General features: G+C 37.4%; 5 protein-coding genes and 1 long non-coding RNA gene across 10 annotated transcripts; 4 read left to right on the plus strand and 2 right to left on the minus strand.

Moving 5' to 3' along the window:
• Positions 1–1,538: 1,538 nt before the first annotated feature.
• On the plus strand, positions 1,539–17,670 carry Ei24 (EI24 autophagy associated transmembrane protein). 2 transcript variants are annotated; one of them, XM_078047288.1, is made up of 11 exons: positions 1,539–1,697; positions 5,519–5,631; positions 9,018–9,163; positions 9,983–10,043; positions 11,026–11,092; positions 11,607–11,731; positions 12,271–12,390; positions 12,735–12,846; positions 13,959–14,070; positions 14,498–14,572; positions 16,140–17,670. In XM_078047288.1, exons 2-11 carry the CDS (start codon positions 5,590–5,592, stop codon positions 16,300–16,302), a joined length of 1,023 nt encoding a protein of 340 aa, XP_077903414.1. In that variant the 5' UTR covers positions 1,539–1,697; positions 5,519–5,589; the 3' UTR covers positions 16,303–17,670. The 2 variants fall into 2 exon arrangements, with proteins under 2 accessions (XP_077903414.1, XP_077903415.1); XM_078047289.1 differs by lacking the exons at positions 11,026–11,092; positions 11,607–11,731.
• Positions 17,671–22,573: 4,903 nt separating this feature from the next.
• On the plus strand, positions 22,574–46,879 carry Stt3a (STT3 oligosaccharyltransferase complex catalytic subunit A). Of its 2 annotated transcripts, none has more exons than XM_005339539.5 (18): positions 22,574–22,693; positions 25,110–25,236; positions 26,247–26,307; positions 27,131–27,252; positions 27,622–27,767; positions 29,809–29,899; positions 31,453–31,559; positions 32,563–32,727; positions 33,064–33,244; positions 34,014–34,169; positions 35,477–35,568; positions 36,193–36,348; positions 36,600–36,788; positions 38,110–38,226; positions 38,343–38,445; positions 44,714–44,902; positions 45,630–45,745; positions 46,598–46,879. In XM_005339539.5, exons 2-18 carry the CDS (start codon positions 25,149–25,151, stop codon positions 46,634–46,636), a joined length of 2,118 nt encoding a protein of 705 aa, XP_005339596.1. In that variant the 5' UTR covers positions 22,574–22,693; positions 25,110–25,148; the 3' UTR covers positions 46,637–46,879. The 2 variants fall into 2 exon arrangements, with proteins under 2 accessions (XP_005339596.1, XP_040141442.1); XM_040285508.2 differs by lacking the exon at positions 22,574–22,693 and adding an exon at positions 23,274–23,376.
• LOC120889743 (uncharacterized) lies at positions 44,528–51,288 on the minus strand. The gene is made up of 2 exons (XR_005733833.2): positions 51,149–51,288; positions 44,528–46,011 (listed from the first exon to the last, which is right to left on the minus strand). It is a non-coding gene; the product is annotated as an uncharacterized LOC120889743 (long non-coding RNA).
• Positions 47,312–74,107, plus strand: Chek1 (checkpoint kinase 1). 2 transcript variants are annotated; one of them, XM_005339540.5, is made up of 13 exons: positions 47,312–51,828; positions 52,595–52,679; positions 53,493–53,716; positions 55,107–55,171; positions 55,259–55,328; positions 59,758–59,946; positions 61,087–61,191; positions 63,358–63,453; positions 67,951–68,059; positions 68,886–69,063; positions 69,322–69,453; positions 71,020–71,121; positions 73,254–74,107. In XM_005339540.5, exons 1-13 carry the CDS (start codon positions 51,540–51,542, stop codon positions 73,347–73,349), a joined length of 1,740 nt encoding a protein of 579 aa, XP_005339597.3. In that variant the 5' UTR covers positions 47,312–51,539; the 3' UTR covers positions 73,350–74,107. The 2 variants fall into 2 exon arrangements, with proteins under 2 accessions (XP_005339597.3, XP_040141444.2); XM_040285510.2 differs by having other exon boundaries at positions 51,634–51,736.
• A 19,813-nt stretch (positions 74,108–93,920) lies between these two features.
• On the minus strand, positions 93,921–100,358 carry Acrv1 (acrosomal vesicle protein 1). Of its 2 annotated transcripts, XM_078047290.1 has the most exons (5): positions 100,307–100,358; positions 98,299–98,861; positions 98,130–98,163; positions 96,487–96,606; positions 93,921–94,272 (listed from the first exon to the last, which is right to left on the minus strand). In XM_078047290.1, exons 1-5 carry the CDS (start codon positions 100,356–100,358, stop codon positions 94,148–94,150), a joined length of 894 nt encoding a protein of 297 aa, XP_077903416.1. In that variant the 3' UTR covers positions 93,921–94,147. The 2 variants fall into 2 exon arrangements, with proteins under 2 accessions (XP_077903416.1, XP_077903417.1); XM_078047291.1 differs by lacking the exon at positions 100,307–100,358 and having other exon boundaries at positions 98,130–98,856.
• An 11,943-nt stretch (positions 100,359–112,301) lies between these two features.
• Positions 112,302–113,841, plus strand: LOC101957302 (protein PIP-1). Its single transcript, XM_013364832.3, has 3 exons — positions 112,302–112,641; positions 113,078–113,191; positions 113,717–113,841. The coding sequence occupies exons 1-3, from the start codon at positions 112,434–112,436 to the stop codon at positions 113,839–113,841; spliced, it is 447 nt and encodes a 148-aa protein (XP_013220286.3). The 5' UTR covers positions 112,302–112,433.
• The last annotated feature ends 30,338 nt before the right edge of the window (positions 113,842–144,179 follow it).

The following is a 144,179-nucleotide window of genomic DNA, read 5'->3' on the forward strand; positions in this document are numbered from 1 at the left end:
TCTTCTTTAAGGCTGAGTAATATTCCATTGTGTATATATACCACATTTTCTTTATCCATTCATCTTGAAGGGCATCTAGGTTGTTTCCATAGTTTGGCTATTGTGAACTGACCTGCTATAAACTTTGGTGTGGTTGTGTCACTGTAGTATGCTGAGAAAATAAGATTATTGCCCATGGCTGAATAGAACAACAACAACAAAAATGTCTTGCTGTAGGAGTTTCCATATGTAAATCCTATGTTGGCCTTTTATTGCTTGGCTTGTGCTCTTCTTTCTTGGCTCTTCTTGATGCTTCGTTCCATTCTCTAATCTTTCTGGTTTTGATTCTCCTCTTCCTTAAACATAAGGTAAGGTTTCAGCAGACTGAGATAAGGGGGTAATTTATTCTGGAATAGGGCTGGAGGCAGGGCCAGGGAATAAGACCAACACTTCCCTGGCCCATTGAACTGGAGAAAAGTCAAGAGATCTGGGTATTTTTTCTGCCACTAGCCTTGACATCTGGGCTTTAGGTTTCCTCAAATAAGAAGTTGCACTGAATAGCTTGCAATTGTAAAACTCTGAATAGGTGGCTCTAGGAGTAGCAGCCCTAAGTATAGACAAAGGAAGATAGGAAATGGAAAGGACAAGGAATGAGGAATGATTGAAGAGGTAGGGAATAGGAAAGAAAAAGCTTACAGGTGAGGCTTGACGGTTCAGAAAAGTATGCCTTATCCTTTGGAAAAGTATGCCTTATCCTTTGGAAAAGTATGCCTTATCCTTTTGCATAGGTATTACTTTGAGTTAAAGGCACTTAAAAAATAAAAATACTAGATGAAAGAAAGGTACTTTTAACCCTACCCTCTTTCTGAAAGCAGGAGATAAAACTTCCATATGGAAGATAGTTTCCCTATATCAAAAGTAACGTCAAGAATGGAAGTTGAGAGGTCTGTACAGACGTCATTAAAATACTTTTACTTTAGTCTACTCACATTTTTTTTTCACAATTGCCTCGTTGTTCAATGTAACATAAAAACACTTAGGTTTTGCCTAATTTGGGGGACTTCATTTCCTTCTTACAGCAGTCACGGAAAAACTCAAATTAAATAAAATTGTATGCTTTTCTTCGGTTGATCTGGTCGGTTTAATTCATAGGCCCAGCCAAGAAACCTTAAGAGGGTAGAGGTAAATTTTGTCTCCCTTATAGCTTTTTGCCAAAAAATTGACTTTCCTATTAGAAGAACTGTACTGGTGGGGATGGAGTCTCCAACCAATAAACTAAGGTGACCCCTATTTTATTCTGTTTTTAGGCTTCCAGGATTCTAGAAAGATCAGCAATGCTGTGGGGTAAATAGGGGAAAGGAAAGAGAAAGGAGGAGGGATCAGTGAGGAAAGTTAGAGAGAAGGTGGTTGGGGCGGCCGCCAGGCGGAGCCCGAAGCTTGCATCCCTGCATCCGGGTCGACTTACAGGTAGCGTTGACTACATTTCCCAGGCTGCGCCGCCTGGGTCAGTCCTCTTTTCCGCTAGACCCGCCCCCTTCCCAGGGCTCCGCCCCCGCCCGGCGGCCCAGCTCGGCGCCCGCCCGACTTCCCAGCGGCCCTGTGCGGCCCGGGCATGCCCAGTGCGGGCGCAGCGGCCCCGGCCCTGGGAGCGCCCCGGCGGAGCGGGCGGCCGGGCGCGGAGGGGCCGATACGGTCCGCGGTGGGCGAGGGAGCTGCTGGTAGGTGCGAGCTACGTTGACCCAGGGCTCGGAGTGGCCGCGCCGCCGGTTCAGGGCGGCAGGGGCCGTGAGGGCGTGTGAAGGCAGGCAGGGCCGGAGAGTGGGTTGTGAGGTTTCCCGCAATGACTGCGGGAGACGACCCTTGACAGGAAGGGACCTCAGACGGCAAGGATCCGCCGGGAACGGGGCCTGACCGCAGCGCTGTACGCTGTTGTGAAGAGCTTCTCTCCAGCTGGCGGCGCAGCTATCTTTAGTTCTCCCTGTGACCAGACGTGAGCGTGGTCCGCACCTCGTGCACAGCTGTGGTTAGGGAGAGTACCTGTTTTCAGCTTAATTGCCCAGGAGCTACGGGAGAGACGGGCCCAAGCGCCAGGGATGCGGAGGCAGTCAGTGAAGCCCAGTGAGAAGTGAGGATGTTTACCTTCGCCGTACCTGGAGTGGGATATTCCGGTTTTCTGCTTTCTCAGACTTGAGTTTATGACTTAGAAATCAAAGTGCGGGACTGTGCCTCAGTAGATACCCCCTCTGTTTTAATGACTGTCAAGAATTTAATGTGGAGCTGTATTTCAAGGTTTAAAAAAGCTTATATGTCCATGGGACTTTCGGTTTAAACAAAAGCCCTCCTTGCATAGCTTAAATAAAAAGAAGTCCTCACCGAGGGGATAGAACGTCAGGGTCCTGAAGTTTGCTGTATTTGTCTTTTGCTTGTTGTAACGCTGGACAAGCGATTTAGTATGAGACTCAATGCTCCCCCTGTAAAATGCTGTGAACCAGATGCATCTTAATCCCCTCATTTGCAGGATCCCCCCCACACCCCCGGTGTCATTCAGTCTGTGTGTCTCAAATTGTGGCAGGTTATTTTTATCTGTGTCTCAACTGTTTGTCAAACTAGATAATTCATACCAACTCTTCTTGTAGAAAATGTTAGGATGTCAGTATAAAATTGAAGTGACTTGTCCTTCAAAGGCCATTGGTCAGTAGGTACCCTGTCGGTTGTACATGCAGAAGCCAGGTATTAACTGGCTGATTCAAATAACAGCGGTTCTGGATTGGGACAGACAGACATGTTTCAGGCTCCCTGTCAGTGCCTTGTAAGAAATACAGACAAAAGATCAAAGCCAACCCTAGCAACTTAACCAGACCCTAAGCAACTTAGCAACCCTGTCTCAAAATAAGAAATATAAAAAGACTGGGAATGTGGCTCACTGGTTAAGTGCTTCTGGGTTTGATCTGCAGGATTTAAAAAAAAAAAAAATCCTGATGAAGTAATGGGCTTCCTCACACCTTTAAGCTGGCACATTCTTTAGTGGGATTGTGTTTATATAGAATCCTAAGGATTTCTTTCTTTCTTTTTTTTTTATTCCATTGCATTTTGTACTAAAAAATATATACGAAGAATTTTAGTGGTCTTAATTTATATGGAAGCAAATAGCTAAGAGGGTGGATTCATGATAGTCTTAAAACTAGTTCTTGTTCATTATTGAATACTTATCATTCCCCTGGCTCTGAGTCCTCACTACAGCCTTGAGAACCCTGTCTGTACCTGTGCTCATATGCTTGGAACTCTGAAGTATATGTTTTTAGGAGGGAAGAGTAGGAGTATTAACTGAATGTTAACTGTAGAAACTTCTGTTCCTGAAGTGAGCACATCTGGATAGGATTTGACCTAAGGAGCTGATTGTTGTGCAGGTTGTCTTCGTCTGCTGCATTCCCTGATCTACCAGTTTTGAATGGCATTAGTCCAGTTAGGTCAATGAGGTGCTCTTTAGTGAAGTGTATAAAGGTCAGGGAAGGTGTGCTTATGTTTTGAAATTTGGAACTTTTTATAAACTGCTTGTGAAATTGTTATATTAAGGTTATACCTTTTCTTTTTCTTTCTTTCCTTATTTTAATTAGGTATATATGATAGCAAAATGCATTTCGATTCAATGTACACAATTGCAGCACAATTTTTCATTTCTCTGGTTGTACACGATGTAGCATCACACCCTATGTGCAATCTTAAGTGTACCTAGGGTAATGATTCTGTCTTATTCTATCATCTTGTGTGCCCCCATGCACCTTTCTCTAAGGTTATACCTTTTAATCTGAGGACCCCACAGCATGATTTAGTGAGGCTGGAGATAGAATAGAATACTAAGTTCTTAAAAAATTTCTAGGAGCTGGGGATGTAACTTTGTGTGTGGGCCAGTTGTACCTGGGGCCTTTGGTTTGATCCCCAGCATGGAAGGGTGGGAGTATTTCTGCAAGTGAATTTTCCATTCACCTTAAATACTATTTATACATGTGAACTCTCAGTTGCTTAACTTTTGTGTGTGTGTGTGATGCTGGGGATTGAATCCAGGGCCTTGTGCATGCAAGGCAAGCACTCTACCAACTGAGCTATATCCCCAGCCCTCAATTGCTTAACTTTTGAAGCCATATTTCCCATTTACCCAAGAAATAAAATGAAAACCCTTATTGTTTTGAGGAATATTTATACATATGAACTTTTTCTGGCCTAATGTATTTTTTGGTTCTGGGGATTGAACCCAGGACCTCACACATATTAAGCACATATCACTGTACCACCAAGCTACACTCCTAGTTTAAAATTACTAGTTTAAAATTACTCTGTTGCATGCTTATTACACTTATATACACATTTATATAAAGTTAAAAAACAGACCTATTTGGAGGTCTTGGTAGGTAGCTTCACATTATAACTGAAAACTCTGTGTTCTTGAGGTCTCTGTGTCTGAAAGAAGTACATATTTAGTAATTTTTAGAACTTTTTCTTGCTTATATTTTCATTCAAGTGTTGAGGATATGATATACAGCAAACATAAGAATTGCTTAAGAGGATATTGAAATGCCATTTTTACCCATCTCTAAATCCTCAAAAAAGCTTGGAGTCTGTAGTAGGAATAGTTTGGGACACCAACATTCAGAGGAGATCAGTGTTCTAAGCAAATTTACCTCAAATAACAATAAAACAGTGGTAGCTGGGTACGGTGACCCATGCCTGTCACCATGCCCAGCTACCATGTGCCAGCATTTGCAATCCCATATACTCAGGAGGCTGAGGAAGTTGTTTTTTAAATTTTTTTTATTTATTATTCTTTTTAATTACACAAGACAGTAGGATGTATTTTGACATTTGTACATACATTGAATATAACTTCTCATTCTTGTGGTTTTACATAATGTGAAGTTACACTGGTCATGTATTCATATATGAACATAGGAAAGTAATGTCTGATTAATTCTACCATCTTTCTATTCCCATCCCCTCTCTTTTCCCTTCTTCTAATCCAAAGTACTTCTGTTCTTCCCTCCTCCTCTCCTCTTACTGTGTGTTAGCAGCTGCATAAAGTTTGCAGGTTTGAGGCCAGCCTGGGCAAGTTTTTGAGACCCTGTCTCAAAAATTAACAAAAGGCTGGGGTGTAGCTTAGTGCTACAGCAACCCTGGGTTCAATTCCCAGTGCTTGGGGGAGAAAAAAAAATCCAGGTGCACAGAGATTGCACCTGAAGTCCTAGCTACCCCCAGCTACTTAGGAGGCCTAGGCACGGTTCCTGGAGCCTAGGAGTTCAAGAGCAGCCTGTACAACATGGTGAGACTCCATTTCAAAACAAACAAGCCAACCCAACAAATAATTATATGGGTTTTAAGTTTCAGCAGTTATAGGTCATAGCCTCACTTAGTTCACTGTGTTAGTGCTGGAATCTATTGCTCCCCTGTTTGAGGCACAGGAATAGGTGGTCATCATGTAGAGGTGTGCACCAAGTAATTTATCTTTAAGATAAATATTTTTCTTCCATTATATACCATCTGTTTCCAGGTCCTTCATGATGAGAGATTTTGGGGTGCTTCTCTCTCTTCTGTGTAGTTGACAGTCTGGGTGGTGAGGAGATGGCTGACAGTGTCAAAACCTTTCTCCAGGACCTTGGAAGGGTGAGTACATCTTATTTCAAGGAATTTTCCCTTAGACCTTTTTGCTAAGAAACTGACTATGAAATCTTTGAGTGTTCTTGGAGATTTTACATTTTGGGGTCCTTCATATACAGGTTTTCATTTTAGTTAAGACTACTCAGATAGAAATTATTGTGTACCCTATAGGAGCTTGGAAGACCTGTCCAGTGAGTATTTGTAGTATTGGAGCCCTGGTCAGTTAAATTTTAACTTCTTATTTTGAGATAGATTAAGAATTAAGAATTATAGAAAAGTTGCGAGATAGTACAGTTACTGTATATCCTTTACTAGCTTCCCTAAATGTTAATACCTTGTCTGATTATGATACATTTGTCAAAACTAAAAAATAAACATTGGTACAGTACTATTACTTCAACTACTTTATTTGAATTTATATTATGTAACCTATTTTTTTTTTTTTACTCTCATTTTACAAGTATAGGTGAGGAGGGTGCTCTAAGAAAATGCCCTATAAACGTGTGTTTAGGACTTAGTCACCCAAATTTTCAGTGTTACAAGATTCTGTTACTTGTAGTGGATGTCTGGCGTCCAGTGTCTCCTCTGGAACCTCTCTTGCCATATTCTGAGCAGGAGGAGGTTCTTCCTTCAGTGAGAGTTTAAAAGGTTATTGCCTTACAGTAAAAAAGGAGAAATCAAAGGAGTATTATAGAAGGGCTAAAGAGATTATGCAATATGATCCACTTTTAATACCTTTATCTTCTATTCTCACATTCTTGAGCTATAAAATCTCAACCCTGGATCAGTTCTACAATGTGTTTCTCTACCTTACTATACTGGTATCTAATAGGTGGGGATCCTGTAAGCATACTAGGTAGGCCATTGCCTATTTGAATTGCATTTTCTCAAAGATTGGAGTTTTCTGATTAAAAAAATTTATCGGTGGAAGATTTAAAGGTTAAAAGCAAAAATAAAACTAAAAGTTACTCAAAAAAAGGTCAGATGCACACTATCAGTTTATGCTGTCATCAGTAGGTAGCACAGGCTTGGTTACTTCTCTGTCTCCTGCTGGTATTTCTAAAATTTGTTTTGCCTAATAACAGTTGATGAGAATGCTATCCTTAAATCCAGCATTTTTATGACCAAGATGTATCTCATTGAAGATTCTCAATATGTGGTTGATTGAGTAGCTGGATAGGTGGATGGATAAGTAAATGTAGTTCTTTGGACTAGGTGACAGGTAATTTTGGTATTTATACTACCAACACTTAACCTGGAACTTTTCATGTTTGGCTGGCAGGTGCCTCTGTTACTGTCTTTATAGACTTAACTCTTTTTCTCATCATATATTCATTAAGGATATTTTCTCTTTGCGCTACCCTACCATATTCTTATGTTTTTCTATTGTATGTGGTGTTCTCTTATCCTAGGGCTTCACATTTTATAATAATTTTTTATTTTTTTCTTTCATTCTTATAACAGTAATTGTTTCTTTACATGTCTTTCTCTAACTTTGGTTGTCCAGCCCTAGTCCTTTCTAGAGATCAGTTTTATTTATCCTTGTATCTTTATATTTAGTGCAGGATACAGGAAATACTATAGATATTTAATCAATAATGTAGAGTATATAGGGGAAACAACAATTTGGCATCATAGTATTGATGAATATGGAGGAGTTGGAAAACTGTTTTGCAACCATGTTTTTCAAGATTGGTTTGGGCAAGAATTGGTGCTAAATCTAGAGGGGAGAACTTAATAAGCAGGATATTAGCATGAGTTTGGAAGTGTCTCCTCAAAGATTGCTTATTAGTTTCAAGAGGAAAACATTTACACCATATAATAGAGAAACTGGACAATACCTTGACTGTAAAATTAACATAATTACAAGGGGAAAGAGCTATCATGTATTTTTTTTCTTTCTTCATAACTGGTGACTGATCTAGACCTCACACGTGTTAGGCTAGTGTTCTGCTACTAAGCTGCATCCCTAGCCCTTTTTTTAAAAAAATTTGTTTTGAGACAGGATCTTGCCAAATTACCTAGGCTTTCCTTGAACTGCCATCCTCCTACCTCAGCCTCCTGTGTAGCTGTGATTATAGGTGTGTGCCAGTGGCACACAGTGTTCCTGAGGATATCATGTGCCACTTGATGTGATACCTTGAAAGGTACATCATCACTTCTGTGATATTCCTGCTAAAAATGCTTAATGGGATCTAATTATGAGGAAACAAATCTCAGTTTGAGGGAATTTCATAAAATAGCTGACCTATATTTTTATGTATTGGGAATTGAACCCAGGGCACTTTACTACTGAAGGTACTTCCCCAGTCCTTTGTATTTATATTCCTAAGTTGCTCAGTCTGACCTCAAACTTGCCTGCCTCAGTCTCCCAAGTCACTGGGATGATAGGTATGTGCTACCATGCTTTGCTGGCCTGTATTATTCAAAAAGAACTACAAAGGCTAAAGAATTATTGCTGATTTTAAGAGACTAAAGAAACATGATAACTAAATGCTATATATGATTCTGGACTGAACTTTTATTTATTTTTTTCCAGTATTGGGATTGAACCCAGGGGTGATTTACTGCTGACCTATATCCCCAGTCTTTTTTATTTTGAGACAGGGTCTCACTCACTGAGTTCCTAAGGGCCTTGCTAAGTTGCTGAGGCTGGACTTAAACGAGTTGTTAGAATTATAAGCATACACCACTTCACCAGGCTGGACTGAACTCTTCTGGGGTAAAATGCCTTAGAGGGCATTATTGGGACAAATGGAGGAAATTGTGAACTGTACTATAAAATATTTTAGTATTAAATTTTTTGAATAACTATCTTGGTTATATAAAAACATTTTTCTTAGGAAATACACACTGAAAAATTAAGAGAACATAATACAGTAACCTATTCAAATGATTCAGGAAAAAAATGTAAGTATTTGTTAATATGACAAAATATTAAACTGATAAATCTTGAAAAAATATATTTGGAAGTGCTCCATTATTCTAGCAACTCTTCTGGAAGCTGGGAATCATTTTAAAAAATTAAAAGAAAGAGAAACTAAGGGTCGAGGGTATAGTTCAGTGGTAAAGTGTTTGCTTATTATGTATGAAGCCCTGGGTTTGATTTTTAGCACTTCCAAAAAGGGATATATCTATATTTAATTATATATATATATATGTGTGTGTGTGTGTGTGTGTGTGTGTGTGTGTGTATGTGTGTGTGTATGTGTATACACACATACTGTACTTGTATACACATATATATACACACACACACATACATATCAAAAGGTCCTTTAAGCTCTGTAACTAACTAAATAAAATGGTTTCCATTCTTACTTATCTATATGTAACTATGGAAAGTCTTCTCCAATCCATAATCTCCTCTTGAAAAATATCCTTGTCTATAGGGAATCAAAGACTCCATCTGGGGTATTTGTACCATCTCAAAGCTAGACGCTCGAATCCAGCAGAAAAGAGAGGAGCAACGTCGAAGAAGGGCAAGTAGTGTCCTGGCACAGAGGAGAGCCCAGAGTATAGAGCGGAAGCAAGAGAGGTAAGGAGTATAGGACCATGTCAGAAAATGTCCCAGGGAGAGGCACATTAGAAGTGATTGATTCTTAGGAATAATAACGACCTACAGAGTAACTTCAAGTTTCAGCATTCCATTGTTTTTTGTGTTTCTTCACAGAAAGATGTTATGGTTGAATCATTCCCCCCACACAGACGTAAATTAGGATCTAGTAATATACCTTGCTTAAAATTTCATAATGTTTCCAAGTACCGAGGTGCTGTAATCCCAGTGATTGGGGAGACTAAGACAGGAGGATCACAAGTTGAGGTCAGCCTTAGTAACTTATCAAGGCTTTCAGCAACTTAGTGAGACCCTGTCTCAAAAAGTAAAAAGGGCTAGAGATGTAGCTTAGTGGTAAAGCTTCCCTGGGTTAAATTCCTAGTACCAATAAATTCATGATGTTTGAAAAAGAACAGAATGCTAAATAAAGAACCAAAAACAACAACAGGTGATATTTGGTTTATTTGTAGGAAAGCCTATGTAGATTGATTTATTGATAGAAGAACCCCAACCAAAGCCTTTCTCTTTTGATCTTCTCTAACCTACCTCATTGTTCAGAACATATATATATTATATATTTGTGTGTGTGTATGTGGGTTTTTTTTTTTTTAAATCTGGTTCCTCAGAAGTATTTTTAATCTTATTGACTGAATTACAAAATTGGAACACTGGGGGAACATTAGGTGCTGAAAAATAATGTGGTGCCAATGGAAGGAATAAAATGGAAAGCTACCGAACTGACATTTAGGAAGTAACCTAATTTATATGCATTATAAGCTAAATGCGTATGGTCTTTTCCAGTGAGCCACGTATTGTTAGTAGAATTTTCCAGTGCTGTGCTTGGAATGGTGGAGTATTCTGGGTAAGTTCTTTTCTCTCAAATTCTGGGGGCTTGGGCTGGGGATGTGGCTCAAGCGGTAGCGCGCTTGCCTGGCATGCGTGCGGCCCCGGTTCGATCCTCAGCACCACATACAAAGATGTTGTGTCTGCCGAGAACTAAAAAATAAATATTAAAAAAAAAAATTCTGGGTGCTTTATAAATATCTTCAGATTGTTGTTGTTTTCTTGAAATGCTAAGACAAATAGCTTTGAACTGTTTATATGCATTTAATATAACTCAGGTTTCTGTGCACCTATAGTGATTTTATTCCCACTCAAGAAAGAACACACTGTATGTAAACAAGTGTCAGGAATTGTCCTGAATATATACTTAGTTTCTTTATTTTAAATGACTCATTCACAAGTTTAAGTATTGTTATAGATAACAATTTCTGTTGACAGTATATAGACATTTTGGCTAAGAGATCTATGGGGCTCAGAGGAAAAGGGCAGATATGATTGAACAAGGTTCTTCTCACATCTGATCATATGTATTGAATAGAATTGATTACTGTTGAAACCCAGAGCAGAAAACGTTGCCTATGGTTAATTGAGAACCAATGTACACTTAAGTGGAATTTGGGTACTTTAAATATGAAGTTAAATATTTTCTTTGACTTGGAATTCAGTAATTCAATTTATCTTAATCTAAACATTTCACAGATGTTTTAAGATGCTGGCTTTAGATTTAACTAATAAGCATTACCATGTACTTAGCATATTCCTCTATATTTTGTCCCGAATACTATTTGAAGTATTCTTCTTTGTACCAAAAAGTTTGCAGTATCAGGTTTGTACCTCGTAGCTGGAGTTCTGGGAAGTAGAAATGGGTCTGATTCCTTGGTTGTTCTTCAAGCTTCCTGATTTATATTAGGCATTCCCATCTGAAAAATCATTACTGAAATTTGAAACTCTTATATTGAAGAAGGACTTTTGATGCTTTCCTTATTGCTTCTTTCCTGTAGTTCAGTCTCCTCTTGTTTTACCGTGTGTTTATTCCTGTGCTTCAGTCAGTAACAGCCCGAATTATTGGTAAGTACATACTTACTTCTTGTTGTCTGATAGGCATGGAGAGGGGTGATGATGTTTCTAGTTTTTCTGAAGAGTTTTTGATGTTTTTAACTTAGACTTCTCAACAATCCTTTTGAGATAAGAACTGTTGTTCTATCCATTTTATGAATGAAGAAATAAAAGTTATTACTATAGTTCAACTGTTAATAGGTGGCAGAGCTGTGATTTTAAAACCAGGTGTTTTCTTGCTAATTGTGTTTTGTTAGTCACTATGACATTTCAGTTTCTGCCTTGTAAACAGGTTTGTTCCAAGATAAGCAGCATGTATCTATGGCTACGCTGAATTGGAGCTGTGGCTAGAATATGGTGTGTTTACTATGAATAAGACTTTTTGAGTTAGGTATCATGATATACTGGCAATAAACAGGAAATGTGTGGGGAGGAATAAAGAATATTTGTAAAATAGGAGTTCCATGTTTGGTCTTCTGATTTCACATTTCTTTAATTAAACTACTACTCTTTTCCTTTTTCTTAGGTGATCCATCACTACATGGAGATGTTTGGTCGTGGCTGGAATTCTTCCTCACATCAATTTTCAGTGCTCTTTGGGTGCTTCCCCTGTTTGTGCTTAGCAAAGTTGTGAATGCCATTTGGTTTCAAGTAGGTCCAGGGCAAAATGGAGTCTGGGTCCTACAGCATGATGGGTTGACAGGTGACAAGTTTTAGCCTGTGAAGTTAGTGGTATATAATGCCCTAATATATCGATTTTTTTTTTTTTCTGGGAATTGACCCCAGGGTTGCTTAACAATTGAACCAAATCCCCAGCCCTTTAAAAAAAATTTTATTTTGAGGCAGGGTCTCGTTAAGTCACTTAGGACCTTGCTAGGTTGCTGAGGTTAGTTTCAAACTTGCAATCCTCCTGTCTCAGCCTCCTGAGCTGTTGGAATTACAGGTGTGAGCCACCATGCCTGGCAGGACCTATTTCTTAGCCTTAATTTTTCTTGGCTAAGCAGCCAATGAATGATCTATGTGCTCTTGTAAAATGGAATCATTATCTTAGTGCATTGAAGCATCTCATTGACAGATGTCTGGGGCTTTTCTTTCCTGGCAATTCTAGTGAAAGACCAGTGGTATTAGTTTTGGATATAGGTAACAAGGGCAATTATTCATGTTTTGGTGCACTATTTTCTGTGTTACAGGATATTGCTGACCTAGCATTTGAGGTATCAGGGAGGAAGCCTCATCCATTCCCTAGTGTCAGCAAGATAATTGCTGACATGCTCTTCAACCTTTTGCTACAGGCTCTTTTCCTTATCCAGGTGAGACTGGCCTTCTGGACAAATTTCAAAAAGTTGCTCTAGAGGGAGTATCACAAAGACAGGGTATTGCATTATATGGGGGTATTCAGATGTGTCATGTGAAAGGTAATGATATTTAAATCATTTTTTCACAGCAACAACTAGAGAATTTAAATATCATAAAATTAAAAGAAACAAGGATTTACTTGTGCTTTCCTGCCACCCTAGTATTCACCACACCTGCTGTTCAGAGGCTTGAGAAGTAGCTAAGTGTCTCATCTGGAAGTGAAAATTGTAGAACAGTGGGTGAATAATGTTAGGTCTCTGATGCTTTGGAATAAAGATATGCCATATTTGTTCTTCAGGGAATGTTTGTGAGTCTCTTTCCCATTCATCTTGTTGGTCAGCTGGTCAGTTTGCTGCATATGTCCCTTCTCTACTCACTGTACTGCTTTGAATATCGTTGGTTCAATAAAGGTAAGTACATCTAAAGAAACCTAGAATGTAAAGGCCTAGTTTAGAAATAGCTACTGCTAAGCAGACTACTCTATACTTAAGCTTTTGACAAATCATCTTTGAAAGGAAGTAGTCTTATTGGCAAGAGGGAGCTTACATTTATCTTAGTGAGTTTAATCCTTGAGACTGGGGGAAATGGCAATGTAGAATTATCTTTTTGGTGCTTAATATAACTCTGCCTGGGCCATAAGGTGGCGAAAGTGAGCATGAGTTGCTCTAAATTAGCAAAATTAAATTAATATCAGCATAATTAGATTCTTGCAGGATCTTTTAAAAGACTTTGGCATATTTAGCTGAGTGTGTGTGGCTGAAAGAGGTTATTTCTGCAGGCAGCATCCTTTTTGTTTGAGGTATGTGTGTGTGTGTGCATTTTTTTTTTTTTTGCAACTGGGATTGAGTACAGGAGCACTACCAGTGTGCTCTCTTTCCAGTCCTTTTATATTTTTATTGTGAGATAGGATTTAAATTGCTGAGGCTGTCCTCAAGCTTGTGATCCTTCTACCTCAGCCTTCGAGTAGCTAGGATTATAGGCTTGTGCTATGGTGCTTGGCTTATTTGATGTCTTGCTTTGTTCTAGACTAGTTCTGACAAAGGATGCTGGTACTGAAATTCATAATTCATTCACCCTATCAGCTTTGAAATTGTGATTATTGAATTATAAAACTTTAAAAAAGAAACTTTATATCAGTATTTCACAATTCTATTTTATATGCTATAGCTGTGCTCTAGGTGGTAGTTCTGTATCTAAAACCCAAGCCTCAAATAGTTTGCCTGTAATAGGTTTTCACTTGATTAAAAGAAAACATGTAGCTGGGTACTATGGCACATGACTGTAATCCCAGCAACTCAGGAGGCTGAGGCAGGAGGATTGTGAGTTCAAAGCCATCCTCACCAAAATCGAGGCACTAAGCAACTCAGAGATCCTGTCTCTAAATAAAATACAAAATAGGGCTGAGGATGTGGGTCAGTGGTCAAATGCCCCTGAGTTCAATCCCTGGCACCCTCTCCTGCCCTCCACCAAAAAATTAAATAAATAAATAAGAAGTCTAATAGCATCGTTGTCCTTGTTTTAGGAATTGAAATGCACCAGCGATTGTCAAATATAGAAAGGAATTGGCCTTACTACTTTGGATTTGGTTTGCCCTTGGCTTTTCTCACAGCAATGCAGTCCTCATACATAATCAGGTAATTTTACTAGAGAGATTTAAGAGAGACTAGTAAAAATAAAATTCAAGTAGCGAGTATCTTTTCTTTTCTTGGTTCTATGCCAGATTTCTTATTCAACAATCAGGATACCTGTAAAGATTTTTCTTCTTGACAACTAGTCATAGACATTTATCAGTTAGTATTAAAATTACTCTGTATGAACCTCTGTCTCAAATTCTTCTATGCTCCCTCACAGAGCAGTGCTAAATATTCACAGTGCTTAGAAAAACCTTTTGTTCCATTTGAAAGCTATATTTGATATGTTAAGACTATCAAGCCGTGAGGTTTGCACTGAAGACAAAGGAACTTTGGGCTTTTAGTATCTTTCTCAAACTCACATTGGCTGTTGTGAAGGTGACTAATTATTTCTTTTTTTCTTTTTCTTTTTTTTTTTTTTTTTTTACAGTGGCTGCCTCTTCTCTATTCTCTTTCCTTTATTCATTATCAGTGCTAATGAAGCAAAGACCCCTGGAAAAGCATAGTAAGTATCAGCTAGTAATGAAATTGTTCAGATTTTTTTTTCTTTTAAAATAATCTCTTTCATTGCAGGAAAACCTTAATATACAGTTAAGAAGAGAAACATTTCTGGGATAAATCCCAAACTTTCAAACTTCTCCCATGAATATGTGCATATAGATTTTTATATCCTGAATTGATACTGTTACCCATAGTCTTTAAAATTTAACAGTCCACTGAATATTAGGTACTGGTGGACATCTTTAGTTAAGCTTATTTTTGTAAGAATGGCCAACTTAAAAAAAAATAATGAGCTGCTAGGCATAGTGGGACATGCTTATGATTGTAGTTATTTAAGAGACTGATGCAGGAGTATTGCAGGTTAAAAGTCAGCCTGGGCAACTCAGGGATACCCTTTTTCAAAATTAGTTTTTTAAAAAAATGCTAGGGATACTAGTATGCATGCATGAAGCCAAGGGTTCAATCCCAGTACCCCCCTCCACACACACACTAACAATGGGCTATATCATCTGGTCATATCAATTTATTGATAATATTGTAAAATGTTTAAAAATGAGTTTTTAGCAATAATAATAAGTTTTATTACTTCAAAGGAAAGCTTAGTCACTTAAGTTTTGATCAGTTTTGGTAAGTCAATGAGAATACTAGTATTAGAGAATTTTCAAATCTATTTTGAGTTTTTTCATTCTCTTGCAGGTAATTTTATCAGTGTTTATAATACAAGGGGTAATTGACTTTTTTTAAATTATTATTAAATGGTACTGGGGATCAAACTTAGGGATGCTCTGCCACTGAGCTATGTCCCTAACCTTTTTTATTTTGAGACACAGAGTTTTACTAAAATGCCCAGGCTGGTGTTGAACTTGTAATCCTCCTGCCTCAGCCTACCTAGTTGCTGGGATTGTAGGTGTGTACCACTGTGCCTGGCTTTATTTTATTTTATTTTATTTTTAACATTTATTTATTTTTGGTGCTGGGGATTGAACCCAGAGGTGCTTTACCACTGAGCTACATCCAAGTCCATTTTAGTTTTTATTTTGAGACAGGGTCTCATGAAGTTGCATAGGACCATGCTAAGTTGCTGAGACTGATCTTGAACTTGTACTCCTTCGGCTTCAGCTTCCTAATTTTTAAAAAAATGGTACTTGCTTGAAACGAACCACAGATATATGATATCTTCGGCTTGAAGTTTATATCCTGAAATTAGCCATAGAAAAGAACTTTTCAAATTATAATTAATCTAAAATATATAAGCCCCAATACTTCAAAACTAGTGATTCATTGCATTTACAGAAGCTACAGGACCCAGGTCCGCCCCCCTCCCCACCACCAAGTGCTGAGGACTAAAACCAGGGCCTTGCTCATTCTAAGCAAGCATTCTACCTTTGCATTATAGTCTCACACCCTTTAGTTGCTTGTTCAGCCATGTGTCTGATACTGGTTCTTCCTTGATCAAATTTTAATTATCTTTCTCTATGCAGTTTTAAATTTAATATAGTCAAATAAACTGTCACATGACTGAATCATTTTGCTAAACTGGAGGTTAACAATGTTGGATCTTTTGCTTTTAGCCTTTTCCAGTTGCGCCTGTTCTCCTTGGTGGTCTTCTTAAGCAACAGACTCTTCCACAAGACAGTCTATCTGCAGTCTGCCCTGAGTAGCTCAACGTCTGCAGAGAAGTTCCCTTCACCGCATCCATCTCCTGCCAAACTGAAGGCTGCTGTGGGCCATTGAGTTGCCTGTCATCTAAAGGGGATGGGTGGATTGGAAAGAAGTTGTGGCAGCTCTTTTCTCTATCCTCTCCTGGCTAGGGAAGGCAGGACCCACTCTGCCAAGGGCCCTCTGTGTATTCCCTTCTCTTTGAGGAATTTTTGTCTCTGGTACATGGGAGGCAGGATCTTTCTGACACCAGTATGTGGATTTTTAATACCACCGTGAGTCTGAAAGGACCACAGGTTTTTCTGCAGCTATTTTCTAGCATTTGCCAGCCCCTGTGCCTGGACTGATTTAAATACTTTGTTTTTCTCCCTGTGCCATTTACCCTCACACGTCTCCTTCCTGCCTTCTAGCAACCTTGGATGAATGGGTTTTGTAATTCTAGTTGTTGTATTTTGTGGGTTTGTTATTTTTGTTGATTTTCTGTGAAGCACATACATTGGATGTGGGAGGTAAAGGAGTATCTCAGTTGCTCCTTGTTTACTCCCTTTATAGCCATCACTGTCTTGTTTCTTGTATCTCAGGTTAGGTTTTGGTCTCTCTTGCTCTACTGCAAAAAAGTAAAAGAAAAAGAAGCAAAGCAAAAAAAAAAAAAAAAAAAGAGCCTGAAGAGATGGGACAGAATGAAAGACCTCACAGCCAGATTGGCTGGGTTTTGAGGAGTAATCTTTTTTTTTTCCTTCCCCTTGAAGGGGAAAAAACTTTTTTCACTGGTACATTTAAAGCTCCCCAGCTATGGGGAGGTACTAGTTCTGGACAAGTGCCACTGTAACACAGAAATGCTCAGAGAAACTGAACTTTTCAACTCTGGAAGGTGGAAATTTACTGTTGGTCACTGCCGGGTCTTACTGGTATTTCAAAGGAATATTGGGTGCTGCAAATAGGAACTAAAGGGGTAAACTTATTAAACTCATTAAACCTGTGATCAGTGATGTTTTTCTGTCATTTTAAGAGACTAAATATGGGCTGGGAGGGTAGTGGTCAAAATACTTGTACAATTTTAAAACGTAACAATTAAATGTGAGCTGGTTTCCCACAATGTGTCTAATGGCTAAATTTACAAATCATGACATTGAGATATGTATTCATCAAACACAAGACTTAGTCTTGGATAATCTGGTGATAGTTTTTAGAGATTAGCTCTGAAAAATGTCCCCTGAGGAAATTTGGGTTATATATTATAATTATGTGTATATCTTTGGGTTGATTGTTTTAAAGTCTATGTGTATCTTGTGTATTCATGAAGGGAGGAAGGTTCATCTAGATTTCAGTGTACTGAATATGTCATTCATTTGTCAAGGAAAGAGATCAGACATTTGGTTAACAGAAACCTTCACTATGTATACAGTAAAATAAGGAATTAAAAATTGTTGCTGGGAATTGTAATCTAAGTTTGAACTGCTTATGCAATTGATGGAAGGAGGGTTTTTAAATAGTGGGTATCTTAGAAGTGATTATTATTTCCAGTTTATAAACAAAAAGTTGTGGAAGACATAATTTAAAATATACTTCTAACATTCCTGTGATACTTTTGGTCATTTGGCAGTATTGCAGAGAAGTACTTCCTGGTTGCTGGGGGCAGGATGGCCATTAAAAAAGATCTTAGTATTTCTTCAGCTTGTAATTGAAGAGTAATAGCTTTATTTAAGTATGTTGTTTTAAACTAAGTTTTAGAAATAACTAGTTATTTAACAGTCACATCTTTATTGCCTGAAATTTGTTTTTATGCCAAATAGAAGCATCTTCAGTTTAGAAGGTTGAGTGGATGAAAGTACCTGATTTTATCTCCTGCACTGTGCCTCTCTAGAAAAAAATTAAGGCTTAGTTATAGAAAAGTGAGGAATTCATAGTTTTATTAAGGTAATTAAGGCTAAACCTGTAAAAAGGCTAGGTTAGGCACATCTGCAATAATAGAAATTTGACGACTGATTTTTTTCTTGCTTTTTCACTAGGGTATGGGCACTGAGCAGTGATTAGGAAACTGAGGTCAAAGGGAAACAAGGCCCTATTTTTGCCCAGTACAGAATGGCAATTTGAGGCAAATTAATAATTAGTAACTAAAAGCATGGGAACTAAATGAAAGTTACTTGAGATTTAATAACTGATTCAGTAGGATCTGAGGAATTACAAAAGTTCTTTTCAAGAACAGACATGACAGCTTGGACAAGCATGTGATTCAAAACACCTTTTTATTCTAACTTTACAGACCAGTTATCCTTTATAGCAACTCTTGAAGTTCAAGTAGAAAATAGATGCTTCAGATCTGAGCATGTTGGCTAGAAACATATATATTTTTTTTTTATTGCAGTGCTTGGGGATTAAATCAGGGCCTTGTGCATGCCAGGCAAGTGCTCTACCACCCACTAGAAACTTTTAGATAAATCTGTCTCACTGTTGTGCACTTAATCAAGGCTAAAGTAAAGGATTAAGAGGAATTATGACTAACTGGAACAAATCTAGAAGATGGTAACTAATGCTCAGATGTTTGTAAACCACTTTGAAAAGATTACATCTATGGGCGGGAGAGAGAAGCACAAACAAAAGTTAACTTAAATTCTGATAATTATACAGAAATTTGAAGTTACTATATCCATAAAGTAAGAACAAATTGCCGTGAAAAGGAAATTGAATTATTGGAAACAGTTGTAGAAATTAAAATAAGATGGTTTATAAAAGTGGCATGGAGGAGGCTAAATCAGAAAACTCCAAGATAAAATCATGGAAATTTCCCCAAAGCAAGAAGATATGTAAAAATTATGGTGATATTGAAAAACTAGAAGATCTAGCATCTACTAATAGAAACTTCTGAAAATAACAGAAAAACAAGACAAGAATAAATTCACCCTAGGTTTTTTTAAGTTTGTTAAAAAAAAATAGATGAAATTGGTTTTCAGATAAAGAGCTTGTCATGTCTAAAGCAGGAAAAATGAAATAAAACAGATGGCTAAAGAAAAATTTACCAAAGAGAAAAGTAGATTACCTATAAAGGAATGTGTCTCAGATTGCCATCAGCCTTCTCAATACAACACTGAATGATAGAAGATAAATTGTAATGCCTTGAAGTATGCTTTTATGTGTGTTTATGTGTATGTATGGGATGGGTAAGACCCATTTTTTTCCCTTAAAATTCTAAATTTAGCCATGCTCTTAAGGAAAAATTAGCCATTTTCAAACATGCAAAGGCACTTTTGGCTTTCTATTCCGCTTTTCTGGAAATAAGTTATTTGAAAGATCTATCAAAAATGAAAGATCCAAGAATAGAAGTTTTATTAAAACACCAAAACAACGTGAAACAGCAGTGTGTTAGGAGGAAGTCTCAGTCATAAAGCTTTCAAGCACACTGAGAAAAACTGTGCTGGGGAGAAAAAAACATACTTGTTATTCCAGTGTGCCACAGATAAGATAGAGGTACATGCTTCTTTTGATCAAATGATAGTGCTATAGTTTGGATGTTCACTGTCCCCCAACAGCGGACTCTGAAGGCCCCCTCTCAACCCCCCACAGAAATTCATGGCACTGTTGGGAGATGGTGAAACCTTTGGGAGGTGGGGCCTAGTGGAAAAGAAGTTAAGTCATTGGATGTGTGCCCTTGAAGGGAACATTAGGACCCTGGCTCCTCCTCTTCCTACTTATTCTGGTACTGGGAATTTAACCCAGGGTGCTCTACCACTGAGTTACATCCCTAGCCCTTTATATTATTATTCAATTTTAAGGCAGGGTCTTACTGAATTGCCCAGGCTGGTCTTGAACCTGGGATCCTTTTTCAGTTTCCTGAGTTGCTGAATATCGATATAGGCTGCCATGCTCAGCTTCTCTTCCTTCCTTTGCTTTCAAGTTGCATAGGGTGAACAGGCCTTCTGTCCTTGGATTTCTGCCTTTTGTGTGCTCCCAACCAAAGACCCAAGTAGGACAGAGCCAACCAATCATAGATTAAAACCATTGGAACCAAAATAAATTTTGCTCCTTTTTAGTTTTTCAGAGGGACAGAAATCTGACTAGCAGAGATGGAAAAGGTATAGATACTTCCAGAACACCAAAAAGTCTACTTGAAAGTTATTATTTTGAGCAATTGATGGAATAGTAAATACAATGCTTTTTGAAACAACTAAAATCAAAACTTTTGATCAAGAGTGAAGAGAATTAACTGAAATACTGAAATCATCTGTAATCTGTGGGTTTGTAATTATAATAATTTTTGTATGATTTAATTTTCCTGACCTTGATTTTATTTATAGATTTTTCTGTGGACCTGTATCAAAAACTCACCCAAGGGTCTGAGGGTATAGTTCAATGGTAGAGTGCTTGCCTAGTATGTGTAGACCCAGGAGTTCTATCCCCAGCACTACAAAAACAAAAAACTCATTTAAAAAATAAGCTTAGGTTTTAAACTTTGTTCCTTCATGTTCATTTTGGTTTTTGAAAAAAGTGGCTTAATTTTATCACCTAGAAATTTAATTATATTGCTTTTAAGGAACATGTTCTAGAGTGCTCACCTAGCTTGTGTGAGGCATTGGGTTTGATCCTCAGTACTACATAAAAGAGGTATTGTGTCCATCTACAACTTAAAAAATTTTTTAAAAGTATAAATGGCCAACAAGTAAATTTTTAAAAAGTGAAAACAATATTTTAAAAAATATTCTTAATATAAATGGTATTTTTTAACTTTAAAGGAAGAAACCCAACCCTTTTTTTATTTTTGAAAAAGAAAAACTTGTTTTGAGGACACATTTACTTTAAGTTCTGTAATTTCTGCATGTTCAGCTTTAATTTCCTCCTGTCAAAATTATGTGGAATACTTAATAAAAACAGAAGGATTGGTCTATTCAATCTTAACAGTCCAGGGATGATCCTGGTCATGTGAATTTTGAAAAGTGCCTTGTGCTTTTAGTATTGGGGATTGAATCTAGGGGGAGTCGGGGAGCTTAACCACTGAACAACATGCCCGGGGGTTTTTTTGTTGTTGTTGTTGTTGTGGTGCTGGGGATTAAACCCAGGGCTTTGTGCATGCAAGGTAAGCACTTTACCAACTGAGCTATATCCCCGGCCCCCTTTTTCTTTTTAAGTTGTTTAGGGCGTCACTAAGTTGTTGAGGCTGGCTTCCAATTTCCGATCCTCCTGCCTCGGTCTCCCCAGCCGCTGGGATTACAGGCACGCGCCACCGGCCAGGCCAATGCACGTGATTTTTGAAGCATTAAGTAATGTGCTTTTTACCTAGTTTGATCAGTTCACGTAATGGGAGAGTAAATGGGAACATAAGGTAGCGGCAGGGCACCGAATTTGAAGAGTGGCTAAGGCTTCCTTCTTTGGTATAGCCTTTGCCCACTGATGCATGTAGGGAGCAGAAGTGAGTGAACATACTGATGTGTCTGAAAGTTGATGGATTTGGTTGCTTAAATTGTGCCCTCTTCCCTGCCCTCAGCAACATTTTTTTTTTTTTTGGCGGGGTGGGGGGCGGGGAAGAGAGAATAGAGGCAAGTTAGGATAGGAAGGCAGCTGTCTCTGGCCAAATGTCTTACGGAAGGGTGAGTGAAGGAGGACTGGGCTGCTTCCCGTTTTGGCAAAAACAAACAAACAAAACAACAACAATAAAAAACAGGTCTACTCTTGGGAGAACTTTGCTGGAGGTAACGACTGTCCCTTAGGCACTGGCGGTTCTTCCATCTTCACCTGGATAACCCTTTTAGGCCTAGAAAGGCTCTTTCCCAGCCAGGGGCGGAAGAAATGAAAATGCCTAATGAAATGTTAGGGGTCTCTTGTCTAACGCAGTTACCACAGCAAGTAAAAACAGCTCTCGAGCGAATAATTAGCAGATGAATCCTGCACAAGATCGAGCGGTCGGTCTGGACCAGGAAGCGTTTGACTTTTCACCAACAACAGAACAGCTTCCCGCCTCTCCTTTAACCTTTTATTAGGGAACGGTCCATTTCTTCTTTAGAAACAGAAAAGCTACTTCACGATCCCGCCTTTTAGGATTGGTAGCAGCAGTACCTAAGCGTAGTTTCCGCTTCTGGTCACATGGCTGCGGTAAACGGACCACACCTTCTCGACGCTACTTCTTCCGGGTCTGCAGTCTGACACGTCACTCCTCGTTCCTCAACCAAACTGCTCCAAGCACGCTCTTTGCTTTCACGAACCGGCCTATGACAGCTCGGTGGGAGCTCATAGTCCCACCTCTGGACTGATAAATGATAGTTGTACTAACCAATTAAGAAGTGGAATCGTGGCTTGGTCCCCGCCTCCGAGCCTGACAGACAACGTCGTGATCTTATCGCTCTCCCGAAGTGTCTTATTGGCCTGGAGCCAACCAATGGGGAGCAGTCAGGGGCGGACTCAGCCGTTGCCAGGGTTGGGTGCACCACTGAACGGATGGCAGAAGGAACCAAGCGGGTTCTTGAGGAACGCCGGCTAGGTGAGAAGGCCGTAGGCTATAACTTGAGGATTAGCGTCTGGTGAGGTGCAGGGTGTTGATGGGCGTGTACGAAGTTCATGAGGCAGGGCTCTAAAAGGTGGTAGGGAGCAAAGCTTAGGACCCTGCATAGGAGGGGGCGTGGGGTGTGGTGTGGGGACCTCCTGGAGTGGAAGGACGTGAATGTCTGGGGAAGGAGATCGCGGGGATGGGGCGTGCGCTTAGGCCAGGACTGTGTGGGAAAAATTGGATGTTGCAGCTAGTTTGGAGGGGAAGACGTTTAGGGTGTTGAGGTGGTGGGGGTCCAGCGGCTGGTGGGGTCAGAGGTTCTCAGGTTTGGGTGGTTGAAAGGACAGAGACCTGCCAAGGAGACCTGAAGGGAGGAAGGGGAGCAAACTGTGTGAGGGTGTGGAACGTGTGTAGGAAAACGGGGCTGGAGAGGTTGCAGTCGTGGAAGTTAGGATAGAGGTGGGACAAGTTGCCAGAGGTAGCAGGATACAGTTGAGGAGGAGAGCAGAAAGAAAAGTATTTTAAGAACGTGTCTGTGCTCTTATTTGTTTTGGCGGTTTGCGAAAATGACCAGAAAACACAGGATGAAAACTTCTCTTAGGGTCCGGCGTTAAATTACCAGTTCCTTTACTCAGTTTTCGGGTTGAGGTACAAGCACACTCTCCTTATTTTTATAGGTATGTAGGCTATATCAAATCAATGGTGTTAAGTTTGTTTCTGTTTCTGCCATTCCAGAAAACGGCTTCAAACTTTAGAGATAAAACTGGATTGTTAACTTCCTGGAGTTAGGTCTTTGATTACACCATAAGTTTTTCTTTTGGGATTATAATTAAACACTCATATCTAAATCTGCTCCTCTGCCCCGGTTAATTATAGAAAATATGTTTGACTTCTCAGTTTCGAGACTAGGAATGTGTTTCTTCATGCCTTCCTCCTAGTCCAGTGTTATTTTTTCCCTCCTTTCCTTCTAGTAGTGGGGAAAAGATTAGGACTAATGCAGGTTCCTTTCCTTTTCAGCATAGTTTTGAACAATATTAAATATTGTTATTATATTCTTCATTTCTTAGCCCTTGATCAGCTTATAATTTAAGAAGGTAGTACTGTTTTATACAGAAGTGGCTAACCTGCAACCTGCTATGGTAAAGTAATGCTGTGTAGCTCTTGACTATCAAGTATTACCTTTTTTAATATTCTATAACTACTTCCTGAACATTTTCTTTTAATTTACTTTTCCCCTCCCCCTGCCTTTTTCTGCTTCAGTAGGAACAATTTATTTCTTTTCCCTCAAGATTAGCATCTGGTTCCATGAATTATCTCTGTGTCATGGAATCAGTCGCTTTAAATCAGCAGTGTCAGTTACAGAGAGGCCTTGAAACAGATGATTTAATAGATCTGTGCAGAAGTTGCATTGTCATATAGGGATTAAAAGTACAGTGGTCTGTGTATGTTTATGTTCCCCTCTTGGGTGCATACTTTTACTTGCATTAATGATCAATCATGGCTTTTGGTTAACCCTACAGTCCTGTTGAGATTTGGAAAAGAAAGAAGCTTGTTGCCAGTCAATTGAATCTTATATTTAGGGCTTGAAATTGTGCTGACTCAGTCATGATTTCTGTTTTTTCCTCTTTTTACTTTCACTTCTGTACTTAATGTTTACTCTCCATTTCTTACTCCCCATATATTTGACTTTTTCTGAGTGTTTTCTTCATATTTTTTCTCATTTTTCATCTTTCCTATTTATTTTTGCCACTCTCCCTTCCATACTATTTTGTTATTACTGTTTTTATGGTGCTAGAGATTGAACCCAGGGCCTTGAGCATGCTCACCATGTGTTTTGCTACTGAGCTGCTCCCTAGCCCTGCTTTTGTTATATGATACTATTGCCAGTTGTACTTATGTACAGTTGTATTTATGTACTTAGATGTGAAGGAGTGGGAGGCTTAAACATGAGTGGTTTCTTTAGATCATTTCTTTTTACATTTTTTTTAGGGGGGGTTGGGGTACTGGGGATTTAACCTAGGGGCATTTTAACCACTGAGCCATATCCTTATCCCTTTTTACTTTTTATTTTGAGACAGGTTCTTGCCAAGTTGTTCAGGGCTTTGCTAAGTTGCTGAGACTAGTCTCAAACTTGTGATTGTCTTGCCTCAGACTCCCAAGATGCTGGAATTACAGGCGTGTACAACCACACCGGACTCCTTTTTAGTTTTATCTCATAGATCTGATTGTGTCTACTTCCTTCCCAGTATATCATACTTCAGGCAAGGTTTGGGTATTGGTACTAGGCCTGACCGCCTGTTCTCTTTTCGCTAGCTCATATGTCCCTTATGGTTCTCTTCTTGTTTATAAGACGAAAGTTAAGTAAATGGAGGGTGTTCAGTATCCTATGATCTTGACTTTTCCATTTTAGCTATTTGAGTGTCTTCTGTTGTGACCCATCGATGTCAAGATGACTAAGCTTGGATTTTTGCGATTGTCCTATGAGAAGCAGGACACTCTTCTGAAGCTTCTCATTCTATCAATGGCTGCTGTGTTATGTGAGTATGTACCTGGGTCTCCATTTCTTTGGGAATGAGAAGAAAATGCTGAAAAAAGTAAAACATGGCTTTCTTAAAATGCTTTTTGTGTTTTTTTTTTTTTTTTTTTTTTGTTGTTGTTGTTGTTGTTGTGTGTGTGTGTGTGTGTGTGTGTATGGAACTGGGGATTTAACCCAGGGAGGTCCTACCATTGAGCTGCATCCTCAGCCCTTTTTATTTTTTATTTTGGGATAGGATCTTGCTAAATTGTCCAGGCTGGCCTCAATTTGTGATCCTTTTGGCTTAGGCTCCCAAGTAACTAAGATTTTAGGTGTGTGCCTCTGCACCTGGCTAAATGCTTTGTTCTTCTAATGGATGGTAATTTGTTCTTTTTGCATTTCCCCTTCATGATAATTTTCTAGGCAAAATAAAAGAAACAAGGAATATAAAAGGACTGGCAATCCTCTGGGAAAGAATGAAAGCATACTAATTCTTTTTTCTCATAGGGCTGAAAGAGGTAATGGGGATTGTTCACTGAATTTTGTAGAGGACAGTTATCTTCAGTTTAGATACTTAGTAGTTTTGATAGTCCTTGAGAACTTATTTTATAAATTTTCAAGTTCTTCATGAGTCATAAATATAGTCATGTTTGACATACTCTTGCGTTGCTCCAAGATTAAGGTTCGTTTTTTTTTGTGTGTGTGTGGGGTGTCAGCATTTATAAAAGATGACCTTGTGAGCTGAGTTGAATATTAGTAGGTAAATGTAATGTTAATAGGTTTTGTTTACTAGAAACAATTTAATAGGTGATTAAATGTGTCCTACGTAAGTGGAAAATGTAGTTCCAGTGTCAGACCTTTTTTTTTCCCTCTGTGTGGGGACTGATGGATATAGATTTTATTGAGGAATTATTTTATTTTTTATGTGACCCCTGTGTTGAATAATTCTGTTTTCTTTATAATGCTGTTATTTATTGGCTGTTGTTTTCATGGCATATTGACATTAAAATATTTATTTTCTAATTTTTGTAGCTTTCTCCACTCGTCTCTTTGCTGTCCTGAGATTCGAAAGTGTTATCCATGAGTTCGATCCGTGAGTACCTTTGCTTGGTCTGGTATTTTCCTTTGGAGGTATTCAGGTTCGTGGTTTTCAGATTCAGATTTAAGTCAGCTCTCAGTGATGGGATGTGCTTTCAGTACATTTAAGAGGAAAATCCTGGAAGTTTTCCATATTTTTGAAGCATTTCTGTTGGAATTGACCAGCTAAGTCTAGAAAAACTCAAAAAATGTGAGAAGCATTGCTGGTGTGACTTGCCTGTCATTTAAGATCTGACTAGGCTAAGAGAAATCTAGCTTCTGAGTTTGGTCAAAGTTACAGATGCAGATTGACAGAAAGGGACCTGGTGTATATTCAGAGCTCAGAAGAAAATTAAAAGTCATGAACTTGAGATTCATTTTGTTCCAAGCATTGTTTTATAGATTATTTCTAAATCCTTATAGAAAACAATAAGATGTAGGTCCTCCTTTTTTTAATAAACGAGGAAGCTCAGGCTTGGAGAGGTTATCCAGAGTTACAATTTATTAATGGAGTTGCCAAGATGAATGTGGATTTGTCTGACTCCAGAGACCGGTGTCACTATGTTACCTCAAGTTAAGGCTTATGAAATGTTTGGAAAGCCAGAATCATAGGTTCTTGAAGTATCTTAAAAATATTTACCTGCTGGAACATTGGTTCAAAAGTTTAATGCCTACATTGGTATGCAGACTTATCATTTTGTGAAGACACTGGAAAGCATTTTAGAGGCATTGTAGATATTCTCTTTGGGACCTCCAAAATCAACTTAAAATTTTTTTTTCATGAATGAGTATTTGGGTAAGAAGAAGAGGAGGCACAAATCTTTTCTTACTTGGTATAGGTATTTTAATTATCGGACTACCCGGTTCCTGGCTGAGGAGGGATTTTATAAATTCCATAACTGGTTTGATGACCGGGCCTGGTACCCTTTGGGACGAATCATTGGAGGAACAATTTATCCAGGTAAGAAGAACAGAATTAAAAAAAATTTTTTTTAACAGGATTGTATTTGTATATAATAGTTTCTTATATTTCTAATAGTTTTATTTCATGACACTTATAATTTCATTGTGATTATAGATTTTTTTAATGGTTTATCTTATGTAAGACAGGAGAACATGTGTAGGAAAGTGGTGATGCATGTTTTTTTGTATATTCTGGACTTTTCATTGAATGCTTAGAAAAGAAATTTAGAGGTCTACTGCAGTTGCTGTGTTAGTGTTTCTGGTTGTTTGTCAAGACCTATGTCGTGACTTTATTGATGTTTTCTCTTTCCTTGAAGTTCTTTGTCTTACCAGGACAACCTAATGGAGTTTCTCCTTCCTGTTTCAGGCTTAATGATCACCTCTGCTGCAATCTACCATGTTCTCCATTTTTTCCACATCACCATCGACATTCGGAATGTCTGTGTGTTCCTGGCCCCACTCTTCTCTTCCTTCACCACCATCGTCACGTACCACCTTACCAAAGAGCTCAAGGTGAAGGATTTGGGGTGATAGGAGACTTGAGAATGAATGTTGCTCAGCCTTTCTTGTTGATGCTAGAGGGTGGGGAACTGAGAGTCTTACAGGAAGCCAGAGTCTATGGACAGTGTTTGCTAGGCTACATTGAGTTTACTCCAACCCCTCCTAGAATATGTGGTTCTTATCATTTGCAATTTGCCCATAGGCGAGGATATTTGAAAATCAAATGTAAATTGCTATGTAGAGAGAGAGAGAAAAAGCTAGCACATGTCTTAGGCGGGAGGTTCTCAAGTTTGAAACCATCCTGGGTAATTTAGTGCAACTCTGTCTCAAGGTAAAAAGGGCTGGGGCTATAGCTCATTAATAAGGCACTTGCCAGTCATATGTGCGGCCCTGGGTTCAATCCTTAGTACTCCCCACTACCCCCATCAACAAAACAAAACTTAAAATGCATAATGTGAGATTTTGATTTTGAAGCCCTTACAATGTAACAAAGAAGAAAAAAAAACAACTACACAAAAAATTTTCTAAGGTAGTTAGTTCTTTCCTTAGGAAATAAGTACTTATAAATTATTTATTTATTTAGCATTTATTTTAAAATTCTTAAGCCATTTGGCTTCTCTCCCTAAGTGCTGGCTCTTTTTTCAGGTTTCAGCTTTGCTGACCCTGGTTCCCTGGAATCTATTCTTAGTGTGTTGCTGTGGTAATTGGGGGATAAACTAGTAGGAGAACTTTAGAAGCCTGAGTTTAGTTTGGGAAACTTTTCATCCTTCTCCTTGTTGCCCTTGTCCCAAATTTGACACTTATCAACAGACAAACCCTTTTTCTTTTGGAATGTGAGTTTATTTTGTTTCTACTTTTTTCCTGAGCTCAAAAGTTGCCTGGTGATACTCCAGCTTTATTACTTATGTTCCTGGTATCTTCAGTTTAGGTGGATTATCACTTATCCCTTTTGCCTTTTTGACTTACATAATGATTTTCTTCCTTTGTTCATCATTGCATGGCTTTTAGAGGTATGGCTGGTATTCCTGTGCAGTCATTGTTAGAGGAAGGAACTGATTAGCTTGGGGATACTTGTAGTCAAACAGCCAATTCTGTGGGCTTGGAACATGGCTCAGTGGTAGAGTGTTTTCCTGGTATGAGCAAATCCCTGGGTTCAATCTCCAGCATGATAAAACAAAAACAAACTAAAAAAACCCTAAAAGTAGCCAGGTACAATGGTGCATGTCTTAAACCCAGCAACTCAGGAGGCTGAAGCAGAATGGTTGCAAGTTCAAGGCCTTGGCAATTTAGGGAGACCATATGTCAAAATAAAAATATATATATATAAAAAAAAAAAGATTGGGAATGTAGCTCACCAGGGTTGGGTGGTATATATATACAATTGAATGTTACTCAGCCATAAAGAAGAATGAAATTATGGCATTTGATGGTAAATGGATGGAACTGGAGACTATCATGTTAAGTGAGATAAGCCAATCCCCCAAAATCAAAGACTGAATGTTCTCTCTAATATGCGGATGCTAACTCACAATGGGGAGTGGGAGTGGAGCTTTACCAAACTTGACAGGGAGAATTGGGGGAAGGGTGGGGGATAGGAATAGGAAAGACAGTAGAATGAATTAGACATACCTTTCCTTTGTTCAAATATGAATATATGACCAGTATAACTCCACATCATGTACAACCACAAGAATGGGAAGTTATACTACATGTATGTACAAAATGTACAAAATACATTCTATTGTCATGTATAACTAAAAAGAAAAAAAAAAGCAAATAGCACATTCTGGGGCAAGTGCTGATATTTAGGTAGCTCATGTGACTTAATCTGTCCTCAGTATATGTGTACTCAGTTTTAGACTTGGTGTCATGGGAACTTGATTATAAAAGTTTTAGCTTTCTTGGTGCTGTGAGCATTTGTAGTACTTCACATCTACCTTGGAAATTGTTGGGTGCTTTCTAGGCCCATTTAATCAGAATAGACTAGCGGGTTATTGGTTATTTGTTCTCTCTCATAGATGTATTGGTGTTAACTCTTATTATTTTTTCTTAGGATGCAGGGGCTGGACTTCTTGCTGCTGCCATGATTGCTGTAGTTCCTGGATATATCTCCCGATCTGTGGCTGGTTCCTATGATAATGAAGGTAGATATGTAAAATGCTAAAGGGGGTCTGTTCACTTCATTAACTTCATTATCCAATAGAATTTCACAAAGTACCCTAGAATTTGGGTCAGATCTAAGGCTTAGCAATAATAAAAATGATACTTGGTAAGAATTTTAGAAATGGGCAAGAAGGGATCTTGGACAAGTTTGTTTTATCCAGAAATTCCTGCTAGAGAGGTAACCGGTAAATCTATAAGCTTTTGGCTCATCTCAGGACTCAAGAGTTAACTCTTGTTTTAACATTATAATTATTTGTTTGATTTTCTTAGATAAAGGGATATATTTATCCTTAAAAATTATAATGACTTTTAAAATTCTAAATGTATTGAAAGTCGTTTTCTGGAAGACTGTTAAATATTATAAAGATAGATAATGAATAAGATTATTTTGGCTCATAATTAAATTAAAGGGATAGATTATAGTATTTTTGTTTTGTTTTGTGGTGCTGGGGAATTGAACTCAGGGTGTTGTGTATGCGAAGCAAGCACTCTACCACCTGAGCTATATTCCCCAGCCCAGGGATAGAGAGTATAAATATTATGTTGGCCCATAATCTGGTATGATAAAAATGGACCTATAAAAATTACTCTAGGGCTAGGGATGTGGCTCAGCGGTAACGCGCTTGCCTGGCTTGTGTGGGGCTCTGGGTTCAATCCTTAGCACCACATAAAAAAAATAAAATAAAGATGTTGTGTCCACTGAAAACTGAAAAATAAATATTGAAGAATTCTCTCTCTTTAAAAAAAGATTACTCTAGTAACAGGCATATAGTGCTTTGTGCTCTGATAAAAATGTAAAGACTACTTTAGAATGAAGTACAAGGAGAGATTTTCTTGGGTTTTTGTCGTCAAGCTTTCTGGAAGTGATTGAGTTTGAACTGGGCCCTGACCTTAATACTTCATTAGGTAGATATTAAGATGAGTTGCAACCAGAGCCAGCTTATGTTACGATCTAGAGGCAGGACAGCACATGATAGTATAGTACTTCTTTAGAAGTAGCAGGAAATATAATGTCTGGAAAGAACAAAAATAATATTGGCTTACATTTCCTGAGTGCTTACTGTTCTAAATTCTTTTTTGGGGGGAGGAGTGGGGGAATACTGGGGATTGAACTCTGGGGCACTGGACCACTGAGCCACATCCCCAGCCCTATTCTGTACTTTATTTTTAGAGACTGGGTCCCACTGAGTTGCCATTGCTGAAGGTGGCTTTGAACTTGTGATTTTCCTTTGTCAACCTCCTGAGCTTCTGGGATTACATGTGTGTGCCATGGCACCCAACCTAAATTCTTTATGTGCATTATTTATATTTATCTTCACAACAGATTTATAAAGTAGCTACTATATCAGACATCTTTTTTAATAGGAAAATGAGACAAAGGGAGGTAAAATAATTTACCTAAAATCACAGTATTACTAAGTAGTAGATAAAAGATCTTAATCAGGCAGTCTGCTTCAAAACAGTATTCTTAGCCACTCTGCTGGCATAGCCTCTTGAATTTTTGGTGTTTTTTTTTTTTTTTTTTTTTCTGCAGGGATTGCCATCTTTTGCATGCTCCTCACCTACTACATGTGGATCAAGGCAGTGAAGACTGGTTCTATCTATTGGGCAGCCAAGTGTGCTCTTGCTTATTTCTACATGGTAACTTTTTCTATATGTGCTTAAACCCAGGGCTGCACACACACATGCTAGGCAAATGCCTTACTACTGAATTATATCCCTAACCTCTCTACATGTTTTTCATTTTTGAATTTCTTTTTCTTTTCTTTTCTTTTTTTTTAAACCAGCAGTAGGGATTGACCCTAGGGGCACTTTTGTACCACTGAGCTACATCTCCAGCCTTTTAATTTTTTATTTTAAGGCAGGATCTCACTAAGTTGCTCAGGGTTTCACTGAGTTTCTGAAGCTGTCCTTGAACTTGTGATCTCCTGCCTTAGCTTTCTTACTTGCTGGGATTACAGGTTCCCACAGTGTCCAGCTTTTAAATTTCTTTAACTATTTCTTGTGGGTACATACTAGTTGATCAACCTTTTCTGGTTATGTTTTCCTTAAAACTTTACTTTTCCAATATATATTTTTTTCTGTTTAGTTAGACTTTCTTCCTTTAACTACTTCTACTTGCTTATATATCCCTAAATTCTCTATGGGACCATACAGTGGATTGCATCTAGATTTACTCTGATGCTTGGGTATGTCTTGCTATAATGCTAGTAGCCATAAGGGAGCTGGCAATTAACTTATAGTAATGGGGTGTGATTTTTCTACCCCACCCCCCAAAAATCAATTATTTAAACTTTTTTGTATGTGAGCGTGTGGTATTAGGGATTGAATCCAGGGATCCTGTACTATGGAGCTATATCCCAATCCTTTCTATTTTTTATTTTGAGATAGGGTCTCTCTTAGTTGCCAGGGGTGGTCTGGAACTTATGATCTTGTTTCCTCAGCTTCCTGAGTCGATAGAATTACAGGTGTGTGCCAGTGTGCCTGGCCTATTTAAACTCTTTAAGCCACTTGACATAAGTAAAGTCAGTCATTATGTAAACAAGTAAGCTTTAGAAAGTTCACAAGAGACATCCTAAAGTATAATGGTGGTGACCTGAAGAGGAGTGCTCAGAGGAACTGTTTTTATTTTTCCCTGCCATAGGTTTCCTCATGGGGAGGTTATGTGTTCCTGATCAACTTGATTCCTCTTCATGTTCTGGTGCTGATGCTCACAGGTCGTTTCTCCCACCGGATTTATGTGGCCTATTGCACAGTTTACTGCCTGGGCACCATTCTTTCCATGCAGATCTCCTTTGTGGGTTTCCAGGTGAGTGTTAGATTTAATAGAGTTTTCAGCCTCTTCAGGTATTGTTTTGGTTGGATCTTGAATGATGAGAATTTCAATGAAAGGAAGTTTCAGGAAAATTGCAGACCAAGCCAAGGAAATAGCCTGAGCAATAGGCAGAGATGTGATTAAGATGGTGTGGGGTATGTTTTGGGGGACTCTATGTATATTTGGAAAATATGTCAGATGAATTAAACCCTTGCCTAGATTGGACTGATTCCTTTGGGAAACTTCAGAACTTATTTGACCCCTAAAATAGATCAGGGTAATAAGGGTCTGGGCTATATTATTACCATATATAATGCTTTTTCCCTACAGCCTGTCCTTTCATCAGAGCACATGGCAGCCTTTGGAGTCTTTGGTCTTTGCCAGATCCATGCCTTTGTGGATTACCTGCGCAGCAAATTAAATCCACAGCAATTTGAAGTTCTTTTCCGTAGTGTCATATCCCTGGTAGGCTTTGTCCTACTCACTGTGGGAGCTCTCCTCATGCTGACAGGTAGGGTGGGATCTTAGCATCTAGTATTAAATGAAAATGGATACATAAAATAAACTCCAAAAAGAGTATTTCCTGAGCATAGGAGATTCTTTCTTTTATTCCTGTTTCTCTTTATTTCAAATACTAAAGTTTTGCTTTTTTATATTCAATTTTCTTGTCATCCCCAGTGTTAGATTTACCATAGCAGAAAATGTCTTATTAGAGCTACTTTTAATTACACATAGTGAAAGAACTGTATCTTACCTTGCTAATCTTTTTCTTTTCTATTGGTTGGTAGACCTTCTTACATTCCTTGTGATACCTTATATCATGGCACTCATCTAACCCTATGGGAACTTAATCATGGCCATTCATATTGGTTAGCCTGCCACATTTTCCTCCTTCATTTTTTTTTTTCTACTCTCAGAAGCTAATTTGTTTTTACCCAAGTATTGTCTAATTCAGAGTGGGACTAGAGGACATAGTTTATTTAATCTCTGGAGTTTTCCAGATTAGGCATAATACCTTTTCAGGAAGCTCTTTTGCCTTCATTTTTTTCTCTGAATTTATATATAGCCCAATTCTTATTCTGCTGGTGATGTTGACTCAAGTACGCTCAAGTTTGAAGGAAAAGGAGTGAAACTCTTTAGTATTATTGGTGGCACTGAAGCAAAAACTTAGTCCTTCTCTGTCTCTAAGAGTGTTATTAAAATGAGATGTTGTGATTAGTTAGGTTAGGATGTTTGTTTTAGGAGTGTAAGTGAAATATTGATTGCTTCTTTGCTGCCAGGAAAAATATCTCCATGGACGGGGCGTTTCTACTCACTGCTGGATCCTTCTTATGCTAAGAACAACATCCCCATCATTGCTTCTGTGTCCGAGCATCAGCCCACAACCTGGTCTTCCTACTATTTTGATCTGCAGCTCCTCGTTTTCATGTTTCCAGGTCTGTTTACCTTGTGCTCTGAAGTGGCCTTTTTCATAGAATCACCATTTGATTCTAAAAATGTCAACTACCCTCATCTTTGTTCTTATTTGCCTGTTTATGCTGTGCAGGACAGAGGATGGCTAAGCACATTTTCCAGATATTTGAAGCAGAGTAGGAGTCAGAAGTTGAAGTTACAGATATTGGCAAGCTCAGTTCTTCATAACTTTCTGTTTATTTGTTTTATATTAAAATTCAACTCTACTTCTTATTTGGGTTTTTTTGTTTGTTTGTTTGTTTTTTGTTTTCTTTCTTTTTCTTTGTAGTATTTCTGGCATATACTCCTGACTTCATCTAATTTCTCCTGTTTATAGTATTGAAGTTTCATAATGGCATTACAAACTGTAGAGCATTTTCATTATCTTCTGGCCAATTCAGATATGTTTTAGAACTTACCAATGTCAGTGGTCTTTTATAAAATAACTTGTACTTTATTTTATTATGGAAGTATTTGTGTATTGTAAAATAATATAAATAAGTAAAAAAAAATTGTAAAAATTAGAGTTCTTACCACCTATTTCTAGCTACTATTGATAATTTGTATTTATCCACTTATTGATATTGTGGATATCAGTGTATATTCATTTACTTATTTATTGAATAAGAATAAGATCGTACAGTTTTTTCCGCTGATCCTGAAGAATCATGGTAGGGCTGAGGATGTGGCTCAGTGCTAGAGTACTTGCTTAGCATGCTCAAGACTCTAGTTTCAATTCCTAGCACTGAAAAAATTTAATTTCCTTGTAATTTATTATTATTATTATTGTTATTATTTTAATATTTATTTTTTAGTTTTCAACGGACACAACATCTTTATATTTTATGTGGTGCTGAGGATCGAACCCAGCGCCCTGCACATGCCTGGTGAGCGCGCTACTGCTTGAGCCACATCCCTAGCCCATTATTTTATAGAAATATTTAAGATATATCATTCATTAGTTTTATTGTTTCAGTACAAGATGCATAAAGATGTGTAAAAGGGCAAATAGTCCATAACCCTATGCAGCAGTGTCTTAGTTGATATATTCCATTTTAAAAATATGCTTTTAACTAGCTTCTTTGCTGGACATTTTAGGTTGTTTCTCAATTTTTGTGACAGTAAACATCTTTTGCACATTTCTATGATTTTTTTTTTTAGGATAAATTCCTGGAAGTGGAATTGCTGAGTTAAATGTGTGGAATCATCCAGTGATATAATGAAGATAATTTCCCTTGTAGGTTTCTGCCTATAGGGCTCATCTGCTTACTTCTCCTTCCCTCTTTTGTAGTTGGTCTCTATTACTGCTTTAGCAACCTGTCTGATGCCCGGATTTTTATCATCATGTATGGTGTGACCAGCATGTACTTTTCAGCTGTAATGGTGAGGAACTCCCTCAGTCTTAGCAAAACTTTTCACTCTTAACTCTGAGATGCTTTTTTGTTTTTGTTTTTTCCTGGTAGGATTCAGAAAGTAGTAAAGTTTGTATAGATGTTTCCTTCTGAGCACTTGAGGGGCTGAGTTGTAGAGCTACTTGCTATTATTGATTCTCGCTAGGGATGTCCAAGACCCTCATACATTCTGGTTGTGTTGTTTTGCTTTCTTGGGTTCATAACCTTGTGTAGCAAGGCAGTTTTGCATTTTTTTGAAGAATTTGACCCTGGGTGACTTAAAAAGGGAGATGATGCTTTTTTACTTGAAGGTATGGGAGTACTATCTAGAGATAGATAGTTAAAAGAGAGGAGGGATTTTAAGACAATGTTTCTAACACTGTTTTGATTCCAAATCGCAATTAGGAATGTATTTTGTATTTCTCAAGACACATATGTATACATAAGTACCTGTGACAGAGTTTATATACTTTTATTGTTGTTATCCCAAACATTTTCTGTCTTTACTGAAAAATCATGTTTGATGAAAACCTCTAAATTGATGTCATATTTACTAATAGAATGAAATCTGTAATTGTAAAATGTTGGTTAGACTGATGATTCCTGTCTCTCTTAGGTACGTCTAATGTTGGTGTTAGCACCTGTTATGTGCATTCTTTCTGGCATTGGAGTCTCTCAGGTGCTGTCCACATATATGAAGAATCTGGACATAAGTCGCCCAGACAAGAAAAGCAAGAAGCAACAGGATTCTACTTACCCTATTAAGAATGAAGTAAGAATTAAATGACAGTATAGCAGATTTGGGAAATTGCCTGTGTGTGTGTGTGTGTGTGTGTGTGTGTGAGTGATATGTATGTTTGTGTTTTTGAGTGGGAGAGTAAATTAGAGCATTGTAATAGGTGGTTAGAATAAACTCAGGTAACCTCTGACTTATTTTGATTCATCTCGTTTATATTGTCTATATATAGAAATTGTCCTATTAATTTAGTTTGGTTTATTATGTAATTCTTTTTTCTTGTTTAGGTGGCAAGTGGGATGATATTGGTCATGGCTTTTTTTCTCATCACCTACACCTTTCATTCAACCTGGGTGACCAGCGAGGCCTATTCTTCTCCTTCCATTGTATTGTCTGCCCGTGGTGGGGATGGCAGTAGGATCATTTTTGATGACTTCCGAGAAGCATATTATTGGCTTCGTCACAATACTCCAGAGGTGAAAATTTGGGAGGAATGCAATTGTGGGGTAGGGATTAAGGGGGAAACACTGGATATTATAGTGAATCATGTAGCTTTGAGAAAGGTGGAAAGTTTGGAGAAAATGGAACTTTAGAAATCTAGTCTTGAATAAACTTTAAAGGCCAACTTCCATTTAATTCAGGTAATTCTTCTGTAGTGAATCTTAATTATCTAAACTTTCCATGGCCACTTGCATTGATATGTTGGTGGTTTGATATGAAACAGACCATCCTTCCCAGTAATAAAAGAAAAACTGGTCATGGTGGTACACATGTATAATCTCAGTAATTTAGGAGACTGAGACAAGGGGATCACAAGTTCAAGGCCAGTTTGGGAAACTTATCAAGACCCTGTCTCGAAATTTTAAAAAATGGCTGGGGATACAACTCAGTGGTAAAATACCTCTGGTTCAATTTCCAGTACTGGGAAAAAAAAAAGTTAAAAATATATAATACATGTTTTATGTTTTTTTCTTTTTGTATATTTATGTTTTAGTTTTAGGTGAACACAGTATTTTATTTTTATGTGGTGCTGAGGATTGAACCCAGTGCCTCATGTATGCTAGGTGAGCGCTCTACCACTGAGCCACAACCTCAGTTCTAGAATACATGTTATTATTTCCATAAAGTTAACACTTAATGATAAGTACTTTTTAACATTTTAGTTTATTACCTTTTGAGAATCTGAATTCATTTCTTTTGGACTATCTATTGAACATGGCATTTCTGAGCATATTTGTTAAGAGTCAAAACCAGAATATTTTTTTTTTTTTTTTTTGGTAGTGCCTGGGGATTGAGTCTAAGGCTTTACACATGCTAAGCAAGTGCTCTACTACTTAGCTAGAACCGTAGCCTCAGAACTAAGAGTCTCTTAATCCCTGCCCATCAAATCTTGTGATTTTGTGTTTTTCCTCCCATTTTATAATAACTGATTTTTGTTATATTGTTAGGAGGTCATTTATTTAATAAAGTTACTTAGTGATACTAAGCTATCACTTAAGTATCATTTAATGTATTGCACAGTCCCCTACACATCCCACATCATTGTGCTTGTTTATATAAAGTGATTTGGGAATGTTGGATTGTATATAACTTGTGCTGAGTTTTCATGATTGTATATAAATGGAGGAAAAGATACCAACATTTATTTTCTGGTTAGGAGTGTACTATGTTGTGAAGAAATTGATTAATGAGCCATGCCTCACTTTCTGTCAGACCACAGATGTCCTACCACTCTTTGTTTTGCATTTGATTTTTAGGGTAGTAAGAATCCTGTTGTTTCTTTTACTATTCTTTCAGGATGCAAAGGTCATGTCATGGTGGGATTATGGCTACCAGATTACAGCTATGGCAAACAGGACAATTTTAGTGGATAATAATACATGGAATAATACCCATATTTCTCGAGTAGGGCAGGTAAGTTAAGGGATCCTTTGAATGTTTGATATGCACAGTCTAGTGGAAAATACTCCTCATGAAGAAATCTCATGATTTGAGATTTTGTTCTGAAGATTATACATTCATTTTTCTAGGCAATGGCATCCTCTGAAGAAAAAGCCTATGAGATCATGAGGGAGCTTGATGTCAGCTATGTGCTTGTCATTTTTGGAGGCCTTACTGGGTATTCCTCTGATGGTAATGTACTTGGTTCCATTTCTAACTGCAGGGCATAGATTATTATTATTAATATTTAAAAAAAATTTTTTTTAGTTGTCAGTGGACCTTTATTTACATATGGTGCTGAGAATTGAACCCAGAGCCTCACACATGCTAAGGCATAGATTATAAGAAAACTAGATGAATCTCCTTACTACTCTAACCAAGACTTCATTTCTTTTTGTTTTGTTTTGTTTTCCCCGTCCTTTCTTTCCTTCTCATAGTATGACATGCTATGATTGTCTAAAGACAGTAGTTCCCCAAGTAGTAAAACTAAGACTGTAAGGCTTATGAAAATGAACTTAAGAATTAGCATTATTTAATCAATTTAAGCCATGTAATAATTTGTTAGCTTAAAAAATGTTTTTTAAATATATGTAGGTATGAAATGCATTTACATATAAAAAGTATGTATATATTGTATGTATATATAAGTGTCACATGAACATATGTACATACACACAGCCCTGTTATTCATGAGTTATACATCCATGAATTCAATGAAAATATTTGGGGAAAAAATTGTGTCTGTGTTAAACATGTACAGACTCTTCTTATCATTATTCTTAAAACAGTATAGTATAAAATGTATTTACATAATATTTATGTTGTATCAGATATTATAAGTAATCTAAAGATGATTTAAAATATATGGGAGGATGTAAGCTATATGCAAACACTATTTTATTTAAAGGACTTGAGCATCTGTAGATTTTGGTATCTATGGGGAGTCCTAGAAGCAATCTCCTATAGACACTGAGTGACAACTGAATCTATAAAAGGGCAAATATTACCATGTTCTTTATGATAATTGGCAAAAAGATATTTTTATAAGAAACATGAAAATATAGTTTACTGCTTTAAAAATAAAATTTACAAGATTAACGTAATCCCTGCTAATTTTTTAAAAAGTTAAAACAATTCTGAAGGTTTATAATGAAGAATTATCGTACTCCCTAAACTGGAGCCTCTTTAACACCAATCCCCAGAAGCAGTTATTCCTAATATTTATTTATTTTTGGTGCTGGAAATTGAATCTCATGTGCATGTTAAGGCAAGCGCTCTACCACTGAATCATACCCCTAGCCCCTCATAATTTTAAGTAGTATGTATATTTTGCTATATTCAGTGATTGGTCAATTATAGATATACTTTATAAATTTCTTATCATAAACAAAGAGTTTTGCAGTTTATTTCATATTCTCTCCTTTTCCTTTCTCATTTCTTAGCATAGTTAATTTATAATTGTTGATTAAATCCAGAAGTGGTTTCAGAATCATGACTTTTAAATATTATTGACTGCTGAGTCAACTAGTACACTATAACTTGTTTACCTGCAGTTAATGATTACTTTGTGGTTATCTTTCTTTTTTTTTCTTCTTTTTGGTGGTGAGGTTTGAGCTTAGGGTTTTGCTCATGCTGAGCATGTAGTCTACCCCTGAGCTAATCCCCAAGATGTGTTCTTATTTTAGATTAGTTTCTGATATAGGCACATGACAGTTCCATCCAGATAGTATATAAGTAATAAAACTATATCATGTTTTATAGTAGGGACCTGTCACCAGACTTCAGTTTTCACAAACAATTGCACCAGCACTATTTGGTTGTGTGCAATTATTTTTCGGTTTTCTTTTTATTATAATAACAACATTTCTAAGTCTGTAGAAATTTTTATGTATATCTGTGTATGTGTGTAAATATGTACATACATGCATGTTGTATTTATGTATGTATGTATGCATATGTGTGGTAGAAAGGGATAGTCCCCAGAAGTCTTAGCTTAAGTAGCCATTGCTAACAATATTTTTTTGCTTGTTGAGATGAATGGAAGATTATGTTTATAATGTTGGAATAAAAATGAGTGTAATTTTTGGAAAATATTTTTTTTGTGTGAAATTCTAGAAATTAGCAATTAGCACATGATACCCGACAAAGTAACTTAGCATGAAAGTAAATATTATTAAAGTCAGTAAGTCTTGGTTAGCTGGGCATGGTGGTGCTCCTGTAATTCCAGTGGTTCTGGAGGCTAAGGCAGAAGGATTACAAGTTCAAAGCCATCTTCAGCAATTTAGCAAGACCCTAAGCAACTTAGTGAGACCCTGTCTCAAAATAAAAAGTAGAAAAAGGGCTGGGATATGGCTCAGTAGTTAAGAGACCCTGGGTTCAAATGTTGGTTCCAAAAAACAAAAATGGTCTTGGTTATACAGATGTTTAAAGTAAACTTGGGATTGAGTATATTTAAAAAGAAGTAGACATTGTTAAGTGTATAGCTTGATGGGTTTTTAGAGAAAAATCACACTCATGTAACCACAATCCAGGTTGAGTATTACTAATATTGTAGAATTATTCTTTATACTTCCTTGCAATATCTACCACCAGTTCTCAAGGCTGACCACCGTCCTAGCTTCTAATGCTATTTAGTTTTGAAACAGATTTATTGTTTCATAATTGTACCTTGCACATATTTAAAAAGTATCATTCGATACATTTTGTTATATGCATATACCTATGAAGTTTTGCCTGTTTTTTAACTTTATGAATGAGAATACCATATATACTCTTCTGACTTTTTTTGGTCAGTATTATGTTTGCAAAATTAATTCATATTGTGGATCCAGGCACAGTGTAGCATGCCCGTAATTCTAGCAACTCAGGAGGCTGAGCCAGGAGGATCACAAGTTCAAAGACAGTACCAGCAATTTAGTGAGACTCTGTCTCAAAAAGGACTGAAGATATAGTTAGTAGTATGGTTTCCCTAGGTTCAGTCCTCAGTGCTAAAGATAAAAAAAAGAGATTCATTCAGGTTATGAATAGTTGTAAATTGTTAAATTTTATTCCTGCATAGTATTCCATTGTGTGAATGTAGCACAGTATATTCACTTTAGAGTTGATGAATATTTGTGCTGTGTCTACTTTGAGGCTATTATGAATAATCCTGATTTGAACATTCCCTAATATATTTTTGATGAAATATGTTCCAAAGAGTAGAATTACTAGTTTAGGAGTAATGTCTGTTGTTCAGTTTAAACAGAATAAAGAGATACTGATAAAGAGACTCCCAGAGTGGAGTACCTGTTTATGTTTCTACTACCTGTGACTGCAAATTCTTAGTTCTATGTCTTTGCATATACTTGTTAGTATTTGTAGTTTTCATTTGGCACATGTAGTGATGGTATAGATATTTTAATGAAAATGGAGATGCTGCTTCTTCATAATAAATTGGTCATGTAAAAGCATAAAAATGTTGTGAAAATCAGACATTTAATGAGGTGAAATTGATGTTTAATAGCTTAAGTTTACATGAAAAACACTCATTCATAAAGAAAATCTTAGCAGAAAAGAGTATGCCATGCTTTTAAGGTGAAAGAATAATGATTGACTAGTTAACCATGATCTTTAGAAGCTAGACTATTATTTTCAAAGAAGAAAATAAAATACTAACCATTAAACAATGCAGAAAGACAGCCCCCACCCTCCAAAAAACAATAATCAGTGCAGAACACTCATTATCTAGACACATGAAAATATGCATGTGACAACTATTAGAGAAGACAGTATTAATTTGTTTTTCATTGGACTTATCTCTTGGGATCATATTAGGCTTTTTAATTTTTTTGTACTGGGAATTGAACCCAGGCACTTTATCACTATGCTGCACCCCCGACCCATTATTTATTTAGAGACGAGGTCTTCCTAAATTGCTAAGGCTGGCCTTAACTTGCGGTCTTCCTACCTCAGCCTCCCGAGCCTCTGAGGATTACAAGCATGCACCCCTATGCCCAGCCAAAAAGTAAATCTTGATATTTAGCATTGTCTTAATTGTCCACCTTCCCTTACGTCCCAACTCAACTTCATTCATTATTCATTTTTTTTTTGGTGGGGGGAGGTACCAGGTATTGAACGCAGGAGCACACAGCCACTGAGCCACATTCCCAGCTCTATTTTGTATTTTATTTAGAGACAGGATCTCAACGAGTTGCTTAGCACCTTGCCATTGCTAAGGCTGGCTTTGAACTCAAGATCCTTCTCTATTAGCCTCCAGAGCTGCTGGGATTACGGGTGTGTGCCACCACACCCGGCCCCAGTCATTATTCTTGTCTTTCCTGAGTTTATTAAAAACTAAACTATAGCTGGGTGTGTCGATGCACCCCTGTAATCCCTGTGGCTCAGAAGGCTAAGATAGGCGAATTGGGAATTCAAAGCCAACCTCAGCAATGGCAAGATGCTTAGCAGCTCACTGAGACCCTGTCTCTACATAAAATACAAAATAGGGCTGGGGATGTGGCCCAGTGGCTGAGTGCCCCTGAGTTCAATCTTCAGTACCAGAAAACAAAACAAAAGCAACCAACCAACAAATAAGCAACACTGTGAAAAAACAAAAACCCATGACTTGGGCTCTGAAGGTGATCATGTTTTCTGTGATGCTGAGGATTGAATTCCAGACACTTGGTGGACTAAAGATATACTCTGGCAGAGTTACACACTCAGGCAATCTTAAATAAGTAATTCCAAATGTTTTGAATATATTTATGCTAAGTGGTGCAAAAAATGACATTTTCTAAAGTGATAATAGGCATTTGAGTATGAATGATTTTTTAAAAGCTTCATTATTTCATCGTCATATCTCATTGCACTTCTTGAATGTTCTTAATTTAAATTTCCTTTGAATGTTCGGGTCATGGACAAAATTTTTCTCTTTTGCAGTGTAACACATATTTCATTTTACCTTCTATTGAATACTTAATGCAGATTTGAAACAAAATAGTTAAATCTGATCATAGTCCAGATTCCCTCCAAAGAGAGGTTGATACAGTATTACCTTTATTTGAATTTTTTTTGTAGACAACTGTATCTTCAAAATTAATTTTTATGAAATTATTATTGCTGTTGTTATTATCTTGGTGGTGTTGGGGATCACACTAAGCCACATCCTCTAGGCCTTTCCTATTAGTTTTCACTCTTCATTTAGTAAGGTTGTCAGATTTTTGCCTCAGATGTATTTGCCAGATAGCTACAGTGTCAGAGTTCTGTGATACTGAGTTGAACTTGAGTTTTGTTTTTGGTCTTGTTTCTGTCTGTATGATCTGGGCAAATCTCTGTCTCAATATTTCCATCTATAAGATGAAGGAAAGAATATAGATATAGGAGGATAGTAATGTTGTTCAATGAATGCTAACCTTGTGAAAAGCGATATAGTTAGTGCTTTTATTTGCAACCCTCTTATTTTTCTAGTTTGATAGATGAGGAAACTGAAGCACATAGAGGTTAAATAACTTGCTCAAGGTCACTCAGCTAGAATTGGAAGTGCTAGAATTCCCAAAGCAAACAGTGTGGATTCAGAGTCTTTTCTTAACCTCTGGAATATCCTTTGGAACCCTTTTTAATAAAAAAGGTTAATATAAAATTGCTAACCTATGGATCAGTAATACTTTTTATACTAACCATTCAGTTAAACAGAGCAGTTGATTTCTCTAAAACTATAAACAAACAATAGAGAATGACATATCTAAGAAATATCCTGAATTGATGGTGGTATCAGTATTTATAGAATCTGGGAGTATATTTGACACAGAAATGTTGACTTCTCATGTTTGTGCTTTGGAGGTAAGTGACTTTGAAATTGTATTTCAGGAGGGAGCAGCAAACTTGTATTTTCCTTTTTGGTAAAGCTGCTATCCCTTGGGTCAGTGCATAGGCCAATAGAAATACAATGGGATCTACATAGTCATTTTAAGTTCTCACATCAAATAAGTGTAAAATACTTGAAATTAATTTTATTTAATTGAGTATATCAAAACATTTAACAAATAACTAATATGTTTTACCCATTTTTGTGTGTGAGTTTTGTATTAAGTCCTCGAAATCTGATGTGTATTTTGTTTTTATAGCATCCTTTAATTTGTATTAGCCACATTTCAAGTTCTTAATTAGTGTCATCTGGCTAGTGGCTCCTATATTCAATAGCTCAGTCCCCAGCTAATATGTAAGAATAGTTTCAGTTGTGGCATAAGACTGGATCAATAGCATAGGATTTCAGGAGTCTAATAATTTCTGAGAAAAATTATATATTTTGAGGAAAAATATTTTATTCACACATTGTCTTTCCTGTTTTTAATATAGAGTTGAATGGATGGTATCATTCCCTATTAGAAAAATATGGGAAATTTCCTTACATAGCTTTTTCATTTGGTTATTTAGCTCTAGCAACCTTTTTGATGCAGCAGTTTCTTTTGTTTTTTTTCTCTAGATATCAACAAGTTTCTTTGGATGGTTCGGATCGGAGGGAGCACAGACACAGGCAAACATATCAAGGAGAATGACTATTATACTCCAACTGGGGAATTCCGTGTGGACCGTGAGGGTTCTCCAGTGCTGCTCAACTGCCTTATGTACAAGATGTGTTACTACCGCTTTGGGCAGGTCTACACAGAAGCCAGTGAGTGATTCACAGCATTAACAATAATCGCAGTAACAGAAATAGCTAGCAACCTTGTTTTTTAGGCTTTGTTCTAAATGCTTTATATCTGTTAACTCATTTAATCCTCACAGTGATTCAGAAAGTAGATGCTAATATTGTTATTTCATTTTGAGTCAATTGAGGTGCCAGTAGGTTACTAAACTGGCCAACTTCACATGACTAAGAGGTAGGGTCCGGATTCAAACTCAGGCAGTATAGCGCCAGATTCTGTGCTTTCAGATATCTTTTGTTGTGTCTCAGTAAAGAATGTTGCTGAGGAAAGGAATATAGGGATAGATAGACAGAAGACTTCATTTCTTCAGATGAATACACTGAGAAGAATTTAATGAGGTTGTCTTTCCTTTGGTCTTGAATTTCATGGTTTGGATGTTGAAAGAATTTCTGAAGTACATGCAGGTCCTTGGTTTCTGATAGATTTTCTGATCCATGGAAGGGTTAGTAGTGTGTTACAGAGGCTTCTGATATTTCTCAGAAAAAGAAGGGCTTGGAAGTCAGCCCCTATCTCTTAGAAAAAATAAGCTCCATGGATTCTGGCAATACATCAACTTGAACAGGGTAACCTTGATTTGCTCTTACTACCTGATGCTCTTTTTTTGCAGACTCTAGCGTCTAATCAAACTGCAGCCTGAGTAATAACAATCTAAGTAGTAGAAGATATACTGTATTCTTTTTTGTCCCTTTCTAGAACGCCCACCAGGCTTTGACCGTGTCCGAAATGCTGAGATTGGTAATAAAGACTTTGAACTTGATGTCCTGGAGGAAGCATATACCACAGAACATTGGCTGGTCAGGATATACAAGGTGAGCAGATGCTATACTGTTTTAGAAAGTGACCCTCATGTTTGCAGATAGGTTCTAGTGCTTAAATAATAGGCCACCATATTTCTTAAATGGGGGTAATTCTGATGACATCTGTATCTGAAAGATAGCTTGCAATTCATTCAGAATTTTACTTTTAAAATTCTGTTATCCTTAGAGTAGATCTCCCAGTGGCTGTCATTTTAGCAGTTGGTGCAGCAACATTTTTTCCAGTTGCTATTTAGATCTGAAGGTTTCAGTGCTCAGGCCTGGGGGGAGAAAAGAAAAAGAAAATTCGTGTGTTTGTTTCTGAACTACATTACTTGTCTCCTACTGAGGAATTGATGGTAAAAAGAGACATGTAATCACATGAGTGCTGTACCTCTTACATAAAAAAAGATTGAGCCAGGCGCAGTGTTGCACATGTATAACTCAGTGGCTCAGGAGGCTGAGGCAGGAGGCTCACAAGTTCTAAGCCAGCCTCAGCAACATAGCGAGGCCAACTTAGCAAGACCCTGTCTCAAACTAAAAAGAAGTGGATAGGGATGTGGCTCAGTGCTTAAGTACTCCTGAGTTCAATCCCTGATACAAAAAAGAAAAGATTGAGAGCCTTTGATAATGTGAAGGGAAAATTATTTACTATGTCTCATAGAGATACTCTGAAAGATTAAGCAATGTTACCAGACCTTCTAACCCATGTTTATTTATTCACAGTGTCAAACCAGGCAGCAGAACCAAACATAATCCAACCTGCTCTGGATGAACCCATTTCACTAGAAAAAACTCTTCAAAGTTGACCTGGTTATCAGTATTAATTTAATTGACTTTCTTTTTTCTTTTTTTGTGTGTGTGCAGGTAAAGGACCTGGATAATCGAGGCTTGTCAAGGACGTAAATGTCACATCCAGCTATGATACGCTTTGCACTGAGCGCCTCATATTTAGAATGTTGAAGATTTTTTTTTTATATGCAGTTTATAAGAACAGAGCCAGATGGCATTAGAATCGTCTGGAAGTTTTGCCCTGGATAGTATGGGCTGGGCCAAAATGGAATGATTTTTATAATTCTGAGCAGGTTACCAAATGAAATGTCATGGATTTACTTTGGTCAATTAAAGGGGGGAATTTTTTTTTAAAAATGTGCCTTATTTGTTTTGACTTAATGGCTGATTTGAAGACAAAAATTTCTGCTGGGTTGCTCAAAGGACATATAGCAGACTTTACCAATGCTCTTAGCTCCCTGAACCAGGTAGGAGGAGCATTCTTTTTCTCTGATATCAGGAAAACTATTAAGGACTAGCTCTGATTCTACATTATATGAACAGTTTTGTCATACTGTCTGTATTGTAGCACTTAGTGTGAAGCCTTGCACATAGTAGGTGCTCAATAAATTTTTATCAAATGAATAAATGTTTATGGAACAAGAGAGTGCTATTTCTGGGCAGGAAAGACAGCTTTCTTGCTGTTATGTCTCTATTTGCAATGTCTCTCATCTTTAGAGGCGCTTTGACTTTATAAGGGATAGAAAGTGGCTAGCCAGACCTGATCTCACCAGTACTCTTTGGGACTAGTGAGGGTTTTTATTTTTTTAGAGCAGGAATAAATCAAGTGTGACTAAATCAGCAGTTTTAAAGACTCAACAGTAAAATGTTATCTGTGGAGAGGGAGAAACTCTTTCAATGTTATGTGTAGAGGTTGATAATCAGTAGATGCTTGTGAATCAGCTTAAATATAATTATAAACATCTATTTGAAATTTAATTTTTCAGTACTTTCACCAAATTGTAACACTTCCCTGAAGGCTTTAGTTTCATTTCCTTTAGCCTATGCACTAAAACTCTTGTGGTTGTTTAGAGGTAAGCGTCTCTCCTTGTCTCAGTCTACTGTGTAATTTTTTTTTTTTTCTTTAGTGGTGCAGGGGATTGAACCCAGGGCCTTGTGCATGCAAGGCAAGCACTCTGCCAACTGAACTATATCCCCAGCCCAGTCTATTGCTTTTATATACCACTTCAGTCAATTACCTGGTTTTGAAATCCTTGCTTAATAAACTACAATTTAGAAGGAGGGCACATTGCCAGCCTGACTGCTAGAAGAGAAAACATCTTAAAAATGTTCAGCTCCAAAGCACAATGGACCCATAGATGTTTAACATCAAGATAGCTTCCTGTACAGTTCAGTCAGACATTTTATTTATTTTTTTTAAACTACATAAGACATATATCACTGAGGTATATAAGCCCTAAGTCTTTTAAAATATATAAGGAAACTGTCTAGTGTTACATGTTTAATAAAATAGGAGGAATTCATGGCTTTTAGATAAATCAAAATCATATAATAGATATGCTTGGGTATACTTTGATATCTAGGGAACTTAACCTTCCAAGTCAGTTTATATTCCATGTGGTTGAGATTTAGATTTAAAATAAGATTTGACTTACTATATGTAAATATATTATTTAATTTACATACAGAATTATTCCCAAATGGAAGAGGTTATTCTGAGTTCATCAGTATGATAATACTAATAAGAGATTATTAATTATTAATTAGTTGCTTCCGTAGTATAACTGGGATAACACTTTTGTCAGTATAATTGTGGCTCTTTGGGTTCTAATTTTGTTAGTCTCCAGACTATATGGAACTATATCCCCAGTCCTTTTTATTTTGAGACAGGGTCTAAGTTGCTGTGATTGGCCTTGAACTTGGGATCTTTCTGCCTCAGCCTCCCAAGTAGCAGAGATTACAGGTTTCTGCCACTGCACTCAGCATGAAGCTTTCTTTTTTAAAAATTGACTTTTAATTTTTATTGTTATAATTTACTCTTAATATAAAAAGTTCTTAAAAAGCAACAAGACAGTGTTTTCTACTCCCCAAGACATCAACTTTCAACTTTGAAGATTCTCACTTCTGTATCATTAAATGACTTGCTTTAGTTTGCTATTTTAGTGTTTCTTTGTCCATTTTCTGGTCTGTAGACACATTGTTACTCTTTCCTTTTATAGTTTTATTGTAATTATTACATCCTGTTCTAATTCTATTATAATTATTTATTCAATTCTATTATAGTTATAATTTAGATTAAATCAATAATTCTTACCTGGATATTCTCAATTAAGCCATATATACTATTACTGTTAACTATTTTTCTAGCATAATTTTTTTTTAATTGGAGATTTTTCTTCATTGGAGATTTCTTTTTTTTTTTTTTACTTGTCACTAGTTTTGTTTCCCAGTTTGCCTTGATGTGTGTCACTTTCTTAATATGTTTGAACATATTAGGTATTCATTCTTGGGAATGTCTTCTATTTTGGTATGTTGCAGTTTGAATCGGTTTACTCTCCAGGGTTACTAGGTTGTATCATTTTTTAAAAAAAATATTTATATTTTTGATTGTAGTTGGTCACAATACCTTTATTTATTTATTTATTTTATTTTATGTGGTGCTGAGGATCAAACCCAGGGCCTTGCTAGGCAAGCACTCTACCAATGAGCCACAATCCCAGCCCCTAGGTTGTATCATTTCACAGGTGGTTTTTTTGTGTATTAATCCTTTAATTTTTTTTTTGGTAATACTGGGACTGGTTGCAGAGCCTTGTGCATACTAGGCAAGTGCCCTACTACTGAGCTACATCCCAAGCCCTATTTTACTTCTTTCTTGATTTTTATCACCTCTAAGTATCTTAGAAAGGGTATGTGAGAGAATTTTGGGAGGTTTTGTGTTTTTTTCACACTGAACTTGTAAATTCACTAAGTATATTTTGGAAATAATTTTTCCTTGGGATCATGAAGGGATTGGCTCATTGTTTTCTGTCTTCTAAATGTTGAGAAATGCAATACTATTCTAATTATTATTCCCTTTTTCTTACTATAAATAGGAGTTGTTTGGATGTTGGACTTCCTGAATTAGTCTCCTAATGTTTACTTTTCTATTTTTCATCTTCTTCCATCTGGGGAGAGTTCCTCAAGTGTATTTTAAAAACTATTTTAAAATAGTTTTTTTGTTTCAAAATTCCTCCTTTGATATCTTTTCAACTGAAGACTCTCAATTCTTGGTTGTTTGCTCTTTTTAGAGAGTGGGACATAAAAAGCTGATTGAAAAGGCTTTTCGATGGCAGGTGGTGCTTATTTATGTGTTTTTCAATCTGCTGTGATCTGGCTGGGCTATTACACAGGAAAGTCTAGTACTGATAGCTAGGTATTTTTCTCTTACATAGATCAGATTTCCTCAAGGCATATAATCTCTTACTCAAGGACAAGCCAGGCTATCAGTTTTCTGGGAGTAGGGAAAAAAAGCCTATAGTCTCAATTTTCAGTGTTTACAATTAAAATTAATTCCTCTGTGTTTAGTTAAGGTACCTAAAAGGTTTTAACTGTCCCTATTTATTTTCAGTTCAAATACCACATAATTACTAAAAGTCTTGACCCAGCTTTGGAGAGAAGCAGTTCTTTTAGGGAGAAGTCTATTTGCTTCTTATAAAGTCTGTCAACCTACGCTCTTTTTGCCCCACTTTCACCTCCACATTCAGAGTTGCCTGGTGTCACCAATTCAAGTTGAGGCTTTTAGGATTTCTGAGATGTAAATCGTTGCTTTATTGCATTCTTATTGCCAGTTTTGGGTTTCATCTTTATTTCATTTAAGTTAGTTACCTTCCATGTCAAGGCTTTCCAAAATTGTTTTATACTCATTCTTAGGATATTGTCTTCTAAAAATTTATCTTTTACTATTTTGTTAGTCATTTCCAAAGGGCACAGAGGCAATTCTTTCTCACATATGCTGTATTTAACTGATACTGTGTTTTTTCAGGAAAAATTTAAATTCTACCCAGGCACACTGGAACTGGTATAGATCCTTCTCTTCTTATCTTTGTTTTCAGCACACAGAGAGGAAATCAGGGAGGATAGAGTAAACTAGAAAACATTACATGAAATCTAAATTGATATGGTTCAAAACTTCACAGCCAAGCATTTGCAGTTTGTCCCCGACTTTGCTTTTTTAAAACAGATGTATGTATTCTTTTATGTGTAACATATTTTACTCCATTACTAGTATTGCAAGTTATCTTGAATGTATTTGGCTTGGTTTTGAAGAAAGGGGGAATTTAATGTACTTGCCTGTGCCTTCAATTCTCAGTCTATTGCAGGGGAATACCCATTTCAGTTTTTCCTGGCTTATTTTGTTCTCAAATCCCTTTCTTTGGAATTTTCTTCTCTTAAAATTTGTTACTTTAAAAATTTTGCATTGTACAATTTATACTGGCTTTTACTTGCCTGTTTTTTACACATTAAGAACAAGAAAGTTGCTAGAACTAAGCTAGGCAGGTGGTCTCATCCTTCAAAGTTAAGGCTGAATTAAAGTATTGTTTTGAAGTCTATTCACCCATAAGGCAAAACTGTTTATCCTGATATTACCTCAGTTTCTCCTCAGATTACTTTATTCCAGTACTCTTCCACCTCCCTTAATGTGTGGCCACTTTTGATGGCTCTCCCCTCCAACACAAAACCCCTCTTCACCACAGCTGTTGATAGTAGGCACTCGGTCCTTATAGTATAGGTCCCGCATTCCAAAGTTGAGAAATCTGGAGCCTCCTTGGTCTTTTCGTGCTGCCAGGCCAGGTGCTCAGAGGTCACAGGCTGGTGGGTTTCCATAGACAATTTATGGCCTTTTCAGGCCCAGAGCGGCCGGGAACAAAGCGGGGACCACCGCCAGGAGGCGCAGCCCACGGTGGGCGCGCTGCGGAGATAGAGGCGTAGGCCCTGCCCCAGAGCGCCCCAAGCCGCGCAGCGGAGCCCCACACACTGAATGTCATTTCACACGGACCAAGAGATCAATTCGCTGGTCGGTTCGTCAATCTTCAGCCAGGATCTGCTCCACACCTCAAAGGAACCCAGGCTAGGCCAGCTCGGAACTGGCAAGAAGGACTACAACGCGCAGGTGTTTTGGAGCCGCCAATCTTCAGAGGGACGCGGGAACGCGCGTCGTCCTGCTTTACGGCAAGGGTGCGCGCGTTTGCGGCAACGTGACGCAAGCAAATTTTGGCGGGAAAAGCGCTGCATTTGGATTCCTGTGGTGGCGGGCAAAGGACAGCTTGGTGAGGAGGGGCAGCCGGTAGGGCGAAAAAGGGGTCTGGAGAAGAAGTTAGGAGTCTAGATTAGTAAGGAGGAGCACGGTGAGATAATGGTACTATTGAGCGGAGGAGATGGGATATCCTCCAGCGGAGGGGCGGTTTTGGAGAGTGGAGGAGTGTGGTACCACGGGGTCCTCATTGTAAAGGGTGTGGGGGGAAGGGAAGGCTACCTTTCTGCTAGCTGGGGACCTCAGAAGTTTGGGCGCTGTGCTGGCTCCCAGCTTTTCCTTCCGCTTCTATGGGCAGTTTGGCCCCGCCCCGGACTCCTCCCGGCCTTTGGGACGGGTGGGGTGGGGTGGGGGTGGGAATTGGAACTGTGCAAGTGGGGAGGAGGGGCTGCAGTAGCTGCAGTTATTCCAACCCCTTTTCTAGCCCACATCCCCGTACTCTCTTCCCCAGACTCCCACCACTTCTACCCGCTTCCCCAGTCATTCACCCGAAAGCATCCGTCTTCCCACTTCTCACCGCAACTTTTAAATTTCCCGCGAGGCCTGAGGAGGGCAGAGTTTCAGCCCTCGGTGTGCAAGGGAATCGGGATTACGATTTCGGCAACCAAATGCCTAAACTTAGTATACTTGTTTGGGGTTTAAAGACTTGGATAAATGTGAATGAGATGTAAGGGGAAACCAAGCTGTTGTGAGGGATCATGGCAGGAAGCAGAGCGCGGTGGCTTTACAGGTGATCTGAGCTTATGCTCGTTCCTTATTTTTCGGGTTCCTGCCTTTTACAGCCGTGGTGCTCTGTGGAGTCATGGCAGTGCCCTTTGTGGAAGACTGGGACTTGGTGCAAACCCTAGGAGAAGGTGCCTACGGAGAGTGAGTTTGAATCCGAATATTATCTTGCTTTCACGCTTGCTTTAGTTTTCTATTGTTTTGTCTTAGTATGTATTTGTTGTTTTGGGATTGTTTTTTCCAATACGTGGAGCTTTAGAGATCAGATCTTTGCAAACCAAGGCTTTTAGCAAGTGAAATTGCACAATTTTTGTAAGGATTAATATTTCTGATTATTTTTTCATTTTCTTTATCAAGAGCTGTAAAAGATCTGTTGAGATTATTGTTTCCTCAAACAACCACATAGTCTTGAGCTTTAAGAATAGTGGCTAAATGAGCAAATGAGCAGACTTTGGGGATGGCCTGCCTGGTTTCAGATCTTAAATCTGTCGCATACTGGGCTTGTTTTGTGGACTTAGATGAGCATCCCAATGTTGTATGTCTCCCGTTTTCCTCATTTATATAAGATGGGAATAACAGTACCTACTCCAAAGGTGCTTAGTACTTTTATCACAGTCATATGTAGCATGAGATTAATAAATCTTAGGTAATGCTATTAAAATTATGTGAATAGAACTAGTATTGCTATTATCCCAATTTAGTTTACTTTATCAAGCATTTTTTAAATGACTTGCATGTACAGCATAATGACTTCTTTGGAGTAATAGCCATAGTAATTCACCTTTCAGAAAGGACCAATATCTGTTGAAAATATGGCAGAAACCATTTCCTTGGTTTCCTTGGTGGAGAAAGTAGTAAAGATAAAACAATTTTGGATTTGTCATGTTTAATCTTTTGAAGTTCTCAAAGAGAATTCAAATGTCTATAATGTTATAACTCTTGTTTTCCTTTTTTTAGAGTTCAACTTGCTGTGAATAGAATAACAGAAGAAGCAGTTGCAGTGAAGATTGTAGATATGAAGCGTGCTATAGATTGTCCAGAAAACATTAAGAAAGAGATCTGTATCAATAAAATGTTAAATCATGAAAATGTAGTGAAATTCTACGGTCACAGGAGAGAAGGAAATATCCAGTATCTATTTCTGGAGTACTGTAGTGGGGGAGAGCTTTTTGATAGAATAGGTATGGAAACAATTTAAGATACTTATTCTACTAAATAAGTTTCTAAGTTTGTTTTTTCATATTGAATAGCTAGTCACTCATTTTCCCTTTAAGTTTTTCCAATATTGAAATTGAAGTAAAAATTCCTTTTTTTTTTTTTTTGGCTAATTTTACTAATATATGAAAACATACAGTATCAATGAAAGAAAACTGTCCTTAAGTTATAAGTAATTTTTTCAGGATTGCTGTATTATGTAATTTAAAATGATAAACTGTAGTTTGATTATGAAGTATAAATGCATAATAAGCTGAGCTCAGTGGCACATGCCTGTAATCCCAGTTACTCAGGAAGCAGAGGCAGGAAGATGGCAAGTTCAAGGCCAGATTATGCAACCTTGCAAAACCCTGTTTAAAAGAATAAAACCCAATATCACAAGATAAATAAATAAAACAATAAAAAGGACTGCAGATCTAGCTCATTGATAGAGTGCCCCTGGGTTCAATCTTCAGTACCACAAAAACAAAACAACAAAAACCATTGTATTGTTTGCCTATACAGTTTTTTTCTTTGTAGATATTCTGTTTATATGATTTGCATACATTTACAGGTCCAAAATAATATCATATTGTTATTTTTCCCCCTTATTTGTTGCAGTGAAATGATGGCTTTATATACATATCAAGTAAATTGTTTGCAACTTAAGTGTTCTGTGCAAACTCAAATGATTGATGTTGCAAAATGCTGAGAAGTACATAAAATATATGCTGTGGGTCTAAGTTTATTATTTGAAGCTATTTTATTAGTAGTTAAAAACTGCTTATTTAAATCTCTAATGGGAATCTCAGGAGAGAACTGAGGGAAAAAGAAATCATGAGTTAGAAATAAAAATATAAAAGGTAAAAGATAACTGATAATAGAAGCTCTCTTAATAAGACTATTTCCTGAAGGAACTTTGTAAACATTCAGTGAAAGGGATTTTATAAAGTTTAAATCTGTTAAAAAATTTAGTGAAATAGGTTTAGATTGTTTTAGGCTTTCACATTGACAGTTATATTTCAGAAATGGGAAAAATACTAACAACATTTAGAAACAATAGGGCAGAATTTAAAAGATACCAAGTAAATATTAATGTAAGTAAAATAGGAGCTTTCATAGCATGTATTATGTTCTTGATTTGGATGATAGCTTTATTTCTTTGTAATGTTCCCATGATATTAGTTTGTTTTTGCTCTTTAACAGATTGGAAAATGTTGGTTATTAAGTACTGTATTGTTAAATGTACTTAATCTTTCAATAGTATAAGATTGCTAAATTATAATCACAAATGTCTAAAATCAGATTAAGAAACTATATGTTCAATGCCTGGTTGTATTTATCTAATAAACTAACTTTTGTAATTAATTCTTACAGAACCAGACATAGGTATGCCTGAACAAGATGCTCAGAGATTTTTTCATCAACTCATGGCAGGGGTGGTAAGTATAATTATATCTTTTCCTTTTATTTAAAATTAGTACAAATAGTAAGTTACTAAATTCTGGTGTTTCTCTATTTTCCTGTAGGTTTATCTTCATGGCATTGGAATAACTCACAGGGACATTAAACCAGAAAATCTCCTTTTGGACGAAAGGGGTAAGTTTAATATTTTGTTACTACTAATTTTAAGATAGCCATTCAAGTCAGGATGAAAATCTGAGAAGCCAAGGAAATTTGGGAGACTTGGTATATTTGGAATTCAAGTTTTTCATGATATAGTCTTCTCTAGATCCAGGGGAGTTTGCTAAAGATGAATAGAAATAAGAATGCTTGAAATCAACTTTTTAAATGAATTAATAAAGGTAAGCTTCTATTGTAATACCTGAGACTTTAGCCATGAACTGTTCACCCTTTTTATCTATGACTTGCATAATATGCAAGAATTTTAGTTTTTTTTTTTTTTTTTTTTTTAATGGATGTCATAAAATTGAGGGGATGGATAGTAAAAATGTTATTTTTCAGAGTCAGGACCAAAAAGATGAGGCAGTGATTTATGTCTGTTATGTTTAAGACTATATTCCTAACATTAGAGTAGTTCCTTGCAAATAGTAAATTTTTAAAAATAACCATTAAATAAATTAATCTAGCAGACTAGAGAGGTGGGCTGAATCTTAAGTTATTTTTTAATAGGAAAAGATCTGAAGTCTACTGTTTGTATTGAAAAAAATTAACCAAGCATAATTAAATAGCTTGTTCTTGGCATTTAACAGTTTTTAAAAGACATTTACCAGGCATTAAACTTGGTATTAGTCACCTGTGTGATTTGTTCACCATATGTAAGAAAACTAAGGTGATACAGTGCCCGGAATGAGGAAAGTAGTGGTCCAGTATTACTCTGGTGAGACTTCTGGAAATAATGTTTCCCGGGGCCACATTGTAAGAGATGTATAGACCACTGATGTACTTTATAGGAAAGTGAACAAATGAAGAGCTGTGAACTATGCAAAATAAGAAATTATTGCGGGAACTCAGGGAAACTTGCTAATTGTTAAATATGGTTCTTCAGAACCTGTGGGTGAAAACTTTTTAGAAGTAATTTGAATTAGCACAGGGATTATGTTCAACAATGGATCTGTGTAAAAAAAAGCGTGGGTTGATTTGATATGTAGTGAGTTTATAACATTGAACAGTGGAGTATTAATTATCAAGGATATAGCTTTCTACAAGTCATTTCACAAGTCACATAGCAGTATTTTAGATATTCAGAAAATTTAGTGTATGATAAAAGGAAACTTTGGATGGTTTGTTGATGAATCCTGAGAGGTGAGCACACAGCACAATCTGAGGATTCTCATGCTTCTGTTTTCATGCTGTTCCCATTACTTGCTGAATGGTAATAGCCTTGATGATGTTAAATTCCATTCCTCCCCTTCCTCATACAAAGCAAGTCCTTTTTGAATTAAATGCAGGTTTCAAGATACACAAAACACCCTGGAAAAGGATTACGTGTCTCTAAATATGAAAGGCAATATAGGATAGTGTTAAGAGCTTGAACTTTGGAGTCATTTGAACCTAGGTTTAATCTAGGCCACCTCATTCTAGACATGTGGCCTTAGGTAAGTTGCTTAACTTCTCTCTGCCTCACTTTTCTTATTTATAAAATGGGGATAATAGGAGAACCTATCTGAGTTATGAGGATAAAGGATACAAACATCATGTGTTTTTGTAGAAGTATGTACCTGGAATGTATAAAACAAGTATTTATACCTATGTTATACATATACACATACATTTTAAAAATGCATAAATGTGGGGGTTGTGGCTCAGTGGTGGAGTGCTTGCCTTGCATGTGTGAGAAACTGGGTTCAATCCTTAGCACTACATAAAATAAATAAATAAAATAAAGATACTGTGTCCGTCTACAACTAAAAAGAAGTGTATTACAAAAAATGCATATGTGTGTGTATTTTTGTCATAAATAGTAGGTACCTATTATATAGTTGATGCTGAAAAAAATGGTAGTTATTATTACTATGTAAAATTAAGTTACATTAAAGCATAGGTTATATGCTTTTTTCCTATGTGCATGTAGGTTTCATTTTTTTACCCTTTTAAGTTGTGTTTATGTAGTATAAAAAGTAATTTTATTTAAAACTTAATTCAGGTGCCCCCAAATTTTTATAATATAAATTACATATTATAATAAAGTGTAATGAACATCTGTCTGCCTACCTGGCTTAAAAATAAATTAGTACTTATAAGAATGCTCACAGGTCTGTTGTTTAATAGAAAAATTGCAAACAACTCACAGGTCTATCAGCAATAAGAAAGTCTGAAATGGATAATTTGTAGCTGCAAACAATGACATAGCTGGATTTCAAGAATATAAGCCCATAGAGCAAAAAAATAAACTAAAAGAATTGATACGCTCTTTTTATATGAAATTAAAAAAAATATAAAACCAATTATATTGTTGAAGTATGCAAACAGGGCAAAACATGGAAACAAAAGCAAGGGCATAATAAAATTCAGAATGGTGGGTGTCAGAAGGTAGGAGAGGGAATGGGTGTGTCCTTTTTCTTGGATGTTAGGTGAGTGGTATTGTTCTTGTATAATATGTATTTTGTTTCTGTTCAGTATATAACTAATAATCTTTTAAAACAGAAATACAATGTTACCAGTATTTGAAGTCTTTCTGTATTCACTCACAAATCTACTCTTCCTTTATTTTTGTCAGAACTATACTTGTAAATTTTGAATATATGACTTGTATTTCTCTAACCGAGTATTAGATTGCAAACAAAACAACAAAATTCAAGATAATCTATTAGTATTTTATGGTAATCTGTTAGTATTTTAATTGATTACCACTTGGAACTCAGTCTCAGTGATTTGTCCAAATTGTGCCATAGATAGCTATTAAAAAAATATAGATGGGCATAGTGTCATGTCACTCGTAATCCTAGTGGCTCTGAAGACTGAGGCAGGAGAATCTTGAGTTCAAAGCCAGCTTCAGCAACAGCAAGGTGATAAAGTAACTCAGTGAGACCCTGTCTCTAAATAAAATACAAAATAGGGCTGGGAATGTGGCTCAGTGTTCCAGTGTCCCTGGGTTCAATCTCAGGTATCCCCCACCCCCTCCAAAGAAAATCACAGTATTTACCTCCTGGAGTTAAATACAAGTAAGTATTAATGGCTTACATTAAATTGGGTATATGTGCTTGATTTTTAAAGAATCAAAGAATAGAGAAATGATGACTGTTATATAACTGTGCATAGGCTTAGTACAAAAATTGGATCATGTTATAATTTTTGCTATAACACTAGCCTATTCCCCACTTATATTCTGTTCCATATTAGTACACCTTGTTTTTCTTTTTTTTTTCTTAATAACTACTTATTGTATACATGTTTTATAAGCTTTTACCATTTATGGTGTGCATTTAAGTTATTTACAAATAACATTGCTACGAATATTCTTTTTTTTTTTTTAAAGAGAGAGTTACAGAGAGAGAGAGAGAGAATTTTTTTTAATATTTATTTTCTAGTTTTCGGCGGACACAACATCTTTGTTTGTATGTGGTGCTAATGATCGAACCCGGGCCGCACGCATGCCAGGCGAGCGTGCTACCATTTGAGCCACATCCCCAGCCCTGCTACGAATATTCTTGTTTGTGATGTTATGAGACTATTTCTGTGGATATGTTCCTAGAAGTGGGTATTACTAGCTGAAAGAGAAAATTTTTTTTGAATCTTTGGCTGGATTGCCCTCTGAAAAACTTATAACCATTGACAACCTCTAATAACAGAGGACCTTCCAAAGCTCCTAAGACTAGGATAGAACCCTTTTCTGTAAGATCCTGTCATGTTCTATATTTTTATAACTTTCTTGGCCATTACCTATTGTTAGTCTACCTCATTGATTTGTTCACTACCTGGGTTGGCTCGCACAGTGTCTGTTATGTGGATACAGTAGACATTCACTAAGTGTAAAAGTCCTACCTGCAGTTTTTATGTGCTGGAGATGGGAAGATTAGCGTGGAAGTTTGATTTTTTTTTTTTGTACAATTCTTCCTCTTTTTCTCAACATAGCTACTTCGACAAGAAGTTCTCATGGATTCTGGATCTGTATAGTTTGTTGTGTCTCTATATATTCTTCTTGCCTATTGATTTTGTTTGCTGCTGAGAGTGTGCCTCCTATTTTACTATGTCTCATTCTTGCCTTCTATACCACTCATTGAAGGGCTTTTCTCTGCTTTCAGCCCAAGTTTGGAGTGTTCTTTACCAGAAGAATAGCCCCTTTTAACTCCAGTATCTTTCTTTAATCTGGTCCAAACTGTTTGGTGTGTTGGTGACAGTTTTCTTAAGTTAATATCAAAGAGAGGGCCTTTTCCAAGTTTAGCATAGATGATTATGTCTTTTATTTTTCTTAAAAAAATTTTGTTGTTGTTGTTTATTTTGGTCATGTTAAGGTAGAGAAATTCTACAAATCAGGTAATGTATTCAGTAAAACTTAATTCTAATATATCTATTTGCAAATTGTTTTTATCCAGTGCCATTCTCTTTCTTTTTTCTTTTGGTTTAGATAACCTCAAAATCTCTGACTTTGGCTTGGCAACAGTGTTTCGGCATAATAACCGTGAACGTTTATTGAACAAGATGTGTGGTACTTTACCTTATGTTGCTCCAGAACTTCTGAAGAGAAAAGAATTTCATGCAGAACCAGTTGATGTTTGGTCCTGTGGAATAGTGCTTACTGCAATGTTGGCTGGAGGTAATAGTTATTTAGTCATGATAAAACTTTTGGTTTATGACTTTGTGGGTTGGTGCAATGCCTGTAATCCCTCTGGAAGGCTAAGGCAGGAAGATTGCAAATTTGAGGTTAGTCTCATTAACTTAGTGAAATTGTGTCTCAAAATTAACAAACAAATGATCTGTGGATGTGACTCAATGGTTAAGCACCCCTGGGTTCAATCCCTGTTATCAAAACGAACAAACAAAAAACTTCTGGCTTATGGAAAGTCAGATTTGCTATACCAAAATAAATGAAATAAACCAACGGAGTTCGTGTTTATGTAATAGTATTTTAGTATTGTCTTAATCAGTTTGAGTTGCTATAACAAAGTACTGTAGACTGGGTGGCTTATAAATAACAAAGATTTATTTCTTACAAAGCCTGGAATGAAGGTGCCAGCATATTCTGGTAAGGATCTTCTTCTTGGCTTTCAAGTAACCAGCTCATATGATCTAGAGTAGAGAGAACAGAAGCTCTCTGTGTTTTCATAACAACAATGATCCCATGAGGATCATGAACCCAATCCCTGCCCAAAAAGAGCTGACCTGTAAGTACCATCACATTGTGGGTTAGAATTTCAACATGAATTTTGAGGTGGAAACAAATATTTAATCACTGCAAGTAGTAACTTATTCATAACTAACTTGTAATCCCCAAAGTTTTTAAAAATGTGGTATGTGTATCTATTAAATGAAAAGTCAAAATAGCTATCTCTTTACTAGGGATTAAACCCAGAACTTAACACATGCTAGGCAATCACAACCACTGAAGAACATTCCCAGACCTTTTTTAATATTTTATCTTGAGACAGGGTCTCTTTAAATTACCAGTCTGGCCTTGAATTTGTGATGCTGCTTCAGCCTTCTTAGTAGCTGGGATTATAGGTTTATGCCACTGTGTCATGCTTCATGTAAGTACTTTTGAAAGAGTAGGATAAGAAGTGGCTCGTCTTTTCTTTAAAGTGCCTGTGAAGCTTCTACAAAACTTCTTTTCCCATTTTGTAAAATATTGAGTTAATCTGAAGGAAAGTTTGTATGGATTTGTAATGATTATTTTTCCTTGAAATTTTTACAGTATAATTTTGTTAATATTAGGGAATTGTAACTTGTTTTATTTTAGAATTGCCATGGGACCAGCCCAGTGACAGTTGCCAGGAATATTCTGATTGGAAAGAAAAAAAGACATACCTCAACCCTTGGAAAAAAATTGATTCTGCTCCTCTAGGTAACTGGGTTATCTTGATTGCTACAGATTTCTTAGATTTAAGTCTGGTGCTATTTGAATTTTTCTTAACATTTTTTTTTATAACTTTTTTTTTTTTGTGGTGCTGGGTATTGAACCTAGGGCCTTGTGTATGCGAAGCAGGCACTCTACCAACTGAACTATATCCCCCAGCCCCTCTGTTATAACATTTTAATAATTAAATAAATAACCCATGATCCTCGTAAGTTAGGAAATATAAATAAAAATGAAAAAAGCCTATAATTCCTTCACTTAGATATAGCGTTTTAAAGATATTCTGTGTGCTTCTGTGCTTTGCTGTAAATACTTTTAATGTTTATTACATAAGTTTATATATATATATGTATATATATATATATATATATATATATATATAAAATCAAAAGTTAGATCATACTACAAATAATATTTCATGACTTGTTCTTTGGTTTTAATATTCTTTGAAAATCTTTCCTTGCCTGTAATTGTAGATCTGTGTCACTGTTTTTAAAGGTTATGATGATATTCTGCTACATGGATGTGCTTTACTCATTCATTAGAAATTTATTTTGTAAATTTTTACTGTTTTAAAACAGATCTGAGCTGGGCGTGGTGGCTCATGCCTATAATCCCAATGGGTTGAGAGCCAAGGCAGGAGGATTGTGAGTTCAAAGCCAGTCTTAGTAAAAGTGAGGTGCTAAGCAACTCAGTGAGACCCTGTCTCTAAATAAAATACAAAATAGGGCTGGGGATGTCGCTCAGTGGTCAAATGCCCTGAGTTCAATCCCTGGTACCAAAAAACAAACACACACACTCATATGATAAGCATCCATGTAACTTAATCTTCACACATATCCTTAAATTGTTTATATAAAATAAACCTCCATAAACAAAATTGCAGGGTCAAGGATATATGTAGATTTGTAAGTATTGAATCTTATTTTTCCAAATTGCTTTTCAAAAAGTTGATACTATTACAACAGAGTTTTATTTTATTTTATTTTTTTTAAAGAGAGAGTGAGAGAGGAGAGAGAGAGAGAGAGAATTTTAATATTTATTTTTTAGTTCTCGGCAGACACAACATCTTTGTTGGTATGTGGTGCTGTGCTGAGGATCGAACCCAGGCCGCATGCATGCCAAGCGAGCGCGCTACCGCTTGAGCCACATCCCCAGCCCAACAGAGTTTTATTTTTATTTTAAATTTAATATTAATGAAGTTGGAACCCTTTTGTCAGTTTTGCTCAGTGTTAGCAAGGAGATTTTCTTACCCTTAAAGGACTTTTCCCAGGGGTGCTCTACCACTGAGCTATATCCCCAACCCTTTTTATTTTCTATTTTGAAACAGGGTCTTTCTAAATTGTCCAGGCTGGCCTCAAACCTGTCATCCTCCTGCCTCAGGCTTCTTAGTCAAGGGTTACAGACATGTATCATTACATCCAGCTTTGACCTTTGCATTTGTTACAAATATTTTCTACAATTTATCACTTATTTCTATTTCATTTGATATTTTGACATGTAGAAAATTTTTTATTTTCAAATCTATAATCTAGTCATTTGTGATATCTCACTACATTGTCATATTTGGAAAGGTTTTTTTCTGTGTCTACTGTAGTTTTTTAAAAAGTCCCCTATGTTTTCATGGCTTCATTTTTACATTTAAATCTTTGGTCCATTAGAAAATAATTTTAATGTTAGGAAATGTATAACTTATTTGTCAAAATAATTAAGATACCTTAGGATAATGGTTGTTTATATTACTCTCTTAAAAAAGTTGTTCATAAGTAAACACATAAAACTGTGCAAATGAGGAAGTAACATGAGAACATGATATGCTGAGTGATGAAATTTGGTGTTAAAAATGGATAGAAGATTTCTTTGTATCTTTTTGTTAATGCCACATGGGGAAAAACATTTCTTTCAGACTCTTATTCTGCTTATTTGCAAATAATTGAGAATTAGATCTGGGAAGATTTTTCTAAAGGGTAGACAACAGCAAAGAAAAACTATATGACCTTAAATCAGTAATGAGTAACTTTATTCTTTCCCTTCCCCAGAAATAATATTTAGACATAAGAAGGCTAAAAGAGAATGTGTTCTTTAACCCTAAGTTGTAGGCTTTTCTAATATGTATGACTTTTTGTAAATATTGCTTTAATATTTTGCTTTCAGCTCTGCTGCATAAAATTCTAGTTGAGAATCCATCAGTAAGGATTACCATCCCAGACATCAAAAAAGACAGATGGTACAACAAGCCACTCAAGAAAGGTATTAGTTTTAATATATAAATATTTTCTCTGGAAAGCATGAAAATTCACTATCATAAGTGAACAATACAAGATAGCTAGGGTCTCTTTCCTCATGGAGATTATTATGTCTAATAGGGAAAACACGTATAAAAAGTAGTTTTGTTTATTAATAACTACAAAGGGGAAAATTGGAGTACTGTAGTCCATTGTTTGAACAAATGTTAAGGGACAGTGAAGACTTTTTTTTCCTGAGGAAAAGACATGAAATTAAAGGGAAGTTAAACAGGCAAGTTGAGTGTCAGATTTGATTCTAAGCAGAGGGAGCAGCATTAGGAAAGTCTTAGTTTAGAAAGTCTGGTGCATTTGAGGAACTTTAAACAAGGTTAGTGTGGCATGGGCCTTGTCTGTCTTCATCCTTGTGTTAACAATCATTAGCACAGTGCAAGGCATGTTGCAGGCATTTGGTAAATTTGAATAAATGAGTAGGGAAGTGGGAGAGGGAGAGATGATGCTGCAGAGGCAGATAGCAGCCAAGATATGAGAATGAGGCCTTGTGATCTATTTATAGATTTTGGACCCTAGCTTAAAGCCATTAGGGTCATATATTTGGTTTTAAAAGATCCTTTGGTTTTTTTGGTTTTAAAAGATCTACTCTTTTTCATTGTTTTTGATGAATAGAAATAGGCTAAGGGTAGTAGATTAGATGAGAGAAGATGGTAGTTTGAAATAGGTTAGTTGTAATGGAATTAGAGAAGAGACGTGGATTCCAAAGAAATTTAAGAATAGCTGGTGATTGTTTAGATGTGGGAAATGAAGGGAGATGAACAGTCGAGGGTGACTCTAGTTCTGATAACTCAGAAGAAATTGGGAAGAAATTTTATTTGATTTTTGAGGAAATGAGTAAAAACTGTTCAGTAGTTTGTGTGTGTGTGTGTGTGTGTGAGAGAGAGAGAGAGAGAGAGAGCACACTTTAAGACTAAGCTTTAAATATCAATTTTGGGAATTTAAACCATGGTAGTAAAGGAAATTTTAGAGAATTTGAAGGGATGCCAATATTCAAGTTGTAGGTAGAGACCAAGGAAACAGTAATCAGAGAGATGGCAGGAATAACTGGAGAATGTAGAGTAGTGGAGGCCAAGGGAAGAAAGTTCATGACAATGACAGTTGCTGTTAACTGGACCAAGAACAGGAAGGCTAAATTTTGTCCATTGAATTTCATGATATGGCATTTATTCATGATCTTGGCAAGAATAATTTCTAAATCACATGGATATGAAACTTCTCTTTGCTCATTAATTATTATTATTTCTTTCACTGCTAATGATCAAATACAGTGCCTCATGCATGCTAGGCAAGCATTCTACCACTGAGCTATACTCATAGGCCTGAAATAGTTCAACTTTTTTTTTTTTTTTTTTTTTTTAGTACTAGGGATTGAACCCAGTTCTTGTACATGCTAGTCAAGTGCTCTGCCACTGAGTTATGTCCCCCATTATTTTTCCCTAACTTTTAATACTTCCTTCCCCAATCTCATCCTCCGTTAAGTAGCAGAACTTCCTATTTCACTGGGAAATAGAACAAAGAAGAATGGAATTCACAAGCTCCCACCACGTTCTCCTCCCATCTAACTGCCTCTGTGCTCCTAGACTCTACTGTGTACCCTGTTGCTATGGATAAGTTGCTCCACATATGAATCAACACTTGCTTATTCAAAGAGATCTGACAGTTCTTCTCTTTTCCCAAATCATTTCTTTTTCTTCTCCACTGCATCTTATCAGCATACCAACATGCTATTTCTTCCATCATGAAAACAAACAAAAAGTTAAATACACAAACAATTCAGTAAGTTAAATAGTAATAAAACTTCTCTTAAACTCATTTCTCTCTATCATTTCAGTTTTCTTTTTACAACTGAACATCTCAAAAGATGTTTCTAATTTCTAACACCTCATAGTTTTAAGGATTTCCATCTACGTTGTTGCCAAACTAATAACCAGTTCTCGGATTTCCTCTTAGTCTGTCTGATCAGCAGCATTTTATGCAATTGGTCATGGCTTCCTCCTTTAAAAACTGTCTTCATTTGACTCCCAGATATTACACTCTCTTTACTTTTATTGGCTACTCTTTTTCAACCTCCCATGATGGTTTTCCTTTATGAACTGAGCCTCCTTATACTGGAGCAGACCAGGGCTCAAGTGATGAACCTCTTTTCTTGTCACATTAACTCCATTATTAATTTTTTTTCAGTTTCAGGGCTTTAAGTAAATCTTTAGACTTATAAATAACCACATTTATGTCAACCTGGACTTTTTCTATGAACTCCAAAATCATTTGCCTAGTATTTCAAATTTCCCTTGAGTTTTAAGAGGCATCTTAAACTTTGAAATGTCTCAAACTGATTTACTGATTGTTCTCCTTCATACCTCCTCATATCAGAGTCTTTTATATTTTGGTTGATGGTAACTGTGTCATTCTTGCCATACAGATCAGAAACTTTGAAGATAGCTTTTATTATCTTATTTCCTATCCAATCTACAGGGAATTTCTGTTAACCTCTACTTTTAAAAGTTCTCAAATCTGACCACCTTTTATCACCTCCACTGATACCCTATCAGTTGAAACCACCATGATCCTTTGCCCAAGAGTGTTCTGATTAAAAGGTAAGTTAGTGCTGGGTGTGGTTACACACTTTTGTATTACTAGCGACTTGGGAAGTTGAAGGAACAGTATTGTAAGTTGTGGACCATCTTTGACAACTTGATGAGACCCTCCCTGTCTCAAAAATTTTTAAAAAGGGCTGTGGATATAGCTCAATTGTAAAGTAGCCCTGGGTTTAATCTCCAGTACTAAAAAGAAAGAAAGAAAGAAAAAGTAAAAAAGTAAGATGTCACTGTTAAAAATGTTACTGTTTTGCTCAAGTATTTGCTAAAATATTCCAGTGCTTTACTTTTCACTCAGTATATGAGCTAAAATCTGTTCATTTGACTTGCAAGGTCTTATATAACCTCTCTTTCATTACGTCTCAGATTTAAATCTGCTCTTCCTCTTGGTCATAGCTGTATTTTTCTTCTCGTTATTCTTCAATTACTCCATGTTCACTTTTACTTTATTTTTATAATGACTAATATGACTGGGACCCCCACCCTATGAGACTTACTCATATATATTGTTCTGTCACCTTATTTGGGTATTAACTTCAGTGTCATCTTTTCAGAAAGAAGTTATTGGCCATCCAAGAAAACTTTAAAACTATCCCTTTCTCCCTGCAACCTACTTGTTTGTGTTATTTTCCTTCATTGTGTTCATTACCATTTAACTTACTGGATTTGAACTTATTATTTTACTTCATTTTGTCTCTTCGGTAGAGTACAGGATTTAAGAAGTCAATGATTTTTGTCGGTTTTGTTCACGGTTAGATACTTTATACCTAAAATAATGCTTGGCACATAGATTTAGTAAAATGTTTGAAAGATAAAAAGGTGGTTTAATCTTAGCATGTTTAATTGGTTTGGTGACAGATCCAGTACAGGAAGAGGCTGTAAGTCTTAAAGGGAATAAGTAGCAGAGTATCAAGATCTCTGAGGAGGTAGGAGTGTATGGGCTCCTTAGCACAAATGGAGGGTATATTTTGATGGATTCCTTCTGATGGGAGGATGCAGAGGAAGAAAAAAAGATGGGTAAGAATGCAAGTAAATTTGCAGATTTGGTGGTGACATGTTGAGATAATCAAAAGGTTTTACTTTCTCTATGGATGAGAGATGGTATCATATGTTAAGTAATGGGGGGATGGCAGTGGTCCTAGAAATTTCCAGAAGAGTATTGTGAGTCAGCTTCTGCTTATCGGAGAGAACATTTGGCCTTTAGGTTTTGTTATTGGCTTATTTCACTTAGCTTGATAGTAGTCTCCAGTTCCATCCATTTACTGACAAATGCCATAATTTCATTCTTCTGTATGGCTGAGTGTTGTGTATATGTACCATATTTTCTTTATCCATTCATCTGTTGAAGGGCACCTAGGTTGGTTCCATAGATTAGTTATGAACTCTTACAAACATTGATGTGGTAGCATCATTTTCTATATAATGATTATTCTACACAAAGCTTTTCTTTTCCAGGGCAGCAGAATGTTGGATAGAACAAATTCATAATGTCTGTTGCCATTATCAGAAATTATTCTTCATTTTGAAAAGTTGTTTTTTCTTTTAGCTAGCTGTCTCTGTCTTTGTAGAATAGTATTGTTACCATAAAAGATGCCATTAAAATTGTGTCCTTAGTATGATACCCCACACTCTGAACATACTTGTGAAGTACCTAATTTGATAGGTGAGTCTTTGTAAGTTTCTAACTTGACCACATGTCTTACAAAAGCATGTAGGAAGAGCCATTATTTGTTGTATGAGTATTCTGTTCTGTAAATGGTTCTTGATGTCGTTTTATTTATTCAACTTGCCATTTGGGTTAATTAAAAAATAATTTCGTAGAATACTTAAGCCTGGTATTTCTTTGTTTTTTTAAGGGGCAAAGAGGCCTCGAGTCACATCTGGTGGTGTGTCAGAGTCTCCTGGTGGATTCTCTAAGCATATTCATTCCAATTTGGACTTCTCTCCCACAAGCAGTGCTTCTAGGTAAGACTGATAAAAGATTAAGTAGTTATTGAAGTATTCTTCATGAAGAATAATACATGTATATATGTATTTTTAAAATAATGAATATAATTTTGTCAGTGCAAGAATGGTTGATATAAGAAAAGCCTGGTGGGTTTTACTTAAAAGCATATATTTGGCTGGGCAAGGTGGCATAAGCCTGTAGACAGTCCTAGCTACTCCAGAAGTGGGAGGATAACAAGTTCAAGGCCAGCCTGGGCAACATGGCAAGACCCTATCTCAGAAAACTAACTAATTAAAAATTAAAGCTAGGCATGGTGGTGCACACCTGTAATCCCAGTGGCTCAAGAGGGTGAGGCTGAGGATCACAAGTTTAAAGCCAGCTTCAGCAACTTAGCAAGGTAGTAAGCAACCTAATGAGACCCTGTCTCAAAATAAAAAATAGAGGTCAGGTGGTGGAGAGTAGAAATTCAGTGGATTAGACAAAGGGGGCTGGGGAATAAGAATAGGAATCCTAGACAATAGAATGGATCTGACATAACTTTCCTAGTACATATGAATACACTACAGTGAATCTCCACATCATGTACAATCACAAGACTGGGATCCTAATTAGAATAAGATATACTCCATGTTTGTATAAACATGTCAAAATATACTCTACTGCCATTATATCTAAAAAGAACAAATAAAATTTAAAAAAATAAATAAAAAGGGCTGGGGATGTTGCTCAGTGGTTAAGTGCCTCTGGATTTAATACCTGGTACCAAAAAGAATGAAGAAAAGAATAAAGTCATTTACTTAAAAAAAAATTAAAGACATATTTTCCTTTCTCTTAATGTCTTAGTGAAGAAAATGTGAAGTATTCCAGTTCTCAACCAGAACCACGTACAGGGATTTCCTTGTGGGACACCAGTCCCTCATACATTGATAAATTGGTACAAGGAATCAGTTTTTCCCAACCGGCATGTCCTGATCATATGCTTCTAAATAGTCAGTTACTTGGCACCCCAGGATCCTCACAGGTAAGGGAATTTCCTTTTTTAAGTAAATAATGGTTGTCCTTTATTTTTATTGTCTTGAAGTCTTTTAAAATGTGGAAATCTTAGATATATAGTAGTAATACTTTTGATTTATACATAGTTTTTGGACAAGGAAGAAAGAATGAATTAGAGGACACCTTCATGGAAAAGAATTCTAAATCACAGGAAAAAAAAAAAAAAGCTATGTTGTGACTGCTGTTGGTCTTAGTGGGCTTACTCAGCTTTCTGTTTGGCACATAGAACCCTTGGCAACGCTTGGTCAAAAGAATGACACGATTCTTTACCAAATTGGATGCAGACAAATCTTATCAGTGCCTGAAAGAGACTTGTGAGAAACTGGGCTATCAATGGAAAAAGAGTTGTATGAATCAGGTATGTTGATTTTCATATATCTTTTCCTGCAGAAAATTCAATATGTGAATATAAACTCTCATCATTAGTATCTTCCAAAAATAGAAAGCAGTTTAATTTGAAAAAGAAAGAGTTGAAATTGGAGGAATTTTCAATAAAATGTTCATGATTTTAAGGAATAACATGATTTTTTTTTTTTTTTCAAATACCTCTCCAGGTTCATAAAAATATTAATGGACTGAAATAATTGTTTTCTTAAAGGCTATTATGCCTCAATTGTAGATAATCTCATATTTCTTCTCATCTCCCCTGATCCCACCTACCAATTTTTGTTGTGTGTTATTATAGCATAATTATAACATTTATTTGTTAGTCTAGTCTATCATTAGGCTTTAAAAAACATTAATATGATGAAAGATAAGAAGAGGGAGTTAATCTGTATTAACGGATACTAAAGAGGCCTGATAACTAAATGCAAAGAATGCTCTTTCATTAGATCATAGATTTTAAAACAACTTTGAAGGATGTCATTGGAACTATAGGGAGAATTAGAATATGGACTTTATATTAATGTTTTTGTAGCATTGTCAAGTGGTGTGATGATATTGTTGTTTGTAAAATGTCCTTATTACAAGAGACACATGTTGAAGTAAGGTTGAAGTAATAACTTAAAAAAACTTAAGAAAGGCAAATAGCTATACAAAGACAGTCAAACCCACACATACTTAGATAAGGCAAATGAAGGATATATAGTTATTTATCGCACAAATGTTTTTTGTAATTTGGACTGGGCTTAGCTGGGCAAATCTGCCAATCTTGCTTGGCCTTATTCATCTAGCTGTAGTCATTCAGTGGCTTTGCTGTGGCAATCAGTCTAAGATATCCTCATCGTTATGTTTGTGTCTTGATATTGGTTGTTGGCAAGGAATTTCTTTTCATGTCACTCATCTAGGCCATTGGAACATTCTAAAAGGCTGAAAGTAGAAGTTGTAAGTCCTCTCCAGATCTTTGCCATCTTCTGATTTCTGCCCTAGCTTTTTAGCCACAAACCTAGCCTCTCCTTTTCTCTCTTATATTTTCATAATTTTGTTTTCTAATTACATTTTTATTTTATTTCTTCTTTCAATTGTATTTGGGTAAAATTCTAAATTTCTTTTGTTGCCAAGAGTTACCAGAGCCCATACATGTTTATAGTGTTTTTTGTTTTGTTTTGTTTTGTTTTTGGTACTAGGGATTGAACTCAGGGGCACTCGACCACTGAACCACATCCCCAGCCCTATTTTGTATTTTATTTAGAGACAGGGTCTCCCTGAGTTGCTTAGTGCCTCAATTTTGCTGAGATTGGCTTTGAAGTTGCAATCCTCCTGCCTCAGCCTCCTGAGCCGCTGGGATTATAGGTGTGCACCACCATGCTTGGCCTTATAGGGTGTTTTGGCTTGGACACACATGCACATCTATGGGGAATTAGATTTTCACATATTTGATACTACTTGCTATGAAACTACCCTGTATGTTTTTATCATAGAAGTGTCACTGACATGAGCATTTGGTTTTTGTTTAATGGCTAATCTTATTTTTTTGCCGCAGGTTACTGTATCAACAACTGATAGGAGAAACAACAAACTGATCTTCAAAGTGAATTTGGTAGAAATGGATGAGAAGATATTGGTTGACTTCCGGCTTTCTAAGGTATTTTTGATATATTTCATTATAGTATTCTTTCTATGGGGGGGGGTATCAGGAATTAAACTCAGGGGCACTTGACCATTGAGCCACATCCCCAGCCCTATTTTGTATTTTATTTAGAGACAGGATCTCACTGAGTTGCTTAACACCTTGCTTTTGTTGAGGCTGGCTTTGAACTTAACAATCCTCCTGCCTCAGCTTCCTTAGCTGCTGGGATTACAGGCTAAATGGATTTTTTAAAATGGCAATATTTATACAATAGTCTCCCCACTTGCACTTTTGCTTTCTGCAGTTTCAGTTTCTCTCTTTTTTTCTTGAGGTCACCCATACCCCAAAAATATTAAATGTAAAGTTCCAGAATTAAATAATTCGTATTTAAATTGAGCATAGTTCTGAGTAGCATGATGAAATCTTGCATTGTTCTACTCCATCCCACCTTGGATAAGAGTTATGTATTCAGCATAAAAACCTTAAGTATAGATTTTTATTCATGCCAAATACAGTACTTGTCTGTTACTCACTTATTATCTTTTCTAGTTATCACATTGAGTTTCATAGTACTGCAGTGCTTATGTTCAAAGAATGCTTATTTTACTTAATAGTGGCCCAAAGTACAAGGGTAGTATGGTTATACTTGCTCTAGTTTAATACTAATTATATTAATCTCTTACTATGTCTTATTTAGAGACTAAACTTTATCATAGGGATGTGTTTGCATATATACATACAGAAAGAAGAATGCACATGGTGGATATAGTATAGGGTTTCATACTCTTCATGTTTTCAGGGGGTCTTAGAATGTGTGGATAAAAGAGAACTGTTTATTTGGCATTTGTAAATATATGGTAACTTGCTTTGTTCATTCAGTATTATGAACTTAGTTAGATTTTCACATATTTGATACTACTTGTAACTACCCTGTATGTTTTTATCATAGAAGTGTCACTGACATGAGCATATGGTTTTTGTTTAATAACTAATCTTATTTTTTTGCCTCAGGTTACTGTATGAATAACTTTTCATTGTCTGTTCTTCCAAAACATGATTTTTTGTAATTGATATTTATTATAAAAGTTTTTTTGTTTTTGTAGAAATGTAGATTAATATGAAAATAAAAATAATCCCAAATTATGCTTCTTAGCAGTAATCACCCCTAATATTTTGAAACATTCTGTTTTTTTGGTTTATTTGTAATGTTTAGTTTTTTAATATTATAATTAATAATAAATGTACATCATAATATAATAGATTCTTATTTGATATAGTAATTCTGATTTTTTTTCTTATACATTGATTTTTTTATATATTGATTTTTTTTTCCTTTTGGTCACATTTCTGATTATTTCTATTTTTAAAGCTCTTGACATGTAATACCAAAATAGCATTTTTTTCTCTTTCCTGAGATATTGTTGTATGTGGCTCTGAAGAAGGTTGGGAGGGTGTAGTTCTGTATCTCCACATCTGTACTTATATTTTCAAAGGGTCTGACCAGTTTTTTGTTTTTTTAAAGTTTTTAAAAAAATATTTTTTAAAAAATATTTATTCTTTAGTTGTAGTTGGACACAATATCTTTAATTTATTTATTTATTATTATGTGTTGCTGAGGATCGAACCCAGGGCCTCGCCCTTGCTATGTGAGCACTCAACTGCTAAGCCACAACCCTAGCCCTAGTTCACATTTTTTTATATTGAACATTTGCTACAATATTGTCTTCCAGATCCTTGCTGTGAAATTTAAATTGTGAAGGATTGTATTATATTGAAATCCTTCTCAGAGCTGAATCTGTTGACTTCATTGCCATAGAATAATGACAACACTTGACTGTCCTTGTGGGTTTATTTCAAGTTTACAAATTCCCACTACCTTTGAAAACAGTGGTTCAGAGATACTAACCTTTAATACAGGCCTGATGTATTTTCTTGCTCTCTGAGCTCAGTATGGTGGGAATACTGAAGAGCACAAAATTGGGTCAAAATTATTTATATGGTCATTTCCTCTGCTAGAATATTTGGTTTTTATAAGAGCACCTGAAAAGTATTGTAGCTGGACATATCTGAGGTGTTTGTTTCTATTTCCTAGTAAATAATATATATATTTTTTTGACATTTTTTTTTATATATCATTCTTGCTATAGGGTGATGGTTTGGAGTTTAAGAGACACTTTCTGAAGATTAAAGGGAAGCTGAATGATGTTGTGAGCAGCCAGAAGGTTTGGCTTCCTGCCACATGATTGATCCATTATCTCTGGGGATTCCTGGTGAATATAGTGCTGCTATGTTGACATTATTCTTCCTAGAGAAGATTATCCTATTCTGCAAACTGCAAACAATAGTTCCTAAAGAGTTCTCTTCCCCTTTATACAAACATCTTCCCATTCATTGTATGTTTTGCATACAAATAATAATTATATCTTAATTGTCATAATTTGGGGGAAGGGATGGGTAGAATTCACTAAATATTTCTTTAGCAGTGTTTCTTATCTGAATTTGAAATCCATCTGGTGAAAACCAGGTTTTGGGATACCTGACTTTATCAGCTCTTATACCAACATAATATTCTATTTTCACTAAAACATTTTGATACATCCAAAATTCTACTGATTTAATTATAAGGATAAATTTGTAAAGACTAGCCCTTGTGACTTTTGGATACAAAAGTAGATTTATCAGTCTATGAGGTGGAAGCCAGCTTCAAAAAATGTATCTCCAGATCTGTACTTATATTTTCAAAAGGGTCTGACCAGTTATTCAAACCTGTTTTTGAGTTATAACGATTAATTAAAACTGCAAGTCTGTTTTTTTCTGGTGTAGCTAGTAACATATAAAATGCTAATTGGTCTTTCAAGAAGTTAAGCATAAACCATAGTGCTTAACTAACTTTACTCAAAAATTAATGTTGCACATCTTAAATATTTTCTATATTATTTTCTACTTTCACAGCCGTATTTTAATTCTTTACTATGGAAATAAATTCTATTTTGAAAATGAATATCTAACTCTGTGAACTTATTGGTGAACCAGGCTTTTAGGTAATAAGGAATAGAAGAGGGAGGGAAGAGTATGGAAGCTATCAGAAATAGATCAGATTCCTGCTTTCTTTATCTGTTATATTTACTAAAACTTTATTTTTAAAATAAAATTTATATTAACTTCTGAATAAATGGGTTGGGGTCCTATATTGCTTTTTCTAAATTAAAAAATTAATCAGTATCTCAGTCTGAAGAACATGTAAAGTTTTATGGTTAGAGTGTATCACATATTAGTAAATACTGATATTGTGTTAATGGCAGCATACCCAGAGGAGGAATAAATTTGAACCTATTTTATTTATTTGAACCTATTTAAGAATTAAGCCAATACATTCTCAAGTATGGGAAAATTGCTGTTCTTGAGAATTTGCTGCCAGTCATTATTATCTATTAAAAGTTTTCTTATTTTGAGCTCTTTCCTGAGCTCCTGCCTTTGATAGCCATCACCTTTGACATTTCCACTTGAATATCTAATAGGCATGTCATGACCAAAAACAGCTTTTGATTTAATTCTTCCAACCGGTTCCCCTTCCAAGTTCTCCCATCTCAATAAATGTTACTTATTTTTTCATATTAAGGTATTTTTTTAATTGGTTCCTAATAGTTATACTTTACATTAGGATTTATTTTGACATAAATAATGGATTACAGTTTGCTCTAGTTAAGTAAGTCCCCAGAACTTTAGCCTTACCCTCTACTTCCTCCTTCCCCCTGTTCTATTTCCTGTACTGATCTTTTTATTTATTTATATTTTTTAAAAAATTAGTGTCTTAAAAAAATTAATGTCTTGTGAGTATATATAATGATGAGATTCACTGTATATTTATATATATGCATTGGAAAATTAGGTCAGATTCTTTCACTATTTTTTCTTTTCCTCCCCCTCAATCCCCTTCTCTCCTGATCTTTTATTTTGATGGAATCCCCCCATTTTTCTCTTTCTCTCCCTCATCCCTTACTTTCACTAGTTCCTTAAGCCAAAACCCTAAAAATTATCCTTAACACTTTTTTTTCATATTCTATTTTTGATTCAGCAAATCCTCTTTAATTCAGCAAATATGTTCAAAATATATTCTGTTTCACACTTCTGTACTACTGTAGTTGAATACAGTCATCTTTTTATAGAATCCGTCAGCGTTATTTTTTTGAGAAAGTACTCTTAGAGATCCTTATAAAAATGTGAATCAGATGTGTCTTCCTTGCCCTCAATTCTCATGTCTTTTTATCACACTTAAAATTCAAGATTCAAAATTATGTGTGAGTTATTCAGCTTTATGTGATTGTCCTGTGACCACTGGTTTCATCTATTGCTCAGTTGGTTCATTCTGCTCTCACTCCTTCAGCTTGATGTTCTCACAAGATGAGCATATTCCCTGCTCAGGGCCTTTTACTTGCTTTTCCTCTGCCTTGAGCACTTTTATTCCCAGATATTTGTGTGACTTGTGCTTCACTTTGGGTCTCTGCTTAAATGTCATTTTCTCTGCAAAGTCTTTCCCCTAACTTATCTAAAAATAATACTCTTCTCTGTCACTTTCTTTTTAATTCTTTTTATTGTGGTGCTTTTTACCTGACAGGATATTTTTATGTTTATTATGTTTCTCTATTGGACTATGTAATATATAAGCAAGGTCCTGGAAGTCAGGGACCTTGTCCTCCCTGTTCAATTCTATATCTTTGGCACCTAAAACAGTGCTTGTTACATTACAGTATGCAGAGTTGATCTTATCTATTCTAAAAAAATGTCCAAAAGCTGTCCCATTGTCTCCATTTCTATTATTTAAGCTCATTCACATCCTCCCTGAATTTCTATATTTTTATCATTGCCCAATCTCCTTCCCTTAAACATTTTTTTCCTTTACATAATCCCTAGGTTTTTTTTGTTGTTGTCATTGTTGTTTTCTGTTTTTTTTTTTTTCATATAAATTTTACTGTGACCTTCTCTTGATTAAAAACCTCTCATGGCTTCCATTGCCACTCTTATTATGACCTACCTGACCTTACATGATTCACCCTCTATCCTCTTTGTTTACAGGACTCCAAACAGAGTTGCTTTCTTTCTGTTCATTTACTACGCCAAGGCCCATTCCTCTTAAGGGCTTTGCTTACTGCCTCCTGTGTCTATAACCCCTTCCAGTTGCTTGCAGGACTGAGAATTCAAATCTCAGCTCATATGTTTCTGCCACCCCAGTAAATATCACATTATTCTATTTTCTTCACAGAACTGACCACTATTTAAAATTGTCTATTGTCTGTTTCCCCCCACCAAAGTGTAAGCTTAGATTTTGTCATTCCTTTTCTCACTTGTATATCTAGTATATAGAACAATACCTGGAACATAGTAGGTATGACCATACCTGGAACAGTATCTGGAACATAATAGGTTTCTAAGATTTGAATATTTACAGACCTTAGAAACTTCCCAGGGGGCTGGGGATGTGGCTCAAGCGGTAGCGCGCTCGCCTGGCATGCGTGCGGCCCGGGTTCGATCCTCAGCACCACATACCAACAAAGATGTTGTGTCCGCTGAGAACTAAAAAATAAATATTAAAAATTCTCTCTCTCTCTCTCTCCTCTCTCACTCTCTCTTTAAAAAAAAAAAAAAAAAGAAAAACTCTTTAAAAAAAAAAAAAAAAAAAAAACAACTTCCCAGAACCTGTCCCAATCATAATCCTCTCCTTCTACAAGTAAACATAAAAGTGACTTGTGATAATCTTTCCTAAGTTTTCTCAGTTTTTGAGTATCTTCTTACAATATAGTTTATGCATGTTAATTAATATAGTTTCTGTTTTTGAATTTTATATGTGAAATTAACAATATAGTTTATGCATGTTAATTAATATAGTTTTTGTTTTTGAATTTTATATGTGAAATTATGATGTTTGTATTTTGTGTCTACTGATTTTCCTGATAGCCATACTTTTACATGTATAGAATTAATTGATTTTAATTATTATAGAGGATGCTTTTTAAAAACATTACTAATTATCCATTCTACTGCTAATGGACATTTGGATTATTTATAATTTCATGCTATTATAAACAATCCTGCTGAGAACATTCTTACTCTATGTTTATGAGTTTCTATACTCTCTAGAGGTATATACCTGGAAGTGGAATTGCTAGATCTTAGGATATATATATCTTCAATTTTAGTAGTGTAGTGGCAAACTATTTTCTAAAGTGATTGTATCAACTTACACTTTAATTTGAGAACACTATGTATTTGGAGATTGTGTTCTTAGGTTAGATGTTCATTATTCCTATTGTTTTTTCTTTTTCTTCCTCTTCAACTTGTGTTAACAAACATTTTCTCCCATTCTATCACTTATTATTCCACACTTCATGGAAGTTTATAATTTTAATGTAATCCTATTTAGACCTTTCTCAAAGTTAATTATTATTTATTCCTAAAGGATTTATTCCCTACTCCCAGTCCGAGAAGACTTTCTGGTAGATTATCATCTAAAAGCTTTATAGTTTTTGACTCATTAAGATCTATAATCTGCCTGAAATAGGGTGTATTATTTGTTGAAGAACTTATCCTTTTCCCACTACTTCTCATTGATATCCACTCAGTGTTCAGATGCTCAAATTATTTTTTATAGTTTGTTTTGAATAAGGATCTAAATAAAGTCCATGCTTTATTGACCTTTAAGTTGATTTTAGTTCATAAATTTCCTCTATATCCTCCAACACCCTTATTTTTTTCTCTTGCATTTTATTGATTAATCTTCCTAAGTCTAAATTCACTGATTACATTGCTTTGGTGGTTTCACACGTTTCCTCTACCTTCTGCATTGTAGCTAAAAGCTACAGATATTCAAGATACTAGTATGAATTACCTACGTTTAAGTAGTTAAAGCCATAAATTTCCATCTAAGCGCTGTTTTCCTTCATGCCACAAATTACCTAATTCATATTTTTCATATTTTTGTGATTTGTTTTATCCATGGGTTATTTAGAAATAATTATTATAGTTCTGAATTTCCAGATTTCGTAGAAATTGTTTTTATTTTAAAATTGTTTTTATTGAGAGATACCTTACAAACCATAAAATCCACTCCTTGAAGTATATATGTAAGTGGTTTTTGGTTCATAAAGTTGTACGATCATAACCACTACCAAATTCCAAAATAATTCCATCACTCCAGAAAGAGATTCTCTGTAGCAGTCACCACTCATTTTTCCCTTCCTTGGTTCCTGGAAAATATTAATCTCCTTTCTGTTTCTATGGGTTTGCTTATTCTGGACATTTCATACATAAATAGAATTATATAGTATGTCTAGCTTCTTTCACTTGGTGTTTTCAAGGTTCATCTATGTTGTGGCATGTGTCATTACTCCTTTTTTTCCCCCCATGTGACTGGAGATCTAACCTAGAGCCTCACACATGCTAAGCAAGTGCTACCATAGAGCTGCATCTCCAGCTCTTTTTGCTTTTAGAGATAGGGTCTTGCTAAGTTGCCCAGGATAGACTCAAACTTGTGATCTTCCTGCTTAGCTTCCTGAATAATTGGGATTACATGTGCACACAATCTCAGTACTCCCTTCTTATAGCTCAATAATATTTCACTGTGTATGTCTGTGTTTATATGTACCCTACATTCTATGTATAATCATTTGAAGGACTTTGAAGGAATCATTTGAGTTCTTTTTACTTTGGGGCTATTATGAATAAAACTGCTGTGAACATTCTTGTACAAATTTTTATGTCTGTATGTTTTCAGTTCTTTTGGGTAGGTACCTAGGAGTAGAATTAATTGCTATATGGTGATAGTTTTACAAATATTTTGTCATTGAATTTTTAAAAATATTCTTTAGGGGGCTGGGGATATAGCTCAGTTGATAGAGTGCTTGCCTTGCATACACAAGGCCCTGGGTTCAATCTCCAGCACCACTATCAAAAAATATATATATAGATAGATATATATAAAGTTGTAGATGAACACAATATCTTTATGTATTTTATATGGTGCTGGGATTGATCTCAGTGCCTCACATGTGCAAGGCAAGCACTGTACCACTGATCTATAACCTCAGCCCCTTGTCATTGATTTTTACCTTAATTGTATTATGGTCACAGAATATTTTATATGGATTTAGTTGTCTGATAGTTGTTGATCTTGCATCATAGCTTAGAAAATAATGAATTTTTATAAATATTCTATATGTCTGTGCTTGAAAGAAAAATTAGTGGGTACAGTTGTTTGGTGCAGAATTCTATATGTCCATGTAATCAGACAAGTTAATCATATTCAAATATTCTAAATCTTTACTGCTTATTCAACTAAGCACAGAGAAATATGTTAAATTTCATTATGATTATGGGTTTGTGTATTTCTGTTAGTGGTTCTGTTAACTTTGCTTTATGTATTTTGGGATTACATTCTTAGGTTGCTTATAGGTGCAAACTTGTGAAATCATTGTAGTGAATTAAAACACTTATTTACTTAGAAGTTACCTCTTTATAGAGACATGAATTCTTTTTACCTTAAATATATTTATATGATACTAAATATATTTATATGATACTAATCTAACCACACATGCTTTCTTTTGGTTAATATTTGCATGGCATACTTTCCATCCTTTTAACTATTCTATATTATGATAAAATGTACCTCTTTAAATTACTATATTTTAATTCATTCTGAGACACTTTGACTTTTACCTGGAACCATCTGTTCTGTCTATAATTAGTGTGCTTATTATAGATTTATTTCTGTCAGTTATTTCAAAGTAACCATGTTACTTTGATTTCACTTTTATTCAGTATTTTTTGGAGGGTCTTTGTGTTTTTGTCTGAATTGATGTAAAAAGTTACTTATTCTTCCTTTTCTAGTTTGGAACTATATTCTCTTCTATAGAACCCACCTAGGGTGTCATTCAACAGATGAATAGATAAAGAAAATGTGATATATATACATAATGGAGTATTACTCAGATGTGAAGAATGACTTTATATGACATTTGCTATTAAAGGAATGGATCTGGAGATTATCATGCTAAATGAATAAGCCAGTCCTAAAAAGACAAAGGTCGAATGTTTTCACTGATATGTGGAAGCTAACCTACAATAAAGGGACAAGGGGAAGAATAGATATTCAGTAGACTTGTTTAAGGGGAAGAAAGAGAAGGGAGCAGGGATAAGAAAAGGAATGACAGTGGAGTGAATCTAAAATAATTTTCCTATGTACATATATGAATGTACCATAGTAAATCCCACCATTGTGTACATCTGTAAGAATGGTGTCCTAATTAGAATAAGATATATTCCATGCTTGTATGATTATATCAAAATGAATTCTTCTGTCATATAATTAAAGAGAACCAATTAAAAAAAACAGTTGAGATAAAACATTTCCATCACTTACTACAAGGATCGCTCTGTTGTCCTTTTATAGTCACACTTGCTTCCCTCTGGCTTTCTGGCAACCACTCCTGTGTTCTGTTTGTTTTTTTTTTTTTCTTAAAGAGAGAGTGAGAGAGAGAGAATTTTTAATATTTATTTTTTAGTTCTCGGCTGACACAACGTCTTTGTTGGTATGTGGTGCTGAGGATCGAACCCGGGCCGCACGCATGCCAGGCAAGCGCGCTACCGCTTGAGCCACATCCCCAGCCCATGTGTTCTGTTTCCATAAGCTTGTCCTTATAGAATGATATTAGTCTGTTCAGGCTGCTGTAACGTAAACTGAATGCCTTACAAACAACAATTTCTCATACCTCCGGAGGCTCAGAAACCCAAGGTCAAGGACCTGGTGGGTTGACTGTCTAGGGAAGGCCTGTTCCTCACAAATGGCACCTTCTCTGTCCTCACATGGTGGAAAGGCAAAGCAGCACTCTGCAGCTTATTTTATAAGGGCATTAATTACACTCAGGAGGGTTCTGACCCCTGACCTAATAACCTCCCCAAAGTTCTACTTTCCAGAACCCTCATGTTGGAGATCAGGTTTCAATACATGAATTTAGTGGGGCTGGGGTGCAGAGGAGGGGGTCCACATTCAGACTCTAGCAGTTACAGAATGGAATCGTAGTGGTATTGTAATCTTTTGGGACTGGTTTTTTTCACTTACTATAATTCTCTGGTGGTTCATCAAGTTGTTGGCATGTTGATGCATCACAGCTTAACCATTCATCTGTTGAAGGACATCTTGATTAGTTATACTTTTTGGCTATTAAAGATAAAGCTGCTGTGAATATTTACAAGTTTTTGTGTGAAAATAGTCTTGTTTCTCAGATAACTTCTGGATTATATAGTAGTCGCATATTTAGTTTTTAAAAAAACTGCCAAACTCTTTCAGAATGGCTATACCATTTTATATTTCCACCATTGATACATGAATAATCCAGTTTCTTCACATCTTCCCCAGCATTTGGTGGTGCTTTTTTTTTTTTTTTAAGCTACTATCATATTTCATTGTGATTTTAACTTGTATTTCCCTAGTAGCTAATGATGTCAAATATCTTTTCATGTGCTCATTTGGAATCTGGGTATCTTCAGTGAAATATTTCTTCATATCCTTTGTTTCTATTTTTTATTTTTTTTTAATACTAGGATTGATCCAAGAGTGCTCTACCACTGAGATACAATTTCCAGCTCTTTTTATTTTATTTTTTTGAGACACGGTCTTGTTAAGTTGCCAAGATTTGCCTCAAACATGTGATCCTTCTGATTCAGTAACTGGGATTACAGGTGTGTATCACTGTGCCTGGCTTCAGGTCTGTTTTTAATTCTTCTGTATATATGCAGAAGTGGAATTGCTAGATCTATCCCATTTTTAGTTTTGGGGGAATTGTCATATTGTTTGCCACAGTAGCTGTACCAGTGTTTATTCTTACCATCTTACAGTTATAACAATCTACTTAAAATTAATATCAACTTAGCTCTGACATAGAAAAACTATACTTCTTTACAACTGTGCTAGTCTCCCTATTTAATTTTATCAATGTCTCAAATTATATCTTTAGACATATCAACTAATATAGATTTATGATTATTTTAACATATTTTTTCTTTTTAAATTCTGTACAAAAAAAGTGAAGTAACAAACCAAAATCAACAATAACGTTGATTTTTTTTTTTTTTTTTTTTTTTTGAGATGGGGGTCTCAGTATGTTGCCCAGGGTGATCTCAAACTTTTGGACTCAAGTGATCTCACACCTCCACCTTTTAAGTAGCTAGGGCAACATGAAAACACCACTGTGCCTGGCTTTTTAGTAATTTGTTGTTTTTGTTGTGCTGGGGATGGGACCCAGGGCCTCATATATGCTAGGAAAGTGCTCTCCCACTGAGCTGCATCCCTAGCTCAATACTACTTTTTATATTTTTTCTTTATTGGAGAGCTTTATATTTTCATATGGCTTTGTGTACTATTGTTTATCATCCTTTCATTTCAGCTTGAAGGACTCTTGCCTGCATTTCTGGTTTTTGCAGGTCCAGTTACAATCAACTCATGTAGCTTTGATTTATCTTGGAATGTGTTAACTTCTCTCTCATTTTGAGGGACAGTTTTGTTGGTTATAGATTATTTGGTTGACATCTTTTTTTCTTTCAACAGTAAATATATCCCTTTGCTGTCGTTTGACCTATAAAGTTTCTGTTGAGAAAGTGATAGTTTTACTGAGGATACCTTGTTTTGTTTTTCTCCTGATGCTTTCAAACTTCTCTTTTTCATCTTTGTTTTTTGATTGTGTGGCTCTCTTTAGATTTATCCTACTTGAAGTTCATTGAGCTCCCTGTATTTGTTGATCCATGTCTTTTTTTTTCAGATTTGGGAAGATGTCAGCCATTACTTTATCAATAATCTTTGTTCCTTTCTCTTTTCTTAAGGGATTCCTGCAATAGACATATTGGTTGCTTGATGATATCCTATAAATCCCTTAGACTATTCACTTTTCTTCATGTATTTATTAGTTTTTGTTCTTTAGACTCAGTAATTTTAAATGACAGGCTTTCAGCTATGCAGATTTGGGGATGGGGTCATAGTCATAGGTAAAGTGCTTGTCTACTGGGCATTAGGACCTGGGTTTGAGTCCCAGCACTGGTAAAGAAAAAAAATTGTTTTGCTTATGTATTTGTCTATTAAAGTCTGCTGTTGAGCTACTGTAGTTAAATTTTCAGTTTAGCTTTTGTGTTTATCTCCAAAATTTAGTACCTTTTTATAATTTTTCTTTGTCTCATTTATAGTCTCATTTTGTTCACATGTTGTTTTTCTGATTATTCTTTGTTGTTTGTTATGCTTTAGCTTTTTGAGAATACTTGAGACACTCATTTTAAAGTCTTTGTGTAGTTCATCCAGTTTGTGTTTCCCAAGGGATTATTTCTGTCACTTTATTTTCTTCCTTTGTATGTGCTGGGTTTTTTTTTTCTTTCTTTCTTTTACTTGTGATATTTTTGTTGAAAATTTGGCATTTGAAAAAAATCACCGCTCCTAAATTGTCTTTGTGTTGAAAAAGACTTTCACTAATAGTAGGGCCTACTTTGAGCCTTGAGATCATGTTGGTATAAAGGTACCTCTCTGCTCTGGTTTCTTTTTGGCATTCTTCTTGCTTGGGCCTTTGTGTATCTTTTCTGTTTTCCTGTATATACAGCTGCTTTATATATCTTTTTTAGTTTCATGCCAGCTTCTGTTTGGGGGTTAGAGAATCTAATGCATCCCTATTCTATAACCTCTTGCCCAAGTATCTGACTGCTATTCCTCTATAGTTTTAAAGAGCAGTGTCCATTGCTTCTCATGGTTTTCCCCAACCCGAGACACAGGTTATTCTGCTTTTCAAAGTATAAGCTTGAGTTAACTAAAAAGTTAGAATGTTAAATAAAGTCTGCCCTGTTCTCTGCCCTGAGGGAAAGTATTGACAATTGGGCTTGCTCCTTCTAATGCTCTATGCCAAGAAGAGGATGGGACAAAAACTAATAAAAATACCATTTGTACCCAATGTTTATATTATTTGGATCAGTTTTGACCTTTTATGTTTGATTTTTGGCATTTTAACTATTACGTTCCTAAATGATTTTGTTTTCTTAGATCTAGAAATTTATTTTCACCCAATATGGGAAAACTAGCTATTGTTTCTTTAAATTCCTTTTCTGTCTCATTATTTCCTTCCTATTCTTCTGGGACTCTGCTTACTTTTATATCATAGTGTTTGATATTATTTCATAAGTCATTGAGTGTTTCTTCATTTTCTTTAATTTTTGAGCATTTTTTTCCTCTGTGCTTAAGATTGGATACTCATTATCAATGTGTTTGCTAACTTCTTATGTGCCCTCCAGTATGCTGTTAAAGCCATTGAGTGATTTGTTGTTATGCTTTTCAGTTCTAAATACTCCCCTCCTCCCTCCCCCGAACCAGTATTGGGGATTGAATTTAGGGGAATTCTACCACCAAGCTACATCCCTAGCTCTTTCTTGCCCACATCGTGGGCAGATGATGGAATTTGGGGTTCATCTGCGTGGAGTTGGCTGCAAAATAAAGCTAAGAAAAAAACGAATGACACGGGAAGTATTTTTAGAAAGCGAGAACAGGATGGCTTTTTGACTTTAGGAGTCGGCCTTCCATACTGGAAGAAAGAGCGAGAGCCCACATTTGCTTTATTTATATGGGGTGACTTCAAAGGCTTTCTACAGAATGTTCTTTGCCAAATAAGGTAGGAGGTGGGCTGTCTAGTTCCCAATGGGTCAATCCCAACTCTGGAATTATGAGATCAGTCTTCTTAGCTGAGTGAAGACAGAAGTCAGGTGCATTGTGCGTTCCATTAAGTGGGAAGAGCCACAAAATAGCTTGCAATACAGAACCAAAATCCCCTTGGCTCAAGGCCGAGTTAAAACATTCAAATAGCTCAGGGGTGGCTCCCCATAGCCCTTTTTATTTTTTGAGACAGGGACTCACTAAGTTGCTGAGACTGTGATCCTTGTTTTGAACTTGTGATCCTCTTGCCTCAGTCTTCCCTGGTAGCTGGGATTATAGGCATGTATGCCACCATGCCTGGCTGAGTCTTCTTTTTTATAGTGTATAGTCTTCTATATTAAATTTCCTTATCAGTTTGTTCATGACAATATTTTTAAAATTTGAAAGAGTTTATTCTCCCTGTTGTTTTCTAGGATTTCTCTCTAATTTTACAGCTATTCTACTAACCCCAACCTATGTTCTCTGAAACCTCAAACCAGTTTAGATTATGACTTGTGCCATCCTGTAATGTATGCATTGAGAAACTCCTCAGGCACAAACCCACAAAATCTCATCCAGTGATTTTCCTCTCTGTGTAGGGTTGACTTTAAGTAGTTTTCTTTTCTCTTTTGTCTAATGTGTGTAATTGTTATCTGTGGAGGGTAGTTCACCATAAATGTAAACCATAGCTCCCTTACCCTTAAATTTTAACAATACATTTGAACTTATATTTTTCCCTTGACTTACAGCTAGTAGATATTTATTCCCTCTCCTCAAAAAAAAAAAAAAAAAAGCTATTGTTTCAACATTGTTGGCAGGCTTTCATTCTCTTCTTGTCCTCATGTAAACCATATTTAAAGTTCAGAATTCATTTGGAGTTTTAATTTCAGGTTTTTGGCCTTTCTTGTTGAATACCATTACATCTATCAGAAGGAGTATGTATTTAATTTTCATCTAGAAATTTGAAGTTTCATTTTCTTTTTTTTTTTATATTTTTTAGTTGTAACTGGACACAATATCTTTATTTTATTTATTTTTATGTGGTACTGAGGATCAAACCCAGGACCTTGCACATGCTAGGCAAGCGCTCAACCACTGAGCTACAATCCCAGCCTTGAAGTTTCATTTTCTTCCATCTTAGTTATTACCAATGAAAAATGTTATATTTTGGGGGGGGGCAAAGGGCCATAATATATTTATAATTTTGTATATGTATATGTATTTTGTATTTGTATATGTATATACAAGAACCTCTGCAAGTTGAAATGGCATTGAGATTTTGGGACTGTAGCAAGGCAGAGCCTGGGGAATCTGAATGTATATACACATGTATATATATTATGATCTTTAAATTTTACATACAGTAAAATTTGGCTTTGTTTCTTGGTGTACTATTCTGAGAGTTCGTAGGCCTGAGACCAAAAACTCTATAGTCATTAAAAGAAAAAAACGGTAAGGTGGACTTTACCATAAAGTTGAAGGCTTTTGCTTTGCAAAATACCTTAAGACCAGAGAGATCCAAGATGGCAGACTGGAGGGAGGCTGCATTCCTTGTCCATCTATAACTCAGGATTCAAACAGAGGTAACACTGTTTCTCTCTGATCCCCTGCTGTTTACCCCCATTCGTAGGCCTTGATCGCCCACCTTTTGAGCACAGATTGCTCATTGACTGCTGCCTTTTGTTTGCTGTTACCCCTTTGTCCCTCTCTTTTCTGTCATCTGCCACCCGAGTCACTTGCTCACAGCCATTAGCCTACAGTCCGCCTGCAGATTGCCAGCGGAACACCTACTGCCACTGCTGCCCGGAAGTCCATTGTCATAGTACCCGCAGGTTTGGTTACACCAGGCTGCTGCCATCTTGGGACACCACCAGGGCCTGCAGGTTTGCCACCACCACCACTGCCGCCATCTCAGAGTGCAGCAGCCTCAGTCTGGGGATATAAGCTAGAGCCTGGAGATATATTTTTGGGGTTCCTGCAGGTCTGATTGCACCTGAAGTCTTTCTGCTGGGTGTGCTAGTGGCTGCCATCTGACTGCCTCTTTGCAGGGTTGTTTTCTCTGTGTGAGCACATCCCTGGTCTCTGCAAGTTGAAACAACATTGAGATCTTGGGACTGTAGCAAGGCAGAGGCTGGGGAATCTGAAGCCCAGGTCCCTCAGATTATAGCTGCGTTTGTGTGGGCCAGTCTGGGTCTAGGAAGCCTGTGGAATACCAAAGACTAGGAGTGGTTCCCTCAGGGGGAGCTTAGGTTGGAGAAAATTGTGCTTTTTCCAGCTCAGTGAGTCCTGAAGTGCACGGGTCCAAAGGGGCTAGCTACAATGGGTGGAAAGATTGGAAGAGGGTGTGAAAGCATCTTGCTATTGGCTTGACCACCTAAGCAGTTCAGCACCCAGTGGACTGGAGTTACCGCCAAACTTCAGACGAGCCCTACCTATAGGTAAAGGGAAGTTGAGAAAAAGTTTTGAAAGCCAATGGAAGTTATCGTTCAATTTTCCATTGAGGTTTTTTTTTTTTCTTTTGCCCTCTCTCTCACACATCTATAACATCTTTGAATCCAAATATTTTTTATGCATCTATTTATTGAGGAATGGGATGTCCAGATAATATATTACAAGTTTTGTGTGCATTCTTATATTTTTACTTTTTTATTTTTATTTTTTCTCTCATCTGTTTCCCTGGATTTTTTTTCTCACTTCTCTGATACTCACAGCCAATCTCTCTATTAATTCCTCCTTTGCTCTTAGTATAAATTTTTACCACTGTCTTCTCTCCTTCTCCCTCATAAACATCACATCTTATACTACTTCTGTTCCCTCATTGTCCATCATTAGAAATGGTAAATCTTTTCATCAAACTTACTGTTATATCATAGAAAATAATTGAATACATCATTTTTGTTTATTGTGACAAAACTGTAGATGCCTGAATAGATGATCTTTGGTTTAAAGGTGTACATGTTTGCATTGGGTGTTCTTAATATTGGTCTCTCCCTTAAAGGTGAGGTACTGGAAGCCTTCAGGGACACTATAAGACTACAGGGTAGAAATTGTACTGCCTTAGATCCATGCCATTAGATGGAAAGACACACAAACAACATGAAAAAACAAGGGAAAAACACTTCAAATAAATGAAGATGTTCCAACAAAATAATCTAAAAACAAAGTAGAAGAAATGTCAAAGAAGAAATTTAGAATGTACATAGTTTAGCTGATCTACAAAGTAAAGGATAGTATTAGGAGTGAAATCAAAGAAAATACAAAAAGTGAAAGATCACTTCAATGAACAGTTGTTAGAGATTGTGGCAGGGGGAAAACAAGCAGAAATCCTCAAAATGAAGGAATCAATAAACCAAATTATAAATTCAATAGATAGCATCATCAACAGACTAGACCACTAGGAAAACACAACCTCAGACAATGAAGACAAGTACTCTTGAAAATAAACTCAACTACACATAGAAGATGGTAAGAAACCATGTACAGAACTTCCAAGAAATATGGGATAGCTTGAAAAGACCAAATTTATGATTTATCGCAATACATGAAGGCATGGAGATACAAACCAAAGAAACGCACAATCTTTTCAATGACATATCAGAAAATTCCCCAAATCTAAAGAATGAAATGGAAAATCAACTACCACGAGGTTTACAAGACTCCAAATGTACAAAATTACAGCAGGCTCACACCAAGGCACATTATAATGAGAGTGACTAACATATAGAATAAGGACAGAACTTTAAAGGTTGTGAGAGAATAAAATCAAATTACATATGGGGGGAACCAATTTGGATTTCAACTGATTTCTCAACCCAGACCCTTAAGGCCAGGAGGTCATAGAATAATATATATCAAGCTCTCAAAGAAAATGAATGCCAATCAAGAATTTTATATCCAGCAAAATTAAACTTCAGATGTAAAGATGAAATAAAAAGCTTCCACGATAAACAAAAGTTAAAATAATTCACAATAAAGCCTGCACTATTAGCAAAGTATTCCAAGGGGAGGAAATTAAAAAAAAAAAAAAAACAGCAAAAGAAGGAGTTATATTAAAGGAAAGGTCAATCAAAGGAAAAACTAAGTCAAGTTGAAGATCAAAAATAAACCAAAATGACTGGGAATACAATACAAATCATAATAATAACCCTGAATATTAATGTTCTAAGTTTATCAATCAAAAGACATTGACTGGCAGATTGGATTTTTTAAAAAACAGATCAACAATATCCTGTCTTCAAGAGACTCACCTCCTAGGAAAAGACATCCATAGACCAAAGGTAAAAGAATGGGGGAAAACATACCATTCACAAGGACTGCATAAACAAGCAGAGGTTTCCATCCTCATGTCAAACAAAGTAGATTTCAAACCAAAGTTAGAAAGGATGAGAAGGACATTTCATATTGCTTAAGGGAATCATACATGAATAAGATATAACAATCAAATATTTATGCCCCAAACAATGGAGCATCTACATGCCTCAAACCCTTCTCAATTTCAAGAATCAGATCACAACATAGTAATAATAGTTGACTTTAACACTCCTCTCACCGCTAGATAGATCTTCCAAACAGAAAACAAATAAACTATAGAACTAAATAACACAATCAATGATTTATATTTAATGGACATTATATAGAGTATTTCATCCATCATGGAGTGAATACACCTCCTCAGCAACACATGGATCCTTTTCTTAAATAGACCGTATGTTATGCCACAAAGAAACACTTGGCAAATACAAAAAAAAAAAAAATAGATACTACCCTGTGTTCTAACAGATCATAATGAGATGAAATTAGAAATCAATGATAAAATAAAAAATAGAAGCTACTCCAACATTTGGAGACTAAATAATATGCTATTGAATGAACAATAGATAGCAGAAGATATCAGGAAGGAGATAAAAAAAATTTCCTAGAGGTAAATGAGAATACCGATATATCGACATCTCTAGGACACTAAGAAGGCAGTGCTAAGAGGAAAGTTCATTGCATTGAGCTCATTTGTTAAAAGAATAAAAAGTGAACAAATAAATGACCTAGCATTACATCCCAGAGCCCTACAAAAATAACAAATCAATATCAAAGAAGTAGAATACAGGAGATAATTAAAATCAGAGCTGAAATCAATGAAAATGAAAAAAAACAATTGAAAAAATTGACAAAGCAAAAAGTTGGTTCTTTGAAAAAATGACTAAAATTGATAAATGTTTAGCCATGCTAATGAAGAGAAGGAGAGAGAAAACTCAAATTACTAAAATTTGTGATGAAAAAGGAAATATCATGGTGGACACTATTAAAATACAGAAGATAATTAAACTATTTTGAAAATTTATACTGCAATAAAATAGAAAATCTCGAAGACATCGACAAATTTCTAGAGGCATATGATCTGCCCAAAGTGAATCAGGAGGGCATACACAATTTAAACAGATAAATATCAAGCAACCAAAAGCCAACCAACAAAGAAAAGCCCAGGACCAGATGGATTCTCAGTTGAGTTCTACAAGACCTTCAAAGAACTACTAATGCCAATACTCCTCAAATAATTCCATAGAGTAGAAAAGGAGGGAACCCTTCCAAACTTCATCCTGATAACAAAACCAAAGACACATCAAGAAAAGAAACCTTCAGACCAAAATCCCTGATAATATAGACGCAAAAATTCTCACTAAAATTCTGGCAAATTGCATACAAAAACATATTTAAAAGATAGTGCTCCACCATCAAGTGGGATTCATTGCTGGGATGCAAGGTTGGTTCAACATATGGAAATCAGTAGATGTAATATATCCCATCAGTAGACTTAAAAACAAGAATCATATGATTATCTCAATAGATGCAGAAAAAGCATTTGACAAAATACAGCACCTCTTTTATGTTCAAAACACTAGAAAAACTAGGGATAGTAGGAACATACTATTGTAAAACCTATCTATGCTAAGTCCAAGGCCAACATCATTTTAAATGGAGAAAAATTGAAAGCATTCCCTCTAAAAACTGGAACAAGACAGGGATGCCCTCTTTTACCACTTCTATTCAACATACTCCTTGAAACTCTAGCCAGAGCAATCAGACAGAGGAAACTAAAGGGATACAGATAGGAAAAGAAGAACTCAAACTATCACTATTTGCCAATGACATGATTCTTTGTTTAGAAGATCCAGAAAATTCCACCAGAAAACTTCTGGAATAAATGAATTCAGCAAAGTGGCAGAATATAAAATCAATACCCATAAATCAAACTCATTTCTACATGTAAGTGATGAATCCACTGAAAGATAATTTAGAAAAACTACCCCAATCACAATAGCCTCAAAAATAAAATACTTGGGAATCAATCTAACAAGAAAGATAGAAGACTTCCGGAGTGAAAACTACAGAACACTAAAGAAAGTATTTAAAGAAGACCTTAGAAGATGGAAAGATCTCCCATGCTCTTAGATAAGCAGAATTAATATTGTCAAAATGGCCATACTACCAACACTGTTATACAGATTTAATGCAAATTCTATTAAAATCGCAATGACATCCTTCATATAACTAGAAAAAGCAATCATGAAATTCATTTGAAAAAATAAGAGACCCAGAATAGTCAAAGCAATCGTTAGCAAGAAAAGTGAAGCAAGAGGCATCACAATATCAGACCTTAAACTATATGCTACAGAGCAATAGTAACAAAAACCACATGGTGTTGGCACCAAAATAGACATGTAGACCAGTGGTACAGAATAGAAGACACAGAGACAAACCCACATAAATACAATTATCTCATACTAGACAAAGGCACCAAAAACATACATTGGAGAAAAGATAGCCTCTTCAACAAATGGTGCTGGGAAAATTGGAAATCCATATGTAGCAAATGAAACTAAACCCCTGTCTCTCATGCTGCACAAAACTCAAAATGGATCAAGGACCTAGGAATTAGACCAGAGACCCTGCGTCTACTAGTGGAAAAAGTGGGCCCAAATCTTCATCAGGCCAAATTAGGCACCGACTTCCTTAACAAGACTCCTAAAGCACAAGAAGTTAAGAATAAATGGGATTGGATTCAAACTAAAAAGTTTCTTCTCAGCCAAGAAAACAATGTGAAGAGAGAGCCCACAGAACAGGAAAAAAATCCATACCACATGCACATCAGATAGAACACTAATCTCCAGGATACATAAAAAAGTCAAAACACACCAAAAAAAAAAAAAACAACAAAAAATCCCACAAATAACCCAATCAATAAATGGTCTAAGGAACTGAAAAGACACTTCACAAAAGAATAAATACAATCAATCAACAAACATGGAAAAAATGTTCATCGTCTGTTAGAGAAAAGCAAATCAAACTACTCTAGATTTCATCTCACTCCTATCAGAATGGCAATCAAGAATACAAGTAATAATAAATGTTGGTGATGATATGGGGAAAAAGGTACACTCATACATTGCTGGTAGGACTGCAAATTAGTGCAACCACTTTGGAAAGCAGTATGGAAATTCCTTAGAAAACTTAAAATGGAACCACCATTTGACCCAGCTATTCCACTCCCCAATTTATACCCAAAGGACTTAAAATCAGCATACTATAGTGATGCAGCCACCTCAATGTTTATAGCAGCTCAATTCACAATAGCTAAACTGGAGAACCAACCTTAATGACCTTCAACAGAAGAATGGATAAAGAAAATGTGGTACCTATGAACAGTGGAATATTATTCAGCCTTAAAGAAGAATGAAATTATAGCCTTTGCAGCTAAATGGATGGAACTAGAGAACATCATGCTAAATGAAAAAAAATCAATGCCAAAGAACCAAAGGCCTAATCTTTTCTCTGATAAACGGATGCCATAGTGTGTGTGTGTGTGGCCGGGGTGGTAGGGAAGAATGAAGGAACTCTAGTTTGTGTAGAGGGGAGTGAGGGGAGAGGTGGGGCTGTGGGGATGGGAAAGATGGTAGTATGAACCAGGCATTATTTATTACATGTATGATTATTACACTACTGGTGTGACTCTGGCACCATGTACAGCCAGAGAAATGAAAAATTGTGCTCCAATTGTGTACAATGTGTCAAAATGCATTCTCCTGTCATGTGTAACTAATTAGAACAAATTAAAAAAACAGAAGGGAAACCAGTTAGAGTAGAAGGTGGAAAACAGGGGGAAGAAGAAGTAGGAAAGTGGGGGTACGTGGAAATGAATTTGATCAAATTGTACTGTTTTATTGTGTGCACATATGAATATATTATAGCAAATTCCACTGTTATGTATAATTATAATGTACCAATAAAAAGGGGAGGAAAAAATACACGAAGACCACTCCAGCTATCTCAGGAGCCTTTAAACTGAGGTATGTGGAAGCAGTGGCTGAAAGGAGATGAGTTTATGTAGGAGGAGAGAATTGATTTTTGTTTTAAAAGAACCATTCTGGCTAATATTCTGAGGAAATGGCTCAGATTAAGATCATGCAGATTTGGTTTTAGAATTGTGCTTTGGTGAATTCTAGTTCTGTGAACTTGATCATCAATTTAGGACAATATGGAGTATAAATAGGACATCTTTATGTCATATTTCCTTATTTATAAAATAAGAATTTTGCTATCTTTCCTCAAGATAAGACCATGTATGTGAAAACATCTTGAGTGTGAGAGTGTTTAGTATTCCACCTGCCCCTCTATACTAAGTAGATGATCCAGTAATATTGTGTTGAGAAACTGATGTAAGCATTATGAACTGCTGCATATTTATACAGCAAACAGAAAAGAATAACTTTATTCTTAAAAGTGGACTGTTGAAAACTCAAAATTCTCAAGAGCTAAAGAAAAGTTGACTGCTATGTACTATAAGTAAAATGGGGGGGACAAGGGTAGGAAAGTGGGGAAGGGGGACAGAGAAGTACCTACAATATTCTTTAAGCCCCATAAAAGATTAATACCTTACTTTGTATTCCTCCTTGCTCTCTCTGTCCTGGGAGAGCCCTTCACTTTCTTAAGTATGGAATGGTTATAAAATCATCTACATTAGTGGGGGTGGAAGGAAGTTCAGGCTGACCCTGTAATTGGACTGATGGGAAAAGAAATCTGTCTGCATTTCATGTTCTCTACCATGAGGGTTTTATTGAAAAAAGAAAATTTGGAATATTGAGAGAGTAAGGGGGAAGACAGAGGACAAAGAATGGGTAAGGCATGAATAGGAAAGATATTTGAAGCATCCTGTCTGATGCTCAGGCAGAAGCAGATGTGATAAGTCGTTGATGCTATAGTGATATAATATAAATTGAGCCAAGTACGATGGTAAAGGCTTTTTGCTGCCTGAGTCAGAGCAAAAAGCAGAGGCCCAGTCTTCTAGACCTTGTTGCAGAAAGGTTGATTCCGACAGCATATAATTTGCATCCTCGTTCCATGAGAGAAAAGGTTCATAGATGGGCACATGTTCTCACACCCTTGAACCATGAATTGGAGTTTTCCACCTGAAAGGAGTAAAGACAGACTGGAATTAACAGAAACCCTTCCTTTATTCATACCTTTATTCATGATGCCCTCATGAAGGGCTGGCTACCACCCCCGTGTGTGTATTTTTCTCCCCTTTCCCTTCTGTCTTCCTCCTCTGGGATCTTTCACCATCAGTTGCACACTCCTTGTATTTTCAGTTTGTTCCTCTCTCCTGATTACCTTTCTGGTTTACAAACATGCTCAAGTTCCCCCAACTCAAAGAGATAAAACAAAGAAATCTTTCTCTTGACCATGCTACTCTCCTATACTATCATTTCCCCACAAACTTCTCAGAGAGTTGACTATCGTCAACCTAATCCTGCTTATATCTGGCCCCAAGACACTCTGATTCATTACTCCACTATTCTGAAAGGGTACTTGAGTTCTAGTCATTCTGCTGCACTTCTCAGGACTTGACCCCTCTGCATTTACATAGTGCTGATGACTTCTTTCTCTCTCTTTTTGAACTGCATAATCTCATTTGTTTATGCAAAAAAAAAAAGTTGAATACATAGATGCCGAGAGTTGAATAGTGGTTGGGACTTGAGGTAGAAAAGGGGAGATAATAGATCAAAGTGTAAAAAGTTGAAGTTATGTTAGTGAATAAGTCTACAGAGCTAATATACAATATGCTGACTGTAGTTAATATTGTAGTATGCAACCTAGATGTCCTTCAATAAATGAATGGGTAAAGAAACTGTGGTATATATACCGATGGAATATTACTCAGCATTAAAAGAGATTACAATTATGGCATTTGCAGGTAAATGAGTAGAATTGGAGAATATCATGCTAAGCGAAGTAACCCAATCCCCAAAAACCAAAGGCTGAATGTTCTCTCTGATAAGTGGGATACTGATCCATAACAAGGGAGATGGGTGGAATGGGGAAAATGGAGAAACTTTGATTGGGCAAAGGGGAGGGAGGGGGAATGGGCGTAGGAAAGATGGTGGAATGAGATGGATATCATTACCCTAGGTACATGTATGACTGCACATATGGTGCGACACCACATCGTGTATAACCAGGGAAATGAAAAGTTTTGCTGCAATTGTGTATAATGAATCAAAATGTATTCTGCTGTTATATACCTAGTTAATTAATTAGAAAAATATGATAGTATGTACTAGAAATTTGCTAAGGCTGTATAGATTTCAGGTGCTCTTAGAGCAACACAAAAAGTAACTATGTAAAGATGAAGTATAATGCATGTGCCATAAATTTATCCTTTTAAAATGAATAACACAATATTGTTTAGTATATTCACAGAATTCAAGCATCATCACTAATTTTAGAATATTTTTATCACCCCCAAAAGACATTCCATTCCCATTAGCAGTCACTTCACTGGCCCACATCTTACAAGCTTTTTCTGAAAACTACTTTCTCCCTAATTTCTCTGCACCTCTAATCTCTCCTTCCCCTGTGGGCACCCAGTGCTTTTCTGCCTTAAGATATTTACCAATTGTTCCTTTGCAATATTGTTTCCTGTTTCTTACATTGGACCATAATCTATTTGTACATAGTCTATATTTGATTCATTTTTCTGTAAGGACCCATGGTATGTGTCATTAATGTTTCTTAAGTGATGGTGGATGAATGCACACATTGTAGAATTGTGGGCAAAATGGTATTTCTAATGAGAGACCAGACAACTGACAGAGTTAGGCAATGATCGTGGGATGGAAGTATCCAAGATCTCATTTTGGGGATGAGGAGTGAGTATAAGGGTAGAGAGATGTGGGAATATACTTAAGTTTTGGCAACCTGTGGATGTAGATTTGTAGACAAATGTTTATTAAGTTTATTCATATAGTATTCGCTAAATGCCTGCCATGTGCTGAACATTGTACTAGGTTCAAGGAACATAAGCCATGAAAAAAAACAAACCATAGTCCTGAGCTTACAGTCAATGTCTCAGTGGTCTAAAGGGCAACACACAACATTTCTTTAAAATAGAGAGCCAATCTCCCTGCCTCCTTTTAAGATCATTAAGACTTGTTGGGAAGAGTCTCTACCTCCCCATCAGTACTTGGGATTCTATTCTTAATCCTTAAAAGCATGAGGTTCTTCTGAATCTCCAAGTTCCTGATCCTTCACCTAGACCACTGCCCTCTCCAACTGCCCTGTATTAGTATATAAGTTGGTTAATGTATTCTCTGGCAAAGACTGTCAAAGAGGTCCCTACATACCTTCAAAGATCTTCTTTAGCATGCACTGCTGGGAATTCTGAGTGGTGCAGACTCCTTCACCACGAAGGCATTTTCCTTTCTCAGTCATATAAGCGCATGTGTAGCAACTTAACATTGTGCCTGAAATTTTAAGATAAGCCTGATGAAATTCCCATACGGATCAGATGTGTTTATGTGAGTCACACAGCTGGGGAGAGACGATGAGTTATAAGTAGCCTGAATACAAAATTAATTTCTTAGTTCTTGTTGGGATCTGAGGGATTTGTATTTGATAGAGGATATTCTCTATTCTAGAGGAAATTCCTTTCATTTATATTGCTTCATCTATGACCTTCATTGCTGATGAATCCCAAGTTTATCTAATACTGACTAATAGTATAGTCCATATCCTTATTGGCTTCCTAGATATTTATAATTAGATGCCTTTTTGTCATGTCTTATCTGATAGGAGCATGTTGTCATGTGACTGGCTCCCTTTCCTGCTTCATGTCATATTCTTACAAAGCACAAACATTTAGATTCAAATTTGACCAACTAATAAGCTATTTTAGAGTATTGTTGCAAACCTTGTAAAGAGTCTACATTATTTTCCATTTTCAAATTGGCCTTGTTCTTTTCTTTTTAAATTTATTTTAAAATATTTTTTAGCTATAAATGGACACAAATAACTTTTACTTATTTATTTTATGTGTTGCTGAAGATCAAACCCATTGTTACAACCCCATCCTCTCAAATTGACCTTGTTAAAGGTTGCTGAAATATTTCCATGTTACCTCTTTTCATTGTCTCTGTTTATAATCTCCTAGTTCAGGAAGCATAAAGTAAGGAAAGGGGCAAAAAAAAAAATTGTGCTTTAAACAGATCTAAAGTGTGTGTGTATTTACAATATGGAGGTTGAATTCAGGGACCCTCAACCACTGAACTAATTATCTCCAGCCCTTTTTATTTTATTTTGAGATAGAGTACTCTTGCTAAGTTGTCCCAGCTGGCCTCAACCTGGGGATCCTCCTACCTGGCCCTCCTGAGTTGTAGATAGGCTTAAGTTTGAATCCACCATTGCCAATTTCTAGCCATGTAACATTGGGCATATTATTTTTGCCTTGCTTCTCCCATCTAAAAGTTTAGAATAGTAATGCTTATGCAATGGGGTGAAATATGAAGCATTTTATGTCTGTTATTAACTTGAGGCATCAAACTTAGGGTCTTATTTTCCTTCCTTGACCAACCCCTTTTAAGTAAGTCACAGAATTGCAGTTCTGGGAACTAATTTTTGTCTCTAACAGAACTAATTTTTGTCTCTGCATGCTTCATATTCTGTTAGTCTTCAGAACTTTGCATTTTCATGAGCTGCTTCTAGGGGAGTCATTGGGCATTTATATTCAGAATATCTTACGAAGAATGTAATTGGAAGGGCAACTGGCATTTTGTATTTGTATAATTGTTCTTAAAGAGGGTCCTGCAAATTGTGTGGCTTTCAGGGCCCCATAAACCTGGAATAGCCTTTTGTTATTGTGCAGAGACCTAGAAAACCTTTGGGAGAGCTATTTGTGAAGTGTTATTGGTCGCTTCTTTAATGCTTCTTCCCTAAAATTGGGTTCTCCTGATGTGTTCACCACTCTCCACTTGAAGCTACTTTGGCTCACCTGGAGATGTGCTTGCAAATGGTGTACTTGAAAGCTGTTCAGCTGAAGACGGTTCACCTGAGGACTTTTCACCTGCAGACACTTCACCTGAAGGTGCTTCACCTGAAGTGTGCTCAGTGGCAATATGTTCACGTGTCATCTGTTCGCTGGAAATATGTTCACGTGAAACCTGTTCACCTGAACCATGTTCTCCTGAAGGCTGTTCTCCCGAAGGCTGTTCTCCCGAAGGCTGTTCTCCCGAAGGCTGTTCTCCTGAAGGCTGCTCTCCCGAAGGCTGTTCTCCTGAAGGCTGCTCTCCCGAAGGCTGTTCTCCTACAGGTTGTTCTCCTGCAGGTTGTTCTCCTGAAGGCTGTTCACTTGTGTGTTCAACTGAAGCATGTTCACCTGAAGGCTGTTCACCTGAAGGCTGTTCACCGGAAGCATGTTCACCTGAAGGCTGTTCACTGGAAGCATGTTCACCTGATGACTTTTCACCTGAAGGCTGTTCACCTGAAGTGTGCTCGCTTACATGTTCACTTGCATGCTCGCTCTCAACATGTTCACCAGAAGTGTGCTCCCCTACACTATGCTCGCTAGAACCATGCTCACTTAAAACAGTCTCACCTGAAGAAGTATCATATAAAGCATCAACATCTGAAGGGTTTGCAAGTGAAAAGTATTCACTTGAAAGTTGCTGAACTGGAGCTTGATGATCCATTGAGCCCAGGGGCTCATCAGGCTGATCTGGTGCTCCTGGGATGGAGAAGAAACAGAAGAGAAATGAAGAAGGTGAGAGTTACCCCACTTTCCATGTTTTACTTTTCCATGTTTTGAGACAAATGGAGACTCCTAAGTTTCTTATAGGTCTAAATCAGTTACTTGAAGATAGTGCAGGTGTTGGGGGGAGGTCAACTAACTACCCCAAGAGACCAGGGAGGATGGAGGTATTTAATAAAAACACAGAAACCTCCTCTGGGATTAAAGGAAAAAATTGGTATTTAATAAAAACACAGAAACCTCCTCTGGGATTAAAGGAAAAAATTGGTATTTAATAAAAACACAGAAACCTCCTCTGGGATTAAAGGAAAAAATTTTAAGGTATATTAAGAACTCCATGGGGGTGGGGGGATTCACTCATCCGTGCATCAAAAGCACCTGAAGGAGCCAGGCACGGTGGCACACGCCTGTAATCCCAGCAGCTCGGGAGGCTGAGGCAAGAGGATCCCAAGTTTAAAGCCAGCCTCAGCAAAAGCGAGGCACTGAGTACAAAATAGGGCTGAGGACATGGTTCAGTGGCCAAGTGTCCCTGAGTTCAATCCCCAGTACCCAAAAATAAAAACAAAAAAAAGGTAAGATTTGATTTGATAAGGCTTTTGGTAGATTTTTGTTTTAAAAATTTGTTACATAAATATCTGCCCAGCTGATTCTTTAATACTTAACAAAATTTTTAAATAAGAGATGCTTCTGATATAGGAAACAGGTTTGGAAAATATGCTAATTTTTAAATCATTCTTAGAGTTTATAGTTTATTACTTCACTATGTGACTAGCACATAACTACCATCTAGTGGCTGGGTATCTTTGTTTCTGAGTCAACTTTGTGAAAGTCTAAAAGGCAAAAAGCAAAATTTCTGAAAGCTAGTATTAGAGAAACACTCTGTCACTTCACAAACAGCACAGAGCTCATAAATCTCTCTCTTGTAGGAGGCAGCCCTCCATAAATAGGGAATCCTGAAAGAGAAAATACAGAAACTGGATGGATGAACATAGCCATGAAGGAAAGGTTTATAAGGTTTCTGGCCCAAAGCCCTGTGTGCTCTGATTTAGTGTTCTGGGCACATCACCTTCCTATCTCATTATAGCTTTGCTTGGCACCTTAAGTATACAAGGATCCCTTGCACTCAATTGATGGGAACAAACCTTTGCTGAACTTCTACTGAGCTCCTAGGCCTATTCTCCTGTCTCACAGAACATCAGGTACAAATGTTGAATGGCTAAGTGGAATAGGAATAGGAACATGCCCTCTGACTATAAAGCCATAACTAGGAGAAATCAGCTGGTTCAAGAGCTCTCAGAGACAGTCTGTCTAATTACTCTTAATTCTGATTTGGGTAACTAGGAGACTGGTCTTACTTCTTCAAGGGCAAAAACGCCTTAAAGGTGGCCCCTTACATACCCAAGCCAACAGAGAAGACTCACCTCTAACAGATCCAAGCAGATGAAAACTCATTAGTAAGATTAACTGGTTCATCTGGATTTAGAAAAAGAAGGGCCTCTAGTGTGGGGCACCCAAGAGCTGTAAAGAAACTGTGAGCAGAAGCTCCCAATACTGAATCAGAGCTTCTGGGAATTCTAGAACCTCAGGAACAACCTATGATTCCTCACAATGGGTTGTGCTCTGAGGTCCTCATGTGGCCTGTCTAGGCAAGTTGACCCTTAATAATTCAAAGAAATTTCCACTAGTGAAGCCTAGTGAGTATTTTTTATGTTGGGGCTATCTGCCCTATCTTAAAAAAGAAAAAAGTATTACCAAAATACATATATTCTTCGTAATAAATTTTTAAAAAATGTCTCTTTTAAGTATTTTTTACTATGAGGTGTGGTGGGCTGCTTATTTTCTATTTGATTCTCTAAATCAGCCTTTCTTGCCCTGATTTGTACCCCAGGAGGCTCATCTCTGTTGACTTCATTACTTGAGTACTGGTTGGGATTTTCTTCATATTGAATTTAACCAATGGAAGATTGGAGGGGAGAAAGGGAAGGAAATGGAGAAAGAGGACTATTTTTTTAATTCTTTCTTGCCACAGTGGTGTTTTCAACCAGCCTATAGTAACATGTTTTCCTTTTACTGACCCCTTCTGCCTTGGGATAGTAAAGATTTACACTGTTGCTGAAACCTGGATGCTCCACTTTTTTTTTTTTTTAATTATCCCCACTTACTAGTGTAAATAGTCTTTTCATATAGACCTATTTCAGTCATAGTTTTGGCAGGAAGCAAATTGAAAACTCAAAATAGGTAACTGAGGAGAGTTTACACAGAAAGGGGGAGAATAAAGGGATCAGCAAGGGATAATTGAAAGCCATATCTTGATCTGTAACTTCTGTCAAGGAGGTAGCCAAGCTGAGAATATGAGTGCAGTGAGGTGTCTACCTGGTATAAAGCTGGAATTCTGGAGTGAGTGGAGGGAGGGTGTGGCAGAACTCCTCTTAACTCCCATCTCCTGCTTCTTCTCTTCCCAGTTCTCTTGAACCACTTTGTCTCACCTGAGGCCCTGCGGGCAGTGGAAATGGTGTTTCCCTTGGTAGAATGGGCTGGCTGAGAAATTAAAGCTAGGAAAAATAGAATGATGAAAACACCACTGGACACAGAAAGTAGTTTCAAAAGCGGGGGCAGGACAGGCAAGCGGATCAGATGGATTGAGCTTCTAGACTCTGGCAAATTGGAGCCCTTGCCTGCTTTTTTTGTATTGGGAAACATCAAAGGCCTTCCATAGACTGTTCTTCACCAAAAAAAGATTAAAGTTGGGGCTGTTCAATTTCTGACAGGTTATGCCCAAATCCATAGCTACTATGAGGGATTTTCCTAGTAGAGTAGAGATAAAGGTCAGGTACATTGGGCAATCTATTGTCCTGGGAGAGCCATGGATAATTTGCAATGCTAAACCTAAATCTTCCTGGCTGCCATACTGAGTGAAGATCCTCAAGTCATTCATGGATGGCTTCCCGCAACTTTGTTATATGTGCCATTGAATATTGGTTCTAGAATAGACATATGTATCACTACTGTAATTATTTGTTTAATATTTGTCTTCCCTTCTGAGTCTAAACCCCTGGAAAGCAAGGACACTGTCTCAATCACTGCTGTAGCTCCAGTACCTGGCAGCATGCTTTCACATCATAGTAACTTAATAATTCTTATTTTTTTCTGAATGAAGGGATGATTGAATTGCCTGAATATTAAATTGTCTGAATATTAAATGGGATGATCTCCTGGTTCCATTCTCTTCACAGCTCCTTGAATACTGATAGTCAAATTCTAACAACTCCTATACACTTAGGCAAGAGATCAGTACATTCTTTCCTGGAGAAACTGGATGGTTCCAGAGGAAAGATCCTATAGGTTTGGGTACCTGAATATGCTAAAATGAAACATTAGTTCCTGATGAGCCCACACATGTCTGGGGGCCAATTTAGGACATCTAATGTGAATAGCTGGTCAAGGATAACCAGACATTTTAGAAAAGCCTCTGATCTGAAAAGCCAAAATGGATAGAAGTATCACTGTGGCCCTAGAAACTAGAAGCAGATGAAAACCTTTATATATTATATTTTTAGTGATATGATTTCCCACTACAAGATACAAAGAGAAACTCTTAAAAGTTTAAAGAAAGAAAAATAGTATCTATGGAAAGAATCAGGAAAAAGTAACAGCTCGTATATTTCTTAAAACGTCACATAGGAAAATTTTTAAAAAATGAAATTAAAAAAATGAGTAAAATTATTCAACCAAAACATTTCTTTACTCAGTTTAAATTGAGACTAGAATAGAGATCTTGTCAGAAAACCAGTCTCAAAACAAATGAATTCCTGTACTAGATAGAAGTGATCTCCTACAAATAATGGATACCAGTCCTTTGAAAGGATTCATGTAATCACAATAAGGGTTTGTTCTCTCACATTGTAAGTCTGAAGGTAGCCAGTTTCTTACAAAGGGTCAGACATCTCAATGTCAGACAACTTTCTGAAACTCTTTTGCTCCTTCCCTTGTTCTTTTTGTTCATAGTCACAAGGTGGCAGCCTAATCTCAGGCATCACATCCAGATGCCATCAAGGTGGTAGGTGTGTAATAATTTTTCTATCATTGTGTTACAAATTACCAAAAAATTAGCAGATTAAAACAATGCTCACTTTTTTTCTAGTTCTAAGACACATCTGGATTCTCTGGCTAATGAGTCAGAAGCCAAAATTAAGATGTCTTCAGGTCTGACTGGATTCTTACCTAAAGATTGAATCTACTTTTTCTTTCTTTCTTTCCTTCCTTCCTTCTTTCCTTCCTTCCTTCCTTTCTTCCTTTCTTTCTTTCTTTATTGCTATTGAAACCAGGGGTGTTCTGCCACTGAGCTAAATCTGAGCCCCTTTTTTATTTCGAGTCAGTGTTTTGCTAAATTGCCAATTCTGAGTTTGGGACTCTCCTATCTCAGACTTCAGAGTCTGGCATCATAGGCATACACCACCATGCATGGCTAGGGAGAAGAATCCACTTCTAAAATCATTCAGATTGTTGGCAGAATTTATGTCCTTGGAGCTGTAGGCCTAAGTCCCTATTTTTTTGTTTTTGTTTGTGCATTTTGCTGACTGATAGCCTCAGGTTTCTCTCAGCCTTTGGAGACCATTCATATTGCTTCTCCTTTGACCTTTTCATCTTCAAAGTTAGAAAATTTTAATCTTTGATTTATTTTTAAAAATTTTTTAGTTGTAGATGGACACAATACCTTTATTTTATTTATTTATTTTTATGTGGTGCTGAGGATTGAACCCAATGCCTCACACATGCCAAATTAGTTCACTACCATAGAGCCACAACCCCAGCCGCTAATCTTCAATTTCTCCTTTTGCCATCATCTTGAGAACTGTCTGCTTTGAAAGGGTTCTTGTGATCACATTAAGCCCCACAAATAATCTTTCCCTCACATAATAATGAAAGTAATGTCATATTTGCTGCTTCCACCAACACCACAGGGATGGATGGTATATGGATAAGTCTTTTTAGGGTTAGTCTTAGAATTTTACTTATCTCAGGGTCAGTATGCATACCTTTTGTCAGGTAAGTTTTTTTCCCCACAGAAACAGCCTCACTTTCTGTTCCTTAGGTCACCTCACAGTTTTGATGATTTTCTAGAATGACTCAAAGAATTCAGGAAGTGAATGACCAGTTAATTATAAAGGATATAACTCAGGGAACACCCAATGGAAGAGACATAGGGCAGGGTCTGGGGTGGCCACTCAGAGCTTCCATTCTTTCATTCTCTCTCTGATTATGCCACTTTCCCCACACATAAATGTGTTCACCAATCCAAATGGCCCCCAAGTCCTATCATTTAGGGAGTTTTTCTTTTTTAAATTTTCTTTGCAGTTTTATTAAGTAGAGAAACATTCTTTGATTTCTAACTTTCATGACAAATAACACATAAAGAATTAACTAAATCTTTGTTGAAACTTGAATAATGCAGGGATTTAGTTAGGCTGTTAAATGGAAATATCAGAGATATCAGAGCTCCTCTCTATGGAAATGACCATTGATGGAAAGATGGACTGTAAACAGTGTACATTACCACACATCTAATTTTTCATCATTTCAAGCAGCTCTCAGTTATATGACATAAAGCCCTTTAAAATAGATATACATCTAGTGAATACAAATTATCACATTTGACAGCAATGAATAGTTAAAATTAATCATAGGTGAATGAATGGTTCAAATATCTCTTCTCAGAGAGACTCATGCCTAAGATGGACGAATTAAAATAGTGATAACATAAGAATGAGCTTGGAAAGATGGGTATGGGTGTTGGGTATAGTGGCTGGGATCTGGGAGAGGGCTTCAGACCTTAATTAGCATGATACACACATATGGATATTACATAATCATCTGAAATTTAGAGAAACCAGGACAAGTTTAATAGAGGAACTCCTACTTCATTTGCCTCCTATAACTTGCTCAATGGAATCCCTTCCTGACCTTCTAGGAGTGTAGACTGAGACCACTGGTCATTCTGCACCCAGAATCTTCTGGAAGTCTGTGACAAGGAGAGCTTTCTCTCTGTAATTTGTGCTGATTTGGAGCCAGACTAGCTGGAGAGAAGGAAAAAAATTGAAGGAGCATAAGTTGTTCCAGTGTAGATTCCTCCACTAGTTCCATCCCCACTATGAGGACTTTTCCTGGCACTAAGTTACAACAGAAAGGGCATTATTCAGATTTCAGCTCTGCTGGTTCTGGTTGTATGACCTCTGTAAGAGATTTTCCCTCTCTGAGCCTGAGTGCCCTTGTTTGTAGAATGAGGCTGATCTCCGTTCAGGAGTAAATGGAGCAGTGCAGGGGAACACAGCACAACCTCTCGCATGTGGTAGGCTCTTGTAAAGAGTAGTCATTAAGCATTAAGCTTCTGCTTCCTTTTAGGGTTTAAATTCTGTTAATACTATAATAAATATTTAATTTGTTTACCCGACACTTTACAGTTTGTTAACATTGTGAGGCATATATTAACCCTATCTTACAGAGAAAATGAGATTCTGTGAAGTTATATGTTATTAATTTAGTTTATCTTGATTTCACAGCAGATATTTCTCATGACTCCCAAATTCTCTGTGATTGGTGATAATGTGTACTGGATGCATTCCAGGGTCACACCTTCTGCAAAAGTGACCAGGAAGGTGATTGGAAGGAGGTGGAGTCTATCAGCGCTACAGATCCCCTCAGCTGCTTGAGGCCAGCTGCTGTCACCTTCTACCCACTGCTTCGTCACCCTGACCTGTGTATACACATTGGTCCCTCCCATGCACTGGTATCAGGAACTCAGGAATGAGTGCCATTTTCCCAGAGATTAGGGAGACATTGGTTGCTCAAACCCTTTTTAGGCACCAGCTTCTGCAGGGTGATGTTCTAAAAATGGTTGCCTAATTTCTTCATCTTCATTTTAACAGTTTATCCCCCTTTTAACAAATGAAGGAAGAATAAAAGACATTAAAATTTCCCTCCAAGATGACACAGCAAATAAGTGACAGCTCCAAGACTTAATGCATGATCAAATAGCAACTTCAGAGTCTAAGGTATTTTCTTGTTTTGATTTCTTTTGAAATTTTACTCTGTTGTCTCTCAATGAGAGCAAGATGCTGTAAAAAGGAACAAAAGGAAACACTTGTTCAGAAGAATAGTAAAGCAGAATATGGATTCAATCACATAAGGGAGATTAAGATAAAAATGAAATATTGAGGGCAAGGGGATGAAAAAAGAATATCAAGAAAAATTTTTATAAAAGTGGCATTTGGAATGGGATGCTACAGTTGTTCTCACCTGGGGATGATTTTCCCCTCCAGCAGGTATTTGGCAATGTCTGGAATTGGTTTTGGTTGTTACTATTGGAAGATTGTGATACTCCTGGAATATAAGGTTGGGAGGACTGGATATAAAGTGAGTGCCACTGGGGGAGAGTCTTGAATGCCAAGCTGAGGACCAGAGGACCAGTGAAGAGTTTGAACTGGAGAGTAAAAGGATTGCAACTATTTTAGGAAGTCATATCCAGGGAGGCATGTGGGTTGGACTGGAGCTGAGAGTAAAGAAGCTGGCTATAGCTGGGCTCAGTGTTGCATGCCTGTAATCACAGTGGCTCAGGAGGATGAGGCATGAGGATCATGAGTTCAAAGCCAGCCTCAGCAACTTAGTGAGGCCCTAAGCAAGACGCTGTTTCTAAATAAAATTTTAAAAGGGCTGGGGATGTGTCTCAGTAGTTAAGCATCCCTGGGCTCAATTTCCCATCTCCAAAACAAAAACTGGTTAAAAGCTGGTTACATCCAAGAGCACAGAGACCAAAAAGTGGATAAGGCAGAATTTCATAGAGATTAAAAGGAGCTAGAATTAAGTTCTTCACAATTTCACTATCAATTCCTATTCCACAAGGTTACCCTGGAAAGGCAGAAGTAGTCAGAAAGTAGAAGGGACATTTCCAGTAGACTGCTTACAATCAAATTCTAACTAGCATACACTCTTTTCTCCCTCCCTCCCTCTCTTTGTCTCTCTTTCAACACATATGGTTATCAACTCTCCTTTTCTTCACCATGCCAATAGCATCTGGCAAACATTTTTGAGACATAAAAAACTGGTAGTACATCAGGAATGTAGACTGGAATGGAGTGTTTTTGCTTACTTCCCAATTCTTTCCAAGAAAGCAGTGCTATAAGTCATTGTTGATTCAATCCATGATAGAGTCAAATGTATGCTTTCCACTTATGGAAACTCAATCAGAGGCACATGATGAGGACCTTCATGGTGACTAGATCTGTAAGCCAGTTGTACAGAAGTTACATTATTGTGACTGTACTCACCAGCAACTGTCAGATATAAGGATCCTGATTCTTTGCCTGTAATCAAAGGCAGAGGCTGCCTGTGCTGTGCTGGGGCCAAGTATTGTAGTTCACTATTTTATCATTATAATACTGAAAATAAGAGGAGAAAGAAAAATTTTTTGTTAATCTACTTGTCAAGTAGCAAAGAGTGTAAAAAAGTGAGGAAGCTACATACTTGGAGTCAGTGGCCAGACTTTGAGAATTCCTCAAACCTGGTTTCAGAAGTCAAATTTTTAAATATTAGATGAGGATACTCCTAAGGGGACTGAAAGACAAGATCTATGCAGGACTGGCAACATCATTTGTGGGACTCAGAGCAATGTGAAGATTGGGGTCCTTTGTTAAAAAATTATCAAGAATTTCAAGATGCTGACAGCATACCATTAAACCAACAGCTCTTGAGGGTGTGGGACCTACATGTCTGTGAAGCTGCAGGAGACCTTTATAATTCGAAAACAGTTAAGCTATTAACTGTGCACACACATATTGAAACACACACATATTTTCCACCATCTCTGAAGTAAGTCATTGATCATGTGGGCTTTCTCCTCCTCCCTTATTTTTTCTATATGTGGAAAGTTTCACACATATACAAAAAGTAAGGGAACCCTTCCCATGCCTTCCACACAGTTTCAATAATTATGCATAAATAACTAAGCTTATTTTATCTCTATCCCTCTCACTGTTCCAGCCACCCCTGTAGGTCATTTTGAAGCAAACCTACAGAGTGGATTTTTTGAAAGAATTTTTTTTTCAGCTGAAAATAATCAGGAATTGTGTACAATATGTTATTGCCTATAATTTAACTATAAGTTATCACATAATCCCAGAGAGAGGCAGAATGAGTGGGAAATAGACTTAGAAGCAATGTTTCACCAAGCAGCAGGCCAGAGATAAATTTGCACCAGTGGTTCTCAAGGGTAAAACTCAGGGTGTTCCGACGGATTCACCTCAGCATTTTCTGTGGGAAGATTCAGAATGCTTGTCAATGTCCAGAGTTTTCTAGTCAGTGAAGTCAACATAAGGATTCTATCAGCAAAGCTTCTCTCAGGCTTTTGCATAAATGTGAAATAAAAATTTGATATGGCTTCTCCAGATGAGCTTCAATGGCTTTATAGCTCTGCCAGTAGTGTAGTATGCGCAGATCTGGTTAGACACATCTGCAGGGGCTTTTTTAGACTTTTTAGGACAATTAGTTCCCTAGGTCATTTCATCAACCCTGGAAAGGACAGGTCTATTCATAAGTTTGGCTGTCCGTAGACATTTGTCTCTCAGTGATAAATCAAGTCAAGGGTAGGACAAGTGATGCACTAGGAATTAAGTGAGTAAAGGGCACCAGCTTTACATAAATGTGGCTTAACCATTGGTGTGTTGGGGGCTGGCCTGTGTTGGCTTATGAGAGCCAACTGTTAAAGTTTCAGTAATTTTATGAGCTGTTTGTTGAACAAAACTATTATTAAAAATTAACTTACAGAAAAATATAACTAAATTAGCTTACTCCAAACAAAAAAGAATCAAAACACCATCAATTCATAGCCTACATTTTGCTGTTGTCTGAGCTCTGAAGGTCATTTAGTTCCATTGCACCAATGTGCTGAAAATACTGCTTAATGGTGTGCATGTCTCTTCTCACCTCTACATTCAATGATACCAGAATACTAGTTTGGAATTTCCATTTATACCACAAAAATGTGCACATACTATAAATCAGGACTCTCCTCACCCTCCCTCACCCCACAAGCCAGTTGTTAAAACACCTGCAAGTACACAGCTGGGCCGCACCCATATACTCACGATCTGGAAAAAGTTGATGATCAGCTTATCTTCAGGACACTGAGACATTTAAAAAATTCTCCAGCACTGAAACTGAAGTTTGACATGGAAACTGTTAAGTGTTTTTAAAATTAATAGTCAGGAATTCCACTGTAGGGAAAGATAGATGAGGAAGAGTGATATGTGGTCATTGTTGGGACTAATGTATGCAGTTTGCTGTAGTTTTCACCTGGATTTCCCCCATGTGTTAAAGTGTAGTCCTCAGCTTGGCATTATTGAGAGATGCTGAGTCTTTAAGAGGTTGGACCCAGTGGAAGGAGTTCCAGTCACTGGGACTGTGCCATTGAAGGGGATATTGGGACCCCACCCCTTCTTGTCTTTATTTTTTATTTCCTATCTGTTGTAAAGTGAACAGGCTCCTGCTGTGAGGTTCTGTGCCACCACAAGCCCAAAATGACAGGACTAAGTGATCATAGACTGAAAACTCTAAAACTGTGAGCCAAAATAAACTTCTTTTCAAATTCATATGTCAGGTATTTTGTCTTAATGATAGAACCTTCTCATGAAGGTTATATGAGTCTGCATTTCTGGAAATGCTAGAGTTCTGTCACCTTTGTGCTGAGTGTAACTGTTGCCCTGGAAAGCTTGCTGAGACCAGGTGCCTAGGACAATGGGTTCATCTGTTGCTATTCCTGCTCTCACTCTGTGAGACTCAGCAATGGAGCTAAGCTACCTTTTTGTAATTGAAGGTAGGGAGAATAATTAGCAAACAGCATACAAATAAATATTTCATGAAGTTACCAGAGTATATGACTGTTTTTATGTTTACATTGAATAACAGAGAAAAGGATTGTTTTATGGACTAACACAGGACTAGCTGGGAGGAGCCCCAGGTATTTTGTTCCCTGTACTCAGGAGAGTAAAGATGTGAGGCAGAAAAAAAAAAAAAAAAGATGTGAGGCAGAGATTTCAGGAATATCAGCAAGGAATCCTGGCTGCGGGAGGAGTATGAGAGTTGCTATGAGGACTATTAGCCATATTGTGTGAAACATGGCTGAAAAAGTCCTATCTGCTGGGAGCTCATTCCTTCATGAATCAGTTGCACTGTCTGGCCTGACCTTGCATCTGCCTGGGAAGAACTGAATTGCTGCCTCCTCCTCAATACTCTCTCCACTCACTGATAGTAGCATAGCAGAGTCTCTAGTGCTAACCCCACATTATGAATAAGAATAGACATCACCACCTTTTAAAATGAACATCATTTTTTGGTAGATATATAAGATCTTACCACACTCTAGAGTGGACCCCTTTAAATGTTCTTTTTAAAATTTTGTTCTAATTAGTTATACTTGATAGCAGAATGCATTTTGTTTCATTGTACACATATGGAACATAACTTTTCATTTCTCTGATTGTACACAATGTGTCGCACCATATGTGCAGTCATACATGTACCTAGGGTAATGATGTTCATCTCATTCTACCATCTTTCCTGCCCCCATGCCCTCTCCCTACCCCTTCCTCCCCTTTGTCCAAAGTTCCTCCATTCTCCCCATGCCCCTCTCCTTAAGTGTTCTTAATAGTGGCTGAGAAAGAGTTGGCTGCTTTCTGATGTTTCCATGTGTTGAGATTATTTTGTCAAGCATTGTGCAATTTATGCTAGGTTTTCTTTTTTTCAAGTCTATCATATTAGTTATATTTATATAGTTATTAAAATGATACCTGTTTCCCCACCCTACATTTCTGGTGATATCCATCCCCATACCCAACTCATGCACAATGTACAATGTTGAGCTCCTCAGCACCACACAGGCTAAAATGAATCCTGCCTCTTTTTCTATTGCAAAAAGAATTGTGAACAGTGGCTCAGGGCAGTTGCTGGCCTTGGGGAGCTTGGGCAACTGGGGTCTCTGGAAGGAGAATGGGGCAGGTCCAGGGAGTAGAGAGAAAGGAATTCTTAGAGCTGGCCTACAGAGCCAGGCCCAGACTCTTCCTCCCATTCACAGCATACTAGGCTTAAGGCCAAAAGGGAGTCCCAGAAGAAGAAGCATTTAGTTAAAATAATTTTCTCAGCAAATGACAGAGGTTATTTCTTTTGACACATGTCCATTCTTATTTACAATGTGAGATTCGCATTAGGGAACTTCTCTAAGGAGGCCACAGGTGGCATCTCTGGGATCAGAGATGACCTTTGGCTCCTGAACAACAATTGGAGGCTCTTGGGAAACATCAAGACTTCTACTGGCATAATAACAAAGTTAGTGGGGTCTGCGAAACTGGGTTTGAATCTGTATCATCCTTTCTGTTCCCTTGGCTAGATTGTTTTCTCACTAATACGAGATGTTAATAGCTACCACATAGTCTCTTGTACAAGAACCAAATGGAATGACATTGTTCAAAGATTCCACACTAAGTCTCTCTCAATCCATGTCCTATGTTATTTTCTGGTGGGATAGGTGACACAGGTTTCTGAGACTTCAGCACTGGGCTGGGGAATAATTAGACCTTATACCTCCGTGGAGTATGTTTCCCATTTCAGTGGGAAATGGGGGGAAGGAAATAGGGGGAAGAGGGGAGAGGTAGGCTAATTGTTGAAGTACCATGTTTGAGTAAGGGAAGACTTAGATCCTAGAGTGTGCCAAGGGCTATGGAGTAGTCTGAAGCCAAAGCTACACACCTTTTCCTGCAGATTAGTGTTTTTAAATTCCATTCATCAAGTATGTAAACAAATAGGAAACTTCTTCTGGTTGGGATTGCATGGAAGATAAACCCAAGTCTGCTATTTTGGGTTTAATGCTTTACTGAATAATAGTTTAGCTGCACATCCATTTCCAAGAAATGAGACTTAATACCTACCTGGACTCACCATGTTGAGGCAAATAGTTTCCTTCTGTATGGAAGACCATGATGCAGTGTGCTGCTGCACCTCACCAGGCTCATCATCACCCATAGCTTGTGTGATTGGGTCACACAGCCATAATTCTCCCATTTATTATGGCATTTGCTAGTAAATGGATTGAAATGGAGAATATCATGCCAAATGGAAAATATTAGCCAAATCAGAAACTCAAAGTTAAATCTTTTCTCTCATATGTGGAAACTAGAGTAAAATAAAGGAAAGGGGGAGGTAAGGATAAGAATACTAAAGAATGAATCAAATATATTAATAGACAAGCAAAAGGAAGTCTAGTATAGTAAGGGAAGGAGAATGGGAGAGGAGAGGGAGGATGGGAGAGAAAGTGTGGGGGGGAAATCCTATATAACTATAAAGCTCTAATTAAAAAAAAGGGGGGGTGGGAGATCTGTCAGAAAGAAGCCTGAAGGTACCTGGGGGAGGGCCAATGGAGGTGAGCAGAGGTGGTAGGACTTGGCTACACCCTTACACCTCCCCTGACCCACAGACACCCGCCACCCTGCCCCTGGCTCTCTGCTCATGCTGCCTCAGGGAAAACTGTCCCTGACCTGGGCTCCCACTGGCTGTCCTTCCCAGCCTGGGGTTATAAAAACCAGACTTGCTGGGGTGGGGCACCAGCAGCTCTGTCCTGCTTTCTGTTCCTTCTGGTCCTGGGGTCCTACAACTATGGGAAAGCACCTGTTGCTGCTACTGCTGGGCCTCTCCTTGTTATGGGGATTCCTGCAAGGTGAGCCCTGGGGAGCGCTGAGCTGGATGAGTAGACGCACTGGTGGCCAAAGATTGTTTGGTCTTGGGGTTCTTGGGTCTTCCTCCTCCTTCCTTCTCCTTAGACTCCTATGCCCTCCTGCCTCAAGTCTAATTCTTAGTACTCCCAATTCCTCTATCTTTCTGTCAGACATTACTAGATTTGGTTTGGAAGGGGGAATTTCTTTTGTGGAACAGGAAGATAATGAAAGAATGGGAAGGAGTAGTTCCAACTAGGTGCTAGGCTCAGGCATCTTTATCAGGGGCCTTGGTCTTCCTCCCAGAAGCCCCATCAGTTCCTAGGAGTCCAGCTCCTTCCCTCAATATGGAAATGGCTGTTGTTCCTTGTTCAGTCCTCAGGGTCACAGACTCAGCTGCCTTTTCTGACCAGCCTCATTCCCCTGCTTTTGTCTTTCTAGCTCTGACGTGTGTCCAGTGCCCTCGTTTCAATGCTAAAGGGATTTGCAAGAGTGAGAAAAGCTCCTGTCAGGCTCATGGCAGCCAGGAATGCTTCCTGAGGAAAGTCTATGAAGGTAGGTAGAGACTGAGATGTCTGGGGTATCGATCTTTTACTGACTTTTTTTAAATTCTTTTTTTTCTTTTACTGATCTTGAGGGAGGTGGCCCTCTCAGGAGCACTGAAGGCAGGAACAGAGAGTGTGGAAGCATATCTCCCCCTCCCCCCATAAAAGTAAGAAAAAGCTTCTCTGGTGCTGGTACTAGGCTGTCATTGGCTCTTGACCTGAGCAACAGACCTGTTAAGAGATAGAGAGAAAAAAAGTGCTTGTTGATAGGTCTTCTAGGAAAACATACCCAGGGATGACAGCGATTAGACTTCAAAATTCCACTCCTAGCACTTTTGAGAACCAAATGAAGGCAGGGTTAGGGGTTGAGGGGAGGATGGATTAAAGGAGCTATCTTGGTCATCTCAGGGTGGCTGGTGTCCCTTCCCACCTGGGAACCTGACACTCCAGGGCAATGTGCTGTTTCTCCTCATTCACTGAGTAACTGATTCTTTCTATAAATATTTGTTTACTTCTTGTCTTTTTTGTTTTCCAGGTGACAGACTCCTGTATGGGTACCAGGGCTGTAGTGACTTGTGCATTCCCATGTCCTTCTTCAACCGAAATGTGAAAGTGGATTTAATGTGCTGCAGTAACACATCTTTCTGCAACAGTCTTTAGAGGCCTGATCCTTTTTGCCCTCTTCTCCTTTGGGTAGGCATTTGCCCTCCAGCGTAGCCCTTCCCTGCACTCCTGTACCCTTGAAACACTGGCTGTTTTTTGCCAGCACTGCCCAAGCCCTGACACCTGCTTGTTCTCAGCATCAGGTGTTGACATTTCAATAGCTCACTCCCTGGACACCCTCAGTGCTCCTCCTTTCTCAGATTCTAGTTTCCTTTCCTCTCTCCCTCCATCAATGGCTGGCAAATAGCAAGCTCTCCCAATCCCCTTCTCCATCTTTTTCTTTCTTCAACAAATATTTTTTAACTACTAAACACTGTCATTATGCAATGATTATTCAACAATGAATAAAGTCAGACCTGACCTCTACCCTCAACGGATTTTCAGTTTAATTATTTTTGGGATTAAATCTATAGCCTTGGGCATGCTAAGCACTTGCTCTGCCACTCCAGTTGTACTCCAGCTCTCCAGTTATACTTTACATGTACACACACACACACACAGCCTTTCCTATCTTTTGGAAAAATTCTATAGTATAGCTTTTTCCTAATAAATCTCATGTTTTTGAAGTTGGTGTTGTTTGATATTTTTATGTTTTATATTATTAGAATGCTTGCTCAATTAAAATGTAAATAATTCTGATAAGAACATATATAACTAATCCTATCCTATCATGCAGAGACATATCTTGTTTACATTCTCAGGTATATCTTTTCAGGAATGGTAGACATGCCTATAATTCTGGTGATTTGGGAGGCTGATGCAGGAGGATTAAAGTTTGAGGCTAGCCTTGGCAACTTAGTGAAAGTCTGTCTCCAGATAAATTTAAAAAGGGATGTGGGTATAGCTCAGTGGTAAAGTACCCCTGAAAAAAAAAAAGAAAAAAAGAAAGCAGATATAGGTCATGATGTGTTGTATGCTCATATGTATTTAAATATAAATATTTTTGCATAATATATATAAAACCTGCTTTTAATATAAATGCTAGATATGTTTATATTACTATTTTTTATTGGTTGCTTTATAATGCATTGTAGTACCTATAAAATCTATTCAACGAATTAAAATTATTTTTAATTTTTTGAAAATAGATTTGTTATGTTATTATTTACACATAGCAAAATTTATACTTTTTGGGTGTACAGCTTCCTGAGATTTGGCAAACATATATCATCTCCTAACTACTATGACCAAGATTCATATTTGCATTACCATTTTTTGTTCCCTTGGCCTTTGCAAACATGTCACTCATCTCACTCTCAGACCCTCACAGACACTGCCTTTCCTATGTTGTTGGATTCATATAGTTGATGGTGTTTTGTGTCTTCTTTATTTCATTTAGGCTGATGCTATTTAGATTCATATGTGTCATTGCAAGTATTGTTCATTCTTTTTTTATTGCTGAGGAGTATTCTATTGTATGACTAGAACTCAATTTATATATTTTTTTGGTTTCATGGACATTCAGATTGTTTTGAGTTTTGTATGATTATTAAAAAAAACTTCTATAAACATTTTTATATACCACATAGTCTCCAACTTATGATAGTTTAGCTTGATTTTTTGACTTTACCATGGCACAAAAGAGACTTACATTCAATCAAAACTGTATTCAAATATTTGAATTTTGATGTTTTCTCTGGCTACAATATAAAGTATGATACTTTTTTTTAGGAGGGCAGTGGCAGTGGATCAGCAGCTACAAGTCACCATTGCTACCTCATAGCCACCATATGTAAAATGGGCTTTGAGTTACATGATTTTGCCCAACTTTAGACTAAGTGTTTTTATGCATGTCTATGGTATGATGTTCGGTAGGTAAGGTGTATGAACTGCAATTTGGAGTTATATTTTGGAGTTATATTAGTTGATCAGGATATAACATCATTAAAACTTAAAGAGAGTAGGATTGGTTATGTAGCTCAGTATTAGAGTACTTGTCAAGCATTTGCAAAGACATTGGGTTTCATCTCCAGTACTGGAAAAAAGAAAATCAAGGGGCATCTGTAGTTCTTTCTGCGGACATTCTCTTGGAAAAATATCTAGAAGTATCTTATGGTAAATGTGCGATTAACTTTGTAAATAACTTCCAAACTCACCAAAGTGGCTGTCATGTTGCATTCTCATGGCCAATATATGAGAGTTGCTCTAGACCTCTGCCAGCACTTGGCATTGTCATTTATTTATTTGTTCTTTCATTTTAGCCATTCTAATAGGTGTTCAGTGGCTTCTCAACGGTTTTTGCATTTTCCTAATGAATAATGATATACAGCACATTTTCACGTGTTTGCCACTAGAATTTCCCCCTTTGGTTAAGCATCTGTTAAAATCTTTTGCCCCACGTTTACTCAGATTTATTGAATTATGAAAAGTCTTTATATATTCTGGGTACAAGTTATTTGTCAAAGATATGTATTGTGCTTTTGTTATTAAATTCATTACACATTTCCTCCCTTTTCCTGTCCCTCTTCCCTCCTTCTTGATCTCCTCCTTCTACTCCACCAATCTTCCCTTTATCTTTATGATATCTGGTTCCCCCACCCCCATTTATTCCTCTTATTTTGCTTAGCTTCTACATATGAGAAAAAATATCCAACTCTTGATTGTCAGAGCCTGGCTTACTTCACTTAGCACAATATTCTTCATTTTCATCCATTTACCAGAAAATGCCATAATTTCATTCTTCTTTATGAAGCATTAGGCACTCCTTTCTATTTATACAAAAGAAATAATGTCAGCATACTATGGAAATACCTGTGTACCTATGTTTATAGTATCAAAATTCACAATAAAGAAATGGATAAAGAATAAATATAAAGATAAAATGGGTAAACATACATGGATAAAGAAAATGTGTTATATAGAGAGTTTTATTTAGCCATAAAGAATGGAAATTCTTTAGTCCTTGGGATACAAGGCAGAAAATAATCCAAAACACAAACAAGTAAAAACCAAAGAATTAAGATGGGGAGAAGGATGGGGTGATGCCAACAGATTTTATGGAACACACTAAATTCTGAAAAAATAAGTATTTTGTACTTCTATTGCTTCATGTAAAAAAAAAAAACAAACAAACATGCCCACTGGAGCCACCTGTATGGATGCAGAAGTGAATTAGCACAGACACATTCTGACGTTAAGTAAAATAGTAAGTCATGGTAGGTGGTAGTGGTCATGGTTTTCTCTGTTAGTAAGTTGCTGAAGAATGTTTGAAGATAGTCATGAATGTACTCAGTGTTCGGATCCTGCTTCAGTTCACATGGCCGTGTCTACATGACGACAGAAGTTTGACAGGGAATCAAGTGGTGTCTGTGTCACTAGCACTAGTGTGCCCCTCCCCCTTCAGTGTTGGCTCCAAACCTTGCTTTCCTTTCAAGTTAGGGGGCATATCAGCAGCAGTTATCAACCAACCAATGGGATCTACTTAGTGGTGACTGGATTGGCTGTTAAAATGGTGAGAGTTGGTAAACTTTACTGCCTGACCACACCGCAGCATGGCCACTTGGGTTCCTGTAGAAATGGCCTCAGTTTCCACCTCCCCCCCCAAGGGTTCTTGAGACCCCTGGTTGGAGGTCATTGAGCTCTTGCCCTGTCTGGCTGTGGTGACGATTCTGAAGTGGGGTTGGGGGCCAGGGGTGTCCCTGCTGTTGGGAACATTTGCCTCTAGTAGATCCAGCCTTAATGTTTTCTGACATCCTAGTGAGAGCAGACCCTGCACAAAGCGGATATCAGAGTTAATACTGTGAGGAGACAAAATAATGATAATAGTTTTACCAAAGATAATGAAATATCGCATAATGTCTGCATATTACCATTGAATTGAGTGCATCTTTAGAAAACTGAATGTAACAAAAACCCACGACATTTTTGGAAATTGTATGCTCTCTAGCAATTTTGTGTGAATTTTTATACAAGCACTGTTTTATGAGTTATATAAAATGTTTTAAAAATAAAAAAAAAAGAATGGAAATTGTGTCATTTGCAGGAAAATGGATGGAACTGGAGAGCATCATGTTAAGTGAAATATGCCAGACTTAGAGAGTCAAGATCATATGTTTTCTCTTAAAATGAAAACCCTCTAGCCCTCTCTAGAAGAAAGTGCAAAAAAGGAACCTCATGAAAACAGAAGGGAGATAAGTAAGGTAGAGGAAGATAATCAGGTTGAAAGAGAAAGGGAGGGACAGTGAAGTGCCAGGAATTGAAGTTGATCAAATTATGTTATGGTATGTATGAGTATGGCACAATGAAATCCACTATTCTGTACAATTATTATGCACCAATTAAAAAGATCTTGAAAAATGAATGAAAAGATATATATTATGAATGTTCTCCTAGTCTGATTTAAAATCTTTTCAGTTTCTTAACAATGTCTTTCCAATAACTACAGATTATAATTTTAAAGAAGTCAAATGATCAATTCTTTTATGTCTTCTATAGTCTGAATATTTGTTTCCCCCTGAAATTCGTGTAGAAATTTAACCTCCAACATGATGGTATCTGGAAGTGGGGGCTTTGGGAGGTGACTGGGTCATGAGGATGAAACCTTAACAATGAGATTCATTCCCTCATCAAAGGGACCAGGGAGTTCTCTGATTCCTTCTGCTGTGTGAGGACACAAAGAAGTGAATAAAATCTGGGGCCTTAATCTTCAACTTCCCAACCTTCAGAATTGTCAGAAATAAATTTCTGTTGTTTGTAAGTCACTGGTCTAAGGTTTTATTTATTTAGGTTTTTGGTACTGAAGATTATACCTAGGGGTACTTTACCACTGAGTTACATCACCAGCATTCCCCACCTCACCTTTTAATGTCTTTATTTTGAGACAGGGTCTTCTTCAATTGCTTAGGGCTTCAATAAGGTTGTTGAGGCTGGCCTTGAACTTATGATCTTTCTGTCTAAGCCTCCTGAATTTCTGGGATTACAGGTGTATGCCACATGCTTGGCCTTAAGGGCTTTTTTGTTTTGTTTTTGTTTTTTGTTTCAGCAGCCCAAATGGACTAAGAAAATGACCTTGATAGTTTTTGTGTCCAGTATGAGAATTATTTGCTGAACTTAAGGTTAAAAATAAGATACATATTTTTTTATTTTTAATTAAATTTTATACTTTTTAAGTTTTGCATCTTGGCCACTGATCTATTCTGAGTTAATTTTTGTTCAGAGGGTGGTTCTATGTTTTACTTTTGCATATGAATAAAAGTATAGTATAGTAAATACATAAGCCAATAACACTTGTTTATTATCATATACTGTGTGCTGTACCTAACTGTGTATGCTATACTTTTTTTAGAGTTTTTAAATCTTAATTTAATATTTACTGACATGTAATTGTACATATCAATGGGGTGAGTGTGGTATTTTAGCACATGCTACAGTGTGCACTGAATGAAAAAACAGCTTACGGAAACTTTCCCTTCCCATATCATTACTTTATATTTCCAGGCTTGCACTCTTCACTTCTAGGTCTTCAAAACATTTTTTTTTTTGGTGGTGGTGCTGGGGGATTGGACCTAGGACTTTGTGCATGTGAGGCATGCACTCTACCAACTGAGCTATGTCCCCAGCCTTATGCTATACTTTTATGTGTCTGGCAGTGCATAGGTTTATTTACACAGAATCACCATAAACACATCAGTAATGCATTGAGCTATGATGTTATGGTGGTCATGCTGTCACTAGGCAATAGAAAATTTTCATCTCCCTTATAATATTATGGGCCTGGGTCCTCCATGCGGTCTATCATTGAGCAAAACATTGTTATGTAGTGCATGACTAACATTTGGTCTACTGCCTAGCCTAGTTCTGATGATCAGTTTATTTCTAGACAATGGGAGGTTTTCTTTTGGTAATTTTTTTTCCTTGCAGTCTTTACCAACTGCTTGGTATTCTGTGTAGAAGACAGAATAGCAAATGGAGTATTGATGCTTGGAAATAGATGGACCTCTTCTTGTGCCACGCTACTTGGAAGTTGTGGTGGATTGGATTTCATGTTATGATCATTGCTTCCAGTGAAAATACAGTCTACAAATTCCCCTAATGTTGTGCTGCTGTTCTCTTAAGCTTAGGAAGATCAGAGGTGCTAGAGGGTTTCTCTGTGTTCATGCTCCCCATGCAGCTTTTAACCATTCCTGCATTCTGGCATCATGAAGGAGTTCTCTCTCCATGCTTTCTGTTCCTCTTTCGACAGTGTACTATTGTCTGCTATTTGATGCTAGGCTCATGGTGGACATGGTAGTTCCAAGGCTATCTCTGTGCCTGGGTCTCAGGTACATGACTTCTTCAGTATTCCTACTCCTATCTGTGGTTCTCTATTTTGTACCTGAGGTTAGTTAGGGTGATAGTTTTTGCCCATCCCACAGAAGGAAGAGTATTGTTTTGTCTATCCATCCTTATCCCAATTAAAATAGTACTTTGACTGTGCCCTGGGGTCAACAGGATTTTCTACCCCTTCCCAAGAAGTTCAAAACTTCAGGGACAAAGGGTCAGGGGAAATGAGTGAGTGTGTGCCTTTCTCCCAGCAGTTGTTGATCAGGTCTTGCAAGTCTGCACAAAACCACTGTAGGTTGGGATTGGGGGTGGGGTTGTATTCGGTCTCCTGTCCTTCTCCTAATCTTTCTCATCAGCAGTGGATAGACACTTGCACAATAGGGCTTGCTGCTAAGTGTAAGATATTCTTGGTCCAGAGCTTCAGCTATTTCAAACTGATATTCTAACCCTCTCTTGTGTTTCAATACTTGTTAAGAGTTTAGCAGTCAGTTGGGGGAGGAGGAAATCTACTCAGAAAGCTACTTTTAAAATTGGGGAAGGCCAAAGGAAGAGCTATAATTAAAATGGCTACAACTGGACCCAATTAAGGCAATGATTGTAACATGAAATCCAATTGAAAATGGACCACCTAACTTTCTATTTATCACAACATTAACAAAATTAAGTTTTCTAACCCATGAACATGGAGTAACTATTATTTAGTCTTTCTTATTTTCTTCCAATGATGTTATATAATTTTCAGTGTACAGAACTATTCTTGCATTTATTTTAAAAATTTATTCCTATTTATTTCTTTGAATTGTCTTGTAAAGAGCATTTTTAATTGGTGTATATAATTATACAGAATAGTGGGTTTCATTGTGATATATTGACACATGCATAGAACATAATTCAATCAATTTCAATTTCCAGAACTTCCTTCTTGCCCTTCCCTCTCTCTGCACCTGATCCTCATCCTCTGCCCTACTAGTCTTCCATATTCATGAGATCATTTATTTTTCTCTTAAATTTCACATATGAGAGAAAACATATGACCCTTTGCCGCAGTTTGGCTGGGCACAATTCAGGAGCCACTTGTCAAAAGAAACGAACTTTATTTTTAGAACATGCACGCCAAACCACACAGCTCTTCAGGAAAACCTTCAGAACCCAACTGCCACCACTGGCACAAGCCTCTCACAAGCCTTCAACCTCCCCCACTCCTCCTGCTCTTGAGGCCAATTGGCTGGGTCGCGTAGGCGGAGCCAAAAAAGTCCCCCAAGGAGCAGCTCCATGGTCTGAAAGGGCGGAAAAACAACCCAATGAGCATCACTGCAGAGGAGCCAATCAGCTGGCAGCGAGAATTTTGCTGGGGCCCTGTGAGCCAATCATCAGCTGGCAGCTGGAAGTTTGCTGGCAGCTGGAAGTTTGCTGGGGCCCCTTTGGCTGTGGCTCTCAACAACCCTTGACTCTCTGAGTTTGGCTTATTTTTCTTAACATGATGCTCTCCAGTTCCATCAGTTTTCTTGCAAATAACATTTTTGTTCTTCTTCGTGGCTGAATAAAATTCCACAGTGTATCTATCTATACCACATTTTCTTTATCCATTTATCTATTGAGGGACTTTGTTGACTATTGTGAATTGTGCTGCTATAAACATGGCTTGAATTCTTCGGGATAAATATTGAAGAGAAGTATACCTGAATCATATGGTGATTGAATTTCTAGTCTTTTGAGGAACCTCCACATTGAACTCCATAGTGACTATAACTAGTATAATATTCCTACCAGGAGTGTATAAGAGTTTTTATTGAAATTTCAGTATGGTTTTGATTTACATTTCTCTGATGACTAGAAATGTTGATTATATTTTCATATAATTGTTGGCCAGATGTTAGGGTCCGTAAACAAGTCAAGATGGCGCCTGGCACTTTGCCAAGAGGAGTGGTTTGAGAAGTAATGCCATTAAGATGATAGAGATTCTTTAATGACTGACTGCTGTGTCTAGATTAAGTTAAGCTGTGTGTAATCATTAAGATGATGATTCCTTATTGGTTGGCTGCTATATCTAGTTTATGTTAATTAAGATAAGCTGTGTGTAATTAGTTATGTATATATACCCCTACTGTCCTACAATAAACGGGCTTCTGCTGCAGAACCTTCACAAATTGCTCGTCACTGCCCCCCGCCCTGCCCCGTTATTTTGCTGTATCCAGACTGCTGCAGACAATTTTGTTTTTTAATTTGCCTGTTTATTGAATAGGTTGATTTTTTTATTGTTGATTTTTTTTTGAGTTCTTATGTACTCTAGATATTAATCCTGTCAGATGAGTGGCTGGAAAAGCTTTTCTCCCATTCTGTAGGTTCTCTCTTCATGCTATCATTTCCTTTGCTGTGCATAACTTTCTGGCTTGATGCCATCCCATTTCTTGAGTTTTAGTATTATTTCCTGAACTGTGAGGACCATATTTGGAAAGTCATTGCCTATGTCTGTATGTTGGAATGTTTCCTCTATGTTCTAATAGTTGCAAAGTTTCTGGTCTTATTCCTAGGTCTTTCTTTTTTTCTCCATCTTGAGTTGAGTTTTGTGTAAGGTAAGAGAGAGGTATCTACTTTCAATCTTTTACATATGGATATCTAGTTTCCCCAGCAACATTTTCTAACAAGGTTGTCTTTTCTGAAGCATAAGTTTTGGGCACTTTATTGGGAATCAGAAAACTATAGCTGTGTGGGCTTGTCTCTGTGTCTTCTATTCTATCCCATTGATCTACATGTCTGTTATATGCTAGTACCAAGCTGTTCCTGCTTGGAAGCTCTGTTGTATAATTTGAAGTTGGGGGTATTGTGGTACCTCCAACTTTACTCTTTTTGCTTGGAATTGAAAAAGCATTTTTCTAAAAATTAAATTTTCAGGTCATCATTTTTTCATGTGTATAAATATAATTAATGTTTATATATTGATCTTGTATCCTGAAAAATTGATGAATTCACTTATTAGCTCTAGTATCGTGTGTGTGTGTGTGTGTGTGTGTGTGTGTGTGTGTATCCTTTGGATTTTCTATGTATGAGACTTTGTCAACTGCAAACAAAGATATTTTTATTTCTTTCTTTCCAATTTAGATGATTTTATCTCTCTTTCTCATTTCTTGTCCTGGCTACAACCTATAGTACAGTTTTGAAGTAGCGAGAGAGGGCTTCCTTGTCTTATTCCTGATCTTATGGTAAACAAGTCCAGTCTTTTATTATTTTATATGACATGAGCCATGTTTTCCCTAGATGCCCTATTTTCGGTTTAAAAAAAATTTTGGTTTTTGGCAGACTTTTTGGAATCACCCAGGCATGGCTAATAACTGTGCTGCTATTCCTTTGAGGGTAACTAGACAATTTGTTCTGATCTGTGTACCTTTTCCCTATCCGCCCATGAATCTCATGTTCTGGTTAGAAGGTAGTGTTCTCTCCTGTCCTCAGAACATACCCTGAAGCCCAAATGATCCGTGACTTTCTCAGCCCTTCTTCTATGACTCTGCCATGGGGCATTCATTTAAAACAAAGGGATGTTTCCTGTGGTCTTCTGGCCAGTTGTGGTGTTTATCTGAGTCTCTGATCTTCTGAGAGGAGCAGTGTTTGACCACTGAGCATGCACCTGTGATCCACTAACTCCCTGGAGGGAACCTAGATTTTTCTCCTTTAAAGCTTGTGGGATTGAGGGAACCTCTAGAATACATTTTGAGTATTGAGTCTGGCTTTCTGGAAACTTCACACACTTTCTTGGGAACAGTTATAATTCTGTGACCTTCCTTGCATGGAAAAAGGCAGTTTGGGACTGTCTTAAACCGTGGGGCAGGAATTTCTACAGGAGGTGCTAGCAACTTGTCTGGAGCCCAGAAAAAGGTTATTTTCACTGCTGCAACTCTAACCAAGTGTCATTGAGTCCCAGTTCTTTTAATTCAGCAGTATATCTTTTGAGGGAAGATTCTTGCCCTCAATCGGCATTCTATGCCATTGGGAGACGTAGGTGCCTTGTTAGAGATCAAGAACAGCACAGCAGAGCAAAGGTGCTCATTGTGCCTATAGGCAGAAAGAGTTTGACCAAGCTGAGGGTAGTTAGGGAAGGCCTTTGCTAAGCCTTGGATTTTCAAAGTATTATGGTGTGGAAGAATACTAATGTTTATTAAGCACATGCTAGCTGAGGCATTTTATATCCTTGGTCAAAGCCAATCCTTTCCTATAAGGCAGAAAAGGAAACAATGATTTGAGAGATTATATATCCTTCTTTAACCATAGATGTGATGAGTGTTGGTATTGGGCCTGAATCAGAACTATCTAACATATTACTTTGCCCTTAGTATCCAGAAGAGACTCTGGGTTTAACCCATGGAGAATCATACACAAATATATCCAGATGCTGGAATTGATCTTCTTCCTGAATTTTTGAAAAATTTGGTGGAAGAAAGATTGTAATATCATGGTTAGATGAAGATAAACATTTTGGGTGCTAAAAGTTCTTAGCAAAAAGGGCAAAATAGGGTAAAGCATGGGCAAGAAGAAGGCTATTCTTAGGGAAATGAGTCATGTAGTAAGAGTCAAGATGGTAATCTGGTATTTACTTCATGTCTTTTCTCTAAAGATATTGGTACAATGTAAAGCTATGTCCTGGACAAAATGTGGAGAAGAAGAAAGAAAGGAAGGAAGGAAGGGGGAAAAAAGTAAGGACAGTGTGTCCTTGAATTAAAACAGATAACATGCCAGGAAGTACTTCACCCTTCCCTGGAAGTGTGAGGTATTTTTAGATCCTATTTTCTTTATCTTGAAATTGACAAAAACTGAAACATAATGAGGTCAAAGTCTGAAAAATTGCTACCTTAGCAGGTTTTATTTCTGAAAGTTTTTATCTGAATTTGTCTTTATAGTTAGCTTAAATAACCTCAAATAAAGTAATCTTTCATGATTTTTTAACCATACTAATTTGGCCTCCAAATGATATTGTTCCATTTGATCTTTTCCTATCTTGCCAGATCTGGCAACTTATTCCATTCATTAATTACTTTTAAGGACCTATTATGTGCTATATTGACTATATTCTTCAAATAATATTTACCCTAAAAGGATAAGGATGTTGTAGCACTGAGGATTTTCCAAATAACATGTAGAAAATTTGAAGACAATTATAAGACAACTGAAGTAGAGAAAGAATTTAAGAGACTTAGTGGTCTTCAATCTGGAGTAATTTTGCACTCCAGGGGATTTTGATAAAGTGAAGTTAGTTTTTGTTGTATAAATGGGAGTGGAGAATATGTCATACTGGAATATAACAGATGGAAGTGGGGATGCTGCTAAACCTACTGTAATGTGTAACACAGCTTCCACACCATAAAAATACTTGGTCCAAATTGTCAAGCGTGCTAAGTTGAGAAACTCTCTATCAATAGGTTATTTTCTCTACAACATCAGACTTTTAAGGCAAAAACAGTGAGATTCTGTCTGCTGGGGTGCTTAGCCAAGTCTCAATCTTTCCATAGTTGGATGCCTATTTTGTATTCTTCATGATGATCATGATGTTGCAACATGGATGCAGATTCTATGAACCATGTTCCTCTTGTCATATCTCTACATATGCGATGCAGGAAGCTAAGGGCAATCTGGCTGTAATCCTGACTCTGCCACCATGTAGCAACTTGGACTGGTTACACAACTTTTCATGAAAAGCCCAATTAAAAAAAAAAGTAAACTAAGGAAAATAGAACAACACATTTTACAGGGATGTTATATAGATTATAAGAGATAGCATATATTGAGCATTCAGTGCATTATGTCACACATTTTAGGATGTAAGAAGTATTAGTATTATCATTTTAAAGCTTTCATTAAAAATTTTTAAGAAAACACAAAGGTACAGAAAACAGTATAATAAATACCCCTGTAAAATAACATAATAAATCCACCTATTCAAAGTATAATAAATACCCTTCTACTTACTTCAGTTTCACCATTTAAACAATGATTAACATTTTGATATCCTTGCTTTATATCTCTCCACCTTGCAAGTCACAGATACCACTTCACTTCACCTATAAATACTGTGTGTGTGTGTGTGTGTGTGTGTGTGTGTGTGTATCTGTGGCACTGGGAATTGAACCCAAGGGCACTCCAAATTCCTTTTTTATTTTGAGACACGGTCTTGCTATATTGCTTACCCTCAATCTTCCTATCTCAGTCTCCTGAGTAGCTGGAATTACAGGCATGTACTACCACACCTAATAATACTTCTTAATTTACTTAGAGGTATTGTGCATTCTTTTGGGGGGAGGGGTACCTGAAATTGAACCCAGGAGCACTTAATCACAGAGCCACATCCCCAGTCATTATTGTTTTATTTTTATTTTGAGAGAGGGTCTTGCTAAATTTCTTAGGGACTTAATAAATTGCTGAGGCTGGCTTTGAATTTGCCATCCTCCTGACTAAGCCTCCCAAGCCTCTGGGATTACAGGACTGTACCACCTGGGCTGTGCATTCTTTTAAATAAGACATTGAATAAACTTTGAATTGTGTAAAGGGGAGGGTGGGGATGTATCATGGGGGTAGAAAAGATGGTGAAATGAGATGGACATCATTACCCTTGGGACATGTATGATTGCACAATTGGTGTGTATCTACACTGTGTACAACTAGAGAATTGAAATATTGTGCTCCATTTGTGTATGATAAATTGAAATGCATCATGCTGTCATGTATAACTAAGTAGAACAAATTAAAAAAAAAGAAAAAAAGAATTAATCTACTATGTAACATACAACTATAAAATATATGATACAAGTATTACACATACATCAATGTAATTCTACACATATATATCTTATATAATTTATATCATATTGAATATCAGATTTATATATATAAAGATTTTTATTAATATGTCATGCATTTCTTTATGTGATTAAATTTCATGGTGAGCATAAAAAGAAAAGATATATTGAATACCGATATATCCAAGACCCCAAGCTAGGTGCCTTGTATAAGAAATGATAAGGACCCGGCCCCTTCCCTTGTAGACAAGAAACTAGAAAATGTTCAAATAAATGTTATCTTTCATGTACAAACTGTGAATACAAAATGTGAATTATTAGACAGAAAATGAATACATTTTGTATTCAAACTGTGAATACAAAGTGTGAAATGTCATCTTTCATATACAAACTGTGACTACAAACTGTGAATTTACACAGGAAAAGAGAGCAACAAGGGTTAGCAACACCAGACTGGGTGCTATTGTGCTGGCCTCATTCACATAGTCATCTTTCCTGTGCTATCTACACTGTACCTTTCTATTTCCTACTTGTTTCTTTTGTAGTCCCTGTTTTACCAATTCTTGGGATAATTTGGTGTGCTTCCCCAGGCCCTGCTGCTATGGTCAGGCCTCACTGCCCCTTTTCTGGGTCCCGGCACAACTACTGAATTTTACAGCCTTTTGCCCAGCACCACAGCTTCCTGCAAGCTCCTGACTCTTTAAGAGCCCAAACTGTGCAGGTGTCTGAGCCAAGGTTGGGGAGATTCTTTTCCTGCCCTTTATTTTATCTCTTCGAGAGGAACTCCTCGTAGGTTTAGGGTGTGCCCCAATGTCCTATAGTTCCTAGTGGGACAGTGCTTTCTAATAAAGTCCTCTTTTCCTAATGCTGACTTAGGTGTTTGGGACAGACAGGCTTCAGAATCACTCCTCCCTTCAATGACTCAGATGGTTACTGGGTCAAGATCCTTCATGTCAAGACTTACTTTCTCTTAGGATCTCAGGAGACTTCTCCATCCTGCAGGGAAGCAGAGACCTGTGACATTTCTGCCTCCCGGTCCACCAGTCAGCTCCAAAACCCTGAATCCTATTCATATTTCTGCACACAGTGGGTATTTGATAGCTGTTAGCTGACTCATCCCATTTCCTTTGTGAATAACTCAGACCATCCTCCTTTCCCCATTTCTTTCTCATTTCTTTTTCTATATTTCTTTATCTCTTCTCTTTCATTATTTTCCTTCTCTTCTCCCCAGTTGAAGTTTAAAGCAGACATCTGGATACACAGAATGACTTGGATGGGAGATAAAATTTAGAAAACCAAAATATGCCTCTGATATTTGATGCACATGAATTTTGTTGAGGAAAGAAAAGGAGGAAACAGGGATTTATAAGGAAAAGGGAAAGAGACTGAGTGGGCCCATTTGCCCACCATAGAAAGAATTTGCAAAAGAGTTTTATCATCTCAAAGTATCTCTGACAGGAGAGCAATCTCAGGGCCCTGGCCATGTGCCCCCACCTTACTGCTCACACAGAGCCAGTTGGGAACCCTCATCCTGGGGAAGCAGCAAGATCTAGAGAGAGAAGAAGACCACTGCTAAGATTCATTGCAGAAGCCTTTATTTTGGCAGCATCTGGTATTTGCAATGATATGCTTCCCATGATGTTGGGAGCCGCCGACCGCACCCTGAAAATGGCGCTGGCTTCCTGCTTCTGATGACTCAGCGGTTAGAGTTGTTAGAAGTAAACAACTCCTTGTAAGGCTGTGGGGCTGGGCTCTAGCCTGCTTCCGCTGCGCTGTACCTATTAGACTCTTCCACGTAGTGCTGGTTCATTGGCAAGGCTGGGTACTTAAGCTAGGGCAGACCGACTGTTGCCGCTCGCACGCGCGCGCGCTTTCTTCTCTTGTTCCTGTTTTCTCATCATGATTCAAAGGTCCTGAGTAAACTGCTGAAAGAAGAATCCTGTGTCGTGTTTCCTTTGCCGGCGAGGGGTCACGACAGTTGGCGGCTCGTACAGGGAAGAATATTCCTCGAACCCAGGATCCAGAACTTTCAGCAGTCAGGGTGGTGCACCAGTAAGTTCCCAGGTAAAGTGGGAATTCGCAAGCAAATAGCGGGACGCTCCTCTGTAAATAAAGAGAGAGCGGGGAAAGAATAATAAAATAGGACGCTCCTCTGTAGATAAAGAGAGAGCAGGGGAAAAAATAATAGAATAGGACGCTCCTCTGTAGATAAAGAGAGAGCAGGGTTTTTGTACTTTCACTTTCTTCATAGTTCTGAAAACATTATGGGTGTTACTTCTTCAAGCCCAATTTTTTTTGGCCCTGGATGGGCTGTTGCGTTCAAAAGGACTTGGGGTGGAGCAGAGTACTTTGCGGATGTTTTTAAGAGAAGCTGATATAGCGGCTCCTTGGTTTGTTTTTTCAGGGAGTCTTACGATTCCCAGCTGGGACAAATTAGGGAGAGATCTGGATTTCGCTAATGAGCAAGGTACTTTAGAGAATGGCGTTATACCACTTTGGAAATTGGTTAGAGAATGTATAGCAGACGGTAAATGTCAGGAAGCTGTGGGTGAGGGTCAGGCCGTTCTTGAACAACTACATGAGGAAAAATCTGAGGGGTCATATAGCGAAGTGGCAGAGAGTATTAGGAGTAAGAGTAGTGAAAAGGTAAAAAAGCCTGAAAATAAAAATAGGAGAAGTCTCTATCCAGATTTGACTGAATTAAAAACACCTGAGGACACAAGCGGCTCGGAGAGTTCTGAGGACCTTGATATATTGTTGCAGCAATTACGTAAGATAAAAATGAAAAGGAAAAAAAGGGAGACACAAAGCATGAAAGCCTATTGTGAGAAGGGGGATAAATCTAATTTTGATAAATCTAATTCTGAGGAAGAAGTTGAGAATTTAAAAGAAGATGCAGTGCCTGTTGCATCGCCCTCATATGTGGGGGGAGTCCAAAACTCCGGGAGAACTTTTCATGCACAGGTTTGGAGAACAGTTAATACAGACATGGGACTAGCATACCCGGTTTTTCAGGACGCTGATAGAGGAAGATACCATGAGCCTTTAGATTTTAAAATAATTAAAACCTTGGCAGAATCCATTCGCACTTATGGTATAGATGCTGCTTTCACTCTTACTCAGGTGGAGGGGCTTACCAGATTTTGCATGACTCCCTCAGATTGGGCTAGTCTGGTGCGTGCTTGTGTTTCCCCAGGCAAATATTTGGACTGGAGAGCATTTATGCTAGAGGGCGCGGTAGAGCAGGCAGCCCAAAATCATGCGGCAGGACGCCCCGCCTGGGATAAAGATATGCTTTTAGGGCAGGGCAGGTTTGCCAATCAACAGACGGGATATCCTCCTGATTGGATTGTCCTAATTGTATCATTTTACATCATCCTTCTTCTTTGGGCGTGGATCCTTGTGGTTTGCGGCCTTTAACTATATGGCAAATGGATGTCACTCATGTTCCCGACTTTGGCAAACTTAAATATGTCCATGTGTCTGTAGATACTTGTTCTGGCATTATCCATGCTCTGCTTTGTCTGGTGAAAAGGCTGGAAATGTTATCACGCATTGCTTGGAAGCCTGGGCAGCCTGGGGATTACCACAGACCATTAAGATGGACAATGGTCCAGCGTATACTGGACGACAATTTTCTTCCTTTTGCAACCAGATGGGTATCCAGCTTGTCCATGGTTTGCCCTACAATCCACAAGGTCAGGGTATTGTGGAGCGCGCTCATAAGACTCTAAAAGAGATGTTAATAAAACAAAAAGGGGGAATTGGCTTAGGCCACACCCCAAAAGAGCGCCTCTCCCTGGCTCTATTCACTATTAATCTTTGAATCTGGACATCTAAGGGCGCTCTGCTGCGACTAGGCACTGTTCGCCCTCTGCCCCGAACTTTGGGCACGTTAAGTGGAAAGATGTACTTTCTGGACAATGGTATGGGCCTGATCCCGTGCTGGCATGGGCACGAGGTACTGTCTGTGTTTTCCCACAGGACCGAACGGAACCGTTGTGGGTGCTAGAGCGCCTCGTGCGGAAAGTTCCTCAAGTTCCGTCAGGAAGGAAGAATGAAGATGAACAAGATGAGGTGCTTGATGCTTCTCCTGATGGTAATCGGACATGAGGTCGTCTGGACTGCAGAACGACTCCTCTGGGTGGTGGTAAAGACGTGGCCATATCCATTGCCCGTTACTTTTCAGGCTGGTGTACTTCCATCTTTCTTCACTACTAATGGCTCTGCCACCATGGATTGACCGACCTTGCCTATGGATACTGTAGCAGCTATTGATAACTTTTCTACTGTTTCATTATTTGACACATTGTGTTTCTTTGTACATGTTAATTACTCTGATTCCGTACCTTGTATTATGTTAACCAATCAATCTTTGGGCTGGTTTGATAGTGATGGTTCCCAGGTTTCGGCACCACTTGTCGTGACCCCTCGCCAGCAAGGAAGACACGACTCAGGAATCTTCTCTCAGCAGTTTATTCAGGCCTTTACTCAGACATGTCTTCAAGCATTCTCTCTCCGCTCGCGCCTCCCACACTTAATAAAGCACACCAAGCTCCAATGCAAAGCCGCCACGTGGACCTTTCTCATAGGGTGTTAAACAATGACGCGCCAACTCTCCTTAATAAGGAGTTGTTTGTCTCAGACCACGGCAGAAGCCGGCGCCATCTTGTAATGGCGGCCACGGTCTGCTGAAACGGCTCACCACACCATGAAAGACAAGAAGCCTGAAGTTCTTCTGACACCCAGAATGACAATTTCTTATTTTCTAGTGTAGGAGAGAGATCAACAAGGTTACTTCATCTCCTGTGCCTCCATAATTCTTTTTTTTACAAAACTTACTTCAGGTACTTCCCCCGCCCACACACACACTGGGGACTGAACCTGGGGCACTTTATCACTGAGGATGCCCCAAGTACATTTTCTAGTTTTGAGACTGGATCTCACCAAGTTGCTTAGGACCTTCTTAAATTGCTGGGGCTGGCTTTGAACTTGTAATCCTTCTGTCTCAGCCTCTCAAGTTGCTGGGATTATAGGCATGCACCACCATGCCTAGAAATTATGTATATTTCCATTAAAATTAACTTAATGGTATAATTCAGGTATAGCTATGACTATATATAAAACTGGTTGCTACACAATTAAATTATATACAAAGCCCTTCTGGATAGATATTTGGAGTCATATTCAATCACATTTTTATTAGTACATATCAACATCTCAACAGACTTAGTAACTCAGTTTGACTATTTGAAGTTCACAACTAGACTTAAAATATATCACTGGTAGTACTTTGGTTTGAAAGAGTTTTATGTGCAAATCTGATCTATATAGACCAGATCTACGAAGAATATTTTTAAATGTATTAAATTCTATTATATTTTTGAACAGTTATTAAATTTCAAAGCTCTCTCTTATCCTTGTCTCCAGTTAGGTAGATTTCTCAATTTTCATGAAATACCATATAATATTTGCAAAAGAAAAAAAAACAAGAGATGGCGAGAGACTAAAAGTCATTTTCATTAGATACAACAAATATATGTTCTATTTACCTAAAAACTACCATTGGTACTTCTTAGTGCCTCAAGAAAAATGTCCTCTAATTCTATGCTTCTGCTTCTCTTCTCCCATGGGTTTAACTCTCTGGATTTTGCTGCTTTCCATCCTTCTTGGGGGCTGGTTTAGCTTTAGCTTTTCAGGGATGGATTCTAAAGTCCTTGTAGGCTGCAATTTCATCTCCTATTTACCATGGCTTTCTTCATGATTTTTAGTCACACACAGGATTCATTCTTTTTCAGGGTGTAGGTTCCCTTCCCCTGAAGGCATGCATTTTGGCAGTACAAAGCAGAGACTTTGCATTCTGTGGTCACAGACCCTGGGGGAGAGACCAGGAGGAGGCAGAAGGTGAGGTGGTGGAGCTATTCCAAAGTCTCATGATATTTCCTCCTGATTAAATTCATATCAGATGTTCCGGGACAGATTATTCTAGGAGTGATGATATTGTGTCCTTATCATAGTCATGTCCAGGCCACAAGATGTTTATCTGCCCCTCACCGATGAGGTTCAACAACAAGTCATGAGGTTTGATTTTTCCATTAAAGTCACCCCTGAGAATATGCTTCTGAGATCATACAAATGTTCTTCTTGTTATCAAAAAAAATCTCCCTTTAGACTTACCCAAGTGTGATAATATTAGGATCATGATGATGCTTTGCTATTATGGGTACAAAAATATATTTTATTCCTATCTCCAGCACTATATCTAATTTCATCAACTGGCACTAAACATTAACTGTAAGTGAAAAGCTTGCTTCTTCCCCCATTATTTTGACATCAATTTATTATCAGTAAAACTCAAGATTTATATTTTTATTGTTTTATAATTCATTACCATCATTAATTATTTTGGTTTTCACATTACTCACGTTTGGCCTGTGGGAGCCCCCTCCAGTTGGCCCCTTTGTTCTGGGGACATGCCCCATGCATTTTTTATGAGCCCATCCTTTTTGACATAAGAAGATATGCTAGGTTACTTTATGCCTTTCATACTCCAGTTCTTAAATCATACATTTCTTTGAGGAACTATAGTTTCTTTTAGTGGGAAGTGGTGCTAGAATCCAAGATTTAGACATGAGGTGTGCTCATTGGCTACTGGGGTATATTTGCTTCTAGACCCTTTAAGTGGACAGAACTAGGAAATATATATGTTTATATATGTACATATACACATGTACATGCACACACAGAAACATATCCATATATACACACAAACACACAGATATACACACATACATATGCACATTTTAGAAATTATTATTTGGGCTTCTCATTCTAATCCATCACTGAGTCTCATTTTTATTTATTTTATTTATTTTATTTTTATTTTTGCAGTGCTGGGAATCAAACCCAGGCCCTGTGCATGGTAGGCAAGTGGCCTACCATTGAGTCACATCCCTGGCCTCAGAAGATTCTTATTTTCATTCTTCCCTCAATTTTTTGAGTGAGGTAGAAATAATCTCATCTGAACTGATGGAGAAAACTTAGAAAAGCTCATTTATATCGTCATCCTCATATAGTTAGATATTTGCAAAGTGAGTAAGTACTTCAACCCAAGATTCCAGAAAATTCATTCCTTTTATTTTTCTTGCTCCTTGACCACACAACTCAAAACACATTCTTACTGCCCAGGGGCCATTTGCCTGCAGCTCCATTCCTTAGTTTTCCTCTGGTGCAGGAGGTAGGAGGAGGGACCCTGGGGAAAGTTTCCTTTTCACTGTCTGCCTTAGGCGGTGACTCTGATAGTGGCTGTATCTCTCAGTGGTGCTGCCCACAGTACAGGACAGCAGATTTCCAGCTGGTGCTGAGTCATCCAGCCCTGACTTAGTGACAATCTCCTCGTGCTAGCTACTTAGGAGTGCTGTTAACCTTGCCAGTGTTTTATATCTTGTCTTCTCTGTCTCTTTCATTGTGTGTGAAACTCATATTCTGAATCAAGTTTCCTCTTTTTAAAAATTCTCTGTTTTCTGTTAACTAGGGTACTGATCTAATACACTTCTTTTCATCTTTAGCTCCTGAAAATATATTTAGATTTAATGACCTTGGTGGTTGTTTAGCTTGTCACAGTTGAGAGAGATCCTGGAAATTGAATTGTGTTAAATTCCAGAAATAATAAGATCTTTATCTACATGGTAGAGAATGGGCAGTCTCACTTTCCAAATCTCAGAGGGCTGTGTTATAACAGAAGCCAAAAATGCACAGAATGGAAAATGCAAAATGTTAAAAATCTGAAGAAGGAAATTGGGAACCTAATTATAATAGGCAAGGTAAAAATAACAAGCCTGACACATTTAACAGTCAGCTTGACAAGCATGATTCACGATAGGTTTATCTTATTGATTTACCAGAGTTTCTGGTGATTCTATAAACTGAACTAAACTAAAACCATTTTCCTTGTTTATGTGTTCAAGGATTCAGGACTTTCCCTCTCTTCTCTTTCTCTTTCCTTCTTATAAGGAAGGGGAATTAGAATAGGAAAGACACTAGAATGTATGGACATGACTTTCCTATGTTCATTTGTAAATATACATAACTAGGGTAACTCCACATCATGTACAACCACAAGAATGGAAAGTTATACTATATATATAGTATAACTTTCCATATCATATATATATATATTTTATATATATATATATATAATATGTCAAAATACATTCTACTGTCATGTATAACTAAAAAGAACAAATAAAAAATTGAAAAAAATCCCATATTTGTCTTTGTTCCTTGACAAAGATTATTTTTTTCCTGTTAATAAATAATATATGTGCAAAATAATTAACTGTCATCTCAGTAATTCTGTGAAATAAAAACAGATATGTATATTAAAATCACAGAGATAATTTTTTTTCTACCATTAGTTTGGTGAACTTACAAAAGTTTATAGTATATAGATAAAGGTTAGTGTAACAAATGTTAGCACTTTATAGATTATTATAAATTGCTATCATTTAGAGAATAATTTGACAATGTCTACAAAATTTTAAGTGCACATACTGTTTGACTCAGTGATTTTATTTTTACAAATTTATCCTATAGTTATAACCATATGTATATACATCTATAAAGAATTTTGTGCATGAATATTAATTGAAGCTTTGGTTTTCAAAGGAAATATGTAGCTGGTTAAATATCTCATGGTGCTGTGCATGGTGGCACACACCTGTAATCCCAGCTGTTTGGGATACTGAGACAGGAGGATTATGAGTTCAAAGACAGCTTTATCAACTTAGTGAGGCCCTAAGCAACTTAGTGAGACCCTGTCTCTAAATAAAAGATACAAAAAAGCCTGGGGATGTGGCTGAATGGTTAAGAGTCCTTGGCTTCAATCCCTAGTACCAAAATGAATGAATGAATGAATAATAAATAAATAAGTTATGGTGTACCCCCTTTAGGTAATATTATATAGTCACTAAAATGAACATGGTAAGTTTTTTTGCACTCACTAGGACGTATTTTGAGAGGAAAAAACAAGATACAGAAGAGGGGTATGAGATGACATTTATATGAGCCACTAGGGTTGCCATAACTAAATACTACACACTGGGTGCCTTCCATAACAAAAGTGTATTTTTTCACAGTTCTGGAAGCCAGACGTCTAAGACCAAGATTTCAGCGTGTCTGGTTTCTTTTAAGGCTTCTCTCCTGTTTTATAGATGGCTGCTGCATCTCTGTGTTTTCACATGAGTTTTCTTCTGTGTGTATGTACATTTGGCATCTCTTATGTGTCTAAATATCCTATTAGAAGGGCACCAGTCAAATTGGATCAGGACTGACCCAATGGCCTAAATTTTACTTCATTACCCCTTTAAAGGCCCTTTCTGTGAATATAGTTTATTCTGAGATTCTGAGAGGCGAAGGCTTCAGCATTTGAATTTTGGCAGTTCATATTTCCTACAAGAATATCATTTGCATAAAAGTAGGAATCCACAAGCGTATATTCTTGTATAAACATAGAATATTTTTTGAAGGATATACAAAGAATTAGAAGATTGGTAGGGGGTGTCTTGAGGTTGAAATTTGCTTTAAAAAATGTAAAACTCCATACCATTTAAATTTTTTGCGTGTATTAACTATTTTGTCTCTTTTAAAAGGATAATTTGGTAAAAAGGAAAAAAGATTTTTTATTATAATATTTCTTCTATCAAAAAAATTCTCAAAAAAGGAAAAATAGGAAACAATGTAAATATTCAGTGATAGGGAAATTTTTTTCATACTGCCATTTATTTTTATTTTTATTTATTTATTTTTTATTATTAGCTACACATGACATAAAAATGATCTTGGCAATTCATACATTTGAAACAATTGGGATATAATTTCTCATCCAATTGCGGTATAATTTCTCATTTTAAATCAATGGTGGCGCAGCTGTTTAATGACATAGACAACTATAGGCAATGATCATCATTCAGTTAAAAAAAGTCCTGTGTAAGTGACAGAAATCAGTCTTTCACCCTTTTGTCTGGTGGAGACCCATTCATTAATACTGGAGTACTCTACTCCTGCGGGAGTTATACTTCAGAACCTCCTTGAGTGGAGTGACAAAGGAAAAAATGGTTGCAAAACAGCAAATCATGCAAGTAGAATTTGGAAGCTACAAAGGTGAAAGAGAAAAAGAAATATGGAAGTAGAAAAGGTAAAGAAAAGAAATGGAGATGGGAAGAGAAGCAGGAAAGAGGGAAAGAGGAAGTAGTAGTAGAAAGAAGCAAATGAAGGCCAGACAGTCAAGTGTAGCAGATTGAAGTGACCGACCAGCCTGGGCTCTTCTCTGGCCCCAACACCTACTTGGCACATTATTCACTGTCTTCAACATCGGTATCTCATCTGTGAATTTTATGTGATTGTGGTGAGTATTCATTCATCCCACAGGTATTGAGGCCTATTATGTTCTAGGTACTATTTTAGGAGCTAGGGATTCATCAATGAAAAAAAAAAAGTGACCCCTGAGAAAAACCAAACAAAATAAAACAAACAAAAAACAAAGTGCTATAGTCTGGATCTTGATATAGCACAGAGTGTGGGGTTGGATTCTTTGTCTCATGAATTTGAAGAATAAAATTGACAGACACAAGGGTGAGAGCAAAGTAACAGGATTTATTAGAGTAATAGAAAGAAAGCAGAGCTCCCAAAGAGGGAGGGGTCTCAAGAGAGGGATACCAAAGAGTGGCTATGGTGGCTATTGTCTAGGGGTTTATACAGATTTATAGGTTTAAGGAAGTCAGCCCCTTGCCCAATCCTTTTTTTTTTCCTTGAGGGCACTTTTTTTTTAATTTAATTTTTTTATTGGTTGTTCAAAACATTACAAAGCTCTTGACATATCATATTTCATACATTTGATTCAAGTGGGTTATGAACTCCCATTTTTACCACGTGTACAGATTGCAGAATCACATCGGTTACACATCCACGTTTTTACATACTGCCATACTAGTGACTGTTGTATTCTGCTACCTTTCCTATCCTCTACTATCCCCCCTCCCCTCCCCTCCCCTCTTCTCTCTCTACCCCATCTACTGTAATTCATTTCTCTCCCTTGATTTTTTCCCCTTTCCCCTCACATCCTCTTATATGTAATTTTGTATAACAATGAGGGCCTTGCCCAATCCTTGATAAGACATTCAGTGTCCATGAGGTATTCAGGCAGCCTTAATCTAATCAAAATATCAATCAGACATTTTTTCCTTCTTTGGAGAAGCATGGACCCCAGTCACGTAAGTAAGTCCTGATTTAAAAATAGCCTTTTTTTATAAGTTTCTTAGCAAATATCTGCAGCTGCCCAAGAAATTCCCCAAGTGCTTATCACCCTATGCCCCCAGCCTTATATCTCTTCCTCCTAACATCAATGTTACCCAGAGGCCTATGTGTCAAAGGCTTGGTCCATAGCCAGTGATGTTCTTGAGAGGAGGTAGAACTTTTAGGAAATGGGTCTTGTTAGCAGAAGCTAGGTCCTTGGGAGTGTGACCCTGAAGGGGATATTAGGTCCCATTCCCTTCCTTCTCTCTCTATGCTCTCCAGGTGCCACATATTCCTGCCATGATGCACTGTGCTGCTACAAGCCCAAGGGCAATAGGGTCCAACAACCATGGGCTGAAATGGTGAACTAAAATAAACCTTTCTTCAAGTTGATGGTTAAGTAAAATGTAGAAGGATTATTCAGAATCAAATGTTGATAAGAGTGGAGGGTAAGACATTGGAGAAAGAAAGTATTTTAAGACCAAGGAACTAGGACTGAGCAAAGTGTACATGAGCAACCACACAGCAGTGAGCAGGAAAGAGTGGAAGAGGAAATACAGACAAGGCCATAGGGTACTCTGTGTGTGCCAAGTTATTACACATCATTAGTACATATGTGAAGGAGAGAACAGATTTACAGAATGTTTAGCGGGTTAAGACTTGTTGATTGACCAGAGATGAGCATGATGAAGTGAACTGGATTTGGAGGTGATTGGTCACATTTAGGAAGGAATTTAAGGGAGAAAGTAACTTTATATTGGGGTGGGTTGGTTAGTTCTCTTTTGGACATAATGAATCTGATGGATCAAAGGAATATTCAGATGGCGATGTCAGCAAGAAGATGAATAGAGAAGTGTGAGGAACCCAGAACAATAGTTTTGGGGCTATCAGCCTGTAAATAGATGGTCACATATATCCCAAGAGTATTTATGAGCATCCCAAGAACCACTATTATAAGAGTTAAAGAGATTTTTTTCCATGTGCTATTTGAGAAAAGCTGTGAACTGAGGGAGAAACACTGGAGAGATCAGCATTTGTGGGATGAGTCAAGGGGACTGAGACGGAGATTGGTGCAGAAAGGAGAAGAACCAAGAAGGAGTGATGTCAGATCCCAAGAAACAGAGTCAGGCCAAGAGATCACTTGACGTGGATCTGAGTGATCTTGTGAGACCAGGACAGACAAGAGTTAAGCTGACTCTGATGACTGGAGGTCACTGGTCATTGGGGCAGGAACCAGACATCAGTGGCTTGTGGAGTGAGTGAGGAAGTAGAGAAATTAGTTAGAGGGAGGTTGGCTCTATCACAAAGCTTGTGAAGGGAGTAGCAGTCGTAGGCCTGAAGGCTGGGTATTCTGTTTAAGGAGACATTGGTGGTCCCAGTCAGGAAACCTGGAGAGGAGAAAGCTCCTTGCAGTGTCAGAGAAGTTGGTGTTGAGGTCTCTACAAGCTCTCATTTCACCATCTTGGCAAATGAGATTACTGATGCCCAAGGGAGGCAGCAGAAAGAAAGTGGGAATTTGGCACATGAACTTTTTCACTGGAGGAGAGTTGGATGAATCAATACTTGGAAATGACAGACGGTCCTGTAAACATGGGAAATCTCTTTTAGAGCTGTGGAACGAACATATTGTCTTTGTTCCTCTCCATGAAAGACTGAGGTGATAGCTATAGCTGGGGTGTGTGTGTGTGTGGCATCATGGCAGCCCAGAGGAGAGATGGTTTCAGGAAGGAAGCAACAGCCAACAAGGATAAAGCCTGCAGAAGGCTCTGGACATGTGGATAGAGCAGTCACCACTGATTTGCTAACATGGAGGTCAATGAGGAGCCTAGCAGGGACAATTTCAGCAGGAAAGAGGAATGCGACCTGGCTGGGGCTGGCAGAGCATGGAAGAGAATGAGGGATCAATGGGGGATAATAGCAATACAGAAAGCCTTTTCAAAAGGTTCTGCTGTGTGTGAAGGTTAAGGCAGAACTGGGGGAGCTGTAACAGAGTGAGGGAACTTGTAGGGACCTCTTAAAAATTATGGGAAAAAGGCATGAGAGGAAGGAGAAGGACCCAGAATGTCCCTGTTTTGCTAAGATACGTGGAGCTCCTGAAAGGCAGAAACCTAGAAAGTCCCATATTGGCCTGAGGTCAAATGAGGAGATGGATAGTGGGGGTGAGAAAAGTGAGACCAAGAAGAGTTAGGCATTTCTGCCCAAGCCTTGGTCAGACAAGTGGCATTTGAGTACTTCTATTGGACAAATTTATTGGGCTCTGGAATACTTAGGAGAGGTTTGTTACTAGATAGGGAGAACAGCATGTCTGGCCAACTAGCATGGCTCCCTTCCATCCAACGGCAACCTCATGGAAGCTGGCAGAGACCGTGGGAGCACCCTTTGTCCACTGGGCCAAAGGACATGGTTCATTACAGAGCCTACCTACAGGCCTGTGTCTAAGAGAAAGCTTTTGCCTCTGGTATGGGGGCAATTGTGGCTGGAGCCCTCAGTCTCCTCTCCTCCTATCTCATGCTGTTGCAGCCTTTTCAAGTGTGGTTCCTTATCCCAAGCCATCTCTCCTCTCCTCTTCCTGCTATCCTCAGAAGAGATAGACCAGTTAGTTATTGCTGCTGCTTCTTGTAATGGGAGACTTCCCTGTTTTTTGTTTTTTATTTATTTCTTTATCTCCTCACTAGTATGTGAGTCCCTAGGCTGGGATGGGGCAAGGGGTGGAGGCCAGAGGTAGAGGAAAGGTAGGGATTGAGTCCCAGGCTGATGTGATCAGTAGCAATGGGAGTCACATGGACTTTGTGCAACCTGAACCCTGACCCTGTCCCTCTGGCTGAGCAGGGATTTAGGACCTTCTGAAGAGCTCATTGTCAGGGAGTTATTGACTAAAGGCAGGATGAAAGTGGGGGCCCTTCATGATTTAAAGTGGTGGGGCTGCAGCAAAAGACAGAGACAGTTCATTTTCACAAAATAGGGCTTTCAGCAACATTTTGTTTGGGGGAGCTACCAAAAGACTTGTCTCGAAGCTACATTTCAACAGCAAACACATTCATTGCATTTCAATTGCAGGTGTACTCTTCCCACATGGAGATGGGTAGGTCTTGGTCAAGGAGTCAAAAGCCTGTCTGTCTTATAGCTAGGTGGAGGGTCACTATTGGTGCTCCTCGCCAGGCCTGGATTTCTTATGCTTCCTCATTTGCCCAGGGATCCTTGGATGTGCAAGTCTGAAGTGGACCAAGTTTTCTCAACTCCTCAATTATCTTCTTTCCATTCTCACTGCTTGTGAAATTAACCTGCTTAAGTCTGGGACATTTGAATCTTGTTATTACTTAACGGAGGTGGGAATAACTTGTATATAAGCACCCCTGCCCACACTTTGAAGTCCCAGTGGAAGCACTGTAAGGAGGAATTTCATGGTGTAGAGTGGGTACTTTTTAGGCTCATTCCAAGGTATCTGAAATCCCTAAATTTAACCCAGCCAGAGGATTTCTAGTCTATCCACCCAAGGGCTGGGCTTCGACAAGTCTGTTCTCTCAGACTCAACCATATATGCATGGTCTGCCAGAATTTTTTAAATGGTCAATGTCAGAAAGGTAAAGGGAACTGATTGCAAATTCTTCTCAGAAGTCGTATGTTGTTCTCTTTTTTTTGCTTCCTCCTTAGGAAAATTCAAAAGTCTGAGATATTACTTAGCTCTGTTTCTTCTAGCTTGTGTTCCAGTCTGCAGTATATGCTCACTCTGTCGAGGAATTTCTTTTTGTTTTAGGGTGGATTTTTCTCTCCATAGCCACTGTCTCCTTCCTTGGAGCCTATAAAACACCCTTTTCTGTTCTGCCTCTCTGCTTCTTTTCTATTATCCAAAGAGCCATCTATTCTCCCCAATTTGCATTTTCTCATATTTCACTTGTTGTAGTTCTTTACTATTCTTGTTGCCTGTTTTCTAAATCTGGAGGGAACATAGTTTTTCAGCAAAGACAATGAATTCATTATCAACTATGTGAAAAATTATGAGCCAGAGAGATGGTGAAACAAGTGTGAAGATTTGGGATAACGTCACAGCGAGGGATCATAAGTAGCTACATGTAAACCCAGGATGTATATGCTACTAAAGTCATGATAGGTAGGTGGGTGCTCATGGAACCAAGGGATGATGGCAGGAAAAGCAGGATCACTGCAGTTAAAGGGTTGGTGGAAGGAAACACTCTCAGAATGAGAATAACAAAAAGAAACAGGATCTGGAGTTCAAGAGAGAAGTTCTAAGAGGTGGTGATGGGTATCATTGTCCAAGGACTTAGATGGGCCCAATTGTAAGGGGATGACTTTGGTCATCACTGATGACTTTGGCCAGAGCAAGTTCAGGTGAGAAGTGGAGGCAGAATCCAGATTAGAGCGAACTAAAGAGTAAGGAGAGAAGACATGAACAGAGAGCATGCAGCCAACTCTTTAAGGAAGAGAGAATGGAAAGAGAATGAGTCAGTGGAGCAACAGCTGGAGAGAGCTGAATCAAAGGGCAGATCTTTTAGGCAAAAATAGATTTTGGCATGTTTTTAGACAAAAATAAATTTGTTTATCTTTCGTTTCATTAGTGTAGAAAGTTTGTCTTATGAATGTAGGAATTCCGATTTTTATTTAACTTATTACTATTAACTATTAGGGTAGGGGATGTATTGGAACTCTGTATTTTCCACTCAATTTTGCTATGAACCCAAAACTGCTATGAAAAACAAAACAAAACAAAACCCTACAAAATCTTGGCCACTGTAAACAAGTTAAAAGTAATATAAAACCATGCATTAAAATTTAAAATAGCCAGTGATCAAAGTTAGTCAATATAAGTATTATAGTAATATTTTAGTTTCTATTCTTCCATATTTATTGTCATGTATAGAAATAGATATATCACTATATGCATGAAATATATTGGAAACATATATAGGAAATTGGGTTTTTTTGAAATCCCTTAAGTCTAGAAAGTCCTAGGAATAAATAGAATGAGTTGGTCACCATATTATTGTTTTTATATAGTATTTTATTTTATTGTTCATCTATTTGCTTGTTTTTGCAGTGCTGAGGGTCAAACCCTAGGCCTTTCACATACTAGGCAAGTGTTCAACCTCTGAGCAACATCTCGATTTCTATTCCTTTCCCCTCCTCTCACCTCCATTTCCCTCCCATTTCTTCCCCTTCCCTCTCTCCCTCCCTCCCTTCCTCTCTTTCATGTGGTACTGGTGGTAGAACACAGAGATACTCTACCATTAAGCTATAATCCCCTGCCCCATTAAAAAAATTTTTTTTGAGACATGGTTTCACTAAATTGCAGAGCCTAGAAGACTCTCAACTGTCATCCTCCTGCCTGTGTCTCCCAAGGAGCTTGGATTACAGATGTGTGTTAATACACCTATGACTATTCTTTTTCCTCCTCCTCCTCCTCTTTCTTCTTCTTCTTCTTCTTCTTCTTCTTCTTCTTCTTCTTCTTCTTCTTCTTCTTCTTCTTCTTCTTCTTCTTCTCCTCCTCCTCCCCCCCCTCCTCCTCCTCCTCCTCCTCTTTCTTCTTCTTCTTCTTCTTCTTCTTCTTCTTCTTCTTCTTCTTCTTCTTCTTCTCCTCCTCCTCCTCCTCCTCCTCCTCCTCTTCTTCCTCCTCCCCCTCCCCCTCCCCCTCCTCCTCTTTCTTCTTCTTCTTCTTCTTCTTCTTCTTCTTCTTCTTCTTCTTCTTCTTCTTCTTCTTCTTCTTCTTCTTCTTCTTCTTCTTCTTCTTCTTCTTCTTCTCCTCCCCCTTCTCCTCCTCCTCCTCTTTCTTCTTCTTCTTCTTCTTCTCCTCTTCCTCCTCCTCCTCCTCCTCCTCCTCCTCCTCCTCCTCCTTCTTATTTTTCTTCTTTTTTACTGAGGATGGAATCCAGGTGTGCTCCAACTTGAAATTTTTCTGCCTCAGCCTCCCAAGTAGATGGAATTACAGGTATGTGACACTGTATCCAGTCTCAGACTTATTTTTTTTAAATGTGTTTTATGAAAAGA

This window comes from Ictidomys tridecemlineatus, chromosome 4 (genome assembly GCF_052094955.1).
Source record: "Ictidomys tridecemlineatus isolate mIctTri1 chromosome 4, mIctTri1.hap1, whole genome shotgun sequence".
NCBI classification, from domain to species: domain Eukaryota; kingdom Metazoa; phylum Chordata; class Mammalia; order Rodentia; family Sciuridae; genus Ictidomys; species Ictidomys tridecemlineatus.

Coding starts and splice junctions, on each gene's coding strand:
- Ei24 (XM_078047288.1), top strand. CDS start 5,590: ATGGCTGACAGTGTCAAAACCTTTCTCCAGGACCTTGGAAGG. Junction 11,093..11,606: donor AGTAACAGCCCGAATTATTG/GTAAGTACATAC, acceptor CCTTTTTCTTAG/GTGATCCATCACTACATGGA. Junction 14,071..14,497: donor CAGTCCTCATACATAATCAG/GTAATTTTACTA, acceptor TTTTTTTTACAG/TGGCTGCCTCTTCTCTATTC.
- Stt3a (XM_005339539.5), top strand. CDS start 25,149: ATGACTAAGCTTGGATTTTTGCGATTGTCCTATGAGAAGCAGGACACT. Junction 27,768..29,808: donor ACCTTACCAAAGAGCTCAAG/GTGAAGGATTTG, acceptor ATTTTTTCTTAG/GATGCAGGGGCTGGACTTCT. Junction 38,227..38,342: donor ATATTTCTCGAGTAGGGCAG/GTAAGTTAAGGG, acceptor TCATTTTTCTAG/GCAATGGCATCCTCTGAAGA.
- Chek1 (XM_005339540.5), top strand. CDS start 51,540: ATGTCATTTCACACGGACCAAGAGATCAATTCGCTGGTCGGTTCGTCA. Junction 52,680..53,492: donor GGAGAAGGTGCCTACGGAGA/GTGAGTTTGAAT, acceptor TCCTTTTTTTAG/AGTTCAACTTGCTGTGAATA. Junction 59,947..61,086: donor TACTGCAATGTTGGCTGGAG/GTAATAGTTATT, acceptor GTTTTATTTTAG/AATTGCCATGGGACCAGCCC.
- Acrv1 (XM_078047291.1), bottom strand. CDS start 98,826: ATGGATCATCAAGCTCCAGTTCAGCAACTTTCAAGTGAATACTTTTCA. Junction 96,607..98,129: donor ATTTGCAAGCACATCTCCAG/GTGAGCCAAAGT, acceptor TTAAAATTTCAG/GCACAATGTTAAGTTGCTAC. Junction 94,273..96,486: donor GCTAAAGAAGATCTTTGAAG/GTATGTAGGGAC, acceptor TACTCCTTTCAG/GTGGAAAACTCCAATTCATG.
- LOC101957302 (XM_013364832.3), top strand. CDS start 112,434: ATGCTGCCTCAGGGAAAACTGTCCCTGACCTGGGCTCCCACTGGCTGT. Junction 112,642..113,077: donor GTTATGGGGATTCCTGCAAG/GTGAGCCCTGGG, acceptor TTGTCTTTCTAG/CTCTGACGTGTGTCCAGTGC. Junction 113,192..113,716: donor CCTGAGGAAAGTCTATGAAG/GTAGGTAGAGAC, acceptor TTTGTTTTCCAG/GTGACAGACTCCTGTATGGG.